We start from the raw sequence: 143,420 nt of genomic DNA on the forward strand, positions 1-143,420 counted from the left end.
TTTGAAGAGCCTCAATCAGAGAAATAGGACTGTTTGCAATAACAAACATGAGCTATAAATTGTTTAGAGTGAGTGCTCGCTTCAGCAGCACATATACCAAAAATTGTTTAGAGTGATAAAAGAAAAATATTTATCTCCTCCCAAATATGATAACTGCTAATACTTTGGCAATGCCAGTAGTTAATAAAAGCACCTATTTTACATATATGGAGAAAAAAAGAAAAGTTATTAGCAAGAAACTGCATTACCAAAGAAGGTTTAGTAATGCTAGATTTTAAAAAGGCACCTTCTAGTTTATTAGAGGAGTAATTCAGTCATTTCTTTCTAGAGAATTTTACAGATTCGGGTGCAAAGAATAAATGCCAAAGTAAAAATGTTTCCCAATAACAACCATTTGGGAGATAAAATAATGATCTAGCCAGTATATTGGGCCCTGGGTGCCAAAGGTAGGACATCTGGATCTTGTCTGAACTATGTTTTAGAAAGATAGTGGGGTCTTTTTACCTTGTTAGGCACTTCTCAAACATTTTTCAAATGGTTTTAATATGCTGGATAGCTTTGGACTTCTTGAAACAATTGAAGTATATCCCAAGTCATGCTTTAAAAAAGAAAATTAAGTAAGGTAAGTACATGAAATAGGTGTTTTATTCCTAGGTTGAGCCTGGGATGATGTGTAACTGATTAGAGACAGGTAGTTAAAGAGACTTGGAGAGTAAACATTTGGGGAGGAGAGGTCAGATTGCTGGTTAAAAATAAATTGCATTTGAGTAGCTTTCATCTCTGATGTCTGAGTTTTGCTCTTCCTTCAGCTAGCTCTTTTCTTGTCTCAGGGACCTAGAAGAATTTTGTGCACTGAGCTTCTTCAGCCATAATGGCAGCTGTCCACTCCAGGGAGTGTCAGGAGAACTGTGGAGATGGGCCTACATGTAAATGCTTTGAGCTTCTCCAATGGAAAGGGCTTAGACAGAACAGAGTCAATGCGAAAGATAAAAGAATCAAAGCAGCTTTGAAAGAAAAAAAAATGACATTGGAAAATTAAAAGCACTTGAAGCATTTCCTAAGAAGACAAAGACACTTTAATCGCTGGTTCAAAACAAGCAAAATCTTATGAAATTTAATTTAAATAAATTAAAATTTACTGTTTAAAAATATTCTGATAAGCCAGTTTTAAACACCTATTTCATATATGATATTATTAACTAGAATCAGATCCCTCCCCTGCTGTTTACAGCCAACATGGGGAAAGGGAAACACAACACTGATACACATGCATAAACAAGCTTGTTCAGAAAAAGGACTGGGGGTAAAAACAAGGTAATTAGTTATGTAAAATAGTCACAACCATGACTTCAAAAATGAAATGAGTTGTGGGGAGGATATTTTGGTGGGGACAGCAATAGGTAGAGGGAATCACAAATCTTTGCCCATTTTGGGTAGGCATAAGGGTTGAGGAGGGTACCCTGGTTTCATTTAAAGTAGGTTTTCAATTTTTTATTGAAGTATAATATCCAATTAGAAAACTGCACAGATCATAAGTATATGGATTAATGAATTTTTCTCTCATTGAGCACATCTGCGTAATCAGTACCGCAATCAAGAAACAGAACATTGCCAGTATCTCAGAAGCTCTCCTTGTCTGTGGTCTGGATTTGATTTATACTGCATATAAGATAGTATTCATTTCTAAATCATGTTTAAGACATTGCTAGGGAAAACAGGTGTGTGTGTGTGTGTGTGTGTGTGTGTGTGTGTGTGTGTGTACATGAGCAACTGGGGCAATTATGGCTCCTGGACCAATCTTACCCAGCTATCTCCACTCTGCTCAGCTGTGACTCTGCCACTCTTTCCAAGTAATGTGCAGGGAGTGGGAGTGATTTTGTGAGTTTGGGGTCACACAGCTTCCAAAAATCAGCTCAAGTCATTTCCCTTTTCTTTTTCTCCTTCAAAGCAGTCAGTTCTATGCCAGTGGATAACAGGAACCACAATGAAGAAATGGTAAGTTGAAATGGAAGTCTAGAATGTAGACTTTCATCTAGACTCTAGATTCTCCCACTCCTTATCATACCAAACAAACAAACAAAAGAAACAACAAGAATAAAAAACCTACAAAATAGTGTTACAAAGCCAGGTTTTCATCCCTAAGGGAATGGGGGCAAAGGATGTCCCTCCTGCCTTGGGATCTCACTTCCTTCCCAGTGTCTTCAGTGCTCCTGAGGATAGCTGTCATCACTATTTTCCTTTGGATCTGCAAGAAATGGTGGGGGTGGGGGGAGGTAGTTCTCTTCTCTTGTGTAATCTTGACCCAGTGCCATTGTGCAGTGTTCTGTGGAAAAGCCTGGGATATTTCATGATGGTCCTGTAAATCTACATTTCTGCCCCAAGGATCCCACACCAGTATAGGCCACAGAGCCGACCCTCTCTCTACGGCAGCTCTGGTTTGGGTTAGGCCATCATCCCAGTGACACCAGCTTTTGCCAACCTGCTTTTGGGTTTCCCCCCAGGTGACTCGCTGCATCATCGAGGTCCTCTCAAATGCCCTGTCGAAGTCCAATGCTCCACCCATCACCCCTGAGTGTCGCCAAGTCCTGAAAAAGAGTAAGTGTCCTACACTGCAGGAGATCTTTGTCCCTCAGGTGATCCTTCCTCCTGCTTGCTCCACTTCAGCTTCCACTTCACCTCCAAATGAGGGGAGAATCAGGGGAGTGGGTAATGCAATGGAAAGAGTACAAACTAGACTAGTATCTGAGGAGATAGAAGATATGGCTTCTAGTCCCAATCTGCCACTTAATAGCTATGTGACCATGGGGAAAGACCTCTTGCCTTTCTGGGCTTATTTTCTCAAAGTAAAATAAGGGAGTTGAACTCAATGATAGTCTTTGAGATGTCTATCAGTTCTTAAATTCCTTGGTTCCAGAGTTTGGATTTTTAGAACAGGCTTTTACTTGGGTGGAGGGAGGTGTGGGGAGCGCTTATTTGTTATTAGGTAGTAGGGGTTAAGTGTTCTGGGAGTGTTGGAAGACAAAAAGATAGAAGTAGATCTTAATTATTCTTCTCCCTGCCTTCTGCTCTTCTGACAGTGAGAAGTTAGAAGCTTGAAGGGCGACTTGGAAACTTCTGCCCTCTTTACACGACAGATTGTTTAAGCCATTTTCATTTACAGCTGATTAGAATGGGAGGTACTACCAAATGGTAGAGGTTAGGCCTGAGAACTAAAAAGGGGAGGGTAAAAGCAGAGCATTCAGTGAGTCAGAGCAATGACTTTCTGAATCTAGAGTGGGATGTATTCTCTATACAAATCAACTTCTGTCGAAGACAAAATCTGAACAGCAATGCAAGCAGTATCCATTGGGCATTGACATTAAAAGATCAATTTTTCAAAACTATGCTGTCTCTTTTAAATTTTTTTTAACATTTATTTATTTTTGAGAGAGAGAGAGAGAGAGAGAGAATGAGTAGGGAGGGCAGAGAGAGAGAGAGAGGGAGGCACAGAATCTGAAGCAGACTCCAGGCTCTGAGCTCTCAGCACAGAATCTGATGTGGAGCTTGAACTCATGAACTGAGAGATCATGACCTGAGCTGAAGTTGGATGCTTAACCAACTGAGCCACCCAGGCACCCCTATGCTGCCTCCTTTATACATGAGGTCAAACTGATGCAAACAAATCCAAAAACCACTGTTCTCTTCAACACCTTCTCTGCTTTTAAATTTTTAGTGAGGCTGGGAATGGTGATCTTTTTTTTTTTTTTTCTTGTCACCTCCAAAATCTCTTGTTGCAGGAGAATACTCTTGCTATTGCTGCACACAAGCCCTCATACATAAAATGGTAAAAACAAGTATTGGCAATTGACCAAAAGAGTAACCTAGCAGGACTCAGTCCACCATTGGAGGCTTCAGGGTAATTATAGTAGATGTGGGGACCTGAGTCTGCAAGGGCCCCATGAACAATGGGAGGAAGCTTCCCTACCAATCCCAGCCTAGACATCTCTTTCTGAATTTCTCCCCAACTTTCTTTTCCAGCCATTACAGGGAATGTGTACAAACAGAATGAATCTTCAGGCAGGGACAAAAGGCAGCTCCTCTGGGCAGACCCATCTCACTATCTCCCTTCTCTTTGTTTCGTTTACCAGATGGATGCAAAAGTGTGGGGTTTGCCATACTAGGTCATCAAAGAACTGTAATTGCTTAGGAAGAGCTGTTGAATGTCGGATTCTGCTTGCCTGCTCAGCCCTTACTTTGTGGCCATGGCAATTCTAGCCTCCCCTTATCACTGACTGTGCCCTGGGGTCTTTTGATGTCCTTTGAGACAGCCTCAGGGACACTGGTTAAAATCTAATGACTCATGTCTAACAGGACCCTGGTGACACTGCGCCCAAGAACTACACAAGGGTTTAAGAGCTCCTCTGGGTTGCAGACTCAGACATCAGCCAGGGCCAGACAGATAGCATAAGGAATAAGGCAGAATAGGAAGTAACTCACAGACTGGAAGATACATGTCCCTTCTGGAGGGGGTGAGGGTACAGGGGGAGATATTTTTCTGCTCCAACCGAGAAATATAGACTTTATTATCAGATTGGGGATTTTTCAAGAGAAGTGAAAATTTGGATTTGTAAGCAATATCTCCTGGTATTTGAGTATTGCCTCTGAATTCGAAATTGCTAAAAATGCTATTTAGGCCAAAAAGAACTCACCTCTGGGTTACTAGTTTGTGGCTTCCGCCCGATTCTAGTTTTCTCTCCTGCTGATATGTCTTAAGCTGATCAGAAGACCGGTAGAGGTTTTGGCCGGCTGGATGGATGAATTCTCCCTCCCACCTGTAGCTCATCTCCATCTCCACTCCCCACGCTCTTCAGCATGTCTGTGGAGCAAGCATACGCTTACTGAGTAAATGAGCACTGGGAGAGTGGAAGAGAATCACTGTTTGTGGCTTGAAGAGACCTCGGGGAATACATAGTCCATTTCTTAATAGGTACGAGAATCTCTTTGTCCAGGTTAATCTGGTTATCCTTGCAACATGAAAGTTAGGGATGGAAGGTACATTTCCCCCATTTTTACTTGAAAGTAAGGACGGGCTTCACACCTTGGTTTTACAGATTGACAGTGACTATGTGCTGCTAATCACAGTACTCTGATCTCACCTGTGGGGACTTAAAGCTAAATTTAGGAGGAAGTGCTAAGCCTCAGTCACAAGCTGCTACAGGGAGCACACATATAACTGGGGAAAAAGAAAAATACTTCTCTTCCTGACCAGTAGGCAGTAGGAAAGGGGAGACACAGCCCCTGCCCTGGAAAGCTGAGATCCTGTCTGATCAGGGTTATGTTATCTGACTCTCAGAATGATGTCAGTCTCTGCCCAAAGCCTCCTTGCATACCTATGCCTACTTGGACAACCTCACCTGCCTCAATGTTGCACTGGTTCTTAAAAGACAAAATCACTGGAAAGGCGACAGCTCTTAGGTGTCTGGGTGTGAAAGGTCAGAGACATTTCAGTTGATTCATAAAACATGAGAATGTTATCATGCCAGGCTGGGCTTTAAGCAGAGAGGTACAGACCATCTGCTATTTTTTTGACATTTTTACAAAGACCCAATTTTGCAAACGTCAGTTCAAAATGACTCATCAGTACTGTTTTGTAGAAATATAATGTGAACCACAAATATAATTTCAAATTTCTTAGTGGCCACATTAAAAAAGTAAGAGACAGGTGAAATTAATATTCATAATATATTTTATTTTTATCTAATACATTTTATTCAATATATAATTCTTATACAACCAATAGATTTATTTATTTTATTAAAGTTTTTTTTTAAGTAGTCTCTATGTCCAACATGGGGCTCAAACTCATGACCCCGAGATCTAGAGTTGCATGCTCTTCCAACCGAGCCAGTCAGGTGCCCCCACACCTAATGTATTTATAGTATATATTATTCAATACATCCCAAGTATTATTTCAATATATAATCAATATGAAAAATTGAGATGTTTGGTTTTTTTTTCATACAAAGTCTTAGAAATCTGGTAAGCATCTTACACTTATAGCTCATCTCAGTTGGGATCAGCCGCATTTCAAATACTGAGTAGCCACCAAAGGCTGATAGCACGGTGGGACAGTGCAGATGTAGCCCCAGAGTTATGAGAGGCTTGGGCTTCAGGAGTTCTGTCTGAACTCAGTGACAAGTTGAAATTCAAGGCCTTCCAGCTATCATTCAGACAGCGTTAGCTGCATATCTCCTCTCATGGGACTCCCCTGAATTAAGGAGGATTTAGTAAAAGAGCTACTGACATCTGGAAAAGATAGAACACATTCAATTGAAATACCAGTTACACCATCTACTGTTGACTAATGAAACACAAAGATAACTCAGTATACTGATTTTCATCTTGAACATCTGAGAATATGTTGGGCAGATAGGACCTGAGTGATGGAAGAAATGGTTCTTTCTACTGCTGTACAGTTTTCTAAGGGAAGAAATATACCCACTTCTTGTCACCAGTTAGTAAGTTATATTGTCACTTACTGCTACCTTGGGTCTACACAGTTGATTGAATAAAAAAAAAAAAAGGCTGATAAACTAATAATTTAAAATTTTACATCCTCCTTTGAATCCTGATGTTTCCCTTTGGCTATTTAACTTCATTTAGCTGGATTCTAGTTAGAGCTATTTACATAATGCTAATTTTTTAGATCTTACTTACAGCCAATATAGAAAGAAGGGTCCCTAAATACACCTTTCTGAATTTCACTGTCTTTGTCTGCAAAAAGAGGAGGTTGAACAAGATGAATTCAAAGGTTTCTTCTGGCTCTAAAGTCTAACATTTCATAAATCTCTATTTGGATTTCCATTTTATCATTAATAGTACCGAGAAATGCTGGTTGGGTGCTATGAAAAAAGTAAAAATAGAAGGAGTTTATTATTAGATTTAACACAGCCAAGGAGCTTTCATACCGTTTACTTTCAAAAGTAACCTGAGTATATTTTTCATTAACTTAAAAAATTACCCAAGTGGGGTGCCTGAGTGGTTCAGTCGGTTGAGCATTCAACGTTTGGTTTTGGCTCAGGTCATGATCTCGAGGTTGGTGGGTTCGGGCCCCACATCAGGGATCCATGCTGACAGTTAGATTCTCTCTCTCCTGCTCTCTCTGCCCCTCCCCCGCTCACTCTATCTCTCTCAAAAATAAACTTCAAACAATTGCTCAAGTGATTTTTCAGGTCCTTACGTTTTGCAGTGATCACTGAGGCTGGTGCTTGTTGAACCACAAGCAATTCTGAAGTTATGCTTATGCTTTTTTATTTTCATGATAGGTAGAAAAGAGGTCAAAGATGAAGAGAAAAATGAAAATGAAAACACACGATTTGAAGTAAGGTTGTTAAGAAACCCAGCTGATGCCTCAGAAACCCACAGGCCTTCTGGTAGGGAGGAAACAAGAACCCCAGGGGAGGATACCCAAGGCCTGACAATGGCAGACACAGCAGGAGGTGGGCATAGCCGAGAAGAAGCAGGTGAACCCCAAGGAGGCCTCTACCCCTCTAACGGTCAAGTCTCCAAAGAAGCAAAGACACACCATTCTGAGAAAACCGAGGAAGAAGACAGGAAGGAAGAGGAGGGAGAGAAATACCAGAAAAGGGAGCATGGGAAAGATGGCAGTGAAGAGAAAAACCTGGAAGAGCCAGAAGAGACACAAAATGCCTTTCTCAACAAAAGAAACCAGGCTACTGCTAAGAAAAAAGAGGAGTTAGTTGCCAGATATGGTATACACTCTGCTGGGCCGCCTGAGGAGATGACACACAGTCGAGAGAGGAGTAGCCAGGAGAGTCATGAGGACACAAGAAGCCAGGAGAAACACCTTCAAGAGTCTAAAAACCAAGTTGGGAGCCAGGAAGAATCTGAGGAAAGTGAGGAAGATGCTGGCCCTGAGGTGGACAAACGACGCTGGAAGCCAAGACACCACCATGGGAGGAGCAGGCCTGACAGGTCCTCTCAAGAAGGGAAACCTCCCTCCGATGAGAGGGGACACTTTCGTGAGGAATCGGAGTCAAACGTGGGCATGTCCAGTGTAGGGGAAAGGAGGGACCATCATCCAGCCCACTACAGGGCTTCAGAGGAAGAAGAACCTGAATATGGGGAAGAAGTGAGGAGTTACCCAGCTGTCCAGGCTCCTGAGGACCTGGAGCAGGGACAATATGGCAGCAGAGGAAGTGAGGACTACAGGGCTCCAAGACCTCCCAGTGAGGAGAGCCAGGAAGAGGACAAGAGAAATGGCCCCAGCTCAGAGCTTGACAAGATGGCACATGGATATAATGAAGAAAGTGAGGAAGAGAGGGTCCGAGAAGGGGGACACCACTATAGAACAAGAGGAGGGGAACCAGGTGCATATTCCATTCCAGACAATAAACAAGAAAAACGGTTCTTGGGTGAAGGACACTACCGTGTTCAAGAAAGCCAGATGGACAAGGCAAGGAGGCATCCACAAGGCGAGTGGAAAGAGCAGGACAGAAATTACCTCAACTATGGTGAAGAAGGAGCCCAAGGGAAGTGGCAGCAGCAGGAGGACCTGGAAGATGCTAAAGAGAGCAGGGAAGAAGCTAGGCTTCAAGGCAAACAGTATACTCCCCTTCACACCACTGACAAGAGGAAGAGATTAGGGGAGCTGCTCAACACATACTATGACCCTCCTCAGTGGAAGAGCAGCCATTTTGAGAGAAAAGACAACATGGATGACAATTTTCTTGAGGGTGAAGAAGAAAATGGGCTGACCTTGAATGAGAAGAACTTCTTCCCGGAATACAACTATGACTTGTGGGAGAAAAAGCCCTTCGAAGAGGACGTGAATTGGGGCTATGAGAAGAGAAATCTCCCCCCCAAACTGGATCTGAAAAGGCAGTATGACAGAGTGGCTGAACTGGACCAGCTCCTTCACTACAGGAAGAAGTCAGCTGAATTTCCAGACTTTTATGACTCTGAGGAGCAGATGAGCCCACGCCATGCAGCAGAAAATGAAAAGGACAGGGCCGGCCAGGGAGTTCTGACAGAGGAAGAGGTACAGTGTGGGGCTTTTGCTTAAAATTAATTTAGATGGTTAATGTTGATATGTTCAAGACTATCTGATATTAATGTGGAGAAATTGGTGGGAATCAATTACCATGAGAATCTACCCCCATAAGAGAGTGGAGATGACCTCTGGGTTTGAGTCCATTGTCCATATCCCTGTGCACTCACCCTACTGCAGTGCTTCTCAACCTTTGTTGCACATTGGAATCACCTGCAAGGCTTGAGTAATTACTGATGTTTGGACCCACCTCCAGGGATTCTGTGTATTTGGTACTGGGTACTACGTGGGCATGAGGATTTTTCAAAGCTCCCAGTCATTGTTCAGTCAAGGTTGACAACCACTATTTTGGTGTCTTCTTGGTCATTTAACTTTTCACCACTATTTCCCAGGGGAAGAAAGAACAGATGATATAGAAATTAATTGCTTTAGTCTATCTTAATTTAAAAAATTTTTTTTTTTTAACGTTTATTTATTTTTGAGACAGAGAGAGACAGAGCATGAACGGGGGAGGGGGAGAGAGAGAGGGAGACACAGAATCCGAAACAGGCTCCAGGCTCTGAGCGGTCAGCCCAGAGCCCGACGTGGGGCTCGAACTCACGGTCCGCGAGATCGTGACCTGAGCTGAAGTCGGACGCTCAACCGACTGAGCCACCCAGGCGCCCCTAGTCTATCTTAATTTTTAATTTTTTAAACGTTTATTTTTGAGAGACAGAGAAAGAGCATGAGTGGGGGAGGGGCAGAGAGAGAGGGAAACACAGAATGTGAAGCAGCCTCCATCCAGACTCTGAGCTGTCAGCACAGAGCCCGAGAGCGGGGCTTGAACCCATGAGCCGTGAGATCATGACCTGAGCTGAAGTCAGTCGCTTAACCCAGTCACCCAGGCACCCCATTTTAGTCTATCAGCTAAAGATATCACCCCATTTTGTTATCAGCTACTGGACTATAACAATTAGTTTACATCTTGGAGAGTTAACATTATCAGAACTGTACCAGCCTGAACAATGATTTTTTCCTAATATTATGTTGGTGTTTCTCAAACTTGAACGTGCATAAGAATCTCAAGAGATTCCTAGCCTTCAGGGTTTCTGATTGAGTAGGTCCTTGGGTGAGGCCCGAGAATCTGAATTTCTGACAAGTTCCTTGGAGATGCTGATGCTTCTGGTGAGGGGACCACACTTTGAGCACCACTGATGGTAGGGTGTCTCATATGACTTCTAACATACCAAATATTCCCCTTTCTGTTCATACTCCTTCAAACTACAATAAAACTAATTGATCTGAGACCTCATGCCTCCACTTTTCTGTATTTTCTAGGAAAAAGAACTTGAAAACTTGGCTGCAATGGATTTGGAACTACAGAAAATAGCTGAGAAGTTCAGTGGCAACCGAAGAGGCTGATGGTTGTTGGAGCAAAGGGCAGTTTTAAAGAAGCAACTCTCACATTATCTATTTTCCACCCACTTCACTGAAAGACACCATTTATTTACCCAAGAGCAGAAAGTAGAATTCACTATTCATTAAATGTTTGACACAATTTGGAAATGCTTTAATTTTTGCCAGAATGCTATTGAAAATATGAATAGCATGACTTGTAGCATATCCTTTCTTGCAAAATAGACATATTAACATGCTTGTGACAATGATTGTGCTATCATCTTTGAAAAAATATGTTTGTCTTGGTTTGAAACAATAAAAGATTCATCTGAGACCAAAGCTTCATGTTCTTAGCTTCCTTTGGGCATCTCAGGGTGGAGTGTGATTTTCGAATCCATTCTTTGAAGTAAATTTGACTACGTGGATGGAACTAGAGGGTATTATGCTAAGTGAAATTAGTCAGAGAAAGACAAGTATCATAGGACTTTACTCACATGAGGACTTTAAGATACAAAACAGATGAACATAAGGAAAGGGAAGCAAAAATACTATAAAAATAGGGAAGGGGACAAAACATGAGACTCTTTTTTTTTCTTTTTAAAAAAATTTTTTAATGTTTATTTTTGAGACAGAGAGAGACAGAGCATGAGTGGGGGATGGGCAGAGAGAGAGGGAGACATAGAATCCAAAGCAGGCTCCAGGCTCTGAGCTCTTAGCACAGAGCCCAACGCAGGGCTCAAACCCACAAACTGTGAGATCATGACCTGAGTCGAAGTTGGATGCTCAACCGACTGAGCCACCCAGGCGCCCCTTCCAGTAAGAGACTCTTAAATATGGAGAACAAACAGAGGGTTCCTGGAGGGGTTGTGGGAGGGGGATGGGCTAAATGGGTAAGGGGCATTCCTTAATACGAATCTACTCCTGAAATCATTGTTGCATAAGTAACTTGGATGTAAATTAAAAGAAAATAAATTAAATAAATAAAAACAAATTTGAGAGGATAGCACTAGGATTTGTTTGTCTCTGGGTGCAGAATAGGAAAAAGAAAAAAAAAAAAAAGCAAAACTTTAAGTAAAAGAATGTCCAGGATATAAAGTGAAAGAGCTCAAGAAAAGACATCTGTTCCCCCAGGATAAAGAAAGTTTAAGTAGACTTGAAGAAGCTGTTTCAAAAATGATCATAAGACATTACTTTTTAAATCTTATTATCTGGAAAGCTCTGGGAATAGCAAGCCAAGGGTCACTTTTCAGGGCCAAGGAGAGCCTGGATCATGGGAAGCACTCTGGACTGAAAATCAGAACATCTGGGCTGGTCCAGACAGATCCCTGGACCCTCAGGGCCTGTCTGATTTCTACTCTGTAAGAAGACAGGGTTCTGACTCTGTTACTAAGTAAAGGTATGACTTTGGACAAGTTGTTTTCCCCTCTCTGGACCTCAAGTTCATCAGCAAAATAAGGATACCTGCCTCACTGGGTTGTTATGAGGATGATATGAGTATGCAAGACACTTAGAATAGTGCCTGGCATATGGCATGATGCAGGAAATGTTGGCTGCTACCACTGACCCTGCAGCTAGCTACAGCAAGACAGGTGGAAAATGTCCTCTTCTTTTACCTGTCATTTCATTCCTCACCAATGGTGTCTCCCAAGGGATAGAGCCCCAGGTGCCACAGCAGCAACCTGCTTGGTAATATAGCTTTATAGGCTGCCTTTATCTCCTTGTCCCACTTTCCTACTGGTAACCTCAACTGGTGTTTCCTGGAATCACCTCCCAAATAAACTACTTGTCCTCAACTTCCTACCTTAGGGTTTGCTTCTGGGGGACCCAAACCTAAGAAACCATTCAAGCCAAGCTTGTATTATGGAAAATAATACAACTACAGTTTCATATACTGCCATTGTAACCCTTTGTGTTATTGAATCTTGATACAAGTTACTAAGAAATGCTTAAGGGGCGCCTGGGTGGCTCAGTCAGTTAAGTGTCCAACTTCGGCTCAAGTGATGATCTCACAGTTTGTGGGTTCGAGCCCTGTGTCAGGTTCTGTGCTGGCAGCTCAGAGCCTGGAGCCTGCTTCAGATTCTGTATCTTCCCCTCTCTCAGCCCTTCCCCCACTCACATTCTGTCTCTCTCTCTCTCTCTCTCTCAAAAATGAATAAAAATTAAAAAAACAAAACAAGGAAAAAAAAGAAATTCTTAACACATTGCAGTAGACACAACGTCTCTCCCTTTTCTCTATTGCAGTTCAGTAGAAAAAATCACTTCCTAATAAGATTCAAGGGTCCAAGATGAATAGCTTACTCACTGGATAAGAGAAGGCAAAACACTGCAGTGCACCAAATGCCAGCCTGGCAAGTCACTCACTCACACACACACACACACCCCTGTTCATGAGAAGCTGCTGGCAGATGGAGCCTAGCAACACATGGTCCTGGCCTCTGGTGGATGTCCTGTGCACTAGCACATCCTTTCATTTTAGTTTGCAAATTCTTCAGGGCAGGAGAATGTGTAGGCACAGATGACCTATCAAGGATACAGGAGACATTCAAGAGAATCCCACCTGACTCATGGTGCCAGCAGAGTGTGATTAGGACCTCTATAAATGCGATGCCACCATTTATTTAAGACAAACTCACCATTTATTTGAGACAAATCCAGGCCACTGTTTTTTTCCTCTTTTAATCAAAGTAGTATATATTGATGGCAAAACATCAAGTAGTCCTGAAAGGCATACAGTGGGTGTTTTGGGTTGAATTGTGTCTTCCAAAATGACATGTTGAAGACCTAACCCCTAGCACCTGTGAACACGACCTTACTTGAAAATCGTCTCTGCTGATGCAATGAAGTTCTGTTGAGGTCATTAGGGTGGGCCCATATCCAATACAACTAGTGTCCTTATCAGAGGAGGGAAATCTGGACACAGACACACACAGAGGAGAATGTCATCTGAAGACATAAACATGGAGGGAAGATGGCCATGTGAGGATGGTGGTAGAGATTAAAAGTGGGCTGCCACCAGTCAAACATCTGGGGTCACCACAAGCTGGAAGAGGAAAGATTCTCCCCTAGAACTGTCAGGAGGAGAATGACCCTGCTGATACCTTGATTGGGACTTCTGGCCTCCAGGTCCTTTGTTAGGACAGCCCTGGGTATCTAATACAATGAGAAACAAATGGCTTCTAACCCTCTCCTCTCAAATCCTTTTGCAGATGTAACTATCTGTATTAGGAGTTCTTTTCCTATTTGAATATTTGAATTGTCATGGTCTCTAATTAATATTTTATCAAGGAGGAATTAAAGCACAGTGATGGAACAGGAGGGGAGAAAGGGTCCTAGCATTACAAAATGAAAATGTACAGGGGCGCCTGGGTGGCTCAGTTGGTTGAGCGGCTGACTTCAGCTCTGGTCATGATCTTGCAGTCTGTGGGTTCGGGCCCCGCATCGGGCTCTGTGCTGACAGCTCAGAATCTGGAGCCTGCTTCAGATTCTGTCTCTCTCTCTCTCTCTCTCTCTCTCTGCCCCTCCCCACTCATGCTTTGTATCTCTCTCTCTGTCAAAAATATAAACAGTAAAAAAAAATTAACAAAATGAAAATGTACAACATATCATTGTAAAATATAGTATAATTGGGAGATCTCAGGTGCTAAAATAATTAACTCATGAAAATGAAATCATTATTACTCTGTAGCTCAGAAACCAGCCTCTTGGATACATAACTGGCCTCAGGGAGAAAGTGAAACACCCTAAAAAAAAAAAAAGTGTGGGTTGTCAGCCATGTGGACTTCTCGGGGAAGGACACTTCTGGCAGAGGGAATAACAAGTGCAAAGGCCCCAAGACAGTAAATGTGGTTGGTATGTTTGAAGAAGTGCAGGGAGGCCCATGTGGGGGACATAGAAAGTGAAGTGGCACTAGCCAGATCACACAGGGCTTTGTATGGCCTGGTAAGCACTTTTGCCTTTGCAACTGGAAAGTTGTCAGCAAAGGACTGACATGATTTGCTTTATACAATAACAACACTCCAGCTCCTGGGTTGAGAGAAGGCTGTAGGGGAAGTGAGGACACAAACACAAAAACCAGTAAGGAGATCATTGCAATAATCCTGGTGGGTCACTGTGATGGCTTGAACCAGGATGTGGCACTTGAACCAGGGGGTAGGGAAAAGTGGTCAAACTATGGATCTATTTTGAAGACAGAGGACAGATAGGGCTGAAGGATTTGGTGTGGCATGAGTGAAAGAGAGGTGTCAAGGACGAATGCTTTAGGCCTGAGCAACAGGGAAGAGCAGAGGTGAGGAGGCTTGGCTTAGGAGGGAAGATATCAGATTGAGCTATATTAAGTCTGAAACATGACCAGATACCCAACTGGAGGTGTTGAGTTGGGTATATAGGCCTGGAGCTCAAGGGAAAGGATGTGCTACAGACATCATGAGGGAGTCATCATCACAGAGATGGTATTTAAAGCCTTAAAACTGGAGAAAGAAGAATAAATGAAGCCCAAAGTTAGTAGAAGTAAGGAAATGACAAAGATCAGAGGGGAAATCAATGATATTAGACTAAAAAGACAAAGAAAGAAAAGACAAAAGAAAAAAAATCAGTGAAACAAAGAGCTGCTTCTTTAAAAAGGTGAACAAAACTGGCATACTTTTAGCTAGACTTACCAAGAAAAAAGAGAGGGTTCAAATAAATAAAATCATAAATGAAAGAGGAGCCATTACAACAGACAGAAATACAAAGGATCATAAGAGACTACTGTGAATAATTATATGCCAACAAATTGGACAACCTAGAAGATATGGGACATCCCTAGAAACATATAACCTTCCAAGACTGAGTTATGAATAATTAGAAAATCTGAGTAGACCAATTACTAACTAATAAGTAGGTTGAATCAGACATCAAAAACCTACCAACAAACAAAAGTACAAGACCAGACGGTTTCACTGGTGAATTCTACCAAACATTCAAAGAGGAATTAATACCAATCCTAAAAATGTTCCAAACAATTTAAGAGAAGGAAATGCTTCCAAACTCATTTCTATGAGGTCAGTATTATTCTAACACCAAAATCAGACAAGGACACCACAAGAAAATTACAGGCCAATATCGCCACTGAGTATAGATACAAAAATCCTCAGCAAACTGAATTCAACAATACATTAAAAGGATCATACACCATAATCAAATGGGATTTATTCCAGGGATGTAAGGATGGTTCAACATCTGTAAATCAATTAACATGATACACGACATTAACAAAATGAGAGATAAAAACCATATGATCATCCCAATAGATGTAGAAAAAGTATTTGACAAAATTTAACATCCATTTATGATGAAAACCCTCAAAAAATAAGTATAGAGGGAACATACCTCAATATAATAAAAACCATAAATGACAAGCCCACAGCTAACATCATACTTAATGGTGAAAAGCTAAAAGTTTTTCCTCGGAGATCAGGAATAAGATAAGGATGCCACTGAGAACTCTAAAACATTGATGAAAGAAGTTGAAGAAGACACAAATAAATGGAAAGATATTCTGTGCTCATAGATTGGAAGAATTAATATTTAAATGTCTACACTACCCAAAGGAATCTATAGATTCAATACAATCCCCACCCAATTCCATGACATTTTTCACAGAAATAGAATGAGCAAGCCCCAAATTTGTATAAAACCACAAAAGATCCCAAAGCAATCTTGAGAAAGAAAAAGAAAGCTGGAGGCACCACCATCCCTGATTTCAAAGTATATTGCAAAGTTATAGTAATCAAATTAGTATTGGCATAAAAACAGACATATATGGGCTTTGCACTGACAGCATGGAGCCTGCTTGGGATTCTCTCTTTCCCTCTCTCTCTGCCCTTCCTCTGCTCATGAAGGTGTACGCACAGGCTCTCACACACTCTCTCTCTGAAAATAAAAAAAATAAACTTAAAAAAACCCCTCAGAGATATAGATCAATGGGACAGACTAGAGGATCCAGTAATACATGGTCTATTAATTTACAACAAAGAATCCAATAATACACAATAGAGAAAGGACAGTTTCTTCAATAAATGGTCCTAGGAAAACAGGACAGCCATATGCAAAAGTATGAAACTGCAGCACTGTCTTACCCTATACACAGAAATAAACTCAAATGGCTTTAAGACACGAATGTAAGACCTGAAGCCATAAAACTCCTAAACACACACACACGCGCACGCGCACACACACACACACACACACACACACTCACGGTAAGCTCCTTAACATCAGTCTTAGTGGTGATTTTTGGATTTGACACCAAAAGCAAAGCAAATAAAAGCAAAAATCAACAAGTGAGATTACATCAAACTAAAAAGCTTCTACAGAGCAAAGGAAACCATCAACAAAATGAAAAGGCAACCTACTGAATAGGAGAAAATATTTGAAAATCATGTATCTGATAAGGGGTTAATATCCAAAATATATAAAGAACTCATACAATTCAATACCAAAAAAACCCCCAAACAATCTTATGAAGAAATGGGCAGAGGACTTGAATAAACATTTTTCCAAAGAAGACTGACTGATGGCCAATAAGCACATGAAAAGATGTTCAATAAAGATGTTGTATTATCAGGGAAATACAAACCAAAACCACAAAATATCACCTCACACCTGTCAGAAAGGCTAATATCAAAAAGAAAAGTAATAACAAGGTTGATGAGGATGTGGAGAAAGGGGAACCCTCATACACTGGTGGTGAGAATATAAATTGGTGCAGCCACTGTGAAAAACAGTATGGAGGTTCTTCAGAAAATTAAATATAGAACTGCCATATGATCCAGCAATTTCACTTCTTCACTTTTGGAAAAAAAATGAAAACACTAATTTGAAAAGATATGTGCACCCCCATGTTCATGGCAGCATTATTTACAATAGCCAAGATATGAAAGCAACCTCAATGTCTACTGATTGGGTAAGTGGACAAAAAAGTTTATATAATATATAAAACGTAAAACTAGTCAGCCATGAAAATTAATGCAATCTTGCCCGTTGTGTAACATGGATGGATCTTGAAGGCATTATGCTAAGTGAAATAAGTCAGAGAAAGACAAGTATTGTGTGATTTCACTTATATGTGGAATCTAAAAAAACAAGACAAATCAAAGCAAAACCAAAAAACCAAGCTCATAGATACAGACAATAGATTGGTGGTTGCCAGAGTGGGGAAAAAGGCTGGGGAGTGGGCAAAATGAGTAAAGGGGGTCAGAAGGTACAAATTTTCAGTTACAAAGCAAGTAAGTCTTGGGGATATAATGTACAGTGTGGAGACTATAGTTAATGATACTATATTGCATATTTGAAAGTTGCTAAGAGAGTAAATCTTAAAAGTTCTCATCATACAAAAAAATTTTTGTAACTACATATGGTGACAGTAATTAGACTTATAGTGGTTGATCATTTCTCAGTGTATACAAATACTGAATCATTATATTGTAGCCCTGAAACTATATATTATGTAACGTCATAATATAATGTTAGATGTCAATTATATCTCAATAAAAACAAATCCTGAAAACTGAGTAAGATCACCTATTGTTTATATAAGTGAGTCAAAGACAGCTCCTATGCATTGGCTGCTAGGATTTTTCACTGCAGACTGAGAACTGTTAGCTCAAAAGCCTGCCAGTGACAAATTCAAGTTTTACACATCCACTTAATTTTATTTATTTATTGAGAGAGAGAGCATGTGCGCAAGTGGGCCAGGGGCAGAGAGAGGGAGAGAGAGAATCCCAAGCAGGCTTTGGACTGTCAGCACAGAGCCCAACTCAAGGCTCAATCCCATGAACAGTGAGATCATGAACCGAGCTAAAATCAAGAGTTGGATGCTTAACCAACTGAGCCACCCAGGTGCTCCACACACCCACTTATTTTAAACAGAGCCCAAATAAGCCAATCTTTAGACATTTAAGGTTCATCTGCTTTGCATACCTTCAGCAAATTTCCAGCATCTGCTGACCATTAATTAGAAGACCCCAAGCCTTATAAGACTTTGTTCCTCAGAGTTGTTGGACCCAGGGACTCCACCTAGATGGGAGAGGGCCCTCTTCAATTCCTCTTCAATTCCCCTCTCCCTAAGGGTTCCCCTGCTCCTCCCCTTCTTTGAAGCAACTCCCTTGGTGTAGCTTCTAAACAGATTCCCGCTGTGAACAGCATCCCCTCCCTTGTAAACCTGTCAGAGCAGTCCCATCACTCCATGAAGCATGTGGGTGCTACTGCCAACTCATGGTCATATCTTTTTCTTTGATCAGATCCCAAATCCCTCGAACAGCCTACACCTAGCAGTGTGTAGACAAAAAAAAGGATTAGGCACTTTCTCTAAGAAAAAAATCTCACTAAAAGGTAAAGAGTGCAACTGCTAAGGCCTGGGGCAGGCCAATGCCGTTCTAAACATTCATCTCAGAGATGAAGAGGAACCACCAACAGAGATGGAGGAAGAACAGCCAGAAAGATAGGAGGGAAACCAGAAGAGTGGTGTCCTAGAAGCCAAGTGAGAAAACTGTCATAAGGAAAGGGGTCAACCATGTCAAGCTCTGCCCATTGGTCTAGAGGACCGTAAAGGAGCTCTGGATTTCACATCTTTTGTTGCTGCTGGCTCCAGACCAGTTGTCTGCTGCGGCTGCTCCAAAGTTCTGCTCTCCTGATCCCTTCACCCTACAATCCCTCTCACCACTTCACTTACTTCGTGGTCAGCATACCTCTTAGATGGCCAGAGAGCACATATTTAAGGCTTTGAGGGCCACACGCTCTCTGCCACAACTATTCAACTCTGCCAACGCACAAAAACAGCCACAGACAATACTGTAGTCCACTAAAACTTCATTTGTGGGCACTGCAATTTGCATGTCATGTAATTTTCATGTCATAAAATTATTCTTTTTTTGCTTATCCCTCCACCTATTTAAAAATGTAAAAACCATTTTTTTAGCTTGGAGGCCATACAAAAAACTAGTTGTGAGCCAGATTGGGCCTGTGGTTGTAGTCTTCTGACCACTGATTGATTTGATTGATTTAAATGTTTATTTGAGAGAGAGAGAGAGAGAGAGAACATGCATGAGTGGGGAGTGGGGGAGGGGTGGGGAGGGGGAGAGAGGGGAGAAAGAGAAAACCTAAGCAGGCTCCATGCCGTCAGCAGAGTCTGATGCAAGGCTCAGTCTCATGAACTGTGAGATCAAGACCTGAGCCGAAATCAAGAGCTGGATGCTTAACCAATTGAGCCACCCAGACGCCCCTGACCATTGACTTAAATTGATCATATTCTTTCTTATTTTTGCCTCCTCTTTCCTTGAGTCTGTCACCATATGGCTTTAGCTACTTTGTGTCACTCACAGGTGATGGGAAAGAACTGTGAAAACCTGCTTTACTAACTTACTTGTTTGGAGAAGAGCATTCCCAGAAGGCAAAGGATCTCATTTCCTCCACTGTCTGGATCAATTTCTCTACTTTTTAAATTTTTTGATTTAGAATGGTAACACTAAGCCGACCAAACATGCAACAGATTGAACCCACTAGCATCTAAAACCAAAATTTCCTTACTGCCTTGTTATCTGTCAGTGTGAAAATGAAATGTAAAAATCTTTCCAGTCTTGTCCTAATCATATCTTAACTAGATGCCAAAAGCCCAGGTTATTAATGGAACTGTAAAAGAGGCCAAAAAAAAAAAAAAAAAAAGGAGGGGAGATGGGAGTGGGGGAGGAAGGTACATATTAATTTCCTATGCTTCAAAGATTTGATACGTCCTCATAAAGGGTTAAAAAGCAGAGGGTGTCTAATAAATGTTGAGGAGAATAAGGTAACAGCTTATCAGTTACTCTTTAAGTAGCTATTCAGGGATTCACATTTCTCACCATCTGTCCTGTGCTATGTAAATCCAAGAACCTGTAATCTATTTTTGCAAAAAATTAACACTACTTTCCAGGCAGCATTATATTTCAAATAGAGATATCAGATACACCAGGATCCCTTCTAGCAGTGCACTTAAACACATTCCAAAATTAGGAACACACAAGAGCAACATTAATCTTTTTAAAAATGTTTTTAAATGTTTATTTTTGAGAGAGAGTGCGAGCAGGAGAGGGGCAGAGAGAGATGGAGACACAGAATCCGAGGCAGGCTCCAGGCTCCAAGCTGTCAGCACAGAGCCTGATGTGGGGCTCGAACCCATGAATTGCAAGATCATGACCTGAGCTGGTAGTCTGACACTTAACCCACCGAGCCACCCAGGTACCTTAAATATTAACCTTAAATATCGAATTTCTAGAACAATTTTTTTTTTTTTAGCATTGCTCTTGCAATATTTATAATCAAATCAATGCTTTAAAACAAGATGAAAACACCCAATTCCACCCCCCCCCCCCAATTTTGTACATATTAGTGAAGAATGTATTTTTGGCTTTTCCATATACAACTAATGAATGAATGATTGCCTATTAAGACTTGCTTCATATAAGACAGGACCAAGATGGCAGCATAGGAGGGTCCTGGACTTTGCTCCTCCCATGAATACACCAAATGTACAGCTACACATGAGTAATTCCCTTTGACAGAAATCCAGAAACTAGGGGGCACCTGGGTGGCTTAGTTGGTTAAGTCTCTGACTCTTGATTTCGGCTCAGGTCACGATCTCACAGTTCTCATGATCTCACGGTTTGTGAGACTGAGTCCTGCATCAGGTTCTGTGCTAACAAGCATGCAGAGCCCGCTTGGGATTCTCTCTCTCCTGTTCTGTCCGCCCCTCCCCCCTCAAAATAAACTTTCTCTCTCAAAATAAACTTAAAAAAATAAATAAATAAAAGAAACCCAGAAACTAGATGACTGACTCCTCCTACACATCAGGGGAATGAAAAAATACCCACATCAAAACAAGTAGGGAAGGCTGAGACATTCACCACCAACTCTACCCTGGGCACAGTAAGACAATTTGAAGAGAATCCCCAACCCTAACTCCCAGCTTCTCTTGAGTGATGGATTTGGACCACACATATAAGCACCCCAACTTTTGATTCCCACTCAAGGAATGGACCCCCCCAAACACTTATCTCTGAAAGCCAATAGCGCTTGGGTCCATGAGACCCATATGACTGGAGCAAAGAAGTTCACAAAGCCACAAGAGCATTTGCCCTGGGGCTCAGTGTAGAGCAAAAATGCTCATCTCACAGTCTTTCCCTGAAGGATACGACTGCATACTTTACAAGCTGCTGCCTGAGGGTCCAGTTTCTGATGTAGCACACATTTAGAAACCAGCTGCCATCCTCCCAAGAGGCCCTGGGAGCCAGTGGGCACCTCCCTTACCTTCTCCCTCTGGTTCACTCCAATGATAAAATCAGATCACCAGCACCTACCTGGATGAAAGGAGCTTGTACATGTGTCTGGCACCCCAGGTTTTGTGGATGCCACCTAAGGGACCCTGGATCACTTCTAAAGCTGATGGGACTTACATTCATGAGTCCTACAGCACAAAGGCAAAGAATCAGTTTTTAAACAGGTGCAGGAACACATCCCTGCAGCTATTCAACTGGGGTCAGCATAGAGGAAGCAGGCAAACATGCCAATCTCCCAATTTCTCTCTGGAAGGGCCTTAACCACACACATCGCCACCTGCTGCCTGAGGACCAGCTGATTAATAGCAGGTCTTGGCACACCCTCAGTTACCAGGGACCACTAAGAACAAAGATAGTGGCTTAGGCAATCATGAAGAGACAACCAGCAGCTCAGACTAAGCTGGTTAGTGAGGTTTACCTCCTACACAAGACCAACCTGTCAAGACTGGGAGAGGCTGCTGTCATATCTAATATGCAAGCACCAACATATAGAGAGAAAAAAATAAACAGAGGAATAGGTTTCAAACAAAACAAGCTAAATCTCCAGAAACAGATCTTAATGAAACAGAGATAAGTGATTTATCTGACAGAATGTTCAAATTATGATCATAAAGATGTTCACCATGGTCAGAACAATTCATGAGCAAAGTGAGAATTTCAACAAATAGAGAAAATATAAGTACCATAAAGCAATCATAGAGCTAAATAATAAGTGAACTAAAATATTCAATATAAGGGTTCAAAAGCAGATAGGTCAAAGAGAAGAAAGGATCAATGAACTCAACGACTGGGCAGTGGAATTCATTCAATCAGAGATGCAAAAATTTTTTTTAAATAATGAAAAAGTTAGCTTAAGGGACTTGTGGACCAATATACACATTACAGGGGTCCCAGAAAGAAAGAGGCAGAAATTTATTCAAAGAAATAGTGGGGGGCGGGGATCTGCTTCACACCTCTAAGCTAAAAAATCATCTCGTTGGCACCACTGTATATGTCCAAGTACCCTAATCCAATGAAGAAATAAGATGGACATTACAAACTGATTTTTGTCTTTATTTTTTGACTGCCACTCATTAAAGTGTTATTGCACATAACTCTTGGTGGCTACATGTCCAGAACTCTTCGTGGCTACATGTCCAGAAGTCATAGAATTATCCACTCATCTGCTCCAAAGGTGGATGTCTACTTTACAAACAAGAAAAAAAGCATCATGTAGTTTGGCGTGCTCTTGATGTGGGTGTACACACAGGAGTGTTTCTCAAGCAGTGGTCCCTGGGTCAGCAGTACCAGCCATCACCTGGAAACTTCTTAGAAATGCAAATTTTCTGCCCCACCCCAGACTTACTGAATCAGAAACTTTGAGGTGCTAAACAATCTGTGTTTAATAAGCCCTCCAGGGAATTCTGGTGCACACTAAGTTTTCAAGTTATTGAATTAAGCATCAGTTCTCAAAGATGAAGTGAATAATATGAAAGAGAAAAAAAAAAAAAAAAACAACAACACTTGGTTTAGGTTAACTTTTACTGTTGGTATATGAGTTCACAAGAAACTCCAGGGCAGCTACATGGGCACACAGGGCCTTGGTAGTGCAGACTTGCAGAATGAATGAAATGGGATGGGACTTGAAAACTCAATGAATAACAAGTATGAGAGGATTCTAATGACAATGACCCGTGGAGAGCAGCTGCTACAGAATCCAGTCTGTGCATGTATTCTCCTTGACAAAACTTGACTGGTTGTATGTGGGTGAGGACTGTTTGCAAGGACGTGTTCAGAGAGGTTATCAATTTGGGCACGTTTTCTTATACAGATCACATGTCACAATCAGCTGAAAGCCAGTGAATGTGGTGTCACTGACCGCATCATTAATGTAAATCAGACGAATCGTAGTAGGAAACACTTTTATTCTTTAAAAGGAATTGTTTTAAGAAAAAGGAATCAAAACTGTACTTGTTGGTAATCACATTGACCGTTATCAGGATAGTACATGCTATTAGGAAAATGTAATTTCTTTTTTTCTGAGATGCTCCTTGCTGGATGATCAGCATCTGTGCTATAATGATGTGAACAATACACACTATGAGCATGTTTAGTAAGCAAGACAAGAGCCGTGGCTTACTCTAAACACTTTCCTTGGCTATAGATGACCAAATAATTTGATTATATGTTTTCAGAGCTTAGAAAGGCTAACCACCTAATCATGCCAGAGCTCAACAAACCAGCATTAATAATCACCAAAAAAGGCACTTTAAAATACAACTGACAAGGAGTGACACTAATGCAATGAGAACTGGTCTAAGCTCTGCACTAAACTGTCATAGTTCATATAGATAGTGCATTCTCTCTGTCTCCGTGTATATGTGTATATATAAATATATATATGCGTATATACCAACAACCATATACATATGTATGTGTGTGTACATATATATACATATATTTATATATCTCTCCACAAGTGTCTGGGTAGGGGGAAAAAAAACCCTTGTTGTTGCCTTTAATTGAATAGTACACAAAAATTCTAGTCACTTCATTTCGAACAAAGAAGGAGGGGACTGGCAAATTAACCCAAAAAAGTACCCTACTACACCTCTGTGTTGACAAAAAAAAGCAGTAAAATAAATACTCAGAACTTTCCTAAGTTATCAACTATTAAAATTAAAAAACCTAGCATTTTAAAAAAGTTTATTCCACTGGAGAAAACAGGGAGGGCATTTTTGGTACTGTAAATCTCAGACACTCATACATCCATATTGCTTAGGTTAAAGAGAGCGGAATGAACACAAGAAATGTCTTCCACAAATTCCTTTTTAGTACCTAAGTTTTCTCTATGTTGTGTTATTCCACTTAGCTTAACACATAAAGTCTTGTATAAATATATTTCTAGGACGTCTAAATTCTCAGGATATTTGCACAGAGTACCAAATGTACTTAGAGGAGTTTTGTGAAATAAACAGGATTGGCCATATATACCAGTCCACTGCATACACCCCAGGCTTAGGTATTTTGGCTCGACGTTTTGACAGACCAAATCTATCTGTGCCAGAAGTGGACAAAAGGCTTACTCGTCCTTCCCAGGAGCAGGTGTACAGACATGTTCTTATTTTTGAATGTAAGAAAACAATTAGTAATAGCATTTAAAGTTTAATTACTAACTGTATAGTGCCTGAGGACAAAAATCAGAGCAATTTTTGAAAGCTTAAGAGTCAGACTCTGGGCATTTCCGTTTTTTAGCTGCTGGCTCTTCAGTCTTGTGTAATTCTAAAGTGCTTGCGTTGGATTTGAGACTGGGGTCTGCTTTAAGGTTATCCATGGCAACAGTGAAGCCTGAGAGAAGGTACCCCCCACCTCCGCTCATCAGTAGTTTGGGATGACTTCGATCTGGCAAAACCTAATCAAGACAGAAAGACATTCATGTTTTCCTAAGCAGATAAAGCACATACTAACAATACACATGCTGGAAATCAGAGTTTAAACGACACAGATTCTCTTGAAGATTTAATTGGATCAATTCCTAAAGAGCTCCTCCTTCACATAATAGTGCAGATAAGAGTATAGAAACTGGTTTAAGTGGTTTTCTTTTGAAAAATAAAGCTGGAGCTGCTGCTCTCAAACCTGACGCAAGTTTCCGGTGGCAAACAAACAAATGGTTGGTGTAGTACTCCTGGGCCTGTGCGTAACTTTCTTTCTATTGGCTCCAGGAAGCTTCATGGCCAACAGTGGAGTTTCAGTCCATGGAGAAGTAGCTACTGGACACATATCCAGAGCCTCCCTGCCCCAATACCTTGTTAACTCTGACAAGATCTCTTCTCTGCCGTTACCATAGCTCAATAAGATGACTGTCATGAAGGGCAGGGTCCGCTCAGGGCTTTAAGTATCCCAGATTAAGTAGGACGATGTCCAAGCAGCAGGGCGGTGCCCGTGGCAGCCATGGCGGTGCTCCCTCAGATCTTCCAGAGGGAACCGGCTGTGAGGAGTTCAGGCAGCAGAAAGCCTCTAGGTGCTGCTCCTTTGGGATCCTCCGCAGCATTCACAGCCAGGGAGGCCATGGGCCACTCCAAGTCGATTACTGAGCATGGGTACCAGGACCACAACATTTCTGCTCAACATAGGGCTCCTTTAATGGGCACTCTTTGCTCTGGGGTTCCCCATTATGTTGGCTGAGACCTTCTGAGGGTAGCACTGCAGGATCTTCCCGCCCATCTTCCTTTCTCCCCGTTCTCTCACAGCCATCAGACCTCCACCATGGTCTGAGGGCTTTCCCATCTAATCCTGCTTCCTCTCTCATCTTTCAAAGACATTTTCCCCCAATAAATCCCTTCCACTGCTAATTCCATCTTAGCAAATGCCTTCCAGAGGACCTGAACTGACATGGAGCCCAGAAGTAAATCCTGAAAACCTGATGAAAAGATATCCCGGGAGAGAGAAGAGAGTCACTTTCTTATTGGCCTAGGGAATTTGCTATTATCATTTATTCCCTCCACAATGATCTCGAGGCCTTGAAGAAACATGAATCATAATTGTTTACATTTTAAATGTCTCTGGACTGAAGTTACAGAGTAATAGACCCTGACATGAACGGAGAAAAAAGGGTCAGGAAAAGCCAAGGCACTTTCTCTGAGTTACAGGCAGGAGATTCTTTCATCTCTGTAGACAGAAATAGGCAAATTTCTATTTAACAACTTCTGGCACTACTGCAAAGAGCCAGCAACTCAGGAGAGTAGCTCCCAGGAACTGGCTCTAAGAACACGTACCTGGTAATTCCTGAGCCAGGTTTCAGACAGTCTGAGGTTGATGACCCCTCCTCTTTCCCGCAGTTTTGTATAGCATTCCAACAGCGGCTAAAAGCATAAAAAGAGTTGAGGATGACTTTGAGGGCTGTGATTTGAGTATTAACATGCAGACGCAAGAACTCTCATCCATTTCATTTCAGTATTACCTCTTTATACTGACAGTAGACCACGAATGGCCTTGAAGGGGCCACGAAGTCCAGCAAAGTCAGCAGGAGTGGAGTGGGATGGAAACGACTAGCTACAATTAAACTGTAAGGAAAACATTAGACAAATTATTTCTCTGCTCGGCAAGGCGGAGCGCAGATTTTAAAATGTATTTAAAATGATCATTTATTTGCCATGACTTGCACAAGGAAGAGCTTGATATAAAACATTCTACATATTCAAAAAAACAAACAAACAAAATCATAAGCTATTACTTTCCAAGAAACACAAAATGAATTAAAAGCTCTTTTGGGAGTGACTCAGTGGCTCAATTAAGCGTCAACTTCAGTTCAGGTCACCATGTCATGGTTCATGAGTTCAAGCCCCACATCAGGCTCTCTGCTGTCAGTGCAGAGTCCACTTCAGATCTTCTGTTCCCCCCCCCCCGCCCCTCCCCTGCTCGTTCTCCCCCTCTCACAATAATAAACATTAAAAAAAAAAAAAAGCTCTTTTGGTGCTTGGCAACTCTAAGTTGCATTTAATGACACTCCTGATTTAAAAACAAAAAAATCTGTAAACAAATCCAACATGGTACTTACTGGCTTTACGGATATCTGAATCTACGACTGTCAGGTTTCCCCTAGCCCTTATGGGTAGCCAGTATCACACCAGTTTGAATGCCCCACCACCTGTATGCAGCAGGACCACACAGACCCATCTGACACACAGTCATCAGAGAAATTCCAAACTTATTGTAAAACTCTGAAACCAGCACACTTTCCCACCTCCACTAGATGCAGCCTCCTTTCTTTAAAAACCCAAGACAGAATCATCATCTCAGCTCCCACTATAATCAAAGCAGACAAGCAGACAGACAATTCTAATCTGTTTGAAGCAAAACCCATGAGCACCCAGATATCTGCATTCATCAACGCACCCATCTGCATTTCTTTCACTCAGCAGAGCAGCAGCCTCTAAATGTCTTTTCCTTTGCTCTTCTTGTCTCCTCTGCTTTTCCTGAATCTTCAAGAAGAAAAAGAAGAAACTAATGTACTGAGGCCATTCAGTCAGGTTTAGGAAACGCTGGTCTGTCAGAACATTTCAACAATATTTAGCAACTTAAACTAAAGCAACAGGTCATTCATAAGAAAGTTGCAAACACATAAATCCATATGTTATAAAACCATCATTAAGCTACCTGGTATACAATGCTTCTGTATCCTAAAGCTCCATCCCAAAGATCACATCACATACGTGTGTACACCCACACACACGCTTTCTCCATCTGTTTTGATATTCACTATCTTGGGCACTGATGCTCCAAAGCCAAGCCAAATCGCAGTGCTTAAATTAAGTTAACTGAAACTGAGGGAGTTACACAGTAATAGATCCTGACATGAAAGGAAAAAAAAGGATCAGGAAAAGCCATAATGAGGGGAATGTTATGAAGGTAGTGGGGACTCTTAATACTCTTACATAATCTTTTTTGCTTCCTCTCTCTTTAGGCTCCTTATATTCTGGATCTTGAGAGACAATTTCCATTGTTTCTTGTTCCTGTGGGTGATGGCTCTCTTGGGCTTCTGCCACACTGTCTTCCTTCTCTTGCTCTGTAGTCTGTTTTTCCTCCAGGGTGCCATTACTTTCTTCAACTGAAGCACTGTCTTTAGGCTCTGAAGATAACATCTCTGCAGAAAACGTGCCATTTAGGAGACTGTCCACTTTGTTGAGTGGGAATTCATAAAGACCACTGAGGAAAGATTTGGGAAATCCAAAACATGCTGTTGCTGCCCGAACAGGTCCACCTCCAGGGTACAGCTGAATAATGGAACCAAAGCCTGGATTAAAAAAAAAAAAAAAAAAAAAAGCAAACATCTGCTTGATGGAGGTGATTCTAGACTATGCAAAACCTCAGGGTCCGCCACAGTAAGAAGATAGAAGGTCTCTACTCTGCTCAGAGGCTGTAAGATGATGCAGCTCCTCTGGGGTCTGTTCAGTCTATGAATATGCCCAGTGAAGGAAATATAATTCCAAAACACGGGAACAAGAAATCTTTTTTTTTTTTTATTTTGCTTAATGTTTCTTTGTCTTGAGAGAGAGAGAGAGAGAGAGTGCGCGCATGAGCAGTGAGGGGCAGAGAGAGAGAGAAGGGAGGGCATCCTGAGCCACCCAGGTGCCCCAACATGAACAAGAAGTCTTAACGCTTACCCCACTTGACACTATGGTAAAACCCTGTGATCGTGCAAATTTGGATGTCATGTGATCGGTGACTGGCTCTCAGCTTTCCCCTACTCCAATCCTCAATCAGGACAGTTAAAAGTTCTTATCTTCCACAGGGTTAGAGAGAGGACAGGCAAACCAGGCCGTGTTGCGTTCCTCCAGGACAAAATATACCCCCAGTATTCTTCTCATACTATCCCCTCAATTCACGCCAATAAAATGAGCGCCAGCTATCCAAGAATTCACTGAAATCACTGTCCTGGAGGTCCAAGCCAGAAAAAAGCTTCAGAAACATCCCCATTGATGTTGAAGCTGGAAAGGGCAAATACCATCCAGGGGCACCAACACAGCACTGGCTGGGAGATGTGGACGCTGCAGGAAGGTCCCAGGGACGGGAGCTGTGCAGGCCCACCCAAGCCATTTCATTAATCTTGTAGTAACTCAGCCTCACTTTCTGTGCGTTGTGTTTTTAGGCCCCTCTACTTATGTCATGGTGGTGCTTTAATGAACCTGAGAACGTTAAATCTTACCTCCCATTCGTTCCATCATTGCACCCAGTACCAAGCCTGCACACGTTTCCATTACAATCATTTTATTGCCAGCACGGATATTTCCCAACGTCAACATCTGGGCTAGGGTATCGTATCTCATGTGGCTAAAGAAAAAAAGGAATGATTCATTTATTTTTAGCTAAGCAGGGACAGCTATCTTAATCATCATTTCTCAAGTTTTATTTGTTTGTTTCACAAAAATGATGTTGGTAAGACTATAGATTGCTTTGGAGACAACAGTAAAAAGAACTTACAATTCATGAGGTAGGAGGACACTTTATGCAGGTGTGCAAGTTTTCATTTTACTTAAAATCATGACTTTTCTTAAAGACATATTTTCCCCCAATTATACTTTTGAAAGGAAACAAAGCGTACTTAATTTTTCCAGGTTCTCTTGCATAATACATAATTGAAAGAATGCGGGTGGATGGCTTCACAACAGTAATGATGGCTTCATACCTGAGGGAAGAAAAAAGAGGACATCAGTCTTGAAAAATTGGCTTAAAAATATTTTATTTTTAATAATTTTATAAGTCTATAAAGATTTAATACTTTCATCTTTTTCAAACAAAGGCCACTTACTTCTTTTTCTTCTTTTTTATATATTTATCTTGAGCAAATTCTGTCTTGTCTCGGAATGTTGTACTATTTTCAATTAATTGCTGAACTATTTCCTATAAGAAAAGGAGCAAGCAGATTTCCTGAAATTTTATTCCACTGAAACGATAACTTCAAAGGTTTCTTACCCTAGAACGTATACAAAGACCTGATTTTCCAGGCCCCTTTCCACACAAGTCCAAATGAATACACTGCATTTTTCACTCTATCTAGAACTTGTATTAAAATACAAGTACTTTATAACTCCACTTAAAACAGGGTAAAAAAAAAAAAAAAAAAGAGAGAGAGAGATACATAATAAAGGGAGAAGGGATGTAAAAGAAAGACACTGGCTGAAAACTTACTGAAAATGAACCAAGTTAAGCTCTGATATGCACTAAGTTATTAAATTCTCTTTTGCTAATAATATCAGTAAGGTCACTCACATTCCTGCATAAAAGAAATGATATCTTTGATATACTGAATTGCATGTACATTTCAAACTATTTTTAAGAGAAAGTATTTTTACATTTCACCTTAGGTAAATCCTGCTTTAAAAACCAAATAATTTCCTCAAAACCATACAAAAACAAAACACAACATCCTTTGAATATTACCTCTCCTTTAATGCCCTTGTCCTTTAAAGCTTTTATGTCATCTTGAGTAAGTTTCTGAGATTTCCCATCATCAATTATATTTCGATTATCAGTGCCCGCTTCTTTGGTCTCTAAGGAAGGAAATTGCTTTATGACATTTATGATCTGCAGTTAGTTAAAATCTTTCTTCTTCTAAGTTCATGTCTACATCCAGCCCATCAGTCATTCAAATTTGGCCTTCTAATTCCATTGCCTCTATTCCTCCCTCCACTCTTTTCTTGCCATGACTGCTCCAGTCTCTAACTCCTATTCCTGCTCCCTCCCACTCTTGCTCCCTTACAATCCACCCAGATACCAGAGTTCTCTTTACAAAATGCAAACTGGCTCATCTAATCCTCCCGTGCACAAAACAGTGGCTTCCTACAGCCAGAATACATTCCAAAGACGACCTGCAAGGCTGTATACGCTCTGGCCCCTACACTTTAGCCACTCTGCCCTTCTTTCTCTTCCTCAAACACACCAAACATAGGCTCACTGCAGCGCTCTGGCACTTGCTGCTGCCTCCACTTGGAGTGCTTTTATGACAATCTCTGGGTAGATTTCTGCCTAGGTCCTTCCCATCACTCAGCGGTGAACTCATTATCTCAGCCAAGTCTCACCCAATCAGCTTCCAGCACACCTCCCTGTTTTATGGTCTGCACAGCACATACCACCACCTACAAGTATGTGTTTAGCTTGTCTACTGATTTTTGGTGTTCCCCACTGCTAAGTACATTTCATGAGATGGTTTATCTCATAAACTGTTACAATCACACTGCCTAATCATACCTGGAACATATTTGGTGCTCAATAAAAACATGGATGTTAACTGAAAAGCATTTAATTGGTTTGAACAAAAATTTTAAAATAGTATTTGAATTATTTGATTTAAAAAATTATTTTAATTAATAAAATATCTTAAGTACATTTATTTTAACAAATGTTGGAGTACTTAATTTTAATTAACAATAACTACTAAAATTATGGGCCTTTGCTACAGGCAAGGCACTGTTAGGAACTTCCCATATATTATATGACTGAACACCAGCAACATCCTGGGCATTAAATGTACATATGGCTCCATTTTACAGATGAAGCTCTAAGACCTAGAGAAACCAAGTAACTTGCCTAAGGTGACAAGGAGAGTGATAAAACAAACTTAAACCTAGTCAGTTAACTTTGAAGCCAGACTCTCAACCTCTACCCTACATGCTAACTGCCTCCAGCAATTATTTAACTTCTGGGCACTGAAAGGGCTCTCTACCTGCTCTTAGCAAGGGTTCCTGGGATTAAAAATTTGGCCTAAGGTTGGAGAGCCAGTTAATGATGGGCTAGAGCCAGAATCCAGGTATCTCAAAAGTCAAAAGCAGACCTCGCTTCATTCCATCAAGCTACAGTTCTTAGATTACGAGTTTAAGTTTCTTTGAGGATAGCTTGGGTTAGCATTTTAGAATTGGGGTTGACACGTTTCTGACTAGTCAGCTCAAGAGCACCTATTTCATATACCCAAAGGAGTGCACCTGAAGTAGGCTCTTCCTTCTTCTTCTTAGGCTGAAGACTTCCTCCATTGGTCACTTCAAATGTGGTTCCATAACTATGGCCAATGATGTTATCCAGATAGAACCACTGCTTTTCAAAAGTTACTTTTCTGGGGAAGAAAATGCAATTAGCTGTATCTTATTTGCATTCACTGTAGAAAATATATGCTCAATCAAATTTATTTCAAAACTGGTCTCCCACAGAGACTGATCTCTGAACATTATCTCTGAACATGAACTGACAAATGAACTAGAGAGAACTGGGTTGGACAGAGACAAAATTAATAAGAAGCCACAAAAACAGTGAATTTGGAATGAGAAACAAGGACAGAAGACATTCCTCTTCTGAGGCATTGGTCTGACTCCAACTTGCACTGACAGGATGTCCTAACTCACAGGTTTGCAGATTTCCTAAATAAAGGGTCACCAAGATTGCCTGGCCACTGAACACACACTGTGACACTGTGACACCCCTCAAACAATCATTGAGAAGACAGGGATTTAACAAATTCCCTGGTCTAACTGGCTATTTCCTTTAAAAATTATCTAGTAAAAGCAGGGGTGCCTAGTTGGCTCAGTCGGTAGAGCATGTGACTCTTGAACTTGGAGTCATGAGTTCAAGCCCCACATTAGGTGTGGAGCCTACTAAAACAAACAAACACATAAATAAATAAATAAATGAATGAATGAATGAATGAATGAATATCTAGTAAAAGCAAATTATGTTTACAAATAAACATTACTGACAATCTATACATTTGGAAATATGCCTAATGCTGACAATGCTCTACTGAGGATCTGGCAACTTTAGCTTTCCTCATTATCTAAATTTTTATCTTATTACCATTTAAAAGGAAAATCCCACAAAAACAAACAACCTTTTCTTTTTCTTCAAAACACCTACTGAGTGTTGACAAGTGGCTGGGCAGTACATACCAGTGAGTTTCATGCTTTTTCATTTAATTCTCACAGAAATCCTGGGACATAGCTCCTTCCTGATGAGCAATCTAAGGCTTAGGAAAAGTATCTTGTCCAAGACTCATAGTTACATAGTGGGAAGCTGGGATTAAAATCCAGGTTTTACTAACTCCAAAGCCTGGTACCTTCCACTATACCACACAGTCTGCCCCAGAAAAGACCAATGGATCTCAGGAAGCCCTGCCTAGTTTTAGGACATGGCCAGTGTCCACAGAACTCCGAATCCTGGAAGACATGTACTGATTAATTCTGTTTGTGCCCTACCCTACACCTTCTCTTCCTTTTTCTGTGCCCCAGGAGTCTATGACAGAATGCATAGACCACATCACCCAAGCTCCCTTGCCAAAAGTTTCTCACCACTGCTAGACCCTGGGTGCATCACCATTCTCTGTTGGTTCTCTAAACCTCACCACACCACTGTACGTGTATATGTCACATCTTCATTAAATTTCCTCCCTTGAACCATCTGAGTGAATTCCTGCGAGATCCTAAGTTATCCAGATAGGATCAATTCTTATTCTTTGCTGTGTGCCCAGTTTCTAAAACGTAATAGAACATAACAGACTCTAAAAATATTTGCTGACATAAATCTCATCAGAAATTGAAACTCCGTTCAGTCCAGATGTGCAACCCACACTCTCATCCCTTGAGCACCCCAGTGCTAGTGAAATACTGAGTCTGAGATGGTTTGGGTTTACCCTTCTGGCTGGGGGTCTGATATGCAAAGAAAGGTGTGCCACTCAAACTGAGCGGCGTGACAAGACGTCACTGCCCTAGTCAGGAAAGTGGGGCCCAGTCAGAGCAATGCAATGCCATGTCTTCACCGAGAAAGAGTGGGATGTGCAGTCTCTTCAGTAAGCCAGGATTGCTTCTGCCCAACCAGATGTGTGCAGACCCGAAGAACAGTAAAGGGAGAGTATGACCTGGGATTTCGATGAGCTCAAAGCATCATTTACTAAATCAAACGGAAACTAATGCAATGGCTTCTGCCAAGAAAAGTGATGAAAAGTGCTTCCAAACAAGTATGTCTAGAGTACGAACAGAGTACTTTTTAGAAATAAAGATGCTTCTGTCCGCATTGCTGGTAATGAAAAAGCTCTTGTCTAAAAGAGCACATTATTAACAACCACACTCAAACGTCCACTTTTAAAATTAAGCAACTTGAGAAAAGGGCAAATGAGAAAGAAAAGAAAAAACAAAATTTCACCTGCATGGTCATTATACAGCTGTGTAAACTTGGTATCATTCATCAAGCATAACCTAAGGATTTTGCTGCACTGTTACACTTCAATTAAAAAGTTTAAATAATTAATATTGGCTCTTTCCAAAATTATACACTTGAAGGCCAGCACACATTTCTAATCAGAAATTCTAGAGAAAATGATGCAGATATATTTCTGGACTAAAAGAACCCCCCACCCCCTACCCCCACTGCATTTATTTTTCTTTACCACACTGGTTCTTGTGCAATAAAACTTGGCTGTCACCAGCATGGTGCTTTGCGGGCTGTTACTTGATTATTTTCTAATGACACCTGTTTCACTTTAAATACCAGTCAACAGTTTGGTTCACACAGGAATAAAATGATTTATCTGAAGGGAGCACTTAGAAACTCCAAATCTCAGAGCACCTAGACTGTGCTCTGCAGAAAGCTGTTCTCCTGACACTGAACTCAACTTGTTTCATTGTCTAAAGTACTATAATAACCAAACTTAAAGGAAAACTTGGTTGTACTTTTCAGATAATTAACAGAAACATCTCAATACATTTTCAGCATTAATAAGCTATTGGGATTTAACAACCTCACCACTCCTGCCAAAACGTTACCAAAAATTCCCACTTTTCTAATATTAAAACAGAGTTATAACTAATCAGCATGTTCACAAATCAAGCCTGATTTCAAGTTTTGAGATCTTGAGCAAACTGTTTTTAGGTAATTTAACTTTCCTAGATCTCTTCGCATCCCTGTGTGTTAAGTGAGGGAATCCTAGAGTAATCCTACATTCTATGGGAAGTTGTTTTCCAACATTACTATGTGTAAACAGTTATTCCAGTTTGGATACAGAAAAGAGACCAAAGGTCAGATAAGGTGGGAGACGTTTCATTTTTGTGGGACTGATCCTGGCTGAGGGAGTAGGGAGAAAGGATGGTCTATGGGAAAAAGGCAGGGGAGGGGAGGACCCCGAGAGTCAAGGATAGGAGAGAATGGTTGGTGAGTTCTGTGAGATAACAGGAGAGAACATCTCAAGAACCTAGGAGAACAACTCCAGGACACAGGGAAGGGTGAGAACAAGGAAGGGGGAGAGCACTTGAGCACCCAAGGGCCAAGTATGAGAAAGGGAACCCGGTGGAAAGACCAAGAGGGATGTTGAAGGCAGAAGACCAGGTTTGAAACCTTGGAAGCGGCAGTCTGCAGGAAGGCAGAAGGGACACGGGAATGGGATGTTGGGGGAAAAGGTTTCTGTAAGAAGATCAAGAGGAGAAAACGAGGAAGGAGGTTGGGGATCCACAGATCCAAGAACTGGACCCTGGTGGGAAGACCTGGAGAAAGGGGGTATCTAGAAAATGAAGCGGGGACCCTTAAGGCCAGCGACCTGACTTACTTTCTCCGCTGGACTTGCACTGCTTTGAACACATCTTCCCGTTTCAGCACCACGAAGTCGCCGTCGCGGATGCGGTGGTCCTCGGGATGCGGTGGCTGTGGGCCCGGCGCCTCCCCTGGGCCCTCCATGGCGCTCAGCCCGTCTCCCCGCTCCGCAGCGTCTCTCGGGCTCCCCGCGCCCCGCGCTTCGTCCTCTGCTGTGGCGGAGGCCAGCCTCACAACCACAAACCAAGTGGACGCAGAACCCTAGGACCGGCACCTCCCCCACGTGCTGCGCGCCGCTTCCGCTTTCCTGTGGGGACCTCTGGACAGCTTCCGGGAGTCTCACGGCTTCCGTCTGGCCGAACTCCTTGATTGGCTGCACTCCATCCCTCCCTCCGGTCTCGCAGCACCCTGGGCGGAAGTTGCGTCAAAGACGCGCCAAAAAGGAACGTGGAAGGAGACTGGAGTTTAGCTTCAGTAGCTAAAGATCCAGTGAGCCCGTGAGGCGTTGGGGAAACTGAGGTCCCACGCGGGGACGTCTGGAGAGCTGCGACTGAAGAGAATCGCAGGTCTTGGGTAGGGGTCGCCTGAGGAGCTCGGGCCTCAGTCTTTTCTCGGCCCTGCCTAGATTCCCCCCGGGAGGAAGGGAGAGCGGGGCGGGGCACATCTGCTGCTGTCCAGGAACCTGCCCTGCTGAGAACTGGGAGACCTTTGGGACGTCTATCTTTGCAAGTAAGAACATCCTGAGGAGAACTAAATGAAGTGGGGGTGTTTAACGAAGGACAACAGGCCTACAGGTGGCTCCTTTACCCAATTCTACAGTCCTACATGTTGCGTCTGTGTAATTTTTACCAGTTATTGCCACTATATTATCTCATTTGGGAAAGATAGGGCATGTAGCGTTCTCGAAGGAGCGCTTCAGCTTGGATTTTAAAAACGGAGTTTGGAGTTCAGTACTGCCACCAAACAACTTAGATCTTGATCTGTTTCTCAGGGTTTCAGTTTCCTGACTTGCGATATGGTCTAGACGATGATCAAAGTTCTGGCTTGTCCTAACGTTAGGAACTTGTTTGGGTATTAACGTATTTATTAATTAAACCCCTTTAAACAGATTCGGATATGGTTTTTTTGTGTGATGAATTGCACTACAGTGTACGGAGATACTCTTTGTTTCTTTTTATCCTTAGGATACGAGCTATTTTTAAAGGTTGACTTTCTTTTTTACAACAGTTTTAGGTTAACAGAAAAATGGCACAGAAAGTGCAGAGTTCCCTTATATTTTCTCTTACCTCCCCACAGCCCAGGTTCCACTTGTTAACACCCTGCATTATTAGTGTGTTACATTGGTTGCAATTAATTGACCGATATTGATATTATTACCAGCTAACGTGCAGAGTTTATGTTAGAGTTCAATATTTCTCTTGTACAATTCCATGGGCTTTGACAAATTCATAATGTCATATATCCACCACTACAATATCATACAGAATCGTTTCACTGTCCTAAAAATGCCCTGTGCTCCACTTATATGAATTATTTTAAAACCTATTTTATTTTATTTTTTTACTCCTACTTCCATCACAGAATTGATTTTTTGAATTTTATTTAAATCCAAGTTAGTTAACATATAGTGTAGTAATGGTTTCAAAAGTAGAATTTAGTGATACATCACTTACATATAACACCCTATGCTCATCCCAACAAATGCCCTCCTTAATGCTCATCACCTATTTAGCCCCCCGCCCCCCCGCCCCCATCTCCCCTCCTGCAACCCAAAGGTTGTTCTCTGTATTTGAGTCTCTTATGGTTTGCCTCCCTGGTTTGTTTTTCAATGTATTTATTTTGTGTGTGCACCTCACAAGTGGAGGAGGGGCAGAGAGAAAGGGTGACAGAGGATCAGAAGGAGCGCTGTACTGACAGCAGAAAGCACAATGCAGGGCTTGAACTTGGAAACCGCCATATCATGACCTGAGCTGAAGTTGGAGCCTTAACCAACTGAGCCACGCAGGCGCTCCTTTTGTTTGTTAACTTATAAAAAAATTTTTTTTAATGTTTGTTCATTTTTAAGAGACAGAGGGTGAGTGGGGGAGGAGCAGAGAGAGGGAGACACACAATCTGAAGTAGGCTCCAGGCTCTGAGCTGTCAGTACAGAGCCCGCCATGGGGCTCAAACCCACAAACCGTGAGATCATGACCTGAGCTGAAGTTGGACGCTCAACCGACTTAGCCACCCAGGCAACCCCAGGCACCCCAGCCGGTTTTGTTTCTTAAATTCCACATGAGTGAAGTCCTATGATATTTATCTTTCTCTAACTGACTTATTTCGTTTAGCATAATACACTCTAGTTCCACCCATGTTGTTGCAAATGGCAAGATTTCATTCTTTTTGACCCCGTGTAGTATTCCATTGTATTTATATACCACAGCTTCTTTATCCATTCATCCATCAGTGGACATTTGGGCTCTTTCCATACTTTGGCTATTGTTGATAGTGCTGCTATAAACATTGGGGTGCATGTGCCCCTTTGAAACAGCATACCTGTATCCCTTGGGTAAATACCTAGTGGTGCAATCGCTGGGTCGTGGGGTAGTTCTATTTTTAATTTTTTGAGGAACCTCCATACTGTTTTCCAGAGTCGCTGCACCAGCTTGCATTCCCACTAGCAATACAAAAGTGTTCCCTTTCCTCCACATCCTTGCCAACATCTGTTGTTGCCTGAGTTTTTAATTTTAGCCATTCTGACAGATGTGAGGTGGTATCATTGTGGTTTTGATTTGTATTTCCCTAATGATGAGTGATGTAGAGCATCTTTTCATGTGCTCTTAGCCATCTTGATGTCTTTGGAAAAGTGTCTATTCGTGTCTTTTGGCCATTTCTTCACTGGATTGTTTGTATTTTGGGTGTTAAGTTTGATAAGTTCTTTATAGATTTTGTATACTAACCTTTTATCTGATATGTCATTTCAAATATCTTCTCCTATTCCATTGGTTGCTTTTTAGTTTGTTGTTGATCGTTTCCTTTGCTTTGCAGAAAGAAGCTTTTTATCTTGATGAGCTCCCAATAGTTCATTTTTGCCTTTGTTTCCCTTGCCTCCGGAGGCACATCTAGTAAGAAGTTGGTGCAGCCAAGGTCAAAGAGGTTGTTGCCTGTTTTCTCCTCTAGGGTTTTGATGGTTTCCTGTCTTACATTTACGTCTTTCTCCATTTTGAATTTATTTGTGTGTGTGGTGTAAGAAAGTGGTTGTATCATTCTTCTTCACGTTTTCGTCCAGTTCTCCCAGCACCATTTGCTGAAGAGACTGTCTTTTTTCCATTGGATACTCTTTCCTGCTTTATCAGAGATTAGTTGGCCATACATTTGTGGGTCCGTTTCTGGGTTCTCTATTCTGTTCCATTGATCTATGTGTCTGTTTTTGTGCCAGCACCATACTGTCTTGATCATTACAGTTTTGTAATACAGTTTGAAGTCCGGAATTATGATGCCCCCAGCTTTGGTGTTCTTTTTCAGTGTATTACATTGGCTATTCAGGGCCTTTTCTGAATTTTAGAATTGTTTGTTCTAGTTCTGTAAAGAATGCTGGTGTTATTTTGATAGGGATTGCGCTGAATGTGTAGATTGCTTTGGGTAGTATTGACATTTTAACAGTATTCCTCCAGTCTATGAACATGGAATGTTTTTTCATTTCTTTGTGTCTTCTTCAGTTTCTTTCATAGGCTTTCTATAGTTTTCTGCATACAGATCTTTTACACCTTTGGTTAGGTTTATTCCTAGGTATTTATGGTTTTCGGTGCAGTTGTAAGTGGGATCGATTCCTTGGTTTTTCTTTCTGCTGCTTCATTATTGGTGTATAGAAATGCAACTGATTTCTGTACGTTGATTTTATATCCTGCAATGTTGCTGAATTCGTGTATCAGTTCTGGCAGTTTTGGGGTGGAGTCTTTTGGGCTTTCCATGTAGAGTATCATGTTGTCTGCAAAGAATGAAAATTTGACTTCTTCCTTGCCAATTTGGTTGACTTTTATTTCTTTGTGTTGTCTGATTGCTGAGACTTGTTCCAACACTATGTTGAACAACAGTGGTGAGAGTGGACATCCTTTCACATTCCTCACCTTAGGGGGAAAGCTCTCAGTTTTTCCCCATTGAGGATGATATTAGCGGTGGGTCTTTTGTATATGGTCTTTATGATCTTAAGTTATGTTCCTTCTATCCCTACTTTCTTGAGGCTTTTTATCAAGAAAGGATGCTGTATTTTGTCAAATGCTTTTTCTGCATCTATTGAGAGGATCATGTGTTTCTTATCTGTTCTTTTATTAATGCAATGTGTCACATTGATTGATTTGTGGATATTGAACCAGCCCTGCATCCCAAGAGTAAACCCCACTTGATCGTGATGAACAATTCTTTTAATGTGTTGTTGGATTTGGTTTGCTAGTATCTTGTTGAGAATTTTTGCATCTTTGTTCAGCAGGGAGATTTATATGTAATTCTCTTTTTTAGTGGAGTCTTTGTCTGGTTTTGGAATCAAGGTAATGGTGGCCTCATAGAATGAGTTTGAAAGTTTTCCTTCCATTTCTATTTTTTGGAACAGCTTCAAAAGAATAGGTATTAACTCTTCTTTAAACATTTGTTAGAATTCCGCTGGGAAGCCATCTGGCCCTGGACTCTTGTTTGTTGGGAGATTTTTGATTACTGATTCAATTTTTTTTTTTTTTTTACTGGTTATAGGTTAAAAACTATTTTAAAGGTTACTTATATTTTGAATCTTTGATAATTAGCCAGAATCTATCATTGAGTTAAGAAAAAAAAAAAATGAGTATCTTGCTATGTACAAAACAAAAAATGTGAAGGGATAATTGGCAAAAAAAAAAAAAAAAGATGAGAATATGTTAATAAATATGTTTTTTAAAAAAATGATTGCATTTCAATGAGTTTATCTAAGAACTGCAAATAATTCATCTAATCAGTGTTGACCTAGAAATGATCTTTCTTCCATTGCCTTTTTGAGAAGCTGGAAGTCCCAGAAAATTAACTTCTTTCCTATTTAGCCCCTATAGAGAAAGAAAGATTAAAACATGTATGTACCCTTTTCCACCCCTATGCATCCTCAGAAAAGTTCGTATTAGCTGTCTATGTAAGAGTATGTGTGTACCTTTTGTAAAAGTGGATATGACATGCAGGATTGACTGTTTTTGAGGGTCTATGATGATGTATTCATAGTGTCACAGGTCAGAATTATGGTCAGCCAGTGCTGCCCTAGAATCAGTCTAAAACACTACAAAAAAAAAGTCATCTCTGAGTTAATTACTTGTCTTATTTTCATTTCTATTGAGGGAGCCCCTTGAAAACCGGTACACTACCTTATTTTTATCCCATGAATGGTCAGTATACTTGGTTAAACACCTATGGTACATATACCTTAAAAAGAGGTGGCACCATTTGCAATGACATAGATCTAGCTAGAGAGTAAAATAAGCAAAGTCAGTCAGAGAAAGACAAATACCATATGATTTGACTTATATGTTGAATTTAAGAAGCAAAACAAACAAGCAAAGGGCAAAAAGAAAGAGAGAGATAAACCAAGAAACAGACTCTTAACAATAGAGAACAAACCGACGGTTACTAGAAGGGATGTGGGGGGTGGGGGGTGAAACAGGTGATTGGGATTAAGGCGTGCACTTGTGATGATGAGCACTGGGTATTGTGTGGAAGTGTTGAATCACTGTATTGTACACTTGAAACAAATACTACACTGTATGTTAACTGGAATTTAAGTAAAAACTTTAAGGAGAGGGAGATGGGAATTAGAAGTGTGACTGCAGAGTGTTTGAAGCTGGTACCATGATGTACAATGTTGCAGTGCTGTTTGCTAATCTCAAACTAGAATATGTTAATTTTATTTACTATGTTAATACATTCTTAGGAGCACTATTTCCATTATAATTTTGATGAAGATTTTTTTTTGTCTTTGTCTTTTAGAAGACATGAATGGCGACTATAGAGGCAGAGGATTTGGACGAGGGAGGTTTCAAAGCTGGAAAAGAGGACGAGGTGGTGGGAGCTTCACAGGAAAATGGAGAGAGAGAGAACACAGACCTGACCTGAATAAAACCACGAGAAAGCATACTTCTGGTAGGGGAGGTCAAAGATTGCTCAATTTTTTTTCCTTCATGAAGGAAGCTATTTATGCTTGTCCTGCAAAGCAGTTTAACTTAAACTTCAGTCTTTGATTTGATGTTACTCCTTGAAGTAGTATTTAAGTATTAAGATCCAAAATTTTTACTGAAACCTATAACTTAACCTGTAACTACTAATATGATGTCAGTTTCTCATTATCAGAAGGAGAAGCAAATAGGAAAAAAAAATATTCTATTTCTACTAACCTAGTGCTCGCTTCAGCAGCACATTACTATTTCTACTGACTTAGTATTCTATTTTTTTTAGAACAAACCTCACAGTCTTTGCTACTACAATCAACATTGGATCAGTTCATACCATATAAAGGCTGGAGGCTTTATTTCTCTGAAGGTAAAGTTACAAGTGTAAAGAGTATCACAGATTCTGTTTTCTTGTCACCGGATGTTACATCTCCTATTACTATAGTACATTTGGCTTACTGATAGATATTCCCTTCTTTAATTTTAGTTCACCCAAACAATTAAATCATGTTTATATTTAAAGAGTATTATGTTTAGAGTTTTGTATCAGTTAGGAAAGCAGAAGCCACAGTAGGTATTTCAAAAAGGGGACTTAATACAGTGAATTGAATATACAGTTGGAAGTCTAAAAAGAGCAAAAGGGGGGTTGCTCCTGGGTGGCTGTTGGTTGAGCCTCTGACTGTTGATTTTGGCTCAGGTCATGATTCCAGGGTCATGGGATTGAGCCTGCATCGAGCTCCACACTGAGCCTGGAGCCTGCTTAGGGGTCTGTCTGTCTCTCTCTCTCTCTCTCTCTCTCTCTCTCAAATAAAATTAAAAAAATAAATAAAGAGCAAAATGGGAACACTGTGATAAGCCCTCAGATAATAGTAACTTCCAGAAGCAGCAACCATCCTTATGGCTGAGGGAATAAAAAGTAAGAAGTTCTGAGGTTGTCAGGATGTAGGGATTCAGAGGAAGAGCTGTTGCTTCAGGTGCTCAGGGGCACCCTGAAAAGCTGTGCTTGGATCTCCAAAGGGTACTCTTCACACCTGTGCTCAGACCACTGCAGCAAATGAAGCTGGTTGTTGCTGGTAACTCTGGTGGGAGGATGACACTATTGATGCTCAGAGCTGGAGGCTGGAAATTCTCTGCAGCTGGCAAGATGCTGAAAAGAATTAGAAACAAAAATAAAACCCTTCTTTCTTGCCACCTTCCAGTCTCTAACATGCCTCCAGTTGGCAGAATTTAAAGGAGTCTGGGCAGTGCACTGTGCAGATCTCAATCATAGCATCACAGAATAGAAAATAGAAGGGAGGGCTTAAAACGAAGAGAACCTACACAGGCTTGTGTAGAAACACACTTAAGGACTCTCCCTTTTATAGTCAAAAATATCAGTTAACATCATAGGTGTGGAGACTAGTCTTTTCTGTGTTCTTACAGTTTTTTTCTATATGTTATATCTCTTATGAATTATGGTTTATGTGTATGTATATGTGTGTGTATGTGTAAAGACATATATGTATATATGTGTGTATATATGTACATATATATGTATGTATATGTACATTTATATGTATATATATGTACTCATATATGTGTATATATATATAGGTTTTTTTCCACTGGACTGTACTGCTTTGAGGGCAAGGATCTTCCCGCTACCAGGCACTCAGTATTCATTTGGTGAATGAATGAAATGCTTTACAAATGTTTTTCTGTATTGAGAGTCTGTTTGTTTGGTTTTTTTTTCCTATCACATAGATATGTTTCTTAGGTGATGTGTCTTTTGTTGTTTTAGGATGCATTAGCTACCAACACCTACAATATTTCCCTAGTAGTTAGACCAGAACACCAGAAGTGATCTTTAGACTGGTCCTAAAGATGGAGTTCAGCAGATGCCTTAGATTTAACCATCTATACTTCCAAACTACTTCATTGTATTGTTTCTCTGTGGAAGACCAGTTTGAAAATGTTATGGAACTTTACAGTGTAAAAGTTTTGGGACCAGAGTGAAATAGCGGTCTGTCTACCCTAATGTCAGGAAGGGATTTGACATGTGGCATTTTGGACTTGTAGAATTTACTTTGCAAAGACTGATTGTCTTTAGCTCTGTTTCTGGGTAAGAATTTAATTCAGGTGTCTAGCTTTGGCTTTATTATAATTTTCATTTTAAGCTCTATTATGTAAGCTATTTGAACTACCAGGTCCTATTAAGCGCCAAAGGTTCAGTACAAAGATTCCCAGATAGTATTGGTGCTTTTAGAGAGAAACACTTCTTCTCTGCATTTAAGATTATGCAGACCTAAACTTGCTTTAGAATACTTAACTATTCCTATGTAAATATAATCAAAATGCAAAGTAATTGGAACAAGTCCTCTACCATGTGTACAATGTTTCTTCGTCTCATGAAAAATATGCCTGTATGTGTGTGATTATTAGTGCTAATGCCATATTTGTTGGATTAGTTTACAGCAGTAGCTCTCCTTTTATTGAGAAGATTCAAGCATTTGAAAATTTTTTCACAAGGCGTATTGATTTATATGATAAGGTAAGATTCCTGTACAACAAAGCTACCAGTACACCTTTATGTGTTGTCTTCTTAAACGATGTGTTTGAGGTGCTAGTGATCAGTAGAGGCTGGAGCCAGACAGCTTTGATCTATATCCCACCTCTGCCCCTTAGCTGCAGTGTGGACTTTGGTGTATTACTTACGTTCTTTGTACCTTAGTGTTCTCATCTATCAGTTGGTCATAATAGTATTACTACCTACCACAAAGTGTTGTTAAGAGGCATAAGTAAATTAATATATTTTAAATACTGTAACTGTGCTTGGCGCAAAGCTTATTATACTCATTGTTATCACAATATAAACATATGCTTTTTCAAAGTAATTGAATGTTTAGTTTTGATTGTTGACTTCAAAAAAGCCATCATTGTTTTCATGCCTTTAATATTTTATAGGATGAAATAGAAAGAAAGGGAAGTATTTTGGTGGATTTTAAAGAACTGACAAAAGACGATGAAATGACTAAACTGGTACCAACTATAGCAAATGAGTTAAGGGATACACCTGAGAAAACTTTGGCTTGCATGGGTCTGGCAATACATCAGGTAAATATTTTTGTGTTGACTTTTGTCAAAATTTTAAAGGAAGACTTTACAGTAACAGTACCTTCCCTAACAGGTAGTTTTTAGCCAACTAGAACTGAAGAATTTCAATCCTGTCCTGAAAGATAGCATTCATTCTATATACAACAGCTTATCTAAATATAACATTTATTTTAATTTACTTAAATTAGTTGAGTCTGTTAAAGATCATACAGGAATTGAAGAGCTCCTTGAAAAAAATCTCATAAGGAAGATAAGACAAGGGTCATGTTGTTATCAGTTATGAACTTGGAAAACAACCTCAGATTTAGGTTGTGTGGCATGGGGCAAGACTTAATCTCCCTGAGTGTCCCCATATATAAATGGAAAATAATATATGTTGTGCCTGTTTTTCTCAGGGTCAGTTGACACAACATATGTGACAGTATTATTTAGGCTGACAAACAGATAAATGCTTCTAGGTAAAGAGTTGTAAATCTCAGAACAGGAACAGGTAAAATACTGGGTGCATTCAGAAAAAGTAAGACTATTGGGGAGGAATGGGAAGAGGTCAGAGGAAGACTTTGTAGAGATGCTAGGGTTATTATGGGTCTTAAAGGGGTTCTGAGAATTAGACATAGGCCAGAGGAGGTAATGGTATCCAGGCACAAGGAATAGTTAATTACAAAGATGTGTACATTGCTGGTAACCTGAGACACGAAACCTTGGTGTTGTCTTCAGACTCATCTCACTCATTAGTTCTCCATATCCAAGTCACCACATTCTTTCATTCCTATTTCTAAAACATCTCTTAAATCCATCTCTTTTCCACCCTTACTGGCTCTCCACCCTTCTTAAACCTTCATTATCTTTCCTAAATTGTTGCTATACTGGTGAAACATGATCTGTCTTCGGAAACTGGTGACTTCTTCCAAGTGAAATCCAAATCCTTTACATGGCATTGAAGGCCTTCCATGATGTGGTTCATCTTCCTCCTCCACTTTCACTTACTACCCATTAAGCTAAGCTGAGCTCTCCCCAGAATTCTTTCAATACTCTGACCTCTTGCACATGCCGTCCCTTAACCATGGAATGCCCCTTGCATTGCATCCAGATTTTGGGGCCTAACTCCATTGTCTCTCATGTAAACCTTTCTCAGGACTGTTTTTCAAAACTTGCATAGTATTTGTCTCTAAATATTTATGGTCTTTATAACAATTAGAGCTATAGATGTGCATCTCATTTTCACTCTTAGATTGTCAGCATACTGCTTTGTACACAAGAGGATATTAAATATTTAATATCAAATGTCAAGGGAGTGGGTATTAGATATTTCAAAAGTCATCTTTATTTTCTCTATCTTAAGTAATCACTGAATATAGAGAAGTATAAAATATGTATTCACCAGAGCCTGTCCAGGCAGTAATAGCTTTGGAGACTACTGTAAGGACTTTTAATATTAAACTTACTTTGGACAGAAAGTAGCAGACAGGGATGCTGGAGTTTTCCAGTCCAGGGATGACAAAATCCCAGGTAAAACATAATCCACTATAAAATAAGTAGTCATAATTAAATATCAGAGTTTAAAAATAAATTAATGTTTATTTTTGAGAGAGAGACAGAGCACAAGCAGGGGAGGGGCAGAAAGAGAGGGAGACACAGAATCCAAAGCAGGCTCTGAGCTGTCAGCACAGAGCCTGACGTGGGGCTCGAAGCCACAAAGCATGAGATCATGACCTGAGCTGAAGTCGGATGCTTAACTGAACAAGCCACCCAGGCACCCCTTAAATATCAGAGTTTTAAAGGGCTATTAGAGTTCTGTTAATATTCTGTTCTGAACTGTTTATATTCATAAACTTCACATTTCCATAAAAGAGTTCTACTTCAAGAGTGTATTTTGTTTTCCAACTGTTTAGGTATTAACTAGGGACCTTGAAAGGCATGCAGCTGAATTACAAGCCCAAGAAGGATTGTCTAGGGATGGGGAAACAATGGTAAATGTGCCACACATCCATGCAAGGTAAGGATTTACCGGTATTAAAGTATTATTTAGAATCTGGCATGTAAGACTGTTTGAGATTGGAAACCTCATTTTATAAAACCAGAGAAATCAGTAAAAAAGGTTGAATTCTGTGCTATCTTATTGATTATCAAACCCAAGTAAACTCACTCAGAATTCTTCAAAGAGGTCATGACAAAAATAAATTTCCCTGCCCAAATAAGGTGATTTCCCAACCTGTACATTCCTGTAAAAATTGATTTTGGATGTATACTTATCAAGATGCTGCTATTTAAATTAATAATCTATGTAATACAGTAAATGGTGTGATTATATTTTGTTGAAGTTACTAGGTTTCTACTAGACACAGAACAAATGGAATTCTGTTTTTCTTTAATTCATCTTTATTTAAGATTTAAAATTCTCATTAGAAGAGCTGAATAAGGTAATCACTAGAGTTTTTCTTTTTCAGAATTTATAGAAGATACTTTGTAACAGTTCTTGAAAAAGAAGAAACTCAAGTCACTTTTTTTGTTGCCAAAATTTTCCTTTTGACAGTAGTTTTTTCCTTTTTCCCTTAGAGAACAGCCAGTGGGACTAGAAGAAACGGGAACATTTAGCATTTTTTAATCTTTAAGAATGATTTAATTCTTCTGAAATTACTGGTCTGTAGGGATGCTATGGTTGGAGAATTCCACAGTTGCTCCTAAAAGGAAATTGTGAAGATACAGATAACTTCCACTATTGGCTTATTGTAAATTCATAGATAAATACATTCTTGTTTTTGTTTTTAGGGTCTATAACTATGAGCCCTTGACACAGCTCAAGAATGTCCGAGCAAATTACTATGGAAAATATATCGCTGTGCGAGGGACAGTGGTTCGTGTCAGTAACATAAAGCCTCTGTGCACTAAGATGGCTTTTCTTTGTGCTGCATGTGGAGAAGTTCAGGGTTTTCCTCTTCCAGATGGAAAATATAATCTTCCCACAAAGGTAATATGTTATTTACCTACTTAATTATGTATCTTGGTAGAGAAGGCAAATCAGTTTACAGAAAACATTTCCCAGTGTTTCTAAGCACAGAGCTTATTCTTACTTATTTTCAGTTTTTAAATTATGAAATACTTCAGGGTACAGAAAATAAATCAATAAAGCATTCCTCTAATCATCACCCAGAATTTTACATATTGCCGGCTCCAGTTATATTTTTAAAGATCTAAAGCATTATGGATGTGATTAGTGTCTCTTTTGTGCCCCCTGGCTTCTACAATTCCCAGAGACAGTCATTGTCCTGAAGTTAATGTGTATCCTTTCCATTCATATTTTTATATTTTGACTTAATAGGTTTGACAATGATGTGTTCCTTTTATCTTTATTGACTTTAGACTATAGATTTTAAAGCCATAGAAAAGTCGAGAGAATAATATCTATAGAGCCACCGTTATGAGTTGACAGATATTAGTGTTTTGTGATTTAAGCTTAATTTTTTAAGCATAAAATACTAAGTATTAGAGTTAAAATTGAAATCTCCCTATTGCCCTCCCCAGTTCCATTCACTTTTTTCATCCTTAGAGGCAGCCACTCTTTGGAAATTGGCATAAATTCTTCAAATCTGCATTCTTATACCTAACAATATGTGTAAGGTTTGTTTTGTGTGTGTTTATGTGAATGGTATATTGAATGTAACATTCTGCAACTTTTTTTTCACTTGGTTATTTTGGAGTTTACCTATCTTAACACATACCTAATTCTTTTATCTTTACCGTTGTGGAGTACCCCATTGAATGAATAGCGATTGTTTATCCATTCTCCTGGTGGACGTTTGTGTTGCTTCCGGTTTTTTACAACTACATACGATGCTGCAGAAAACATTCTTGTACATATCTCTGTAGCAGAGGAATTTCTCAGTTCTGGGATAAGCTTATTGTTAACTATTAGAGGTTGCCAAACAACTTGTCAGAGTGTTGGTCCCAGTTTACACCTCTACTGGAGTGTTAAACAATTACCATTTCTCTGTATTTTCACTAACACTTGGTATTATTAGCCTTTTTAAATGTTGTCATTCTGGTGGGGTAAATGGTATTTCATTTTTAATATGAATTTCTACTATTTCTGTTACAGTTGAACATCTTTTCACATCTTTATTGGCCATTCAGTTTCCTTCTTTATTGAATTTTCTGTTTATGTTTTCTGCTTATTTTTCTGTTTATACTATTGGTAAGAGTTTTTTATTAATTCTAGAAAATAATCTTTGATTATATACATTATAGATATCTTCTCCCAGTATTTGGTTTATCTTTTAACTTTGTGGTATATTTTTTGTTCTATAGTTTTAAATTTTGACAGGGCTAAAGTGATTGTTTTTTTTCCCTTATGACTTTTACTTTTTATGCCCTTCTTAAAAAGGCATTCTTCACTCGAGCATTATCAACATTTCTCTTACATTCCCTTTTAATACTTTTAGGTCATATTTTTTATATTTAGATTTTTGTTCATCAGGAATTTAATCTTGGGAATGGCATAAAGCTAAGGATCTAATTTTATTCTTTTAGGTGAAAAGCCAGTTGTCACCATTTATTAATTAAGCCCTCTATTCCTACTGACGTGTATTGCTTCTTCTGTGGTTCACTGTGCTTTTATAGACATGTGACTCTTTCATTTCACTGGTCCTATCCCAGCTCTATACAATCTTACTTATGCTGATCTCATTAAAACTTTTGATAAGGCAGGGAGACTTACCATACCTATTCTTATTTTCCAGGGTTGCCTCTACCAACCTTGGACTTTAATAAATTTAACATTTATTACATTTTTACACAAATTGAAATTTGTAGGATTTTCTTCTTTTACAAGAAGAACAAGATGTGTTAGATTCAGCTATTGGTTCTTTTTTAAAATATATTTTCTTAATATTTATTTATTTATTTATTTAGGTGGGGGGCATGTGCATGGGGAAAGGACGCACAGAGAGAGAGAGAGAGAGAGAGAGAGAGAGGGAGAGAATGAATGCCAAGCAGGCTCTGTGCTGTCAGTGCAGAGCCATAAATGGGGTTTGATCTCACGAATGATACAATCATGGCCTGAGCTGAAATCAGGAGTTGATTGCTTAACCAAATGAGTCACCCAGGCACCCCTCAGCTATTGGTTCTGGGTAATCAGTGGTGTTGGTAAATGGGTGTCACCTACTATTTGTCTGGGCTTAAGGTTCAGGCTCTGCCTTTAGCTCTTAGGCCAAAATTTAAATGCTGATTTACTGGATATTTACCGTACACCATGTTTGGTCAAGATACTTCCATGCCCTCTAGTATCGTGGGTGGTAATGCTGACCTGTAGGATGAGTGCTAGTGTGAAGAGGTTCTGCTTGTGTCTGAACTTTGGTGAACTGAAGCACTCAGAAAAATTATTGTTCCAGGAGATCCCTGTTTCAGTCACTATTACTGCATAACAAATCCCCCTAAAACTTAGTGGCTTAAAATAACAGCAGTCATTTAATTACTTCTCATGGTTTCTGTCAGTTCGAAGTTCAGAAGAACTGCTTGGCTGGGTAGTTCTGCCCCTGGGTCTCTTATGGAGTTGTAGTCCAATGGTGGCTGGAGCTGAACAGCAAGGGGCTGCAGTGGCTGGGGGCTGGGGTAGCTGGGGGCTGGCTGGGCATCTCTCCTCCAAGTGGTCTCTCCGGGCTGGTTTTGGTTTCTCACACAAAGTATGACAGCTTGGGATACTCATTCTGCACACATGGCTGCTGACAGCTTCAAGAGACAGACATCTAGCTCTCAGGAAGAAAAGGCTTTGGCTCTTTTGAGCTAGCCTTCGAAGTCAGGCAGCATCACTTCTATCACATTCTGTTGGTTACAAAGTGAGTCATAAGCCTGTCCAGATTCCAAAAAGGGGATATTAGACTCCATCTCTTGATGGGGGAGTGGTAAGGTTCTAGAAAGGCTCTTGGGGAGATATTGTTGCAGTCATATTTGGAACTGGCCAATCTGTGGCACGATCTGTGAATTTATAAATGCATCTTGGGGTCCAAATAACCAACAACTGACTTATAAAAACTTGAACACAACTCACATGGTGAAGACTGCCTTTGTGGTACAATAAACATTATATAAACAGAGCACAAGGAAGTGAGATAGGAGATCTAGGGATTAAGGAAGACCTAGGAAGCCTTTGGAAAAGGGGAGGATTAGGGCTGGGTACGTGGGACTGCGTGTGAGAGGGCATTCAAAGATCAGGAGGCTACATGGGCACAAAGGAAGGAAGGAAGGAATGCTTAGTGTGAGGGGCTTGTGAGGAGCCTTGCACACCCACAGTGGAAAGAATAAGAGCAGTAATCAAGAGGGACCAGCTGCAAAAGTACCTCAAAAGCTTGTGATACAGAATTGATACAGAAGGAAATAGAAAGTCATTAAGCTCTCAGTGCATTTTACTTTAACACCATCCTGAGACCAACTTAAAACAATGTTAAATGAAGCATTTTAACTTGAATTTTCCTGAGATGTGATTGTAGTTTATTAAAATCTGGATGTGAATTAATCTTGTTGCAGTGTCCTGTGCCCATATGTCGAGGGAGGTCATTCACTGCTCTCCGTAGCTCTCCTCTCACGGTTACGATGGACTGGCAGTCAATCAAGTAAGCAATCAGACTATCAAATAAAACACAGGTTTTAGATCTCTCATACTGCCAAGTAAATCTATAATATTCCTGTATTGTACTGTGATTCTTATCTGTAGGCAGTGATACAATGTATAGTAAAAGATTTATTTCATTAAGAGTTTGTCTTGAAATGATAATTGCCTTTATTTGAAATTTGTTGTATATCAGATTCCAGAAAGGATTTAAAGTGCAAGTATCATATCCTTTTGCTATTGAGCAATAGTTCATTTTGTTTCTCATTTATGTGATTCATTGAACTGGATGTAGGCCATCAAAGCTATATAATTTTCTTTCCATAATGAGCTATGAAAGAAGCATTGTTTAGAAATTTAAAATAAAGAATCCCTTAGAAATGGCATGTTTCATGTTCTCACTATCCATGACACATTTTACTATAGGTTTTTATTTTTAAGCTGTTTTTTGCAGGTTGTGTGTGTGTGTGTGTGTGTGTGTGTCTAGGGGGGTATATTTTTAACCCAATAATTTATTCTATTTTATCTGGCTGTAGTCCCATACATAACTCATCCCTTGAAGTCAGAGTGCTACCCAGGAAACCTGGCTAAAACAGGATAGAGATGGTTTTAAAAAAAAACTAAGAACCTGGAGAGAAGTGAGGTAGATTGCTACCAAGCCCTGTCCTAACTTTATCTCCTTCTGTTCTATAAAAACTAAGACCAATATGTACAATAATTAACTGTATACTATGCTGAGATCTTCACACTCTTTTACAGTAGAAGAAAGGCTTAAAAATTTTTTTTTTACATTTTATTTTTTTAATGTTTGTTTATTTTTGAGAGAGACAGAATGTGAGCTGGGGAGGGGCAGAGAGAGAGAGGGAGACACAGAATCCAAAGCAGGCTCCAGGCTCTGAGCTGTCAGCACAGAGCCTGACGTGGGGCTCGAACCCACAAATTGTGAGATCATGACCTGAGCCAATGTCAGATACTTAACTGAATGAGCCACCCAGGCGCCTCTACATTTTATTTTTAAAAAGTTTAATTCCGGCATTGGTAACATACAGTGTTATATTAATTAGTTAGTATATATTAGTGATTGCTCGGCACTCATCACGAGAAGTGTGCTGTTAATCACCGTCACCTATTTCACCCATCCCCCAAATCCCCTCCCCTCTGATAGTCAACAGTTCTTTGGAGTTAAGAGTCTGGATTTGGGATTGTCCCTTTTTTTCTTTATTCATTCCCCTCCCAACCCCCCCCACACCCCCACCCCTGTATTCCACATATGTGTGGTATTTGTCTTTCTCTGATTGACTTATTTCACTTAGCATTATACTCTCTAGCTCCATCCATGCTGTTGCAAATGGCAAGAATTCATTCTTTTTTATGGCTGTATTTAAGACTCTTGAATGTGATCTTGTGCTCTTTCAGTGTACAGATGTGCAAAGAAAGTCTATAGGACTTTCACCACTGAGGGGGTAATGAGGGCCTCAGAGGAGCTCTAAGGTTCATAATAGGATAGGTGCACACAAGATCCAGGATAATTTAATTATTTGAACAAAGTCTCTTTGCTTTCTGGTAAAAATAGCAGACAAGAAAATAGGCTTAAATATTTTAATTAGGTTTGAATGATGATCTCTTGATATTAGGAAATCAAACTTAGAGAGGGATGCCATTTACATCCTTTTCTTGAATTTTTAAAAGTAAGATGTTGCTAAAGTTCATTTTGAATGAGTTACAGTAAAAATTTATTAGTATGATATTAACTTACATTATTGTTTTATTCTGTCAACATGTAGATCTATAAAATGACTATCTGCCCTAAGTTCTTCCTGCCATTAATAGTAAATTCAATTTCATTTTTTCTGAAACTTAGCTTGGGATGGCCATAAAGAATTAAATTATTGTTTCTGAGCTAGTCATTGAAATATCTGAATGAATCAAGGTGAAAGCCTTACAAAGGCCTTGCTATTGAAGCAGTCCCAGTTCTGGGGTTTTATCTGTTGAAAACAGTCACAGTATGTGAAGAAATAGCTTACTGAAAGTATGTTTTCACAGTGTTGATTTTTTTTTTAATAGGGAGCAGCCTAAACATCTGAAGAAAATATTATAAATAAGATGGTACAGAGGATTATTGTATAACCATTAACTATGATGTTGCAGGAGAATATTTTGAAATGAGTGTTTTTAGTAATAAAGCAGGTCGCAGAATGTTATCTATTGTACATTACTGACTTTGTTTAAAAACATACACTGGTGAACTTTAGCCTCTACTACAAAGCTGTAATCATCAAGACAGCGTAATATTGGCACAAAAACAGACACATAGACCAATGGAATAGAACAGAGACCCCAGAATTGGACCCACAAATGTACGGCCAACTAATCTTTGACAAAGCAGGAAAGAGTATCCAATGGAAAAAGGACAGTCTCTTTAACAAATGTTGCTGGGAGAACTGGACAGCAACATGCAGAAGAATGAAACTAGACCACTTTCTTACACCATTCACAAAAATAAACTCAAAATGGATGAAGGACCTGAATGTGAGACAGGAAACCATCAAAACCCTAGAGGAAAAGCAGGAAAAAACCTCTTTGACCTCAGCCATAGCAATTTCTTACTTGACACATCTCCAAAGGCAAAGGAATTAAAAGCAAAAATGAACTATTGGGACCTCAGCAAGATGAAAAGCTTCTGCACTACAAAGGAAACAATCAACAAAACTAAAAGGCAAACAATGGAATGGGAAAAGATATTTGCAAATGACATATTGGATAAAGGGCTAGTATCCAAAATCTATAAAGAAATAACCAAAGTCCAAACCCAAAAAACAAATACTCCAGTGAGGAAATGGACAGCAGACATGAATAGACACTTTTCTAAAGAAGACATCCAGATGGCCAACAGACACATGAAAAGATGCTCAACGTCACTCCCCATCAGGGAAATACAAATCAAAACCACACTGAAATACCACTTCACGCCAGTCAGAGTGGCTAAAATGAACAAATCAGGAGACTACAGATGCTGGAGAGGATGTGGAGAAACAGGAACCCTCTTGCACTGTTGATGGGAATGCAAACTGGTGCAGCTGCTCTGGAAAACAGTGTGGACGTTCCTCAAAAAATTAAAAATAGATCTACCCTATTACCCACCAATAGCACTGCTAGGAATCTACCCAAGGGATACAGGAGTGCTGATGCATAAGGGCACTTGTACCCCAGTATTTATGGCAGCACTTTCAACAATAGCCAAATTATGGAAAGAGCCTAAATGTCCTTCAACTGATGAATGGATAAAGAAGATGTGGTTTATATATTACAATGGAATACTACTTGGTAATGAGAGAGAATGAAATCTGGCCATTTGTAGCAATGTGGATAGAACTGGAGGATATTATGCTAAGTGAAGTAAGTCAGGCAGAGAAAGATACCACGTTTTCACTCATAAGTGGATCCTGAGAAACTTAACAGAACCATGGGGGCGTGGAAGGGGGGAAAATGTTACAGAGAGGGAGGGAGGCAAATCAAAAGAGACACTTAAATACAGAGAACAATCTGAGGGTTGATGGGGGGTGGGGGAGAGGGGAAAGTAGGTGATGGGCATTGAGGAGGGCACCTGTTGGGATGAGCACTGGGTGTTGTATGGAAACCAATTTGACAATAAATTTCATATATTAAGAAAAAAAAAAGGAAACCAGTTTGACAATAAATTATATTTAATATAAAAAAAAACATACACTGGTGAGAAATACAAAACCATGTTGAGAGTATACTGTCTAGGAAGTAAGATTGGAGTAATTGTTATTTTCTTCTTTATGTTTATTTGTGTTTTAATAAGAAAAGTTTAAATGTCTAATTTTTTAGAGCAAGGCATCCTTAGCATGTTGTGTCATTCTGAGACTTCTCATTGCAGTCTGCTAGTGTTTGAGTGTGTATTGAGGGTGAAGGTGCAGGGTTGGTGGTGGTAAAGATGGAGGAAAATCCCAAGTAAGGGTCCTTGCTCTATTTTTATTAGGATCAGGAGGCTTACAAATGTGATGGGAGTGCACAAAGAGACAGTGAAATCATGGACACATGGGCGTGAGAGAAATGGGGTTTTGAAGATATGCGGTGTTAGGGGTTTGGGCTAATACAAAACAAAATCCTGGCACCAGGCAGAAGGTTGTTTACAGTAGACGTGAGGCCCCACCTCTGTTTACCTAAACTGGTCTAGGGGACAAGAAAGACAGAGCATGCTGCGTCAGGGTCAATAAGGCACCTCTCTTTAGCTAATTAGCTCCTCTCTGGGCAGCTTGGCCCTGCAGCGGTCCATAGCCCTATTTACCAGTTTACCTAATTTGTTCCTTCCTTCCTGTGAAAGCAGCTTTCTGCTATTGTACTAAGTTGGGGGGGGGGGCATTTCCACTCTGAACACCTAATCTTTTTAACTCATCCTCATCCTGAGATTCCCTATTCCTATACCTTTGTCCTATATTGGGACCTTTGCCCCGCTTTACCTATACTGGGGCCTTTGCCCGGTTTACCTAATCTTATTTACCTAAATTGTTTACTCAAACTTGGGTGTGTACATCCTATGGATTTCTAATTCTTTATGCCTTGTTAACCTATCAGTGCAAGCTCAGGGAATTCCTAAGCTTATTCCCCACAATAAAAAGTAATGGTAAAAAGGGAATTTTAAAAGCAAGAGAAAATAAGACAGTTACATACAAAGGAAACCCCGTAAGGCTATCAGCTGATTTTTCAACAGAAACTTTCCAGTCCTATCTTTTTTGAGAGCCACAATTCAACCCACTGTAATTATGAAAGAAATTTGAGAATTAAAAATAATTGGTAGTAGCCCAAGTGTCCATTGATAGATGAATAGATAACAAAGATGTGGTGTGTGTGCGTGCGTGCGTGTATTTACTCATATAACGGTATGTTACTCAGCCATAAAAATGAATGAGATCTTGCCATTTGCAACAATATGGATAGATCTAGAGGGTATAATGGTAATTGAAATAAGACAGAGAAAGAGAAATACCATATAATTTCCCTCATATGTGGAATTTAAGGAAGAAAAAAAAAGAACAAAGGAAAAACGAGATAAACGAAAAAACAGACTCTTAACTATAGGGAACAAACTGATGGTTACCAAAAGGGAGGGAGGTAGGAAAATGGGTAAAATAGGTGACAAGGATTAAGAATGATACTTAATCATGATGAGCACTGAGTAATGTATAGAATTGTTGAATCACTATATTGTATACCTGAAACTAATATAACACTGTGTTATAAATGTATGTTATCTATACTGGAATTGGCGGGGGTGGGGGAGTGGGGGGAGCCAGGAACATACCACAAATGCCAGCCTGACAAGTGTTGGGCTTTCAAAGCCATGGTCGGTTTAAAGCTTTTCCCATCATGTGCCAATAAAAATCCTATTGGCCCAGAAGATTTTATGAAGTCATTGTGGAAGCTGTCTAGATGGCCCTGTGGAATGAGAAAATACATGTGCCACTGGCTTCATCAAATGAGCCCCCTCAGTGGTCATTCCCAGGGCCTGGGAGGCCAAGTTGCACTTCCAGGGGCAGATACTGATTCAGTTGGTGAAAAGAAGACAGATGAGAGGCCCTGAGCTACTGATCTCTTGCTGTACAATTAAACTGGAATATGAGTGTGGCAAAAAAAAAAAAAAAAAAAGTTTTATGGTAATGCATGTAAATGTTTTTAAAAACTCAAATCAGTAGGGGTGCCTGGTTGGTTGAGCATTTGACTCTTGATTTCAGTCCAGGTCATTATCCCAGGGTTGTGGGATTGAGCCTCACATTGGGCTCCACACTGAGCGTGGAGTCTGCTTAAGATTCTCTCTCTCTCCCTCTGGCCCAATCCCCTGCTTGCGTGCTCTTGCTCTCTCTAAAAAAACAGAAAACAGAAAACCTTCAATCAGTATAGAAGGCCACAGTTCCCACAATTTCTCGTCTTATACAGAATTTAGATGACACCCTTGTATGCCTTCCTTCCTTCACTTTACTCACCCACTTTCTGTGAATCATGGACGTTAGAGACGATGTGCTTGCTTTTACTTCTCAGCTATGATGTTAATTTTACATTGTCAAGAGTTACTTCTGTTTTCCTATAATAACTGTCTTCTTTGTTTAATTTATAGTTTATATCTAACAAAAACAAGAGCATTTACATTTTTATGATCTTTGTTCAACAAAGAACCAAGGAAGGTGATCAGATGCTAAGAAAAGGAAATGTAATTTATATCACTGGGATGTGTTTTTCGTGTGTTCTGCCCCTTAAAGGAAATGATCCAAGCATCAAAATCAAAATGAATTCTCTTTCCTTATACTCCCCTAAATTATCCCCTATTTTAATGTGCTTCATGTTTGGACTGTAACTTTGTTATTTAGCACTTTTGAAATCTTTTTGTCTATGGTGTTCTGAAGCAGTGAGAGTACATCTAAATGTGACTTCATCCTGTTTTCTCTGTTTATATATGTTTTTTCTTTTGATGCTCCCAATTAGATACATCCATTGGATTGTTCATCTGTCTTTTAACTTTTTTTCTTTTTAACTTTCATTTTCTAGTTTTCTTTGGCTTTTTCTAGTTTCTCTCCTATTAATATTTGATTTTTAGAAACATATTTATAGTTTTCCTGATCTCACGCTTATTTTCCAGTAGGTGCCTTTTTATAGGTGCTTATTCTTGTTTTATGGTGTAAGATTTTCTCAAAAACCCTTAGGCAGCTTTTTGTTTGTTTCTAATGCTCTTCTCCTCCCTAAATTATTGCCGTTTCATGATGAAATATCTGATGAGCAATGAGACGTTAGTTGGAGTAGGTAGGGTGGGTTTTCTTTGCCATTTTGTGGATAGGAGTTTCTCCTCATGAGGCTTCCCCCCTGGATAAGAAGGTAGGGATTCCAACTAACAGATTTTACTATGTGAATGTGTTTTTGAATTGCAGTTGGGCTTCTCATATGCCAGAATAAGGAGGCTTTATTCTGGAACTCTGATACCCTCACTAGATGCGGTAGCTCCCCACACAGAGTAGATGGATCCATTTCTTTAGCACAGTGCTGTGGTTTTTGCCAAACAGTAAAGCCTGGTTTGCTGGGATGCCCTCATTCTTTCCCTACCCCCATCCACCCACCTACCAAAAAATTATCAACAGTTCTGTGACTTGTCTTTCAGTTGATTTTCCTGTTTCGTTTCAGCCATCCACTCCTACTCTCCATTCCTGCCGACTACAACCTAGAAGCCTCTCAAGGGCTCTGCTGAGAATATTGGCTCCCACTTCTCTTGTACCGTTGTAACTTTTTCCTGTGTGTATTCTGAACTTCATTTTGTTTTATCCATTAATACTTTCCCACTTGCTGTTTTCTAAAATTTCAAGATTTCTTGTTTATCAGTAACACCTCTGCACGCCTAAAAACTTCTCTTTATTTAATGACTGCCATTTTGGTGGACGTTTTGGAGAGAGGCTAGGCAAGTGTATATACTCATCCCGCCATTCTTTTTAATTTTTTTTTTTAAGTTTATTTTGAGAGAGAGAGAGAGAGAGAGAGAGAGCGAGAGAGAGCACAGTGGAGGGGCAGGGAGAGAGGGAGAGAGAGAATCCCAAGCAAACTCCACACCAGCAGCACTGAGTGTGATTGGGGCTTGTGATCTGAACCGAAATCAAGGGACGCTTAACTGACTGAGCCACCCAGGTGCCCCTCATCCTGCCATTCTTAATTGGAAACAGCTGAATTAATTTTAGATACATTATTGATTTTTTTTTTTATTTTTTACTACTCTTCCCTTTAGCGCAGTACCTTGTGGATTCCAAATAGTTGACATGTTGAAGAAATGACTTAAAGTCAGTACATAAACTGACTGAAAATTGTTTAACTTTTTAGAATACAGGAGCTGATGTCTGATGATCAGCGAGAAGCTGGTCGGATTCCACGAACAATAGAGTGTGAACTTGTTCATGATCTTGTGGATAGCTGTGTCCCAGGAGACACAGTGACTATTACTGGAGTTGTCAAAGTCTCAAATGCTGAAGAAGGTATGGTATAACTCTTCTCATTTTGATTGTCCCTCAATAATTTGTTAGCAGTCATCTTTTTTCTTTTTAAGGTACTTTTGAATCTACACTAGTATAGAGAAGGCTTGTTTCTTATACAGGTGAAACTTTTCCTTCAAAATAAAGGTTTATTTGTAGCTTATTGTGCCTTTCTTTTACATGCTATTCAAGTCTTTGTAGGGAAAATGAAAATACCAATTATTGTACTTCATGCTTTGAAATTTACAGGTTCTCGAAATAAGAATGACAAATGCATGTTCCTTTTGTACATTGAAGCAAATTCTGTTAGCAATAGCAAAGGACAGAAAACAAACACTTCTGAGGATGGGTGTAAGCATGGAGCACTGATGGAGTTTTCACTTAAAGACCTTTATGCCATCCAAGAGATTCAAGCTGAAGAAAACCTGTTTAAACTCATTGTCAAGTATGTATGAGGTTATCTGAAATTTTATTATGTATATGTACCATAGGGGTGCTCTTGGCTACTAGTAAGAAAAAAACTAGTCAAAATGGTTGCAAATTACAATTCACAGGTCAAATCCAGCTAACTGCCAATTTTTATATGGCGCATAAGCTAAGAATGGTTTCTGTATTTTGTAATGGCTGAAAAAAAAAGAGTATTTCATGACACACAAAATTATATGAAATTCAAATTTCACTGCCTGTAACTAAACTTTTATTGGAACACAGCCACAGTCATTCATTTATGTAGAGTCTGGCTGCTTTCCAGCTGCAATGACAGAGCTGAGTAGTAACAGAGAATGGCTCACAGATATTTACTGTCTGTTCCTCTGTAGAAAAGTTTGCTGATTTCTAGTTTTATCCATAAAGAAAATTTACTATCTCACACAGGAAGTTAGTTACTCAACAGAAGAGTGAAGGGACTATGAATTCCAGTCACTTCAATTAGTGGTATGTCAGGGGTTGTTTGTTTACTTTCAAAAAGGAAGAAAGATATCACATAGAAGTCACTTCAATAAGTATTTCATAATATTCTTTTATTTCCATGTTTTTGCCATGTAGTAGAGAAGAAGCAAAGTAGAGGCATTTTTGCTTTAATGGTTAAGAGGTTTTTTTGTTTTGTTTTTTTAAGATAAATCTAAGTTAGAATCCTTCTTCAACCACTTAACTTCCATTGTGGTTGGATGCATGTTACTTATTATCGCCTTGATTTTTATCTTCCTAAAATAGAAATAATAAATTCCTGTCTCAGAAGGTTGTACCAAAGATTAAATGAAATTCAATAATATAGGGGCGCCTGGGTGGCGCAGTCGGTTAAGCGTCCGACTTCAGCCAGGTCACGATCTCACGGTCCGTGAGTTCGAGCCCCGCATCGGGCTCTGGGCTGATGGCTCGGAGCCTGGAGCCTGTTTCCGATTCTGTGTCTCCCTCTCTCTCTGTCCCTCCCCCGTTCATGCTCTGTCTCTCTCTGTCCCAAAAAAATAAAATAAACGTTGAAAAAAAAAAAAATTTAAGAAATTCAATAATATATTTAACACAACATGCTGTTATTTTAAAACATTGACAATTTTTTGGACAGTTTTGAAGAAACAATAAACAAGAGAGACTGAAAATTGGATATACCTAAGGGTGGTGAAGATCTGAGGTTTTGAAATGCGTTGCATTTTCCTTCACCTAGGCTTAGGACACTTTAGAGAATTTGACTCTTTTTGCGTTGAATATGTTAATTAACTGACTAAGAAAGTACGCAGTTCCTCAGGGGATTCTTTGTCCCTAAACCCTCAGAGACTTCCTGTGAATGGGTAGCCATCCAGACCCACCCTGGGAGAGGAGGTACTCTGAGCTGAAGTGGGGGTGTGATCTGCGGATCAGTGACTGTGTGGTATGTGGGCTCTGAGCAGATGGGGAAGAGTAACCTGGTTGAAGATCAAAACGCCTCTTCAATTGGTTCCTCTTACCCATTATAAATAAGAACAAATGTTTGCAGTGGTCCTTCTGCTATACTTAACTTACAGAAAGGTTTTCTTCTCACAGGTTGCTTTTACCCTTCAGTTCTAAATTTGTAATTTCAGCATCAAAAACCAGAAGTTTTCATTTGTTAACCTTGCAGGGGTTGACAAATTAGGCAGGCTGCCTGGTTTTGTAAACAAAGTTTTACTGGAACACATCCCTGTCCATTCATCTACACATTGCTTTCACACAAGTTGAGTCGTTGTGACCCAGACAGTAAAATTGAAAAGATACAGTTTCTGGCCCTTTAAGGAAAAGTTTGTCTACCTTCGTTAGAGTAACAAGTAGAAGACCATGAAAGCAGAATGCAGAAGACAGTGGAAGGTTATGTTTTAGTTTAGGTTCCTTCAGAAGCAATGATTTGGGTAAGCATTTATTTGGGAGGTGATCCCCAGAAATACTGGAAAGGGAATGGGGGAGTGAGAGAAAGGGTGGTAGTGTATGGTGCCTCAATGAGGAGGTTACTATAAGCATCCAGGGCTTAATCCTCTTGAGACCTCGAGATACTAGACTGTGTAGAACTAGCCTCAGTATTTTTCTATCCAAGGGCCTAGATTTGGGGCTACTCTTGGAATATTCTATAACCCAGCACTTTCAGCCTGTCTTGCCTGCCTGCTGCTGCTGCTTCTGCAGCCAGAGAAAGTCCTTCAGCAGATAGGTGGAGGTGTGTGGTCAGAAGCTAGCAGTAATTATGTGGGAACATGCTTAACAGTGAGCACCAGGGGGATGTGGCAGGACAGCAACTTCTGTGTTTACATGTATTAAAAGGGATAATGATTTATACTTAACTCCTGGTTACATCTCTTCCACTCTGGCCTTTTCTGTGTGACCCTTGTTTTTACAATTGGTAAATGTAAATATACCTCTTTGTAGTCATATATGGTCTTATTCTGATCCTTTGAGTTGAGCTGAAAAAATGAAATTTTATCTCCTCTTAAAGTATCATTTACTCAATTCACCCATTAGTCTTCTTTCTATGACTTGGCTACACAGCTGCCTATTCATGTAAAATGCAATATAATTCTGTATCCTAAAGTAGAAGACCATGATTATGATGTGTTAAAGGCTGGAGATGGATCAACCATATATTTGGTTACTTTAAAATGCTTTGCGGGGTGCCTGGGTGGCTCAGTTGGTTAAGTGTCCAACTCTTGATTTCAGCCCAGGTCATGATCTCATGGTTCTAAGATCAAGCCTGCATTGGGCTCTATGCTGGGCATGGAGCCTGCCTGAGATTCTCTCTCTCCCTCCCCAACTGCCCATCCCCTCCTTGCACACACACTCTCTCAAAAAAATAATAAATACAATAAAAATACATTTAAAAAAATAAATGCTTTGCAAGTATCCTGTCTCCCTTACACAGGCACAGTTTTTAAAGCATTCTTCCCTTTATGGATTAACCAAGAACTTTGAGAAATTTACTGGTAGAATAAAATGTCTTGGGTTGTTTGAGGGATGTAAACTATATGTTTGTCTTTATTTTTTTATGCTAAATAAACCAAGTTAAGCAAGTTGTAAAGTAAATCCTCTAATGGATTGATGAAATGAAAATAAGAATTTCTAAGTTGTATTTTGTTTTTCAGCTCACTTTGCCCTGTCATTTTTGGTCATGAAGTAAGTATTTTACTTCATCTTTACCCAAAAATACATAAAGTTGGCAAAAAAAATAGCTAATTTCTGTTAGCCAGATGTTTGTATTTTAATAGGTCATTATTCTCCAGAAATGAATGATGTGAAAGGCAAACTATAGCTTCTTGTAATAACAAGCTACTTACTAATTCAAGCTAATAGGAATGAGGTTCTTTAAAGTGACTTTAGGTGTAAAGTATTAAAGCAGAAGCTAACAAATATTTCCCAGTTTTGTGGAGTAGATTCATGCTTTGCAAGGTAGGTCTTTACTCAGTAAAGATACCTCTTTGATTTTATGTGCTTCCTACCTTTTGCTTTTTAATCATTTACATTATGGAAGTTTATATTTTAATTTCCTTAGGAAAAAAAGTAAAGTTCAATCATGCTTTTAAAAAAAAAATCTCAAATAAATGTAAATATAGAGGGAAGAACATCCCTTTTTTGCTAGTCATCTTTATGTTTTTCTTACTTTGGGGGTCCCCCCCTCTTCTTTCACACTTGAGCTTGTTAAAGCAGGCTTGGCATTAGCACTTTTTGGAGGAAGCCAAAAATATGCAGATGACAAAAACAGAATTCCAATTCGAGGAGATCCACATGTCCTTGTTGTTGGAGATCCAGGCTTGGGAAAGAGTCAGATGCTACAGGTAGGAAATCAATCATCTCGTATTTAATGTATTCCTTATAAAATGTGTGATTGATTCACAAGTGAATTTTCTCAAAGCATGCAGTGTTTGTGTTCTAGAGGATATAGTTGGTCTGGTGGTATAAGTGAATTGGGGTTTATGTGAGTAAGATGTCACTTCTATCTGGCCATCCTTTCAAATCGAGTCAGTCTCTGTCACACAGACTGTTGCAGGCATGCTGGTCTATTGAGAGATTACCTATTGTGAAATGTTAACCATTTCTCTAACCCCCTGCTTTTTTTGCGTGGTATCAGTTTTGGTAGTCTTTTTTGTTGTGGCTTCACCTATGAACAGAATAGTTTGTGAAAGTAAAGAGCAGGGAAGCAAGGTCACACATTCTCTGATCACACAACTACATAAACAGTGTATTGAGCTTAAGGAACAGTGTGATAAAGGTAAGAGATCTGTCTCTATACATCTTCACTGCTCTGAGTTTAAAGCAAGGCAACTTCTGTGAAAAACTTCTTGTTGGTCCCCAGGAAGATTCTGCCTCTGCCAATCAGAGCCTTGTGGTTCTCCCCATCAGGGCTTATGATGGCCCTAGAAGGCTCTGCTTGTTGGAATGCTTGTGGTTGCATTTGAGTGACACCTGGTAAATCAGCCATAATGTCCTTTCTGAGAATGCCCATGTGTCCCCATTCCTCACCACCACCCCCAGTGTAGAAAAATGTGACCAGACCAGGGGTCTCTTTGCTAAGTTGTAGTCCTGCAGCTACTGCATCTTTGTCCAGGGGTCAGAACCTTGGTTGCATATCAGAATCACCTTTGGAACTCTTTGAAAATCCTGGGGCCTGCCTAGTCCAACTGAATTAAGAGTGTCTGGATTAGGGTCCTAGTGTCTGTGTGCAGATAACCCACCACAGGTGATTGTGCTGTGCAGCAACCAGGATTGAGAACGACTTTGACGTCATCATTGCATTATAAACCCACTGTCCTTCACATCAGAATCATTATATATTCCCTACATTTGATTGTTACATCAGCCATCATTATAATTCCTAAGCTGACATTTCATTTATGTTGCCATGTTCCTTTGGACCAACTGGGCCTACTTTAAAAAAAAAAACAAAAACAACTCTGTCCTGAGCCCTTGCTAGAAACCTGACAGCAGAGACACAGCACCTAGTTTTAGGGGAAACAGTTGATGATAAAAATAAAAACAGGATACCTAGCCAGATTATGCATGTAAAAGGTCCATGTGTGGACCTGAATTGTTACAGCTTTCTTTTCTGTCTTTTATATCATTGTGTATATAGCGAATTAGTGTATTATAGGTAGAAGCCTGGTTAACTTCCACAGTGGCTAGTTATCTATACAAATAAATCTTACAGTTTATACATTTTGCTTACGGTGTGTAAAAGTTCCATTTTTCTCTCTTACTCCTTTTTATCCCCCTCTTACTCCTTTTTTATTTAAGAAATAGATATTAGCAGATAATGGTTTCAGAATACATTTAATGGTACTGAAAAAAATTTAATACTAAGAAATGGCATCGGCAACTTTTCATAGTTTTTAGACCTGAAATAATGCCTTTTAAACCATGGGCTCAATTTAAAAATAGAAGCTGTAATGTTGGTGGAAATTAAATGTTGTAAACAGAGGAGGGTATTTGGATGTAAGTCTTCTAGCCCTGCTAAACCAGTTTTTAAAAATTAGGCTAATACTAACAGTCATCATTTACTTTATATTTTTAATCCTCTTTTCCTCTGACCATTTAGTAAGCCATCATCATCCTCTCAGACTAATAAGGGATTACAAATAACAAAAATAGTGAGGGGCGCCTGGGTGGCTCAGGTGGTTAAGCATCCAACTCTTGATTTCAGCTCAGGTCATGAGGTCATGATCTCAATGGTGGTGGGATTGAGCCCCCACATCAGGCTCCATGCTGAGAGCCTGCTTAGGATTCTCTCTCTCTCTCTCTCTCTCTCTCTCTCTCTCTCTCTCTGCCCTTCCCTTGCTCACACTCTCAGAATAAACATTTTTAAAAATGATAGCTACTGTTTATAAGCTAGATATCATAGGGCCCCTTGGGTTGGGCACTGCACATGTCCAGAGCACACTATCAACATAGCAGTGTGAACATTGTCTCCTGTGGTTATGCAGTGCACAGCACGCACAGTGGCCTTGCATTGGGCACTTACTATGTGCCAGGTACCAGATTTAAGTGCCTTATACACAAAAATCTCATTTATTCCTCAGGGATATACGTGATTAAACAAGGAAGCTGAGGCTCAGAGAGATCTGAGAGCAGCATAGCCAGTACATGGTAGAGCCAAAATTTAAACAGGTTTTCTTGGGGCACCTGGGTGGCTCAGTCAGTTAAGTATCCGACTCTTGATCTCAGCTCAGTTCATGATCTCAGGGTCATGAGTTCAGGCCCCATGTTGGGGCCTAGGCGTAGAGCTTGCTTTAAGAAAAAGAATAATAACAAAAACCCAGGTCTGCTTGACTCTGGAAGTCCACACTTTTAACTCTTATGTTATTTAATCACTTTTCTGACCTGCCGTAGCTTGTTTACTCAGGTGAGCATTATTGAGCCACTTTATTACCTGATGTATAAAGAAGCATTGAAGCCTTTGAAATTAAAATTGGTACTCATGTGTTTTCTGTTTGAACGTGAAAACGAAGCATAAAATGAAGTTGTATAATATTCACATGACCACAGTCATCAGAGGCAGGCTGCCTGGATTTGATTGAATCCTCACCTCCCACCTTCATAGCTACTGTGAGTTAGTGTATGCAGGGCTTGGTTTCTACGTGATTAAGTGGGGATGTAATAATGCCTTCCTACCTCACTACTGTGGTAGTGAAGATTGTATAGTAAAACTGTTAGAAGAATACCTGGCAGGGGTGCCTGGGTGGCTCAGTCGATTAAGCGTCCGACCTTGAATTTTGTTCAGGTCATGATCTCATGGTTCATGAGATCAAGCCCTGCATCAGGTTCTGTGCTGACAGTGCAGAGCCTGCTTGGGATTCTCTCTCTCTCCTCTCTCTGCCTCTCCTCTGCTCGTGCTTTCTCTCTGTCTCCCTCCCTCTCTCTCTCTCTCTCTCTCTCTCTCTCTCTCTCTCTCAAAAATAAATAAATAAACTTAAGCAAAAAGAATTTCTGGCATATAGCTGATATTTGTAAGCAGTTACTATTTGTTTTTCTTTTACTTTGGTTGATTCTCTTAAACCTTTTGTTTCCTTAGGCAGTATGCAATGTTGCTCCACGTGGTGTGTATGTTTGTGGTAATACCACAACCACCTCTGGTTTGACTGTAACTCTTTCAAAAGATAGTTGCTCTGGAGATTTTGCTTTGGAAGCTGGTGCCCTTGTACTCGGTGATCAAGGTAAGAGACCAAACTCTCCACTGTTTACAACATTTAATTTTTCACTAATATTACAGCTTCTATTTTTAAATTGAGCCAAGGGTTTTAAAGGTATTATTCCAGATCTAAATAATTAGTAATTCTGGGGCTTTTGGGTTTTTTTTTTTTTTTAAGTCTTTTCCAGTTCATTTCTTTACATTCTGTTCAAGAGGCATTTGGACAGCACTGTATTGACCAGTGAGTTGAGAATGAGTGCCAGAAAAAAATAACCGGAAATGCAGTTTACCCTGCGGAATTGAAACTGGTACTTAATGTCATTCATTGTCAGAATCTTGTGATAGACACAATTATATATCAAGTCAGTCAAGTCAAATAGGTATAGATAACTCCTTGCACTTCCCATTTCATATCAACCATCACAATTGTTTAAAAGACTGTTTTAAAGCTTTACGTCAAGCTCCCTGTGGGGTGGAATATGGTTATCTGTTGACTGCCACATTTATCTTGTCTAATACATAGGTGCATAGTAAGTACTTGCTGAATGCATTACTATTACTTAGTTCAGAATACTTCGAGATGCCTTGGAACTGAAAATAAGGTAAATGTTGTTATCCTTTACTCTCAGAGGACTTACAATAAGAATTTAGACTATTACATTATAATTAGAATTTTGCTGTATTTTAACCCATCTCATTGGATGTTTGTCAGGATTTGATGGAGAGTTTATAAGAAATCCAGTTGGAGGGCTTAGCAAGAAGGGATCTCTGATTAAGCATTGCTACCTAAGTTTCTCTTTGTGATGCTGTAACTCTATTGGAAACATGTTCCTATGTATGTGTCAGGCAGTGCCCAGATTCCAGTCCAGTCAAGGCCATTCATTCCTTTGTTTGCTGGCGACCTCCACATTTCTGAATCCAGATCCTATCAGCAGCCCCCACCCACCCCCTTCCTTAATACTTTACCTGCTTGGTTTCCAGGACACTCTACTCTTCTGGTTTTCTTACTTCATTAACTCTTCCTTCTCAGTCTTGGTCTTTATCTCCCTAACCTTAACTGGTTGGCACCTCCAGGTGCTTAGGTTTTGTACCTATTTTCTTCTTAGTCTATGTTACCTTCTCAATGATCTTATCTAGTCTCATGGCTTTGCCTACCTATATGCCGAAAATTTCCAAATTTATATCTCTTCTTCCTTGAACTCCAGGCACATTTTTTTTTTTTTGAGAGAGAGAGAGAGAGGGAGGGAGAGAGAGAGAGCATGAGCAAGCGCAAGCAGGGGAGGGGTAGAGGGAGAGAGAAAATCTTAAGCAGTCTCCATGCCCTAACTTGGGGCTCAATCTCACAAAATCAAGAGTTCGATGCTTAACTGAGCCAAAATCAAGACTTGGATGCTTAACTGACTGAGCCATCAGGGCACCCCCAGGCACATATTTCTTTTTTTATTTTTTTAATATATGAAATTTATTGTCAAATTGGTTTCCATACAACACCCAGTGCTCATATCAAAAGATGCCCTCTTCAAAACCCATCACCCACCCTCCCCACCCTCCCACCCCCCATCAGCCCTCAGTTTGTTCTCAGTTTTTAAGAGTCTCTTATGCTTTGGCTCTCTCCCACTCTAACCTTTTTTTTTTTTTTTTTCCTTCCCCTACCCCATGGGTTCCTGTTAAGTTTCTCAGGATCCACATAAGAGTGAAAACATATGGTATCTGTCTTTCTCTGTATGGCTTATTTCACTTAGTATAACACTGCCCAGTTCCATCCACGTTGCTACAAAAGGCCATATTTCATTCTTTCTCATTGCCACGTAGTACTCCATTGTGTATATAAACCACAGTTGATGGACATTTAGGTTCTTTCCATAATTTGGCTATTGTTGAGAGTGCTGCTATAAACATTGGGGTACAAGTGCCCCTTATGCATCAGTACTCCTGTATCCCTTGGGTAAATTCCTAGCAGTGCTACTGCTGGGTCATAGGGTTCTTAATGCCTGTTTTTACAGTATCTCTATAACTTCCTCAGACTTAACACATCCGAAATCAAAACTCCGATATTCTCCTTCAGACCTATTTTTATAGTCTTTCCCATCTCAGTCAATGATAATTCCATCCTTCTATTTGCTAAAATCAGAAAATGTACAGTCATATTTGGTTTTTACATATACCCCACATCCAGTCTATTAACAAATATTGTGGGCTCTACCTTCCATATATATATATATATATATATATATATATATATATATATATATACAGTATCGAGACTTCTCCATTGCTGCTACCCTGATCCAAGACACCATCATCTCTTACATGGATTATTACTGTGATCTCCTAGTTGGAATGCTTGTGACCACCCTTGCCCTTTCCATTGTTCTTAACAAGGCAGAACAATCCTGTTAAAACTCAGATAAAGTTATTCTCCTGCTCAAAACCCTCCAGTGGCTTCCTATCTCACTCGGAGTGAAAGCTCAAGTCTTGACAGTAGTCCAGGGCCATTCACATTCTGGCCTTTTAATCACCTCTTTTGCCTCATTATCTACTACTTCCTTCTTATTCTCCAGTTACACCACCAGCACATTTTACATTCCTGCATTAGGCTTTTTTACTTGTTATTCCCTTTGCCTGTGCTTCCCTTACTCCAGATAAGTCCACAAGGCTTGTTCCCTTTCCTCCTTGAAGTTTTTGCTCAAATGTCCTTTCCTTACCCGAGAAAACTGATCTTATATAATTATGCCTATCTCATGTAGTTGTTGAAATATACTATCTTTTGAATATGCATATCTCTTATTTCACCTGTTTGAACATAAGTCTTTAAGCTTTCTGAGGGTCATTCGTATCTTCATTTTTGTAGCACTCACAACACATGCCTTGCCTATGAAAATGTTGAATGAGAAAATATTACATAAAAGTTAGTTACGACAAGTGTTTTATTTGCTGTAAAACAAGCACAAATTCTCTACTGTATGACATTTTATAATTTTAACTGCTGGAAACAATTACAAATAATTTCCTTATTGTGGAACAGTTTGCATCCTGTAAGATTTGGAACTTAACCAAAGAAAGCTTTTTGTCTGTATTATTTTACTGTGACTGTAGGTATTTGTGGGATAGATGAATTTGATAAGATGGGGAATCAACATCAAGCCTTGTTAGAAGCTATGGAACAACAGAGTATTAGTCTTGCTAAGGCTGGCATGGTTTGTAGCCTCCCTGCAAGAACTTCCATCGTCGCTGCTGCAAATCCAGTTGGAGGACACTACAATAAAGCCAAAACAGTTTCTGAGAATTTAAGGTAAGTCTCTTTGGATATTTATACCTTTAATGTATTGAATCCTTATAAATCAATAAGAAAAAGATAACTGAGGACATAATAGTTCACAGAAATGATAATTTCTAGTAAATGTACAAAAACATGTTGAGCACAACAAATTAAAGCAATGAAGTACCATTGATAGCTACCAGATTGGCAAATATTTTATATATTAATAATCATTATTAGCAAAGGGTTGGGAAAATAAGTTCTCACATATTCAGGTTAGCGTATTGAAGGACAACTGGCATGTTTATTATCACTGTTTGAAATATACATTCCATTTGTTTTAGCCAGTTCTACTTTTAGGAATCATACTCACAGAAATAGTCATGTAAGTGCACAGAGACGCATTTACAGGTTGGGTATTATGCCATTGTATATCACAGACAAAAAGCGGAAACAGCTTAAAATGCGCATTGGTAGGAAAGTGGTTAAACTATGGAAGGCCGAACAGTGGAGAATAGCAGGTATAAAAATGGAAGTAGCTCTGTGTGTGCTGATAGGGAAACATGTCTGTGCTTACTGTTAAGTGAAAAGAGCACATTACATATTTACAAATGGGGTATGACCCCACTTTTTCCCCAAAACAGAGTTTGTATTGGTATGTGTGTATGCTTTGTCTTCTAGTTTGTTCTGTACAGGTTGGACAAAAGGCATAGGGAGGGGAAAATAGGTTGAAGTGATTGTGGAAGTGAGAAAAAGACAAAAGAATGCCTCATGTGAAAAATTGGAAGCTTAAATTCTAGAGGGAAAAAACCCAAATTTCTTAGTATTTGATAATTTGTACCTTTAATACAGAAATGGTACATGGCAAAATATACAGTAGTACTTGGAGATGCTATACCACCACCACCAAAAAAGTCAATCTAGGGACCCCTGGGTGGCTCAGTCGGTTAAGTGGCCAGCTCTTGATCTCAGTTCAGGTCTTGATCTCAGGTCATGAGTTCAAGCCCTATGCTGGGTATGAAGCCTACTTTAAAAAAAAAAAAAAAAAAAAAAAAGGTCAATCTATTAGTTTTTCTTATTAAAATGACAAAGTGCTATATTAGAAAGATCCTATTGAACAAGGACTTGGTTTTTAGATTCTGGTTTTTAGTGGTACCCAAACCTGTTTTGGGGTGTTGACCAAATTCTTTAGCTACTCTGAATTTCAGTTTTATTGTCTCAAATAGAAGGATAATCTGATTGGTGGGATCAGGGACGATGACTAAGTAGAACACAGCATTTTTATTATAATGATTCTAATGACTCTAAGAAAAAGTGGGTTTTTTAATCTAAATAATCATAGATGCTTTGAGAGACTCAATGTCTTGGTGAAAGAAAACATACAAAAGATTAAAACGACCCAACTAGATAACCCCTGGTGTATCATATAGCATTTGTTTTAAAATTCAAAGGCATTGTGAAACTTACCATTAGGTAGTAATATAGAACACAGACATGGTGTGAGAAGGGGCCTTATCATTAACCTACCAAAGGTAGGTACATGTATGACTGGTGTGTGGCCTGGTGTCTCTCCAGAGTTGGTGGGTGTATCGAATACAAAAGCTATTGTTTGTTTCTTTAACATAAACTTTATTTTTTTAAAGTTCTACATGGAACTTCAATAGTAAATAAGTAAATGGTTTTCTACTTGTTTTGATTCCAATCATTGTTTCTTCCTTCTTCCCTGCCTCTTAGAATGGGGAGTGCCCTGCTGTCCAGATTTGATTTGGTCTTTATCCTGTTAGACACCCCAAATGAGGACCATGATCACTTACTCTCTGAACATGTGATTGCAATAAGAGCTGGAAAGCAGAGAACTGTTAGCGGAGCCACTGTAGCTCGCATGAATAGTCAAGATTCAAATACTTCCGTACTTGAAGTGGTGTCTGATAAACCATTATCAGAAAGATTAAAGGTATGAATGTTTCCGCTCCTTAGTCATTCATTTCGGTTCTGTTTGGATGTCAGAGTTCAGTATGTTGCTTATTGTAGAGTAGTAATATATAAGCTTTCATGCCAAAACCTTTTATATTACAGTAGTAGGGTTTATATAAACTGCATTAGAAATAATCTGTCACCTAGACTCAGAGCTGGAACTACAGTGTTGGGCTTCTTTGGAAAGTCTTTTAGAACTTTATATGTATCTAAACAGGTTATTTTAACAGAAGGGTTTTATTTGCTATCCTTGTAATCTTTTTTTATCATGCTTCAGGTGGTTCCTGGAGAAAAAATAGATCTAATTCCCCACCAGCTGTTGAGAAAGTACATTGGTTATGCTCGGCAGTATGTCTATCCAAGGCTGTCCACAGAAGCTGCTCAGATTCTTCAAGATTTTTACCTTGAGCTCCGGAAACAGAGCCAGCGGTTAAATAGCTCACCAATCACTACTAGGCAGCTGGAATCTCTGATTCGTCTAACAGAGGTTTGTTTCAAATTCATGCTTTTTTGACTTAAAAATGGGGGCAAGAGGTGGTATGATTTCTGTCAATTTCCTGCATAATTAACTTGATTTTTCTTCCAGCTGAGAGGCAATTAGAAATGGATGTATAAAAATGTTTAAAAATGTTTGGCCATATCTGTAACAGAGCCAATCAAGCCACTTCTTTCTAGGCACAGAACCAGTTACTAACCATGCAACTTCCCCCCCCCTCCCCCTTTTAATGACATTGAAGACTCCTGGAGTGTGAGAAGTAGTTAGGTTAATTAAGGATTCTGAGATTCTAAGTTGAATATATGGGAGCATGGAATATGTCAGTATTTGATTTGATACATGACAGGTCCATAAGGATAGTACCTGTTTTTCTAATAGCAGTAACATTTATTCACAGGTTTGGAATGCTAAGAGAACTCTGGCAGTTAAAATAGCTGGAGTTTGGGCTTTTTGCTTTAAAATCAGATTATTTCTTCTATGTTGTTTTAACAAATTGGTTAGGCATGATTTCCTGAAAGTAAAAGGCAAGGAAAAACCAAGGGTATTTCATAATCAAATTTTCTGAAATGAACACTCAGAAAGATATATGTTAGATAAAAATAGGTTTTAATCCTACTTTATTTAGTTCATTTATTTAGTTTATTAAGTTTATTTGTTTATGTTGTTGGGGGGGAGGAGCAGAGAGAGAGAGGGAGAGAGAATCCCAAGCAGCCCCTATGCTGTCAGCATGGAACCCAGTGTGGGGCTCGAATCCACAAACTGTGAGATCATGACCTGAGCCAAAATCAAGAGTTGGACATTTAACTGACTGAGCCACCCAGGTGCCCCTAATCCATATTTTAAATGAGCGATTGGGGTGCCAGAGTGGCTCAGTCAGTTAAATGTCTGACTTTGGTTCAGTCATGATCTTTTGTTCGTGGGTTCGAGCCCCACGTCAGGCTCTGTGCTGACAGCTCAGAGCCTGGAGCCGCTTCAGGTTCTCTGTCTTCCTCTCTCTCTGCTCCTCCACTGCTCGCATACTGTCTCTCTCTCTCTTTCTCAAAAATAAACAAACATTAAAAATTTTTAAAATAAAATGAGTGATTGTTTTCATACTCAAGTTTTCAGATAATTTTATTCTGACTTTGATATTATAGTCCTCCTCCTGCAATCAGTTTTTGTGTAAAATGAATAAATGAAACAATCTTAGACCTACTTTACCTGCTCAAACGATGTCAAATATACTTACTATTGTTATTTAAAAATGGTTTTTTTATTTCAAAGGCACGAGCAAGGTTGGAATTAAGAGAAGAAGCAACCAAAGAAGATGCTGAGGATATAGTTGAAGTTATGAAGTATAGGTAAGATTAAATTTTAAATGCTGTTTTAAATGAAATATCAGTCATCGTTTCATCTCAAATTAAATATTTAATTATGCCAAGCAAAATTATTTTTACTTAGCCCATTGGATCCTTTTAACAAACTATATTTTCTTGGTTTAAAATATTTGTATAAAGAAACAATCTTTATATTAAAATGTTTTGAATGGGTATACATTCACATAGTTATAAAATCAATTCAAAAATACATATTTTGAGAATACTCAAAAGGAACAGCCTCATAATGGGTAAAATCATCATTAACACTTAAATGACTACCAACCCTTTCAACCAATTCCTAACATTCCCTTTTGTATAAATATCCTGTTGGTTTAATAGTCTACTGTGCTTGGACCGTCAGTTTCCTCTTTTACACGATTCAGTACTAGGGTTTGAGGGGTCTTGTAGATGAAAATTTTACCAAGCTGGCTTCATTCCCTCTCTAGTTGACTTCATTGTGTTGGAGACCCTCAGTTGCCATTTGTCAGCAACCAGACAGTCTAGGAATTACTAGACTGTCTCATTCAGTGTGCTGCCAGGGATTCAGTGTACAAGCATGTGAAATAAAGGAGTGGCCATAAATACCAGTTGTCTGCCTGACTTATGGTGGACCTAGCTTCCTGGCAGACCAGACCAATAAGAATCCTAGAGATTGCCTACAGGGCACCTAACTGGCTCAGTTGGTAGAGCACGTGACTCTTGACCTCAGGGTCTTGAGTTCAAGCCCCATGTGAGGTGTAAGGCTTACTTGGAAAAAAAAAAAAGATACCTAGAGATTGCCCCAACAGAGATTCTTTTTTCACTAGAAAACAAAGCCACTGAACCTAACCGAAATTCCAAAAAATTTGGATTCTAACTTTGTTCCCAATTAAAAACAAGGACCACTAGTAGGGACTCCTTGTTTAATGATAAAAAGTTGCCTCTTAGTTTAGAATTTTTCTTAACAGACTGCTTTTTTTTTTTTTAAGTTTGTTATGAGAGAGAGAGGATGCGCATGTGCGTGAGTGGGAGAGGGGCAGAGAGAGAGAGGGAGAGAAAATCCCAAGAAGGCTCCATGCTGTCAGCACAGAGCCTGACATGGGGCTTGATCCTGCAAACCATGAGATCATGACCTGAGCTGAAACCAAGAGTCGGCCGGTTAACCAACTGAGCCACCCAGGCTCCCCTGAGCATCCTGCTCTTAAATTCTCCACCTGTGGCAGTGGGGCTATCATTGCTACTCCTGGTTTCCTTTTCCATTTAATGATCTCTCACCCTTTAGACCTACTGGTGCCTGGCTCTACTGAATAATATCATGGATAGACTTGGGCTATCCAGCAAATCAGGGATCAAACTACCTTATTACTCTCTCTTACCTGTAACATTCTCTTTTTAGGCTTTACCCTAACTTAGTTTCCTTAGGCCTCAGACCCCAGACATTGCCTCAAGCAGCCACCTAGTATTTCCCCACAATAAGTCCACTGGTCTGATTCATTCTCATATCTGAGAATTACACATTATAAATTACACATTAAACCTTTTCAATAAAAATGCCATATTGATTCTGCATGTCTGAATCTTCATGTCGGACAGTGTTTACATGTACTTTTTCCATCCAAGAGGAACTCTTCCATATTTTTTTGTGTAACTTTGTATTTTTTTCTACTACTTCTCAAAGTTGCCTTGCTGGTAATTCTGAATTAGTTTTAGGCTGTCAATTTACTCCTGAACTCCTGAAAAAAGAGATCTCATTGTTAAATATAAGCAGTATCTACATGAAATTACTGGTTTGTTTCCTTGAACTGAATGTGCTTTATTGGCTTTTACACAAATTTTCAGATAAAAAGAATAGGTTGATTCCTAGTGATTGGAATTATTTCCTAGTGATTCCTAGTGACTGCAGTTATTTCGATGGTAGATATCAAGATCCAGTTAAACACAGAGACTAGGTTGTGAATTACCTGTTTTATTATACTTACCATGCTTTCTGTCCTTAGTCTATGCTCTAGGAGAGCAGGGACCCTATCTGTCATCTTTACCAGTGTACTCCCAGGGCCCATACCTAGCACACAGCACACCCTCAGTAAATGTACTGCATTGATAGTAAAGTTGACCATGGGAATCATCTTTCATTCATTAACTCTTCTATTTCAGAGTTTCCCTCTCTTGAGTTGTGAATGTTTGTACTTAATGTGGTCTTGAATCTATAAAACTACATTTTAAGCAGAAGCAGAAGCCAAAATAAAATCTAAACTGTGATACAGTTCATCATAGTTATCAAAGCACATAGCTATAAAAACTAAATGTTTATGGCCAACAGTTCACTTAAGTTTTCTTTAAAAATGTACTAGGAAGCACAGGAGAATAGAGCCACCTTCAAAGATGAAACATCATTGAGTTTTTTCTATTTCAGCAAAGTGGCTCAGATATTTATAAATCTTCACATCTGAAGCCATGTATCTCAGATTTAAATCCCAGATATTCCACTCATTGGCTGTGTAACCTTTGGCAAGTCACTTAACTTACCACACTTTGCTTCTTCATCTGTAAAATGGGAATAAGAATAGTCCCTAGATCAGAGGATTGTTGGACTAAATGGGGTAGCATATGGTGATTAAACATAATTAAGCTAAATATGAATTGTTAATACATAGTAGTTTAAAGCATTTTTGACAAGTACCTTATGAAAAATAAGCTATGGTTTATTATATTTACATAATCATATTACATTTCTTACCATTTATTAGTCTGATTTGGATGATTCATTCCTATTTATACAGCTTTCTCTTTCACGTAAGCTCTTATCAGGAAACAAAACAAAGCTATGTTTTTAGTAACCCTATAAACTCATTGCTGTAAGCTCCTTAAGGGCAGGAATTACATCCGTTTTATTCACCAGTGCAAGTCTACTGCCTAGCAGGTGACCAGTTTATATATGATTAACCAATTCCTGATTAAATAACACCTTTGCCTCTGGGCTTTGTGTGAGATTATATCTGTCCCATTGTACAGGGAGGGAGTCATCCACAGAGCTGGATTAGAAATGATGGCTAATTTTATCTCTCACTGGTGTTTTCAGACTTCTGGCTAAAATCCACTAGCAAGAGTGCATATGTCTTTCTTTGATGATACTGTGAAAATAAGAGGAAGCAGCAGAGAACTAAAAATAGTAGGTGGATCCTTTAATATCTAACCACCATTACTGCAAGTCAGCAGAACGGTTCTAGTTCATTCCCACAGTATTTTTAAACATCTTTCATCTGCCAGGTGCTGCACTAGGAGCTGGGAACATATCTTTGTCCTCTAAAGCCTAAATTTAGTATGTTTAGAATTTCTTTCTTTCATGAATCAAAAAGAATGTTCCAGGCATTTATATCATAGTCTATCAACTTTGTATTCTTACGCTTTTCTCTTTTCAAATGTAGATGTTTCTTAAAAGTGGCAACTGTGTCCAAAAATATTTTTATCGGCACATAGTTCATACCATAGTGAATTTCATAGTGGCTGTTCAAGCAATACATGTTGAAATCTTTGCTATGTGAGTCTCATGGTTATTTCCACATTTTTCTTCTTATGAACTGGGACAAAAATTTCCATAGCCGTGCTACATTGGGTAACTCTGTTTTCCTCCCTTCTCGTTAAGCATGCTAGGAACTTATTCTGATGAATTTGGAAACCTAGATTTTGAGCGATCCCAGCATGGTTCTGGAATGAGCAACAGGTCAACAGCAAAAAGATTTATTTCTGCTCTCAACAACATTGCTGAAAGAACTTACAATAACTTATTTCAATTTCAACAACTTCGGCAGATTGCCAAAGAGCTTAACATTCAGGTATGATAAGCCAAATAGTTAATCTTGTTTATGAAAATTTCAGGAGGTCTTTATTAAGTGTAGAATTTTTAAATATCAGAATATTTTGATGACTGTGGAAAACAGTATGGAAATTACTCAAAAAATTAAAAGTAGAACTACCCTATCTATGATTCAGCAATCTCACTATGGTACATTTACCCAAAGAATACAAAGGAATTCAAAGGAATACATGCACCCCTGTGTTTATTGCAGCATTATTTACAATAGCCAAAATATGGAAACAGCCCAAGTGCCAATTGTTGGATGAAGGGATAAAGAAGATGTGGTATAGAAAGAGAGAGCACGCACATGTGCTCGCTCGTTCTCTCTCTCTCTCTCTCTCAAAAATGAATAAATAAAAACGTCTAAGAAATTTTTTTAAATGTTTATTTTTGAGAGAAAGAGAGAGAGAGAGAGAGAGAGAGACTGAGATGAGTGGGGGAGGGGCAGAGAGGGAGACCCAGGATCTGAAGCAGGCTCCAGGTCAGCACAGAGCCTGACACGGGGCTCGAACTCACTAACTGCAGATCATGACTTGAGCCAGTTGGACGGTTAACTGACTGAGCCATCCAGGCGCCCCGAAGAAACAGACTCTTAGCTATAGTGAACAAACAGATGGTTATCAGAGGGGAGGTGGGTGAGGGAGTGGGTGAAATAAGTGATGGGGATTAAGAGCGCACTTTATCAGGGGCACCTGGCTTTCTCAGTTGGTGGAGTGTGCTCCTCTTAATCTCAGGGTGGTAAACTTGAGCCCCATGTTGGGTGCAGAGATTACTTAAGAATAAAATCTTTGCTGGGGCACCTATGGTGGCTCAGTCAGTTAAGTGTTGGATTCTTGATTTTGGCTTAGGTCATGGTCTCATGGTTTGTGGGTTTGAGCCCCATATTGGGCTCTGCACTGATGATGTAGAGTCTGCTTGAGCTACTCTCCCTCCCTCTCTCTCTGCCCCTCACCTGCTCATTTTCTCTCTCTCTTTCTTTCAAAATAAATAAATAAGCTTAAATGAATAAATAAAAATAAAATCTTTGCAAAAAAAAGTATCACGAGCACTAATATATGGAATTGTTGAATTGCTATATTGTTCATCTGAAATGAACACTGTATGTTAACTACACTGGAACTAAAATTTTAAAATAAATAAATATAATGGAGATTGAAAAAATAATAAAAGATTTGGATGAAAAGAATGGAATAGGCTTTTTTGAAGTATTTTATTTATTTAAGCTATGAAATTAGCTGCTCAGAGCTTTAAAAAAAAAACAAAAAAAAAAACCTAGCAGTGTTAGGGTTCCTGGGTGGCTCAGTCAGTTACACATCCCATTCTTGGTCTCAGCTCAGATCTTGATCTCAGGGTCATGAGTTCAAGCCCCATGTTGGACCCTACTCTGGGTGTGAAGCCTACCTAAAAACAAAAAACAAAAACAAAAAAACCCAGTAGGTTTTATCTAAAATGCATACCTACCTCTTTTGTAGCATCTTGATAGTTGAAGGAAATATAAGAGACTCACTTTCCATGTTTTTCTGACAAAATCTCTTGTGGGCAAGTCATCTTACATCTTTGCATCTCTGTTTCCTCGTTTGTTCAACAGACATGATTCCAGGGGCCGACTTTGGCTCAGGTCATGATCTTGGGGTCTGTGAGTTCGAGCCCCACGTCGGGCTCTGTGCTGACAGCTCGGAGCCTGGAGCCTGCTTCGGATTCTATGTCTCCCTCTCTGCCTGCCTCTCTCTCTCTCCCTCTCTCTCTCAAAAATAAATAAACATTAAAAAAAAATAGACATGATTTCACCTGTTCTGCTACTTGAAAGTTTTAGTGAAAATGAATGTAATAAGACTTTAAACATGTAAGACAGTTTATATGGAAAACTGCCCACTCAATTTCAAAATTGGAGCTACTCTAATTTTTGTTTTGAAGCTAATCTAAAACAAATACACAAAAAATACTCTGGATACTGGAGTTTTTAATTTTGATTAGCTCGGCTAATCAAATAGAATAGAATCTCACAATAGAATTGAAAGCTCATATGTAAGCACTTTTCTCTATGAGGAAGTACAAATAAATTTATTTGCCCAAGAAACTTGAGAAATGCATGTTATGGTTTGAGAGATTCATTTTATAAATCATGTTTTTGCATATTATTTAATGGGCTGTTTTTTGATGTTTTGTTTCAGGTTGCTGATTTTGAAAATTTTATCGGGTCACTAAATGACCAAGGTTACCTCTTGAAAAAAGGCCCAAAGGTCTACCAACTTCAAACTATGTAAAATGACTACCAACCCAGGACGTCTTGAGATTATTAGCAATTTAAAACTATCTCAGTAATAAAGAGTATGTAAAAAATATATATATATATATATATATATATATATAGTGTTCTCTGGAAAATGATGTCCTAAAATTAATGTAATAGGAAAAAAGATTTAAGAAGTGATAAAGCCATGTGTTTAGTTTTTACAGCTTCTCTGAAAGATGAGAAAAATAAATTGTTTATATTTTTAAATGATGTAATTATATGTATTATATATAGTTGTATTTTTGACCTCTTTTATTCTTACTTTTTTTCTATAAAATGTCCATCTGAGTAAACATTTGCTAAGTTACATCTTAATGTTTAAATAGCTCTGACATACAAAAAATGAATATCTTTCAGAAATAAATTGAAACCAACTTTCAATTCCAAAAAAAGTTTGGAAATATTTTATATTGACACATTTAATTTAACATCTTAGTTACTGAAAAAAATTTTAAACCATATTATGTTTTATTACCAAAGTTAAATATGTACCTGTGCGTTTTGTTTTTTGTTTTTTTTTTTAATGTTTATTTTTGAGAGAAAGAGAGAGAGTACAAGCTGGGGAGGGGCAGAGAGAAAAGGGGACAGAGGATCCCAAGCCAGCTCCACGGTGATAGCAAGTCCAATGTGGGGCTTGAACTCACAAATCATGAGATCATGACCTGAGCCAAAGTTGGACGCTCAACCAATTGAGCCACCCAGGGGCCCCAAATATGTACCTATATTAAGTCAATAGCTGTGTAAGGCTTATTAAAACCAAGCCGCCTCAACTCACTACACAGAGGGTGAGGATGCTGTTCTCCTATTCTGTGTACGTACATAAATACACATACACAGTTTCCCATTTCTTTCCAATTTAGTTCTATGTCCTCTTTCTTGTTTCACTCCCTCCTTTTAGCAGAATCGATCTTCTAGTAGCTTCCTGAGAAAAAGTTCATAAGGCAGATTCTACCCTTACCTCTGGATTGGGCATAGAATTTTAGTTTGTAAAACTAAAATTGGATGTTGCTGTTTAGAAATCCAAGACCACAATCGCTTCCCAGCCTTTTGGCTAAGATCAAGTGTAGAAATCCAAGGCCATTGTGATTTTTATTCATAGCATGTGACCTTTTTTTCTTCTTGAGAGGGTGCTTAGATCTTCCCTTTTCCCAGGTATCCTGAAATTGTATAATGTTTAATAACTATCCTGGTGGTCTCTCATGCCAAAAATATTGGTGTTACCGTTACCTCTTTTTTTCTCTTATCCCTGTATCAGTCCATCAACAAGTTTTCTCAGTATCTTTAATTGGTTCCAGTTCCACTATTCTGGATCAAGCCACCCTCTCTTGTACCGCTTTATAAGGATGACGACTCCACTTTATTCTGTTGCTGCCCCAGCAGGCGGAACGGATTTTTGACACATACCCCTCTGAGGTGGATACACAGACAGTGGGTGATTATACCACTTGTGAATGAGGACACAGAACTTAACCAAAGTAGGTAAGCAATTTGACGTAAGACTATGAAAAATAATAAGAGCATAAAAAGGATTTCTACTAATAAGATGGAGGCATTCTCCTCTTTTTCTCCTATGAAGTTGCTCAAAACCAACAAGGAAACTGAGAAATACAAATATATAGTCCATCTTCTGTGAACTAGGAAACAACTGAAACCCCAAACCCCAACACACTAGGAAAAGCTGCCAAAAGCTGTCAGGATGACCCAGGTAGCCTTACAGGAGGGAAGAGGCGAGACGATGCCTATTGGTGAATATCTTAGAAGAAACCAACAAAGTGTATTTCTTAAAGTATACTTTAAATATCTTTGGGGGTAAAAAGTAAAACCCCATGTTTGTAATAGTGTGAATATGGCATACAGGTTGGCAGCAGCAGCTTCTCTGGATCTTGCTGGAACACAAGAAATAGAACAGGAGAGGTTAAATGAGAAGTCACACTGATAAGCCACCATGAAGGAGGAAAAAAAAAATCTGGCTATGCTCAAATTTCTCCAAAGCAATATTCATCAGTAAAACAATGGAACATTGCCTACAAGATTGTTTTTTTAAGTTTATTTATTTTATTTTTTTTTTAACTTCTTAAGTTTATTTTTGAGACATGTAGAGAGCACAAGCAAGGGAGGAGCAGAGAGAAAGGAGACACAGAATCTGAAGCAGGCTCCAGGTTCTCAGCTGTCAGCACAGAGCCCAACACAGGGCTCGGACTCACAAAGCACAAGATCGTGACCTGAGCCGAAGTCGGATGCTTAACCAACTGAGCCACCCAGGCACCCATGAATTTCATAAAAATGTCATGTTGACAGTAGTAAATATTTTAATTAAAAAAAAACATTTAATAATAATAGGTAGTGGGTCAGATTTGGCCCATTTGGCTATAGTTTGCAGCATCTTGACTGCAAATAGTAAAAAACCTGACTTGATTAAGTAGGAAAATTAGGGTTTTTTAAAAGAATTTTGGTTAGCTCACAGAATTTGGAAGACTGGAGAACCAAAGGCTGAGCTTCAAGGAGCAGTTTCTAAAACCATGCCTTAGGATTGGTCTGAAGACCAAGCCACTGTCACCCTACTGCCACACGAGGCACTAGAGGAGAGTGCTGTGCCTCCCTGGTCCACTGATGCCACTTCTGTACCAGGGACACTGGGAAATGACCGCCCCTGCAGAAAGGTGGAAGAATGTCCCCCTCCCCAACACGTACCAAAAGAGCCACAAAAAGTAATTCACAGGGTCTGTTTCAATTGCTGAATTCAAAAATAGAAATCTCATTCAGAAACACCTGACTGATGGAGGCCAGGTTCTATGCCTCTTTCATAGAGTGCTAGGGAGTGTTTTGGGTTCTGCTTTAGTGAGGCAAGACCAATAAAGCCAAACTTTCTCATTTGTTATGAGACTATTCAAGTGGTACTAGACTGCCAGACCAATATCATTCGTGTATATAGAGCCAACAAACACGTCCTAACATACAAGAACTCAGAAAGCATGAACATTCTTGAAGAATCTACCAAAATGTGACTTATAGCAAACTAGATGAACAGGGGGAAAAATTGGCAATGTACATTGGATATTTAATTGTAAGATAAAAACTAAGATAAATGTGGGGATAACTGCCACAGAATAGAATATAAATATTAAGTCCTGATTTTAAAAAAAAGATAGGAGGGAAAAGGTATATAGTGTAAATATGAGAACTTCATCTTTAAAGGCTGGGGTGGAGGCTTAAAAGGTATTTAATGCTGATAAATCTATTAATAGAATGAAAAGCATATTTCACAAAAGTGAAGTCAGATAACAACAAACAAAATAAAATGGTGGATGAGAGAGAGGACAAGGATATGTACTACATAAATGGTATGTTCATACATTATATATATTTATATATATAGTATAAATATACTAAAGGATATATACTATATAAGTAGTATGTTAATACATCATAAATATAGTCTAAATATACGACATTGTGTTGAAAGAGGAAAATAATAGATACTATTTATTTAAAAAATCAAAGGCTATTACTATTATATAAAATCACAGGGAAAAAGGTAATAAATTATCAGAAGAAACTCTTCTGTGATTTCTTACATATTGTGCTGTCCATTTGGCATCCATTAATCACAAGGCCAACCTAACAGCCAAAATTGTTCACATCTCCTCTGCAATCCCAGCTTTTGCAACTAAACCACAAACCACAAACCCCATCAGTGTTTCACTTCCTGCCCAGTAGGGGACATCCCTACCTAAAAACTTCCCACCAACTATAGCAATAAAGGCCTAGGGTTTCCCCTCACTTCTGCCTCCTGACCAACCCAGGTGCTTCCCCATGTGGCCCTTTGTGGCATATGCCCCCTTCTCTTGGTAAATGTAATTAATGCTTTCAAAGGCAATTGTCTCGTGTCTGTCAGCTTACCATGCCCAGTTAAGACAAATCCCAGGTACAAATTTTAGAAGCACAAAAACAGCAAGAAAACATTACATCATGAAAAGTTTTTAAAATAAGAGACTAACATATTCATAACAAAAGTCAACCTAAATCTAAGTATGTCATAATAATAAATACAAATGGGCTCAACTCACCTACTGAAACTAGAAGACTTTCAGATGGGTTCACAAACTCTTATGTGCAAGACACACCTAAAACAAATGTCACATGTTGCTTGTGAGCTGACGTTAATCCCGGGAAACTCAGAATACCACTGTAGATTATAGCTGGGTGAATAGGGGGGTGTGGAGCTCTGGGGAGCAGCTAATAGCTGTTTAGTAAACAAAACGATGCCTTCTACATTTGCCCCATGTTCATACTGTCCCCTGAAATCCCACTGCTCTCATGTTCCTCACTCACTCTGCTTCAGCCCCATTTGGTCTCTTTGCTGGTTCTAGAATATGCCAGGCACATTTCCTATCTTTAGGGTCTTTGCACATGCTGTTTCTGCCATCCAGTTTGCTTTTCCACCAGAGAGCCACATGGCTCATCTTCCCAACTAGCTTTGGGTCATTACTCAAATGTCAGTCTTTTAGCGACATCTTTCCTGGACACTTTAAAACTGCACTCCCCCCACCCTAATTTCCTTCCCTACTGTGTTTCTTTGTAGCAATCGACACGAAATAACATACTATGTAACTTACTCATCTTTATGTCTGTTTCCTTAGTCCCAGCTAGATTGTAAACTCCATAGGGATGGGAAATTTTTACTACTATCTTCACTGTTAAATCCCCTGTTCCTATAACAGTACCTGGCATGTGAAAGGCACACGGTAGATATTTTCTGAATGAACGTCAGTCTGGCGAAGAGGCATGTGAATGAGCTTCTCAGAATGTGCTCTGGGTATGAGAATATTTGTGTCCATGTGAATGCTCACTAAAGGAACTTCATAATTAAATGGATGTCACCTACTCCATGAACATCAGCTAGTCTATTTCTCTAGCCCCCCCCCCCCCCAGTCCTTGCTCAATGAGTTCATGAACAAAGTGACCATGAGGCCAAGGTTGGCAGTTCAGCTTGCTCTCTCACCAAGCCTAAACTTCCCCTCACCAAGACTGGCACAGACGATCACCATTGCTGTGTATCTAATTTGCCAGTGGAGGCACCTATCCTGAAACAACACAGTACGGTGTTTCAGGGGGACTAGCTTGTTGCTTGGTGAGAGATCAATTTACGCTGGGCCCCGAGGGGGCAGCTATTTGTTTTCACTGGAGGGGAGAAGGGAGCTTATTTTGGATATCTGCCCTTCCTGCCTTGTTTCTTTCAGCAATGCTATATGTGAATTTACTCAGCTTATTCACCTTCATGATATCCCATGTAATATTACTTCTCATGAAGACATTTTACAACTGAAGAAGTAAGGCAATGGGTTGAAGTTCATATGCTGTCTTTACTATGTACCCCATTAGCCAAAAGCATCTGGCCTAGAGAACATTAGAATGGACAACAGCGATTCAGTTATGGTGCCAGATAGGTGACAATACCTTGCAAGTCTGGGATCTTCTCTGAGCTAGTGACTCCTATATGATTCTGTTTCTCCTGTAGCCAGGATACACAGGCCTAGGAAAAAAGGTGTGAGCGTTGTATCTTATCACTGTTAGTGAAGCCCAATTTTTAGCAGCTAGAGGTCTTCCAAAGGAGGCATACTTTTTTTTTTTTTTTAATGTTTACTTTTGAGAGAGAGAGAGTACAAGCAGGGGAGGGGCAGAGAGGGAGGGAGACACAGAATCCGAGGAAGGCTCCAGGCTCTGAGCTCTCAGCACAGAGCCCAACACGGGCTTGAACTCACAGACCAAGAAATCATGACCTAAGCCAATGCTTAACCAATTGAGCTACCTAGGCGCCCCAAAGGAGGCATACTTCTATCAGAGGACATAGCAACGGCTCCATTGAACTGGAGGCTGAGACTGCCGCCTAAACATTCTGGGCTCTTAACACCTGTGAAGTAGAAAACAGAGGGTTACTGGGGTTGCACCCAATAATGAGGGGAAACTGGGTCACTCCTACAAATGGGGGCCTGGAGGACATTTCTGAAACTGAAGAGAATCTTCCCACGTTCACATCCACCAGTAAAAGAAAAGGTCATGGAAGGCTACAGGCAGGATCTCTAAAGGCTCAGACTCCTCAGGAATGAAGCTTTGAGTCACTCTGCAAGGTAAAGAATCCAGAGCAGCTGAGATGCTGACTGAGCAAAAAGGGAGTAAGGAATGGGAATGGAGGGAAGATAGTTCTAAACATTAACTAGAACTTCATGACCAGCTGGGGAAAGGCCTGTATCTGTACATTAACCACTTTGCTTTCCCTCCCTCTTATTTTCCTCTAGTGGTTTAAATGGACTGTTAATAATCAGCTTGATAATTTAGTCTTTGGGACAGAGGTTATCAAGGTGAGAATGTAGCTGAAACAGAAGAGGAATGAATAAGCACCACGCTGTCAGTGACACCTTAATAAATAACACTTCTTTTATAAAGGTGGGAAATCTGGTTCTTGCATCAACGTGTTATAGTTGCTATGGTTATACACAAGTCTATGAATGGGTAGAGTTTTGAATGTGCATATTGCCGAGCCAAAGAGGTGAAGGTCATGAACACAGTGATTTGATACCCAACCTTCATTCCACCCTCCTCCTAGTGTGCCTTCCTGTCATTCAGAGACTAGAAAGCAATGAAACATTTCCCAAACCCCTTTTGCAGCTAAAGTTCTGATTGTGAGTAGGATTGCCCTAATTAGCTGTCCTGTGTGAGAGCGGGAAGGTGGAAGTGAAGAGAGAGCCATCTATCTCCTGCTCGTCGTTTTCTGGTGGCACGTGTAGCCAAGGAGACATTTAATTTCTCTGTGAATCCTAGCAGTCTGTAAGCAGCAGCTGTGGTGTGATGGTAGCAGCTCCGATTCTCCCCCTTTCTCACTGTTGTGGGTTAAACAGCTCCCATGCCAAGCCAAACCTGCAGCTTTTCTCTAGGAGTCAGTTCTGGAGACCCAGCATGGAGCTCCCACTCCTCCAGCCTGACTTTAGGACAAGCACCCAATTCCATTTTGGAATCCTTTTTACTGTGGCTAGAGCGGTTTGTGTTTCCTGCAACTAAACCCTCACTGATGCATCCTTATCCAAAGCAATCCACCCAGATCGTGTGCTATACTTAAAGTTATGAGGTAATAATAATTCCCCAAAGCTGCATGTAAAGTTATGGAGGTAACCATCAGAAGAACTAAACACAGAAAAGCTGTCTCAGGTTTGCTGTGGAGAGTGGGCCTGGGGATGGAAAGTTAGAGCGTACCTATTGATTTCCGTCATCGGCTTTTCTACACAGTGGAATTAGTTACCAGGTGTATATACAGCTTCGATCAAAATAAATGAAAATGTTTAAAAATTGAGCGAGGTTTTGGCATTCAAATAAACTTCTTAGTACACTGACTTGCAAAGTCACTGAATAGTTCACTGAGACTGCAGGACCTCTGTGTTTGCATCCATAAGTGAATAATAATTTCAACAGGCTTTCTCTAGACATCCCCCAAACACTGGAGAGCCCCAAACCTTCTCTTCCCCAGAGACTGTATATTATCTTTACTACTAAAAATGGCCCTCCTTTTTTTTTTTAACTGAGTTGAATCCTCAGCAGCTTTTTTTTTTTTAAAGTTTATTTATTATTTTTGAGACAGAGAGAGACAGAGCATGAATGGGGGAAGCGGCAGAGAGAGAGGGAGACACAGAATCGGAAGCAGGCTCCAGGCTCTGAGCCATCAGCCCAGAGCCCGACGCGGGGCTCGAACTCACGGACCACGAGATCGTGACCTGAGCTGAAGTCGGACACTTAACCGACTGAGCACCCAGGCGCCCCAAAATGGCCCTCCTTCTAAGTTCTGAGAAGCGCCTTAGAATACTGTGTTCACATGTTTGGTAGGCAGAGTAATTACCAACCACCGCCCCCCCGCCCCCAAGATCGCCACATCTTAGTCCCCAGAACCTGAGACTATGTTAGCTTACACGGCAAAGGAAAACTAAGGTTGCTAGTCAGCTGACCCTAAAATTGGGAGGTTATCTTAGATTCTTTAAGCAGGCCTGATACAATCACAAAGGACCTTAAAAGTGCCCGAGGGAGGCAGAAGGAGAGTGTCAGGCAGAAGATCTGACTGCAGAAGAAAGGCACAAACAGACACAATACTGTTGGCTTTTAGATCTGGGGGGGGGGGGGGGGGGGAGGGACGGGGGCATCAGACAAGGAATATGGGTGAGCTCTAGAATCTCTTGGGAAAAGGCAAGGAGACAACCCTCTAGACAGCAACACAGCCCTGCCAATGCCTTGACGTTTAAAGGCCAGTGAGGCCTGTGTCAGACTCTTGACCTACAGAGCTGTAAGGTAATATATTTGTGTGAAGGCTCTAAGTAGTGGCAATGTGTTGCAAGAGCAACAGCACACTAATACACCAGCTTATAAATGGTATTCTTTTTTTTTAATGTTTTTATTTTTGAGAGAGAGAAAGAGTATGAGCAGGGAGGGGCAGAGGGAGAGGGGGACACAGAATCCAAAGCAGGCTCCAGGCCCTGAGCTCTCAGCACAGAGCCTGACATGGGGCTTGAACCCACGAACCGCAAGATCATGACCCGAGCCAAATTCAGATGCCCAACCAACTGAGCCACCTAGGTGTGCCTCTTAGAAATGGTATTCTAACAGTAGGAGCTGAAATCTGATCATGACACTGGAAAACAGCTGGAAGAAAAAGAAAAAAGGCAAGTCATGTCAGTTTGCTGTCTCCTGCTCTCTGAATTTTGGAGAATCTCTCAGTGAAAAAGACTTTCAGCTAACATTTCAGTTGTGGAGGTTTTTAACATTTTGTTATTGACACCTCCCCTATGAGACCATAAAATGCTTTTTTTTTTTTTTCTAGGCTGTAATTCTGCACCATCAGAATCTACCCAACTAAACAGCAGCTGGACATGAGAGGTTCTTAATAAGGGACTAGACACCTTTCTGGCAGTTCTTAGAGAAAGGTCACATACCTTCACCAAGGCCAAGAATAAAGGGCATTTCTGGGTTGCTAAGTTAATACCTTTAAAAGAAAAGCTAAGGTGATATCCCTGTATTTTTCTCCACCTGATATATGAGATTAGGGGCTGTAGGGAACAAGCACAAGACCAGACCCTTAGGAACATGGCAAAGGGCATAATACCACCTGAGCTCTGAACACAGAGCTGTGAGTGCTGCCTAGTGATTATTACCTAGGGGTTGGTGAGTGGGCCTTTTGGGCTACAAGAATCTCTTAAAATTTTATACAAAATCTGTGTTGCATATTTTTTAATAGCTTTCTCCAGATTCTATAGGAGGTCTGGAAAAGATTCCATGGAAGACACTTTTTTATCTTTTCAGGGCTGACATTCAGATAGTGTGCAATAGTGTAAGTTCTCTGAGAACAGAAACTTGTGCAGATGGCCTAGAATCTAGTACATGACTGGTATGCAATGATGCTCTAAGTATTTGTAGGGAGAAAAAGGAAAGAATACATTTAGTCTAATTTGCCTCCTGGGAAATGGGCTTGGAATTGACAAGAACAGAAGACATAGTGTTGCTTTAGCACCAGAAAATCCATCCCAAGCTCTGGCAGACAGCTCCACAAGTAGACCTTACTTTGGTAATACCTAGTTTTACTGGGTAAAATCTCAGTTTTAATGAAAAAAACGTGAAAAAATATTTCAAAAGGGATCCAGCCCTGTACTTTGCTCATAATAGCAGAAAGGACATAGAAACACAACTGTTTTTATGCTGTCAGTACTGAGCTTCCCAGCCCTGTACTCTCTTATCCTATATATCAGCATGTGCAGATATATAAGGTTATTAAACAGATATGCAGAGATAAGGTTATTAAAGGTTATTAAACAACCTGATGTAACTGGAAAAATATTAATGCTGAAGTGTATGGAGACAACGGTTTATGAAAATATGAACGGTAATAACTTCAATTCTTAAGGAATATGAGGTATGTGCAGGAAATCAATAGCTGAAGAATATGTACCATATTCAAAACACTAAAAAATAAAATTCTCACACTTGCATTCCATGTGCAATAATTACATGAACTTTATTTTTTTATGTAAGCCCTATGTTGAAAGTGGGGCTTGAACTCATGACGCGCAGATCAAGAGTCACATGCTCTACTGACTGAGCCAGCTGGTATGAACTCCTTTAAAATTAACTGAAGTGCTTAGGATTCTATGGAGGGAAAAAAAATTATCTTGTGCTCACATTTGAAGGTTTCTCTCAGAAGTAAATCCCTGAAGGAGTCCACAGCATTGGTTTAATTTTTTTCTGGTGGACAGTGGAGGGGATTTATCATTTTCCAAAATTCCGTCACTTGTCCTGAAATGCAAAGGATAGATAATAACATGAAAACAGGGCTCCCTAAGCTACAAAAAAGGAGAACAAGATTCTTAAATTTTTGACAGGAAGGAGGAATGGAATGGAAACTAAAGCAAGTCATACACTAAATAATGTTAAAAAATCCCTCTGTTAACTTTAAAAAAAAAAAAATGCTCCCCCTGCCCCCTGGATGTATGTTTATTTAACATTTTTGAAAGGAAGTTAAACAGGAATTAAATATGTAAAGCGGATATACTTTGGTCCAGAATTTTCACTTGTGCATCTCTCGTATAGAAATACACACACAGGTGCACAGAATTTTATGTACTAAGATGGTATATTCATATTTGTGAAACATAAACAGTCTAAAAAATCAGGGAGGTGGTTTATATATTATATTCTTATTGTGCAATATTAACTATCTTTTCTTAAATTTAAACCCAAGTTAGTTAACATACAGCGTAATAATGGTTTCAGGAGTAGAATCTAGTGATTCAACACTTAAATATAACACCCAGTGCTCATTCCAACAAGTGCCCTCCTTAATGCCCATCACCCATTTAGCCCATCCCCCCACCCAATAGCCCTCCAGCAACCCTGTTTGCTCTCTGTATTTGAGTCTCTTATGGTTTGCCTCTCTCTCTGTTTTTATGTTATTTTTTCTTTCCTTCCCCCGTGTTTATCTGTTGAGTTTCTCAAATTCCACATATAAATGAAATCATATATCTTTCTCTGTTATTTTGCTTAGTATAATACACTCTAGTTCCATCCATGTTGTTGCAAATGGCAAGATTTCATTCTTTTTGCTCCCCCAGTAGTATTCCATGTATATATATACCACATCTTCTTTATCCATTCATCAGTTGATGGACATTTGAGCTCTTTCTATAATTTGGCCACTGTCAGTGCTGCTATAAACATTGGGGTGCATGTGCCCCTTTGAATCAGGATTTTTGTTAAAATGTTTATTTTTGAGAGAGAGAGAGAGAGAGTGGGGGAAGGGCAGAGAGAGACAGGGGGACAGAGGATCTGAAGCAGGCTCCATGCTGACAGCACAGAGCCCGATGTGGGTTCCACCTCACAAAACTCGAGATCACAACCTGAGCTGAGGTTGGACACGCAGCCAACTGAGGCCTCCCTCCCTTCGTTACTTCTAAACAAGTTTATTACTAAGGGAAGTGGGTAAATATATTGAAACCAACCTTTTTTTACTTCCTTTTTTGTTGATATGTGAGCATTTTTATTTGCTTCACAGGTTCCTACAAGAATGGACCACATAAAAACTCTTAGGTGAAGACTTGATAGTTCACCTATTCTAGTAACATCAGTACTTTTGTGGGAAGGAATGATGGAAAGTTAGCACTAGAAGTTGACCAGAAAAAATGAATAGTTTAGATCTCTCAATAATTTAAAGAGTAATCTAAATTATGGACTTCAGGTAGAGCTAACCTGTCAAGTCCTGAGGAGGTTGGCCTTACCACTAATTTCCTCTCTTGTGAACGGTGTGTTTTAAATCTAAATCCAATCATTTTATTCCTTCCTACTTAAGGCTATTGGCGTATTTATCACAATGATTTAGACCTGTGCCTTATTTGGGTTACCAGTTACCTCTGGCTTTAGTGTCAATAACAGCAGCTCACTCCTACAAGATTTAACTTGATTCCTAGAGAAAGAATTTCATTTTTCTGGTTCGCTTTAACTTCCAATCATTATTACTCATACAAGATCCATTTGCAAAGCTACGTATTTGCATTATTATTATTATTTTCTTCTGGTCCCAAGAAACAGAAAGTGGCTCAAGTTTAGTGTGTCCCAGACTGAAAAACTTAATATAAGTTAACAAACCTATGCCTCAAGGGGAGAGCAAACATATTTCTAGTCCACCAGTTTATCAGTAGACAGAAAATATTAATATATTTGGGACAGTTCTTTTTTTTTTTTTTTCAAAAAGCTTATGTTTCAAATAGAAGTGACAAGTGAGAAAGAATGATTAGGTTGCAGAATTTTCAAAAGCCTAAACACAGGCTCCAGGAATTTTTTTTTAATTAAAAAAATGTATTATTTATTTTTGAGAGAGAGAGAGAGAGAGAGAGAGGACAAGCAGGGGTGGGGCAGAGAGAGACACAGAATCCGAAGCAGGTGCCAGGCTCTGAGCTGTCAGCACAGATCCCGACGTGGGGCCTGAACTCACAGACCGTGAGATCATGACCCGAACTGAAGTTGGAAGCTTAACCAACTGAGCCACCCAGGCACCCCCAGGCTCCAATTTTTAGCAAAGAAGTAATATGTGTTAATATTTAGGAGAGCCAGACCTTCAGTGCTTTGCAGCTTACCAAGGAAAGCATAAAAGTGGCAAGTTACTACTACTCTCTAGGGGCAGGATCTTTATTTTTATAATTCCTTAACAAAGTATCAGTTAAAGGATAAGGAGCCAAATACAGTATAACTGTGATTGCACAATAGATATTAGTGGCTGTTAATAGCATTTATGTTTTCAAAGAACTAAAGTACACTGTCAACTGGTTAAATTATCCAAGATTAATTATTTATAATCCTTTTTCTTTTCATATTCTTTTGTTCTTTTACTGTTAGCACTTACATGATTGGCTAGAGAAGTTGGGATAAAATACCTGACTAGCATATTTTGCTTTTTAAAAAAATAATTCTAATAAAAAGGGTAGAGTGATAAAAATGTGAAATTAATTTGAAGCATGAGACCTAGTGTTTACACTTGGATTTTTATTTGTAGATTTGTTACTTTTCTAATTATTTTTCCCAGTTTTGGGAAAAGGTCCAGTGATAGAGATTCCCAATCCCCTCAGACATGTGAGCTGCCCACTTACTTAATCTTATTGGATAGAAATTAACTATTACAGAATTTATAAAACAGAAAATGAACTTACTACAAACCAAATACTAACTGAAGAGTTTTTAGGTTTCCTCTGCCCTCTTCTAAACTATGTTAGGAAATACATTACACTCTTTACTTATTGTATGTTTTCATAGGTTTCTGCATTTTTTCCATCATTCATCTCAGATTAACCTGTTCATTTATTGACACCTAGAAAATGAAATCAGAGACGGATACCTGGATATGCTCCTGACTTAAAGTGTTAGGGAGGGGCCCCTGGGTGGCTCAGTCAGTTGAGCCTCTGACTTTTCATTTCGGCTCAGGTCATGATCCCAAAATTGCGCAATGGAGCCCCGAGTTGGGCTCCTTGATAAGATCAGAGCCTGGCTAAGATTCTCTCCTTCTCTCTCTATCTCTCTCTCCCCTTCTCCCCCGCTCATGGGCTCACTCTGTCTCTCAAAAAAAAAAAAAAAAAAATGTTAGGGAAATGAATTGCTAGAAGCACTGTTACTTTTTATTTATTTATTGCTTTGTTTAAAGATTTTAAGGAATCTCTACACCCAACATGGGGCTCAGATTCAACCCCAAGATCAAGAGTTGTACGCTCCACTGACTGAGCCAGCCAGGCACCCCTACTTTTTAGTCCTGTGTATTGAGCTGTCATTGTCAAATGACAAATAAGGCCAAAATGCCAGACACTTTACTGTACTACTTTGCGATAACTTAGCAGGGATATCAGTATTCCATAGTAAAGTTGGCTTTCTTAAAAAAAAAAAAAAAAGGAAAAAATATATTAGTTTACTATATTAAAATTTTTTCCAGCTTTATTGAGCTACAATTGACATATAACATTTCATACACTTAACATGATGATTTGAAACAGTATACATTGGGAAATAATTACCACAATAAGAAAAAAGCAAGGCATGCCCTTAGTGCCAACTATTACAGGCAGATGCAGCAGGAACACCGTGGAGGAGAGAGAAGAAAAATCCCAAGAAATAATGAGAAACTGTCTTAAAGTAGGAAGAAGTGGAAAGAGTGAATAAAGACAATTCAGTGGCTGGAAAGACAGGAGAGGCTGAAATACCGCCCACTCCTGCTGGACAGGATTACCCAATGTCTATGAATGAGAACTGTAGGTATATGATTCCAATAGGATTATTTTTTTTAGAAAATTATTTTTACATTGCTAGTACAGTTTAATTTTTCTCTCAACATAACGTATTTAAACATGTGCATAAGTAATTAAGGATTTCTTTTGATAAATACTCAGATCTACAATGACTTTCAAATTCAGCTGGTCTTTTCCCTGCCTAGCTGTCTGAAGTAAGAGTTTAAGAACAACTTTAACGTGGGTCTGTCATCACAGACAAGATGGGGGGCGGGGGGAGAGATGGTGACAAGGCGGCAGGAACCATTCAAATCCAATCTGACACAGAACTCAATAAGAAAATAGTTCTGCGACATTGCAATATTAAAAATTAATGTAGAATACTAATCAGTTAACAATGAACAGATTCTTAATTATTTTGGGATATTCCTCTAATAAGCAAGTTTCTTAACTTCTCTAAGCTTAAATTTCCTTATCTGTAAACGTAAAGGTAATGATGGAACCTATTCTGGAGTTGCTGGGAGGGTTAAACGGGAGAATGCACCAGAGCCTAGCTGTAGTAAACACTTTCCTGGTAAACAATTAGTAATTGCCACTATTGGCATTTTCTAATACCCATATTTTTGGCTTATGAGACGCTCAGATAAAGGAAGAGAACGGGAAACTTGTTTTAATGACTTCTGCACCAGACGCTTCACTGATCTTTAAACCTCCCACGGGGGGCCCCCGGAGCGCCGCACACACCTCGGAAGGGCCCTCAAGCCCGGGCGCGCGATGGCTCCGGTGCTCTCGGGCCACATCGGCCGCGCCTTCACCCCGCCCAGCTCGTTCCTGTACTCCCCACCCCACGGCCCTCAGCTCCCAACCTCGGGCGGTCAGACGCCAGCACCGCCCACCGGCCGCTACCCGAAAGCCCACGCTGCCTAACCGCACTCGCCTCCCGCTGCCGCCGGGGGCGCTGGGAAGCCCAGCGGCGACGGTGTCGCAAAAGCGTCGCGAAGGCGTCCGTCCTTGGCGGCTCCTGGCCACCTGTATAAGCGGAGCGTGCTGGGTTTTGAAAACTGCTATGGAGGCTGCTGAGCTTCTCCGACGTTGCGGGGACTCCATGGAGAGGCGGCTTGCCAGTGCCCCAGGCTGTTGAGCTCTCGCCGCCTGTGTCCCCACGGCGCGGCCGCAGGGTCATGCTGGCTTCTCGCGTGGCTCGCGGCTCATGGGGGGCCCTTCGCAGCGCCGCATGGGCGCCGGGGGCGCGGCCGGGCAAGGGGCGCGCCCGTGGGTCCCTGCTACGCTCCGTGCCCGGCTGCCTAGGCTGCCTGGTGGAGCGTTGGTGGCTGCGCCCGGCCGCGCTCGGTCTGAGGTTGCCTGGGACCGGCCCTCGAGGCCACTGCTCGGGCGCAGGGAAGGCGGCCCCCGGGCCCGCGGCTGGAGGGGGTGCCGCCGCCGAGGCCCGGGCCGGCCGCTGGGGCCCGGCGAGCGCCGCCAGCCTGGTACGTATCGAGGAGGAGGCGGAGGGCGGCAGCACTGGGTCGTCGTCGCCGGCCCTCTCGGGGCTCGGACCTGGACGCGAATAACGTGCCCTGGCCGGCCCAAGTCGGACATTTCCGATCCAGAACCTGGGAACCGTTTCCCGAAGAGAAGTTATGGGCAGGTCATTATTCGGTTGGGAGGAATTTCAGGGGTGCCAGACGAGTCCACCGTCGGTCTCGGCGGTCAAGTTAGAATCCCTCCTTCCCTACTTGCCTTTCTGTCCGCACCTTTAGCGGGACCGGCCTCTGGATATTGCATTGGTAAAAATAGCCTTCACTTGTCTCATTAAGTCTATTTTTAATTCTCCGAAGCCATTCCCTAATGTTTAGGGCAAGTCAGTAGAAATCTTTAGAAAAGTATGTCAGCCTGTTTTGCTTGTGCAGGTTTGGTTCACTATCATTTGACCTTTGGTAACCTTAAGTATTGTAAGATGAAGGATAATTAAGTTGTAATTAAAAGACCCTTTAATTTCTAATTATAGAAAAAGATTAAAATCTCTTCTTGAGGTAACGGAACGAAATATCGTTCCACTTACCTGTTGAAATAATTGCCCAAGCAGAAGACACCAGATCATGAATGTGGGAGAGCTTTTGATGTCATGTTAGCAAGACTCATGCAATTATTACATCTTCAATTGTTATGTCTTCAGTGGGCCCTTGTACTGCTTTTGTCAGTTGTGCAGCATGGGTTGAGGTGGCCACATCCTGGCAGGGGTCTCAACTCCACTAATAGCTAAAGCATGTCGGAGTTTGAATGCTGGATGCTTTGAGGTTGCCGCCGTATCGTGGCTGAAGTCCTTCCCAAGAACGGCAGTAGTTGGTCGAGTATGCCACAGGTTATCTGGTTGGGTAATCTGAGATTAGCTCTCTTAATTCAATTTATAAAGTTTTACAAATGTAATGATTAGAAATTAATGAGGTACTTTAAAATATTTTATGTGGAGCTAAAAAGAACTCTTCACTGTTCCAACAACATTACAGTTCTGTTGATTAATTCTCCAAATGAAATAATCTGGCTATTGCAGCTTCGTTTTTAATTTTGCCCTATGGATATTTTTGGTCATTTATTCTGACATTATGGATATTTGCCTTATGTATATTTGGGGCTCTATTCTGACCTTTTGCCTCGTGATTCCTTTTTTTCAGTCATGAACTATGTTTTTTTTTTTTTTCTGAGTTGCTGTAACATTGGATCAGTATTTGACTTATTCTGTACCACATTATGGTGAACAGGCTTATCTTTTGTTCTCTGGACTCTGAAACACTCTGGCCTTTGAACTTGAATTTGGAATATGTTCCAAGAATGTTCCCATTTCATTACATAATATGGCCCACCTTCAGTAAAAGGTCCTTGAGTAGTGGAGGTTTATACTGCTTCTTGGTTGGCAATTGTTTCTTAGAGAATTTGACGTTTTTCTGTAGTTTTCAATGGCAGTATTCTGCCATCTGACCCCAAAACAACCCCACTGTCTCTTCAAACTAAGGTGAACCTGTGTTGCCAGTTTCTGTTTATAAACACAAATTTAGTATCTTTAGAAAACTGCCTTTTCTTACAGGACCGTTCCTGGAATCTTAAAAGATTTCTTTAGAAATGGAAACTGTAGGGGCGCCTGCGCGGCTCAGTCGGTTGAGCGTCCAACTTCAGCTCAGGTCATGATCTCGCAGTTTGTGACTTAGAGCCCCATGTCTGGCTTTGTGTTGACAGCTCAGAGCCTGGAGCCTGCTTCGGATTCTGTCTCCCTCTCTGCCCCTCTCCGGCTCATGCTTTCTGTCTCCCTCTCAAATAAACATTTAAAAAGTTAAAAAAAAGAAAGAAATGGAAACTATCACTTTTTAAAAAAATCGAAATTAAGGTTCAGGTTATTTGGTTACTGATTAAGAGTAGGGTTAGTCTTGTTAGGAGACAGTCCCATGGGGTAGAATTGGCAGCCTTCACCAGTGGGGAAAAAAAATCCAGGCTTTAGGGAGACATTTTCCTGGTATTATTTCTGTATCCTGTTGGGCAGATTATCTTAGCTTCACTAGGCTGAGGCTTTTTAAAGTTGAAATATTCTCATGAAACGTTTTGTTTGGCAAGGAAGGAATGTTCTTCAGAGTAGCTGCCAAAGAGCCCTTTTGTTAGTGCCAACTGCAAACACCTTGCCTTTAAGTGAAGTTTCAAGGAATCATAAAACACTCAGATTCTAGGTGGGAATCTTAACATTTCATTTTCATGGCTATTTTGAACAGATTTGCAGATTTTTTCTGTATTTCCTAAGGATCTCAATTGCTATTCCTAGCTCCATTTTTTTCCAGCAGTTATCCATTTAGGGATGAGATTATGGAATTAAATTTTTTTCTTCTTCATTCATATGTCCATACACCATAGCAGTTAGCCTTCTTTTGATGGGTATTTGCAGAGGAGTGAGGGAGGTTATTTGCAATTAGTGTTTTAAACCAAAAAATGCCTGGGGTTGATCATTTGGTGCTTTTTTCCCCTAACACTCTATTTAGATTGTCTACTTGAAGTACAAGACCTTCTTGAAGTTAAAATTAAAAAAAAAAATTTTTTTTAATGTTTATTTTTGAGAGAGAGAAACAGAATGTGAGAGGGGGAGGGTCAGAGAGAGGGAGACACAGAATCTGAAACAGGCTCCAGGCTCTGAGCTGTCAGCACAGAGTCCGACGAGGGGCTCGAACTCACGGACCATGAGATCATGACCTGAGCCGAAGTCGGCCGCTCAACCGACTGAGCCACCCAGGCGCCCCTGAAGTTACAATTTTAAAAGCAGAATGTTGTAAGGTTTGACTTCAAATCATGAAGTCTTGACCTGTATGGTAGATGATATATGTTTGTTTTTTTTCTCTCTTTAGGTAGTGTGTGTGTGTATATATGTGTGTGTGTGTGTGTGTGTGTGTGTATACATACATATATATATACATATATATATATGTGTATATATATATATATATATATATATATATATATATGCTCTGTATAGCAGACACTTTAGTCTGTGGGTTACGTGATATATCTCCATCTTCTGTATTCCAGACAGTTTTAGAGCTATGGTCTGTAAATAATAGATTGGATTTTAAAGCTCAAAATACTAAATTTAAAGTTTATGTAGCTTCTAACTCCTAAGTTGGTGTATATATATTTTTCTAATATACTTAACTTAAAGTATGAGTTCATAGCGTTTAATTTAAATTTTGTTGTCTTTACGTTTCAGTATGAAAACCCATGGACAATCCCAAATATGTTGTCAATGACGAGAATTGGCTTGGCCCCAGTTTTGGGCTATTTGATTATTGAAGAGGATTTTAATATTGCACTAGGAGTATTTGCTCTAGCTGGGCTAACTGATTTGGTAAGTTGTAAATGCACTTTTTCTGTTTTGCTTCCCTTTCAAGTATCAGGGTCTCTGCTACACTGAAATATCACAGCCTTAAGTCTGCTTCTCCCTGGAAGGAAATCCTCAAGATGAATTTGACCTAGTACTTGGTATAAGGACTTGGCTTTAGCATTTGTGTGGGACTCTTATTTTTTAAATGATCTAAGGAAGGAAGTGAAAGTTGTTGGGAGGTGTAGGAGGGGGTGCTTTTTGTTCTTGGTTTTTCACTTCTTTGGAAAAGAAAAACCCTTAGAAATTCCCAAGGAGCCAAGTATTTGCTTTAGGGATAGAAATAAAGGAAAGAAGTTGTGAGACTATTTTTCTATTTATTGTGATACCTGATCTGCAACAATAGTTGGTTTTACTGGTGGAGAGACCGTGGGTCAGTTGTTGTGGCCAGGACACTTGTAGAGGTCAGAGCTCTAGTCAGGTTTATGCTGGGAGCAAGCCATAGGCACCCACACACATTTGGTTTCTGTTCCCTGTTGCCTGCTCTGCACCCCTCTGACCACCCAGCAGAAGATCCTGCCTTGATCCAGGCATTAGGCATCCTTCCTTCTTCCACTCCCCTAGTAGACAAGTGAGAAAAGAGCTACTTGACACACTGTTTCAGCTTTGGGAGAGGGAAGCATTTTTTCAGGTTATTTCAAATTAGAACTTGGCAAACATTTTATAAGAGAGGGCAACATATGTACGAAATAGGCTTTTGTGGACTGACCAGCCAGCTGCATGTATGACGTTACTTGTATTTATCACCCACCTTGTTGCATAATGGATTTGAAATGGCTTTTAAAACTATGTCCTACAAAAACCTAGTTGAGGGAAGTGGTGAAAAGATGGAGGGAAAATTTAAAATCAGAGCAAAGTTAGCCTGTAGAAATAGATACAGTATATTCTTGTACAAGGCTGATCTGAGATCCATGTGAGCACCTAGACAGTCAATAATGACTTGGTGCCTCTTGAAACGGATTTATGTTTGAAAAACATTCCTTGATACTTACTTAGTGAGAATGAAGAGAAACTAATTTTCTATAAATAACAGTTATATAGTGTCTGTAGTGTCAACTATTCCCTTTGAGGTTCACAGAAACAAAATTCCACCTGCCCGTTGGCATTGGTGAGCAACATAGAAGAATTAAGATAGAAGATTTTACAGGGTAAACAAAGGAGAACATTTGCATTGTTATATAGCATTTCCAAATATGCATCAAAAATTCTCTCAAAATGGTTCCTATTTCTTTTTTTCCAGAGTTTACCTCCTGTTTGTCACTATTTCTCCCCATTCTCACAATCTTTTTTTTTTTTTTTTTTTTGATCCCTGCTTTTGCCTCTGAAGTCTGAAGGCCTTTACTCAGACACACTCCAAGTCTGTCAAAGGCCATTATATTGGTAATGGGGTTGTATTTTCTTTTTTTTTAAATGTAACAGATGAGATCTTTTTTAGTTACTCAATTTGCTCTTCTTTAACTTGTACCTTTAAAAAAAAAATTTTTTTTTTAATGTTTATAATTAATGTTTATTTATTTTTGGGAGAGAGAGACAGGCAGTGCAAGCCGGGGAGAGGCAGAGAGAGAAACTGAATCCAGAGCAAGCTCCAGGCTCTGAGCTGTCAGCACAGAGCCCGATGTGGGGCTCAAACTCAAGAACCATGAGATCATGACCTGAGCGGAAGTCAGAAGCTTAACTGACTGAGCCATCCAAGCACCCCTCCTTGTACCTTTTTTTTTAGCTGCCACATGTGATTGCAATATTCACTGAACTCAGGCCTCATTTGCCATATTTCTAAATATATATGAGAGTGTATGTGAAAACCTGAGTTATCTGTCACCCTATTTCACATTTACTCTGTGGAGGTTTTGATATCTAGGTTGGCCACTGGGCAGATGGCTGGAGCCATGCAGGGTTTAAATGGGGATGGCAAAGCCTGATTGATATTGTATATGGGAAATAGGTTGTAAGAAGGCGAGAGTGGAAGCAAGAGAGGCTGGTTAGGAGACTTACAGTTACCTGGGGGAGTGGCAGTGGCTTGGCCTGGGGTGGGAGTTTGGAGAGAAGTCAATGGGTTTGGGACATGTTTTGAAGATAGAGTTGATGTCGATGGATTGCATATGTGCAGTGAGAAATATGTGTGATAGGCTGTTACTTTTTTGTTTTGTTTTCTTTTCAACAACTGAGGCATGAAGGTAATAATTTTTGTGATGGGAAGCACTCAGGGTAGGACAGGGTAGAAAAATACCAAGAATGTCTGTTGAATATCTATGCTTGTTGACATAGAGGTATCAGTTGGGTAGTTGAATATAGTAGTTTGGAGTTGGAAGAAGTCATGGTTGGAGGTAAATTTGAGAGTTGTCAGCATATGGATGATCAAGTCTGGGTGAAATTAAATGACTGGGTTAAAGAAGAGATAGGATCAGAGAAATGAGCAGTGAGTAGAGTAATAAAAAAGGAGCCAGGAAAGGACACTGAGAAAGAACAGCTGGTGAGCAAGGAAGAAAATTAGGCCATCAGATGTCCCAGAAGTTAAGTGAAGAAAGTACTTCAATTGAGTTGAGGTCAAGTACGCTAAAAATGTAGAATACGTTGGTGACCTTTCTGACCACCATCTCTAAAGGAATGGGGACTGAGTGGGTTGGCAACACATGTGAGGTGTAATGACAGAGACCTTGCTTTGACGAAGTTTTGCTTTGAACGGGTACCGGGAAGTGTAGGGTCAAGGGAAGGTAGTTTTTAAAGCTATATATACTGGGGAAATTTTTGTGGTTAATTAACTGGTTAATTAAATGACCAGGTAAAAAGGAGATTGATGATGCAGGAGAGATGGAGGAGAAGAAAGGCAAATCACAGAAGGGGAGAGGGCCTAGGATCAGGAATCAGGGAAGGCAGAGAGAATGTGAATGGATGCAGGTAAGTGGTGGATTTGCAGGTGGGAATATAAGGGAGTGTTAACCTGTTTCTATTTTTCAAGGAAAGTACAGATAAGAACATGAGTTGGAGTGAAGGAAGACTAGGCTTGAGGTGAGAACAACAGTATGAAAAGAGAAGGTAAACACAGGCAGGTATGGGATTGCCAGGCAGTACTGCATGCCCATGGGAGATTTGTGGTCCTGAATTTGAAGTGAGACCAGTTAGCCCATTTATGTATCCTTGAGCAATGGTCAGCTGCTTAGGTGCAGGCCTGGAGTAAATGGATAGTTGTGTGTAAGCAGGGTGAAGAGTGAAGTAAGGGAGTTAACAGATGTTTGCAAAAGAGTGGTGATGTTGATGACCTTGGAATCTAATGTGGGTGGAGGAACGGGGAGGACCAGATGGAATGGTGGTGGAAAAGTGGGAGATTAAGTTCCTCAAGATCAGAAACTGAACTGAAATCTGAATCTTCCAAGGCCCCAGTACCCAGTTCTAGGTACTTTCTGTTAGACATTGTTACTTGTAGTATACTTAAGAAAAAAAAATAGGTTATTTTGGTTAGTGTAGTAATAGCTAGTAACTGCTTTTTTTGAGGATTTGCCAAGTATTAAACAAGTATTAATCCCCGTTATGTGCTGAAGACCATCAACCCTTTGAGGTAGGTTTTGCAGATAAGGAAGGGGAAACTTATGCCAAATAACTTCCCCAAGGTCACATAGGTAATAAATGGCTGAACCAGGACTTGAACCAGTTATGTTCTGCCACAGAGCAAGTTCTTAACCATTGTCCTGTACTTCTGTCTCTAACTCACTGGAACACTTGAGATTTACAGAACTTATTTATCCTTTAAAATGTACCATGTTAAATTATGTCTAAGTTAATTTGATCTTTTTCCTTGGAAATAGGACTAGAAAATCCAAACATTTGTTGAAGCTTGAAGTTAAATGAGTGAAAGCCAAGTAGGGACTTGGAAAGCCAGAAAATAGCCTCCCTTACTTAATGGGAATAGATGATAGATACTTGGTTTCGATTCATATTGTGACCCCAGGGTGATGAGATCTTCCCATTTGTCAAGTGAAACTTGAGATCTGGATTTTTGTGGTTAATTTTTGAATATTTAAATGTTGGCAACTAATTTACATTTTTAAAAAAAAATTTTTTTTTTCAACGTTTTTTATTTATTTTTGGGACAGAGGGAGACAGAGCATGAACAGGGGAGGGGCAGAGAGAGAGGGAGACACAGAATCCGAAACAGGCTCCAGGCTCCAAGCCATCAGCCCAGAGCCTGACGCGGGGCTCGAACTCACAGACCGCGAGATCGTGACCTGGCTGAAGTCGGACGCTTAACCGACTGCGCCACCCAGGCGCCCCTAATTTACATTTTTAAAAGTGCTGGGCAGGTTAAACAAAAGTCCTCCCAGGCCCGATTTGGCCCATTGATAACCATGTACACCCTCTGCTTTAAAATGCAATTTGCCTTCAGGAATAGTTAATAAGTAATTTGCATGTCAAAATTTTTATGTAGGCCAGGTACAGAGGATTGAGTTTTTTATTCACATACAGTCAGACCTGGAACTAACAGTTGCACGAAACAATAAAAAAAGAAAAATGATAACAGTGAAAACTTAAGAGTGTTGGATCATATCATAGAAAAGTAGGTAGGAGTGAGAGTCACAAGTCTGGCCTTGCAAGCAAAAGCAGCTATTTTGGCTGTAGTGAAATAGCCCAAGGCTTTCAAAGGGGAGGGGCTCCTAGTCCTTGTTCTGTCAGCCATGCTTTCTGTGAGTTTTATTTGGGTTCTTTACATCTTTAAATTTGCGTCTGAGTTCAATCCGCAAAAGGGCCTTATGAAAATATAAGAAATACCTGAAGGCCTTGAGAAAGAAAAGTACTGTAGAAAAGTGAAGTTATTTTCAGACCAGTTGGTAATTTGGAAGCTGAATATATACTAGTGAAAGAATGAGAAGGTTTGGGGGTAAGAAACAGAAGAGGTTTTATTAACTTTTTATGAAAATACAGTTGTTTTCTGGTATCTATTAACTTTCAAGGTATCTGCTCTGTACGGATCCTGACATTTATTAAAAAAAACTTCTATTTTCAGTTGGATGGATTTATTGCTCGAAACTGGGCCAATCAAAAATCAGCTTTGGGAAGTGCTCTTGATCCACTTGCTGATAAAATACTTATCAGTATCTTATATGTTAGCTTGACCTATGCAGATCTTATTCCAGGTAAGAACGCCATCATGAGTACTTTTAAATAGCATAGGGAAGATTGACATTAGTCAGTTTAGGATTTCTCTTGATTGAGAGATAGATAATTTTTGTTCCAAAAGTATATTTTTCAACTTTAAACTATTTCCCTAATTTTAAATTATTGAATTGCTTTGCTTGTCAGGCTGTTATTTTACTTTAGAATTTATGTCCTCGTTATATTAGTAGAATCTGTTGTTTTCTTAATTGTTGAAAGTTAAATTTAAGCAAATATTATTTCACAGTGCCAATTCCTATCAGTCTAGAATTTTTTGAAATAATATTTTATACCCTTATTGCGTAGTTTTTTGAAAGCAATTTAAAGTTTTCAGAAGTCTATTATATATTAAGTGTAATTTGATCATAAAAAACGAGCGCTTTGAAATCCTGAGGATGTCTATAAAACTTCACATTAGTATTACTTAGACACTGTTAGGGAGTTTCAAATCATATATAGTTTGTTCATATCTGAATACTCTTTCTAACAGAATTGTATAATCTTTTGCTTTGTATTTTGCATGTGCTTTTCTGGTTGTTCATTTTCTACTTAAGCTATTATTTCTTAGTTTTTCTCCCTTGGGTCAGATGAAACTGTTAATTTCCAAGTGTTAGAAATAGAATCTGAGAATAAAGAAAGCGCTGCCACATGGTCCTTCAATAAATAGCATGTTATTGACATTTGATAGGAAGAAGTGTAATGGTGTTTCAGTCTAGTATAGTTTCCTCAATATAGAGGCTTTTACTTTTAGGCTTTTAAATTCCCATACCAAATTAAAAATAAATCAGATTAATGTTTGTATTTATGTGTTTCTTTGAAAGTCAGATTTTTGGTATACATATGGTTGGGGGGTGTTGAAGGGGTAGGGGTACTCTCATTCTAATACAGTATGGGGGGAGGAAAGGAACCTAAGGAGCATTCTGTTGACACTGTTTAAAATCCAAATGATCTTGTGTGTGCATGTGTGCATGTGTGTGCATACTTTCATGACTCCGATTTTTTAGAGTTATTTTGTATTTTGTTGTATTATTTTATGGAGGTTGACCAGATATTTCACTTTTGAACATAGAATTTGTATCCAGGTTTTAGTAATTATAGATAATGTTGCTGTGACCTTTACCTAAATAATTGGTGTAGGTTGCTTTGCAAGCTGAGACTTCTCTTCTATTATTCTGGGAATTTCTGTTGTCCCTCTTCTGTGTGGGTCTGTTTTTCCAAGCTCCTATGGCTTCCTTGTTGAGATCTTCCTTTGGGTGGAGTGCAGCCTCTAGTTATTTCTTGTGCAAGGATGCAGTGTGGCAGCCAGCATTTTAGAGGTTCACAGTGTCTTTATTATACAGATTTCTAAGATACCTTTATTCTGCCCTCCATGCTTGATTGAGATTTGAATTGAGCATAATTTTCAATTGCAGATTATTTTCACTCAATTTTGAAGAATCCTGTTCTGTGGATTTCCAAATTCCATCATGCTATTGAGATATCTCATGCCATTCTGATACCTTTTTCTTGATATGTGATTATGTTTTGTACTGGAAAGTTTTTAGGAATTTTTTTTTATTCACATTTTTTCTAGTTGATGTTTTAGAAAAAAATTCTCTCCTAAAAATTAATTTTCTAGCTATTTCTGTGGTTACCCAATTATCCCAGCACTTTTTATTGAAAAGTCTACTTTCCAGACTCATCATACTGTCATATATACATGGGTCCATTTCTGGGTTGTCTGGTTATTCCCCACTCATTTGTCTATTTTTGCACCAGTACCATTCTTAATTATTATTGCTTTACTAAATAATAGAGCAAGTCCTTCCACCTTTGATATTCTTAACCCCTTTCCATTTTGTGTGTAATTTTTATTTTTTTAATATTCTTATTTTTTAATTTGTTTTTATGTATATTTTTTTTATAATTTTTTTTTTAATGTTTATTCATTTCTTGAGAGACAGAGATAGAGCATGAGCAGGGGAGGGGCAGAGAGAGAGAGGGAGTCACAGAATCCGAAGCAGGCTCCAGCTCTGAGCTGTCAGCTCAGAGCCCGATGCAGGGCTTGAACTCACTAGCAGTGAGATCATGACCTGAGCTGAAGTTGGACGTTTAATGGACTGAGCCACCCAGGCGCCCCAATGTTTGTTTATTTTTGAGAGAGAGAGAGAGAGAGAGAGCGCGCAAGAGAGCGAGCAGGGGAGGGAGAGAGAGAAAGGAAGATAAAGAATCTGCAGCAGGCTCCAGGCTCTAAGCTGTGAGCACAGAGCCTAATGCAGGCAGGGCTCGAACTCACAAACTGTGAGATCATGACCTGAGCTGAAGTCGATTAACCGACTGAGCCACCCAGGCGCCCCTAAATATATATTTTTAAAGTTAATTTATTTAAGCAATCTCTAAACCCAACATGGGGCTTGAACTCATGACCCTGAGATCAACAGCCTGATGCTCCACCAACTGAGCCAGCCTGGTGTTCCTCATGTGTAAATTTTAGAATCGGCTTTTCCAACTCCCAAGAAAAACCTGTTGGAATTTTAATTGGGATTTCATTGAGTTTCTAGATCTATTTGAAAGAATTGATATCTTTACAATAATGATCTTCCAGTTAACAAGCATGATATATCTGCTCTACTTAGGTCTTTTTATAATGTCAGTATGTTAGTTTTCTTCAGAGAGGTAATAAACAATCTTTTATTAAATTTATTCCAAGTTGCTGGGTAATTTTGATGTTTTCTAAATGGTAGCTTTTACTATTTCATTTTCTCTCTTTTTTTTTAATTTTTATTTTTAAGAGAGAGAGTGAGTGGAGGAGGGGTAGAAAGAGAGGAAGACACAGAATCCGAAGTAGGCTCCAGGTTCTGAGCTCTCAGCACAGAGCCTGGTGTGGGGCTTGAACCCACAAAATGTGAGATCATGACGTGAGCCGGAGTCTGACGCTCAACCTACTGAGCCACCCAGGCACTCCTCAACATTTTGTTATTAAATAAGATACTTCCTGTAGGGTTATGTAGATAGATCTCCTTTTTTCAGGTTATGGAAGTTCACTTCTCTTAGGAGTTTGCTGAGAGTTTTTATTACAGTTGGGTTTTGAATTTTATAAAATTATTTTTCTTCATGTATTATGAGACTTGTGTTTATTTTCCTTTTAAGCTGTTAATATGTGATGAATTATATTTTTGATTTCTAATGTCAAACCACCCTGAAATTCCTGCTATACATCTAACACGGTCATGATATATTATGAAAATATTGCTAAATTTGGTTTCTGATATTTTGTTGAGGATTTCATATCCATGCTCATGAAGTTGACTTGCAATTTTTTTCTCTGAATATCCTTGTTAGGTTTTAGTATCAAATTTATGTTAGTCTCGTAATAAGAGTTAGGAAGTCTACTTTTTTTCCCCATCTTGGGAGATGTTTGTGTGAGTTTGCAACATTCCCTCTTAAAATGTTTGGTAGAACTTATTGAATTGAGGACTGGAGTTTTCTTTAGGAAAGAGTTTTCAAATAGGTGATTCATTTTTTTTTGTTATAGGATGATTCAGATTTTCTGGTTCATCTTTTGTCTGTTTGGTAAGTTATGGTGTTTTTCTAAGAACTTGTCCATTACAGCTCTATTTATAAAGATTTACCATTAACTATTCAGTATCCACATTAACTTTGATGTCTGTAGGGTATGTAGTGATGCCCCCCTTTTCATTCTGATTATTAGTTCTTTGTCTCTTCTTTTTTCCCTTGAATCGTCTTAACAGAGGTGTGTCAGTTTTATGAATCTTTTTGAAGAACCAATTACAGGTTTTGTCTGATAGGCTTACTCCATTAAATCTTGCTTTTTAAAAAACATTTATTTATTTTGAGAGAGAGAGAGCACAAGTGAGAGAGAGGCAGAGGGAGAGGGAGAGAGAGAATCCCAAGCAGACTCTGTGCTGTCAGCGCAGAGCCCAACATGGGGCTTGATCCCACGAAATGTGAACTCATGACCTGAGTTGAAATCAAGGGTTGGTCACTTAATTGACTGAGCTACTCAGACACCCCTAAATCTTGCTCTTTCATTTATTTCTCCAGGTTTCCTTTGCTGTTCTTTCTCTAAATTCTTTAGATCAGTTCTGTTTAGTAGAAGTATAATGGGAGCCATATATGAAATTTAAAACTTTCTAGTAACTATATTAAAAATAAAAGGGAATAAGTGAAAATAATTTTAATAATGTTTAACCTACTAGATGAAAAATATTGTCATTTCAATGTGTAATCAGTGAGTTTTTTTCATACTATGCTCTTAAAAGCCAGCATGTAGTTTTCATTTATAGCACCTCTCATTCAGACTGGCCACATTTCAGGTGCTTGTGGCTATTGTATTGAATAGCACAGCTGTAAATGAATATTAAACTCATTGCTTTTTAGCTTTTCTAAAGTTCACATTTAGGGCGGGCTATACATTTTGTCTTAAGTATCACTTTCACTGCATTGCATCTGTTGATATGAGTATTTTTGCCATTATTGAGTTCAAAATAATCTATTTTCATTTTAATTTTTTTCTTTGGCTTATAGGGCTATTAGAAATGTATTTCATAATTTGTGGGGTTTTCTAGGTATCTTTTTATTATTAATTTCAAGCATAATTACCTTGTATCCAGAGAACATGCTCGGATTTTAGTAGTGCTTTAGCCCAGTATTCAAATTTTATAAAAATTTTATGTGTGCTTCAAATGAATGTGTATTCTGGGGCACCCGGGTGCCTCAGCTGGTTAAGCATCTGACTCTCGATTTCAGCTTGGGTCATGATCTCTCGCTTTCTGAGATCCAGCCCCATGTCAGGCTCTGTGCTGATGGTGCAGAGCCTGCTTGGGATTCTCCCTCTCCCCCTCCCCCTCCCCCTCCCCCCTCCCCCTCCCTCTCCCTCTCCCCCTCCCTCTCCCCCTCCCTCTCCCCCTCCCTCTCCCCCTCCCTCTCCCCCTCCCCCTCTCAAAACGAATAAACATTTAAAAAACAAACAAAAACAAACGAATGTGTATTCTGTAGTTAGTTGGTGATGTTCTGTGATGTTATATATACATCCAGTTGGTCAGATTTTAAATCCTGATGTTTAAATCTTTACTGACTTCTTTTTTTCTGTTTGATCTGCTTGTTTCTCAGTTACTGAGAGAGTAGGTTAGTTTTTCTACTTTATGTCAAGTTTTCCATGATTTTTCTTTGTAGTTCCGATTTTTGCTTTGTGCCTTTTGAAGTCCTGTTAAGTGTATGTGAATTAGATTTTTATGTCTTCTTGGTAAATTGAATGTTTTATTATGAAGTGACCCTCCATATCTTCAATAATGATTATTGCCTTAAAGTGTGTTTTGTTGAATATTATACCTCCACTAGCTTACTTTGGTCAGTGTTTGCCTGATAGATAAATCTTTCACTTTCAACTTCTCCATATCTTTATATTTTAGGTATTTCTTATAAATAGCATATAGATAGATGGGTTTTCTCTATTTTATCCAGTTTAACACTATTTTGTGTTTCAACTGGAACATTTAATCCATTAACATTTATTGTGATTACTAATATTTGTGTAGCAGTCTTTATTTTATGTGTTCTATTTGGCTCATATGTGCTTTTCTATATTCGTATATATCTTTTACATTATACTTGTTTTCCCTGTGTGCCAGTTTGGAAGTGTTACACTCTGTTTCCATTGAGTTATTCTCAAAATTATATTATTCATCCTTATCAAAGTTCAGTGTTAACAAATATGCACTCTGGGCACTGGCAGGGCTTGAGAATGCTTTACCTCCATTTATTCCTTTTTCAACTTAGATTATTGTTGCCATACTTTGATTTTATATACTTCTTAAACCCACATGATATTGTTTATACAGTATTCATTTAGATGTATCTTCATATTTACTTTTTCCTGGCTTATATTTTTGGTGTATTTCACACCTTCCATCTGGGATCATTTTCCTTTTGTCTAAAGTATATCTTTGGAAATTCTTTTTTTTTATTATTTTTTTATTTAAAAAAAAAATTTTTTTTTAATGTTTATTTATTTTTGGGACAGAGAGAGACAGAGCATGAACTGGGGAGGGGCAGAGAGAGAGGGAGACACAGAATCGGAAGCAGGCTCCAGGCCCTGAGCCATCAGCCCAGAGCCTGACGCGGGGCTCGAACTCACGGACCGCGAGATCGTGACCTGAGCTGAAGTCGGACACTTAACCGACTGAGCCACCCAGGCGCCCCTCTTTGGAAATTCTTTTAATACAACTCAACTGGTGGTACATTCTTGTCTTTAGTTTCTCTGAAAATGTTTTTATTTTGCCTTTATTCTTTTGTATGTATAAGAACATTTAAGTTCTACTCGCCTGGCAGATTTCAGTTAATACAGTACTAATACAGTGTAATCAACTCTAGTTACCATATTCTACATCATATCCCTAGACCATATTTATCTTAAAACTGGAAGTTTGCAGCCTTTTATCAGTTTCTTCCTATTTCTCTCCCATCCTCCAGCCTCTGGCAACTACTTTTTTACTTGCTATTCCTAGGAGTTCAACTTTTATTTTATTTCATTTTTTTAGATTCCACATATAAGTGATACTGGGCAGTGTTTGTCTTTCTCTGATTTTGCCTTTGTTCTTGAAGGATATTTTTATTGAGTATAGAAGTCTAGGTTGGTAGTCATTTCATCGTATTTAACATATTGTTCAGTTATCTTTTCATTTCCATTATTGGTATATAAGAAATCAACTGCCAGTCCATTTATTTTTTGAAGTTAACTTTTTTACTCTGGCTGTTTTTAAGATTTTCTCTTTGCCTTTGGGGTTTTCCACAGTAATATATCTGGTTATGGGTGTCTTTTTTATTTATCTTGCTTGGGATTTGTTGGGCTTTTTATGATGTCCTTAATCACTTGGAATTAAAGTAGTTCTTACTAACAAACAGAATGGGGAAATTTGTTTCCTCTTCCCATTCTCTTTGTGACTTTATGTCTTTTCATTCCTTCACTGTCATTTTAGAAGGGTTTTAGGGGGAGAAATGTATATATGTTGTCTTAGCATTTTGTTATTTTTATACTGCCTGCATCTTTGTAAAAGTTCCATCCACCTTGGTTTGAATAGCTTTGTTTTGCCGAGAGTAAAAAATGTGCTTCCTTCCTCAGCTAGGGTAATTCCACTTTTCTTGCTCTTTCTATGGGAGGGGAGATAAGGATGAAAAAAAAAACTTACCTGATTTATTACATTTATAACAGTCTGGGATGTGAGTCTAAGTTAATTTCTACTGTGTATGTATTCTGCCACATTTATTCAGTAGTGATTTCCATTCCTTTTCATTATATTATTACTGGTTTACTGTATAACAAATTGTTATTGCTGGTTTAAGTCCATTTCTGGAATAATTCTGCTAAATTAAATTTTATTGTTTTCAATGCAGTATATGATATTGATAGTACCACTTGTAATATGTAAAAGTGACTTTGTTTTATTAATTTCCCTTGAATGCTAATAAAACTTGCCAATGATGTACCTCTTTGTTGCAGACATTCACCTATGTTTCAGACAGGGTTAGCAAGTAAGGAGGAAACCTTGGAACAATACCTGACACATTTTTACACATTTCTACCCCCACTAACACACTATCATACTCTGAAGGCAAAGTGGAAGCTGCTTTAGCCCTGGAATAAGAGGGAAGGGAAGGCTGGAGAGAAAAGAGGAGCAGTTAGAAGATGCAAAAGCCAGGGACCTGGATAGAATTGCCCAACGAACCAAAGTAAGAGCTTGTATATATGCTGTCAGTGTATAAGAGGCCTTAGAGATCACCCGGTGCTGCGGTAGGGTTCCAGCCTGGCCATACGTGAAAATCCCCCAGGGAGCTTTCATCTGTGCTTTTATGAAACCCTCCCAGGGTGATACTGTGGTGGGCAGTCAGTTTAGAGAGCACTTGATTTTTGTTAACAGTCCTTTCCTCCAGGCTGAGACCAGAGATGCTAATTGCAACTCACACTGCTGGGTTGGAGCTGAATACACTGACCTCAGTATAGGCTGTGAATCCTGTAGACCTAGGTTCCGTTCCTGACTGTACTACTTACTAACTGGTGACCTTGGCCAGATTATATAATCTGCCTGAGGCTTGTTTTCCTTCTTGGTAAAAAGGGGACAATGATGGTCCCTATTTTGTGGAGTTGATATGTAGATTAGATGACAATATGTATGAAATGCTTCAAACAGTGCCAGATGCTCAATAAATGGTAGTTTTGGTGGTTAATAGAACAAGAACGCACGTCTTTGCAATATATTAAATTGCCTCATCTTTTTTTGTAGAAGCTTCTTATTTAGGATTGATAATATTCCTTTTTCCTCTATGATGACACAGTAACAGGTGTTTACTCTCTTCTAAAGTTGTGTTTAGGACGTTTACTATATGTAATTTGCATGAGCTTGTTGCATCTTAAAATCTGATGGGTTCTGTCAGCTAGTGACTGCTGTTGAAAAGTTTGTTTTACAAACACGAAAATTCTCCTAAAATCGTGACTGGCTTCTTCTGTTATTTGACTCCTACAGCTGTGTCTTCTGTGTGCTCCAAGTACCATGAGCATTTTTTCTTTGAAATAGTCTTGTCATCAAGGACTAGGCCAAGGATCTACCCATACATCATAACTATAACCAACAGAGATTTAAATGTTAAATCTGTAGTTAGATTTTGTTCAAGTTGCAAAACCAATAGAATGGCAGAACTGGAGAGGACCATAAATAAACACGATCTCAAAAGTAATTCGTAGAAAAACTGTTTGAAAGTATTATGGAAGGGATATTCGTGACCCTGTTATTTTAGTTTGAAACAATTTAACTGAGTGTCAGGATTTTTTTCTCTTCTTAAAACAATTTTATTTATTTATTTTTAGAGTGAGAGTGCTTGCATGTATATGCATGTGCAAGCAGGGCAGGGACAGAGGGCGAGGGAGAGAGAATCTCCAGCAGGCTCCACACCCAGTGTAGAGCCTGACGCAGGGCTCCATCTCAGGACTGTGAGATCATGACCTGAGCCAAAATCAAGAGTTTAAGGCTTAACCATCTGAGCTACCCAGGCGCCACTTTTCTCTCTCTCTCTTTTTTTTTTTAATCGTTTTTTTAATAAAGTTTATTTATATTGAGTGACAGTGTGCTTAGGAGGGGTGGAGAGAGAAAGAGAGAGAGAGAGAGAGAGAAAGAAAGAAAGAAAAAGAAAAGAAAGAAAGAAAGAAAAAGAAAAGAAAGAAAAAAAAGAAAATATCCCAAGGAGGCTCCCAACTGTCAGCACTGAATCTGATGCGGGGCTTGAACTCACAATTCATGAGATCATGACCTGAGCCTGAACCGACTGAGACACCCAGGTGCCCTGCCCCTTTTCTCTTAAAAAAAATTTTTTTTTTCTAATAAAAGCAGTATATGTTCTTGGCTAAGACTTCCTGCAGCACAGAGGATGTGAAGTGAAATAGGACCTCTGCCCTCCCATTATTCAACAAGAGAGTTCTTTGGGTATCAGTCTAAAATATTTTGCTGGCTCTTGCTCTGGGGCCATGCTATTGAACCTTAGGAATAATGAGAATACTATTAACAGGTTAAATAAGAATTTATTGAATGAATGGGCAGGAGAAAAAAATAGTTGCAGGGGTAGGAACTGGCCAGACACGAATTAAAATATTTGGCTTCTCCATAAGTGGTACATATAGCAAATTTTACTGCTTATAAAATAGTCCAGAATGCAGAAGCCATCAGAGCATCTGAGTCACCATAATAAAGTCTTCCAGTAACCTTTCCAGTCTTCACCGTCCCATTCGTTCCACGTAAGTATAGCGATCATGGTGATCATTTTTCCAAATTCACAAAGCTGAGAAGTAACAAAGGAGATTGTGGGGACTGAGTAGAGCTGACACTTAATAGCTACAGCTTAAAAACATATGCAAGAAGGAAAAGAGGCAAGAGGATCAACATTCTGAAAAGCAGACGTAGACTTTAAAAGCCATAGTCTGTTCTTCACTTGGCTTGAGATAGGTTAAAGAAGAACGTAAAAATTACTGGTTCACTACAAGGTCCCTAAACCATCAATAAGTATTATAACATTTTTATGTATGTGAAACACCAGTTTATGTTAAGGTTGAATGAGGTTTTAGAGTAAGTGTAATATCAGTAATTTTCAAAATCCCAATCAGAATTATTTTTTGTACTTCATTTTCAGTTCCACTTACTTATATGATAATTTCAAGAGATGTAATGTTGATTGCTGCTGTTTTTTATGTCAGATATCGAACTCTTCCAACACCGGTGAGTTTGTTTAAAAAAAAATTCTTTTACTATTACTTATAACTTAAGGCAAAAAAAAAAAAAAAGAAAAGAAAAAACCCCACTATATTGAATCCAGAGTTTCACTTTATTGGAGTAATTTATGGCCATTAGTTTTTGATCCATTTACCAAGAATATTTTAAAAACACACACAACTGTTATCTTGCTATTTGAATCACCTACTATGGTAGTTGTTCAGTGAACATGTGAATGACCAATTTTAAAAGTGCATGTTTCATAACCAAATTATGGAAAGAGCCCAAATGTTCATCGACTGATGAATGGATAAAAATGTGGTATATATATACAATGGAATATTACTCGCTAACCAAAAAGAATGAAATCTTGCTGTTTGAGACAATGTGGATGGAACTAGAGTGTATTATGCCAAGCAAAATAAGTCAGAGAAGGACAAATATATTATTTCACTCATATGTGGGATTTAAGAAACAAATGAACATAGGGGAAGGAAAGAAAAAATAAAAACAGGGAGGCAAACCATAAGAGACTCTTAAATACAGAGAACAAGCTGAGGGTTGCTGGAGGGGTGATGGGTGGGGGGATGGGCTAAATGGGTGATGGGCATTAAGGAGGGCACTTGTTGGGATGGGCATTTGGTGTTATATGTAAGTGATGAATCACTAAATTCTACTACTATACTGAAACCAGTACTGCACTATATGTTAACTGTCTTGGATTTAAAGTTATAAGTTTATAAGTCAAAACGTTTTTAGTTGATAGCACATAAAACCCAGACCAGCTAGCCCTGTCCCTAGCAGCAAACTGTTAGGAGTTTTTGTATAACCAAGCCCCTTTTGCTGTCTGATTTAGCCTCTACTATGGATTGTCTAGATCTAGTTTTTAAAATCACAGTGTAATGGTTTGTTTGCATATTCATTGATCTACGATGTTTGAGCACGTAGGGATTGCATAATAACCTCATCTTTTGATTCTCAGTGCAGTGAAAATGGCAGTATTTTATTAATTTTATTTTTTAGTCTATGAAAGAAAATACCATAAGGGAGATTTATTGAGTTTATGTAGAAAAAAGATGTAGTCAAGTAGACTTTATGATAGGTACTATGTTAGAGTTTTATAGGGATTGAGTAATCTATAAATTTTAAAAAATCTGTTTTCAGCAACCTGTGTATGACTTAAAAGGAATATAGACACTGCTCATTTAGGGTAATAAAAGAAGATGCAGATAAAGGGCTTGCCTAGCATAGAACCAGGCATGTGGTAAATACTCAGTAACTGTTACCTACATATAATACCAAAATGTTTTAAACTTGAATGATAAATTAAATAAACTTTATCTTTTTGTCCTCTGCCAGCGAACACTTTCTAAGTATTTCAATCCTTGCTATGCCACTGCTAGGTTAAAACCAACTTTCATCAGCAAGGTAAGAGATATACATGTCCTTTTAAGTGACTCCCCTGTGAATGGTTATTAAAATGAGTGTAAACCTCAGTCTGGAGCAGCTGACAATGAGACAAATTTAAACGCCCTGACTGCATGGGATAGAGAGTGGGGTCATTAACCCAGTTCTTTTTTTCTTTCTAGCTTTTTGGGTCTTTAGTATATGCGTTGTATTTTCTGTTGGTGGTCTGAGCATCTAAGTTTCTGAATGAGGTATTAGGGCCACCGTTTAGGGAAGGTGGAGGAGGTGGAAATGTAATCACAGCTTGATTGAGATACAAAAATATAATGGAGGTTCCTTTCTGGTTTCATTACCCACCTTTCTGTGGTGGAAACACCGTAAAATTGGGCCCTTCATTTTCAAGATTGATTATTCCATGGAAAAGATAGGAACAAGTTTTCAGTACTGATAAACCACTGCTCCTCTTAAGTTGTCCATCTGTTTTTCCTGAGCCCTTTTTAGGACAGTAACTGTGCCAATCTTTGCATACAGAGAGCGCACTATTAATGCCTCTCACGGCATGTTTGTTTTTCTAGTAGCCTTGATAACTTTATTCTTTTGCCTTGTCCCTAGGTTAGGCACACAGATCATCTTTGGGACAGAGGGGTTAAATACTTTTATACCTAAAACTCCCTGGGGTTGACTTTTATCTACACTGATGGTGTGGGGTTTTTTTGTTTTTTGTTTTTGGATTTAAATGACATATTTGTATTAAGTACAGCTGTTTGAGTGTAGCACTGTTTAGAGAGTGACTTAAAGAGGTGCAAGAAGTTCTCCAGACAATTTTATTATTTATTTTTATTTTTTTTTAATGTTTATTTTTGAGAGAGCGAGAGAGAGAGAGAGGGAGAGAAAGCATGTGCACATGAGCATGGGAGGGACAGAGGGAGAGGGAGACAGGATCCGAAGCGGTCTCCTCGCTGATGCAGAGCGCCCAGTGTGGGGCTCCAGTTCATGAACTGTGAGATCATGACTTGAGCCAAGTTTGGAAGCTTACCCAGGCTCCCCTCACTATTTATTTTTTAAGATGAAGTGGAGTCCTTGTCTTTTGGTTGCAGATTGTACTCTAGAACAGAGATGCTTCTGTGCATGTTTCCCAGTGCTTCATACTTGACACACTTCCCAGCATGCTTCTCAGGATGAGGAGGCAGTCTCCAGTGCATTTTTGGTTCTGTTTTCTTCCTTATCTCTTCCCTGCTGTCTTGTAATGTAGGGAAACCTACTCATTTCTTCCAGGGCCTCTCTTATGGAGATGAGTGCATTTCAGTTTTCTGACCTCATAGGGTTTGCTGTCTGGGCAAGTGAAGGAGCACCAAATGAAGTGCTGGGGAATCTGGGTTCTAGGTTTGTTCTGTAACCTGCCGTGACTGCAGGCTAGTCACTCAGCTCATTACATTTTCTGTGAAGAGGTAGCTTTATTATTTCCACATTCACAGGGCTATTTTAACAGACAACTGAAAAAGGCAAAAAACTTTGCAACATTATTGAATTGCCATGGAAATTCAAGGTAGTAGTATTTTCTGACAGATGCCCTTATCCTCACTGTCAAGGGCAGCTGTTCAGACAGAGGAGCTGGTTAGTGAAGTTCACCCTTTTGTATGCATGCCAGCTTCTTTGGCAAGGATATTACAACATCAAGCATGCTGAGGGTATGTCATGTTACAGCGTGATGGGCTGTGCCTTTGTCTTTTGAGCTTGAAACAGGATCTGGTTGGCATTGTTCATTTATGACTCCTTTTTTTTAGGTAAACACAGCAGTCCAGTTAATCTTGGTGGCAGCTTCTTTGGCAGCTCCAGTTTTCAATTACGCTGACAGCATTTATCTTCAGATACTGTGGTAAGCTAAATTTAGAATTACTGTCTTCGAATGTCAGCAAATTGGCTTATTATGGTGGTCTTAGAATTACTCGGTTCTTATTGTGTTTATTGAGCACCAGCTGGGTGAAGCTGTGGGCGGTATTTTATTGTATAATTGATACTGTTCTTAAATTTACTATCAAGCATGGGATGTAGAAATTACAGTTTTCATGAAAGTTAAAAGGGTTGAGACGTATAGATAAGTATTGGGATTTTGGAGGAGGGAAAGATACTTGGTTCCAGGTAGGGAGAAGAGGGAAAGCTTCGGGGAGGAAGTGGCGTTTGAGCAAGAGGTCTAGTGGGTTTATACAGGGAGAGACGGGCGTGGGTGGGGTGGGGGGTAGGCCACTGAGGTGAAGGACTGACCTGAGCAGAGTCAGGAGTAGGAGAGCAGGTAGGGGAAAGTGCATCCAGCCTAGTGGCATAGGGACGTAGTGGGAGGGAAACTTGGAGAAAGGAGTTTGATTTTTATTTTATTGTCCTTACTTAGAGCCTTAACATATCACCTTGAAAATATGTCAAATTCAAATGTTGAGTCCAGATGTGCCACGATGATACTGAAGCACTGTATTTTAGTACACTTTAAAACCTTTCCTGATGCAGTCTGAGCCAGAGAATGGTTAACCAGTCAGTTAAGCTAAAGAAGCATAAAAATGATACACATGCTAAACATTTTATTTTCTAAAATATAAGTGTACATTTATTCTGATTCATCCTACATCTTCTGATATAGGACCAATGCCTTTTCTTTGAGTATTGTTTCATCTGTGGGAGTTTTCCTCTGTGAATAAACTACATTCCTAATATAACCTGATTTTTACTTGCTGCTTCTTTGAACTTTTTTTTTTTTTTAGTTTATTTATTTTGAGAGAGGGAGAGAGCACACATGAGTCGGGGAGGAGCAGAGAGAGAGAATCCCAAGCAGGCTCTGTGCTGCTTCCTAAGACTTTTACAAAGCAGTCTAAGTACAGAAACTTTCTAGATTTTTACCATTTTTTCTGACCTTTCAACAATCACATTGCCTCCTTTGACAGTAGTTTTTAGCAACTCACTTTGTTATAAAGTGTTTCCAAGGCATCCAACTTAGTTCTCAGAAATAGCACCTCTTCTTACATGTATGTTTCATTGGTTAGGTGTGAATTTAGATTACCAAGCTAGCACAGACAGCTTTGGGATGAAACAAAAATAGAGTCTCAGTGATCTTGCTCTTGGCTACTGGAAGCAGACATGCACAGGTGCACCCGTTAGGGCGTAAGCACTCAGCAAGCCATGAGCATCACTCAGTAACTTCAAAGAGAATCTGGTTAATTTGGCTGTTCACTTAAGGAAAAATTGTTTAAAAAAAAAAAAGCTGGATTTTATTTAAAATGACCCAGATACTAGAATTCTGCAGGAAGGGGCTCCTGGGTGGTGTAGTAGGTTGAGTGTCCGACTCTTAATTTCGACTTAGATCATGATCTCACATTATGATCTCACACAGAGTTCATGGGTTTGAGACCCACATCCATGCTGTCAGCAGAGCCTGCTTGGGATTCTCTCTCCCTCTGTCTGCTGAGATCTCCCCCACTCACACTCTCTCTCTCAAAATAAATAAATAAACATTAAAAGAAAAAAGAATTCTGCAGGGAATAAAAGCCTAATATCCTAAGCAAGCATGAAGCAGTGGACAGAGCACATGGGCTCTAGAGATAAAACCATGCCAGGCTCCCACAGTGTTCTGTGGCCCTGAGCAAAGTTCTCTGGCACTCCATTTGCTCCTCTGTAAGATAAGGTTGTGAAAATAAAACTATAGCATAAGACAGCTAGAGTAACGGCTGGGTAAAAGTGACAGTTGCTAGTATTATTTCTTTTCAGGCTCATTAACTAGATTAACTCTGACATTACTAGTTCAAATGAAATCTTGTAAGCAGTAGCTTTAGATTGTTGTAGCTAAAAGAATTCCACCCATAGCCCGTTTGCTTTTTAAAGAACTATTAAATGTATTCTCTGTGATTCTCATGGTTACTGTTGTTTAGACTTGACAATTAAACTTTCTTTCTTCCATAAAAGGTGTTTTACAGCATTCACCACAGCTGCATCTGCTTACAGTTACTATCATTATGGTCGAAAAACTGTTCAGGTGATAAAGGGCAGATGAAAGTCATCCAGCATCATTAGCAAGGAAGCAATATGCGTCATTGGTGGCAGAGCCGGTGGAGACCCACAGGACTTTCCATATTTGGGTGTTCAGCTTGAAAAAGGACTTGTCAGAACAAACCATGTCGTCAGAATTTAAGTAATGTGCATTGAAAATCAGCTTGATCATGGGCATATGCAGAATTTCCAATGTATTTTTAAATACAAATAAAACTATAATTTAGAATTTTTTATCTTAGGTTTCTTGATTAATTTATAAGGTACCAATTATTCCAATTATTGTCAGTCACTTTTTAATACATTTTTTTAAAACATAGTCCAGAGCATGGAAACTGAAGAGTTGCCACTTCTGTTTAACAGAATTTAGATTGCTTACAAAGCACTAGGGAATTTCCTGGATTTACGTATCTATCCTACACAACTTGGCTACACAGTTTTATGTTTGATTTTTAGAGCTGTGTATACATTAATAGTTCACGTGGTTAATATTTGATCATTTAGGATAATGACAATAAAGGTAGCTTAGTTATGGATGAAGTAAACTTGTAAAGAGACTTAAAATGCAGTAAGTTTTGAAAATTATAGGATCAAAATAGAAGGTATTGAAGTTCATGTTCAGTAGTCTTCCAGCCTCTCAGGTGCCTAATAGTTTATGTATCAGGATAACAAGTGACAGAGGTGGTTGAAATATGAAAGCATGTCCATTAGCCTGCACCATCCAGGAGGCAGTGAGTTACATCATGCCTTCCACTGTTTCTAACATAGCAATGTTTGTATGTTACTGGAACCTGTACCCACGTTATGTAAATAATATGAAACTGTATATTTTTCAAAAGTTTTTTTAAATTTTGGGGAATCTTTTGTTAAGATGTTAAAGGAATAAAAGAGCTGGAAAAGTCCCTTCGGTGGTGGTGGTCTGTATAACATGCTATGAGCCTTGCTTTTGTGTAAGTTTTCTGATTCGTAAAATCCATTCAGATATATCACTCGTACCGTCATTGAAAAAATAACTTTTTGGGGACCATCTGACTTACAAGTCCTTACTCTGGCTACACCATCATGTTTGGAAGAGTGGGAGATGCAGGGAGAGAGGGGAGGAAGACCATGGCTGTTGCTGGTTTCTTCCTCTTAACAGTGGAGGCCTGTTGCTGCCCCCTGTCCCAAGTGAAATATGGAAGTGTGCAGTGAGATTATCCAAACACAGCTTGTTGAGCTGTGTTAAATTAAGATGCGAAGTTATAAGCAAAATTCACGCGTCTTGGTGCTGGCATCCTTGGATCAGTGTGTCCCTCAGTCACATTCAGTCCTGGCTTCCTTGTTTCCAGACTAGCAGCTGAGTTGCCCGTGGCCTGAAGTATACTGAAGCCTGCAGCCAGGGACACGGTCACTGAATCAGATGGACGGTGGTGTGAGGAAGAGAAGGATGGCCTGTGGCTGGCCATTTTCTCCTTCTGGAACCTCCTGTGTATAGTCTCATAGCTTGGGAGGTGGTGAAGCTGGAGGTGGAATCCACACCCAGGAGCACGTTGAACACGCCGTGGCACTAGCAAAGTGCAAGCACACAAACGTTTTAAAATGGGATAACTTGAGATAAAGTAATTGTGGGAAAAATTACAATTTTGTACTTCATTGTGTTTATTTTATGGTTTAGTGTTGATGCTATTTGGAGCTACTTACGGGTTGGGCCCATAGTCCCTTTTGTATGAAGGTCTTAATCTGGCTCTGGTTAGTACACCTCAACCGTTAGAAACATGGTACATGTTTCTTCAGGGTTTTGGATATTGAGCTGTAACAAAATGTAAATTCTGCTAGTTGACAAAACACTGGAATTGTATCAGACATGTTAGAGTGTATACTCATGCGTACAGAGTTAGTCATGATACTCATTTTGGTGCCTCCACATAATGGATTCAATCCTGATAGGAACTAAAAAAGGCATTGAGATTATTACATGTCTGAAGACTATGCTAGTCACATTTTTGGCTTTTGCTTTCCAATTTTTCAATCAGGAGCTGGTAGCTACCTTAAAAGATTGCTTCGTCCAATTCTGTTGGTTACATATGTGATGAAACTCAGGCTCCACCTTAGAATTTTGGGAAGCCTTTTCAAAACTTCAAACACCTATTCAGGTCGAACTTGAACTTGGATACATGGAGTTGCAGCAGCATGGTTTTTGTGCTGCAGCACATTTTGGAAACAAGACATGGAAATCAAACTTTTTTTTTTTTTTTTTTAATAGTAGAAATAAATGCTGTTTTGGGTTGAATTGTGTCTCCTCTAAAGATATGTTCAAGTTCTAACTCCTGGTATCTGTGTGTATGATCTTAATTTAGAAATGGGGTCTTTGTAGCTGTAATCGTGTTAGGGTAAAGTCATACTGGATTTGGGTGGGCCTTAATCCAATGCCTAGTGTCCTTGTAAGAAGAAGGAAATTTGACTTCTGGGTATATATCCAAAGGAAATGATATCCTCTTGAAGAGCTCTGCACCACCATGTTCACTGCAGCATTATTTACCATAGGACATAGGACATGGGGGTGCCTGGGTGCCTCAGTCAGTTGAGCATCCAACTCTTGATTTTGGCTCAGGTCATGATCCCAGGGTTGTGGGATTGAGCCCTGCGTTGGGCTCTGGGCTGACAGCATGGGGCCTTCTTGGGACTCTCCGTCTCTGTCTCTCTCTCCCCCTCTTCCCTACCCTTCTTTGCCTATTACCCCCTGCTCAATCTCTCTCAAACTATATTCAAGTGTCAATGGATGAGTGGATAAAATGCATGTGTATATATGTATATATATACAAACACACAGACACAGGAAAATTATTCAACCATAAACATGGAAATCTGCCATTTGCACCAACATGGATGGAACTTGAAGGCATTATACCAAGTGAAATAAGGCAGAGAAGGACAAATTCTGTATGATTTCACTTAAATGAAAATCTAAAAAAAAAAACACACAAAAAAACAACTCCTAGAAACAGCAGTATACTGGTGCTTCATAGGGGTGGGGGACAATGGGTGAATGTGGTCAAAGGGTACACACTTCCAGTTGTAAGATGAGGAAATTCTGGAGATCTAATGATCCCCAGAAGGCAGCATGATGATTATAGTTAATAATGTATACTTGAAATTGCTTAGAAAGGAGGTCTTACCACACACAGAGGTAACCGTGTGAGGTAAAGGATGTGTTCACTAACCTTTTTGTAGTCATTTCCCAGTATATATGTATATCATTTCACCTTGTACACTGTAAACTTACACACAGTTATATGTCAATTATATCCCCATAAAGATGGGAGAAATTTTTATTTAAGGTGGGAAATTTGGACACTGAGAATGCCATGAGACAATGGAGGCACAGACTGGATTTATCTGCAAGCCAAGGATCACCAAGGATTGCCAGTAACCAGGAGGGGCATGGAGTAATTCTCAGAGCCTCCAGAAGAAACCAATCCTGCTGACAGCTTGGTTATGGTTTTCTGGCCTGAACTGTTAAGAATAGATTTCTGTTGTTTTAAAGCCATCCAGTTTGTGGTAATTGTTGCAGTCATCACAGAAAAGTAAAAATAAATTCTAATGCAGAAAATTAATATCTAGAAATATGACCCACACTATAATTTTGTAAAATCACTTTTTACCAAGTTTGTATACCAGTGAAAAGGGGTATAGTGAGATACTGCATGCACACTCAGATACAAATCATAAAGGCAATGTTTGATGCAACTGAGAGCAAAATGCTTTAGCTTCCAGTTGGAGCCTTGAGGTTTCTCTCTCTTTTTCATTTATTTATTTTGAGAGAGCACGAGTCAGGTAGGGGCAGAGGGAGAGGGAGAGAGAATTCCAAGCAGGCTGTCTGCACAGAGCCCCCCCCCCCCCAAACTAGAACTCACCACTTGGGAGATCATGACCTGAGCCGAGATCAAGAGTCAGACCTTTAACCCACTGAGCCACCTAGGCCTCCAGAGGTTTCTCTCCTAAGCTCATTTCTTCTCTCTTAAAAAACAAAATCCTGAAAGTGACCTTATTATGCTTTCTTAAGGAGTCCATAGTTCCTCTGACTACTTAGTCTCAGGTGAAATGCAGTAAACAATGAGTAAAAAGCACAGATTCTCCTCGTGTCTCACAAGTGTTCCCAGCAGACTGCAGTTCTAACGACAAAGCCAAAAGCACATTTTGTGCCATATCCTGAGACACAACTAATAAACCCAGGAGGCCTCGGGGAAACATAACCAGTAGTTCTCCCTTATCCCCAGTTCTCAGATGAAGACTCCACTGGAGTTGATTCCTTGAATGACACCTGCCTTAGCCAGAGCTTGACCATGAAGGGAACTTCCTTTCCTGAAAGGACTTGAGGATGTCACTTCCAATATGGCAAAAGAGCCTGAATCGTGTGAACTAGTTTTTATCTCCATCTACTTCCATACGCAATCTATTCGACTGGACACAAGCGGCATCAACTGCTGAAAGACCCAAGTAACGCACAAGGATGCCCGGTGGCAACGGGCATCGGGAGTGGACTGGTGTGCACGTTTCTGGGCACAGAGGGGAGGAGGAGGAAGGAAGGCGGTGGTTCCTTGGACTGAGAAACAGCGGGGCAAGCTCCCTGTGTGCCCGAGGAGCGCTGGCTTCACAGGAAGGAGCGGCTTTCGGAGCTGAAGGGGTGCCATCTTTGACCCTCTGTATCTTCTGCACCCAGGGGGCCTGAGTTCCACCGGAGGAGGGGGCGCTGGGCTAACTGACGGTCTGGAGCTTCAGCCTGTGCTCAAAGGCTGGGTTTTTGTAGGCCACCAGGTGCGTGTCGTAGCGCCGCGGGTGTGGCGTCCGGGCCCGCCGGCACAGACAGGCGGAGAGCAGCAGGGTGGCGACGAGCAGCAGGGCGCAGGCGGCGCACAGCCCCGCGAAGATGAGCACGAAGCTGGGCTTGGTGGTGAAGGCGGCGCACGCCCGCGTCCAGCCCGAGGCCCGCGCCCGGCTCAGGCCCGCCCGGTTGGCCGCCAGGACGCACACGCGGTACGTGGTGCCCGGCGAGAGTCCGTACAGGGGGTGCTGCCGGGCGGTGGCATAGATGTCCGCCACCACCGACGCCGACTGGTTGTCCGGCCGGCCCTCGGGAGAGTAGCGGATCTGGTAGCCGCGCACCACCGAGTTGGGGGCGCACCAGCGCACGAGCGCCGACGTGTCCGTGGTCTCGGTCACCGCCTGCAGCGTGGGGGGGTCCGGGACGGTGTCTTCCCCGCTGAGCCCGGGGCACCGGCACCGCGAGAGCCTCTGCAGCTCGGCGCACGGGGTCTGGAGGTGCTTGCAGGGCTGGTAATCACAGGGGACGTCTTGGGGAGGCGCTCCCACCTCCTCCTTCTTCCCCGCCCCTTCCTCCTCCTCCTCCTCACTGGAGTCGTCCAACAGCAAGATTGGAATCGTGTCCTCGGAAGGACTCGGGTGGGGCACCTGCGGGGTGGCCTGTGGCCTGTGGTCGGGCTGGGGCATCCTCACCGGGTTCCAGGAGGTGGGGAAGAGCCCAAGGTGTTTGCTGGTGGATGGGGTGGCAGCAGCTGGGATGCCAGACTCATGGGCAAGCCTGGCGGCGTGCTCTTGGTGCTCTGTCTCGGCTGTGCTTGCAGCCCTGCGCAGGGCGCTAGAGTTGCTGGCATCTGCTGGGGAGATGGCAGCGGAGGGGGTGGTCCCCGTCCTGATGCCGCTGCGCGACCATGCAGTCCTTGTGGAGGAATCCGCAGGGAAGGAGGGGGTCTTGGTGACACTCTGTCTGACTTCCAAAGGTGGAGTAAAGGGGGCTGTGCTCTGTGGGGTGGCAGGACTCTGTGTAGATAGTGCGTGGGTGACGGGAACAGAGTAGGTCGAGTTGGAATCCAGGAGGGTAGTGCTTTGGTCCAAATGGCACATACTGGGCAGATAGGACAGCGAAAGAGGGGCTGAGAAGGTGTCTTGGGATCCTGCAGCTGGTGTGCACACAGTGTCTGCTGCCCTAGAGGGGAGGACAACCAGTTAGAGGGTATTCGGCATCAGGGCCGCTTGTGTGCTGGGCTTTGAGTCCTCGATGCAGACAGTTGCTCCCCTCAAACTGTCTCAACATGCTACACACTCTACCGGCTTCACTCACTGACCCTCAGGGGCAACCTGTGGAGGAGACACTCCCATTGGGCAGAGAAAGAAACCCAAGCTCAGCAAGAGGAACTAACTGTCCAAGACAGCAAGTGGCAGAACCAAAACCCAGGGCCAGCACTGTGAATGGTGGTCCAGATTCTCCCAGTGTGGTCTGCCATCTTGTTCCCACCTATCTGCTTCCTGGCTGAGTACCAGTAACAATACTCACACTGGCCAACATTTTCTGAGTGCTTGCCATGTGCTAGTGACTACTGTCAGCACTTAACTGTATCAACTAATTTAAGCTGTATAACCTTAGGAGGTAGGTTATTATCCCCATTTTACAGATGAAGAAATAGAGGCACAGAGAGGTTAAAGCCATGCAGCCAAAATCAATAGTAGTAAGTTGCTGTGAAGAGGCTGCACTCTCAACCTCTTTTTTTTTTCCTTCTCTCTTTCTCAGTCTTCATTTTTTTCAACCTCCTTATTAATACTGTAGTGAGACCCTTCACTGCAAAGGGCCTAGCTACTTATCTTTGGAGGTAACACGAAGGGGATAGGGGTAGACCGAGCCCTGTTTCACGGCTGGGTTTGGGTGGGATGTGAGAAAAAAGACACACAGGATGGGGGGGGGGGGTGTCTCCTAAAGTGAGCTGCAAGGAGGAGAGTTTAGCTAGTGGAGCTGGTTTGAGAGTATTCAGGATCAGAAGTGTCCCCTGCCAGCCCTGCCCACGCCCCCCCCCCCCTGCTCCGTTCTCTCCAGGTGGCCAACCTGGGCATGGCTCCCCACTGTAAAAACAGCTCTTGTAGCCAACAGCCAATGGGAAGTCTGAAGGACTTCTTTTTTTCCCCTGTCCCATAAGAGCCCATTGGTCTTGGACTGAACGATGCAGGAGACCAGGCTACATACTGGGGACTCAGTAGAGGGGCCCGGTGGTTAAGAGCACAGTTTTCAAGGAAGACAGATCCTGCCTCCTCTGCCCAGAAGCTGCATGAACCTAAGTGAGCACTTGCTCTCTTTGGGCCCCAACCCACTCATCTGTAAAATGGGGCAATGATAAGACTGCCTTGGCAGAGACAAGCTAGCTGTTCACTTAGCCCATTCTTTTTTTTTTTTTTTCTTTTTCCCCTACTGGGCATACAACTAGACTACATTTCCTAGCCTCCCTTGTGACAGGTGTGGCCTCTGACTGACATCTGGCCACTGAGATGTGAGTGGAAGTGATGAGTGCCCCCCTCCTCCTGGCTTGGCCCATTAAAACCACCACGTCTGTTCCTCCATGCTCTCTGCTACTCTGGCTGGCTGCAATAAAAGGCCGTTCTCCTTGGGGGCCCTGCATGTGACTTTCTGGGGGTGGCCACCCTGCCCAACACTGCTATACTGCCCAACGTGAGCAAGGCAAATGCTGTGAGAACTTCAGCTCACCCCTCAGTCATCTGCTTTGTAAATGTATTACCTGCTTAGGACAGTCCTCTTTGCATCCTTCAGGAGCCAGGACAATTCACAGCTGCAAATGAGGGGGTTGCCAAAGAGGTTAATGGTTAGGACCTGGGAGGAATGCAGACTCCAAGGAGGGAAGGAACTCAAGTTGCAGCTGAAATACACAGAAAATCCATTAAGTCAGGCTTTATTTTATTTTATTTTAAATTTATTTATTTTTGAGAGAGAGAGAGAAAGCGCAAGTAGGTGAGGGGCAGAGAGAGAGATTGGGAGACAGAAAATTCCATGTTATCAGCACAGCCCCCCTAACGTGGGGCTCAAACTCATGAACCGTGAGATCATGATCTGAGCCGAAACCAAGAGTCGGATGCTCAACCTAAAGAGGCACCCCAAGTCAGGCTTTAAAAATCAAGTCAAGACTATCCCCAGAGAGCCATGGAGGTGTCATGGCAAAACCATCCTGTTAGGGCTTAGGTGATACTACTTTGGATAAAACTCTTAATGACCTTAGACTTCATTTTTTGTCATCTGTAAAGTGGAGATACCAACCCAATTCAGTCACTGTCACCCCTCATATCAAATGAAGACAATACTCTCTTGCCCACTGTTGTATCAAAAAAGAGTCTGGGATAACGAAAACGTTTGTAAGTGTAAATCTCCACACAAAAGTAAGGTATTGTTATTCCAGACCCAGTCACAAGAAGTGACAGAAACTGTTTATTAATGAGAACACTCTTGAATATATACTCTTGCAGTTGAACTGTAGCTGATGACACTCAACACCAGTCCTTTGGAACATGCCTCACTGAAGTGTATCAGTGAAGCTCTTGTGAGTAGAGAATTTCCCCAAAACTTAGTAGCTTAAAACAACAAATATTTATTCTTATGCTTCTGTGGTTCTTGTGGTCTGGGCAAGTTCAGCTAGGGCTGGAAGATCTAAGATGGCCTCACATACATGGAGCCTCCACTAGGCTGGGGCCCCTCTTCATGTGCCCTTCATCATTCAGGAGGCTAGCCCCAGGCTAGTGCATATGGTGGTGGAGGGGTCCCCACCATCGAAGAGGGGAGAGCTCCAATCCTCCTCAACTGCTTTTAAGTCTCACCTCACATCACTTTTGCTAATGCCACACTTGCCTAAGCCGGTCACATGGCCAAGCCAAGCTTCTAGAGGTGGAGAATAGACTCCACTTCTTGACAGGGGGAGCTGCAAAGTCACATTGAGAAGGGGTGTGTCTACAAGGATGGGAGGACTTATTGGGGCCGTTTTGCAAAGGGTTTAGAACACCCAGGATTGGTAGGGCCCCTCCCAACACTCAGTTCTTTCTTCCCTAGGGTCTTACAGAGCGTTTGGCCTCAATGTTTTCAACTCCCCAAGCCCCCTTGCCTCCTTTACATATACTCAGTCACAATTTATCTAGAGCGACAGGAGCTGCACTTTCCCTTCAGGTTTCTTCTGACCAAAGGCAGGCTTTCCTCCATCTGCCTGGGAACCATGTGCCTTCCCCAACTGCTCTGAGGGGGCTACTCATATACTAGAGGAGGAAGGACCACTCCTCAGATCTGCTCTAACACTCCGGGGTGGTGGGGACCTGGCAGCTGTTCCCGTGGGACACCAGACATATGTGTGTGCTATTTATATTGAAATTCAACGCACACATATGGGTATATACATATATATGCACACATGTGAGCATATACATATATGTGCTTGTTTTAGGAGATCTCACAGAGCTAGAGTAGAAATCTTAGAATGAGAGTTTACTTAGCACTTCAGCACACGAAGGAAATATTGCTCTTTTTGCCTGAAGGGAGAGAGGAAAGGATTATCGTATTTTTGAGCAGGTAACATTGCCCAGTGCTTTACATCCATTATCTCATGTTGACATCATTAGGACAGTTCAGCGAGGTAATAATATTTTGCTCATTTTACAGATAAGGAAAATGTGTCCTTTCCTTCTCTGGTGGTCATATCTGCCACCAATGCGACTTGCACTTGATAAAATCAAGTTGAATTACCACACACATGCTGAGGGATGGCTCACATCCTGGTGCATGCCTGTATGTCTCTGCATCTGAACTGACAGAGCCCTAGTGTGAAAGAAGTTTCCATTTGCTCTCTCTTTTCACTTCTTTGCTGAAATACCGCCCCTCCTTCCTGCATGTCAGAGGGGACTGTGGAGGGCTTTGGGCATGCTGGGTTGGCAGAGCAGCCAGGAAGGTGCCCATCCCCTCTCTAGTGGGTGCTCCCTATGTCAGGGCAGCCAAACATCACTCAGGATTTATCACAGCCTCCTGGGGGAGGTTGTGGGTGAGCTAAGGAGAGCCAAGAGCAGGCCAGGCTGAAAAGGGGGAGAGAGGGTCCAGTAGGTCAGATAGCATTTAATGAGCTTCTGAAGCTTGAGAGCACCCAGAAAGCAAGTGGCTCCTCCCCACCCCCAGTTGGAGCACAGGTGGTGCAGTGGGGGGCTTAGGATGAGCCAGAAGGAATTAAATCCTGTCCTTCATAAAGCACTGCAGTGTTTTCATTTGGTAGGAGACTCCATCAGATTATGATTTAGACAGACCCCTTGGCTTCTTCAGCCAAGAAGAATCTCTTGGCTGAACTGCCAGTGTTCTTAACTGGGGGTAGGAAGAGACAGGGTATGTGAAAGTGGATGGAGTCAGGATTTGAGCCGGGGCAGTTTGGCTCCACATCTGATACCTTAGACACAAGTCTGAAGCTCAGAAGAGGAGTCTGAGCCAGAGAGGACATTACACTCACCACCATCACCACCACCATCATCATCACGATTACCATCCACTATCACCGATCCACGGTCATTACCCACATCATCACCATCACCACCATCACTGTTACTGCCATCCTTCCCATCACCTTCTTCACAGCCACCGTCATCTTCACGAATGTTACAGCATGGGCCAAGTGCCAGGCGCTGAGCTAAGAGCTCTGTGTGCCTGTTCTATTTGTTTTGCTGTCATGACAAGCCCCAGAGTGAATAGTCCAGCTGTGGCTGGGGCTAGCAGAGAAAGGAGAGATATGGCTACATTGAAAGTGATGATAGGGCAAAGATGCCAGCTTCCCAGGGTCCAGATGTGGGCCCTCAGGAAAGCAGGCAGCCTGGGGTCATCTTCAAAGTGATACTGCCCTTCCTGTTGAAGTCACCTTCCTGTTGAGAAGGAGGGTGAATGTAGTGATACTTCAGATAAATAGGCCTGAAAGCACTGACCTGGGGTCCCAACTGCAAGAAGGACCCTTCTAGCCTTTCACCTTTCGTCCTTGGCCCGTTCAAACCGTGGAAGGCTGAATTGCATAAACACCTGGGGAAGCAGGTGGATCCAGAGATAGAGAAGAACCTGATGCCTCATCCCCTGTTTCCGCTGCAAGTTTCTCAGCCTGGGCTTAAAGGGAAGTTTACATACATGAGACTTTGGAGTTTTAATGTTACTCTGGAGAAGACCGAGTTCCATGGTTATTAGGCCGATGCACTATCTTGTACCTGACCACGATATCACCCAAAGGATGAGGAAGAACAGAAGCCCTGAGAGGATGGGAAGGAGCAGAGGGAGAAGAATCAAGGTCTGGTTAGTTCTATAAAATGGTTACATGTGTTCAACTTAGCGCAGTGGCAGAAATCAGTTATGTGATTCAGATGGGTCTTAGGAACACTTACTTTGGGGGTGCCTGGGTGGCTCAGTTCATTAAGCGTCCGACTTCGGCTCCAGGCATGATCTCATGGTTTGCAAGTTCAAGCCCCGCATCAGGCCCTCTGCCGTCAGCACAGAGCCTGCTTTGGATCTTCTGTCTCCCCCTCCCTCCCTTGCTTGCTCTCTGTCTGTCTCTCTCTCTCAAAAATAAACATTAAAAAAAAGAAAGAAAGAAACACTTACTTCTGGAATAGAAGGACCTGTAGGCGAGGAGTGTCTTCGAAGATGTGTGTGTGGACAAAGGTAAGTGCTGAAGAGTCTTGACAATCCAGCTGCTGCAAGTCAGGGGTCATCTTGAAAATGTCCCCCTCCAGGGTTCTCAGCCTGGGCATCTTCCTCAGGTGGAGAGACCTGAGCTTTCTCAGGTCTCTGATCCACCCGGACTGAACTGAAACACAGAGAGGGAACTGCCCACTACCCAGGAAGACATCAAGAGGCTAGCCCAGCATCAAGGAAACAAAGAGGGACAAAGTGAGTCATGAAGGTCATTGCTGAGCATGGGGACAGTTAGCAGCTTTGGGAATCTAGAAGCATAGCCATTTCAGCTGGAAGAGCCCTTAGAGACCGCCAGTCTGTCCTTCCTGCCTGCCTGCCTGTCCTGGGGCAGCCAAGGTCAGAGAGGAGAATGACAGGCCCAGGGCCACACAGCTGGGTGGGAGCAGAACCAGGACTTGAACCCAGGACACTGTCTCCAAGGCCTCTGCTGCCCCACCCTCTTGTTAAACTCCAGACAGAAATACCCCAGACTTCACTCTGATGGCTACAAGGACTGGAGACATTTTTGAGAGAGGTGAGGAAGTAGGAGAGGAGGAGCAAGGCTGGATGAGGGCCCAGAACCTAGCTTCGTGGCTCTTTTAACAAATGGAGACCATACCACTTCCCCTGTTTCCCATTCTCGCTCTTTCTTCTGTCTGTGGTGGAACAGGTGATTACAGACACATGAAGTGTTTTTTTTTAAAAATAAAACCAACCTTGTGAATTAGAGTCAGAACACGGCCAAGTACAGGGGAGCTGGTATTCTCACCTCCCTCCTGTGTCTTGTTTGAAAGACCCAACGTTCACAGAAACAATTCGAGCCAACCAAGTAGAAAGATCAATGAATTCACCCTCAGGACATCTGTTGCTTCGGGTTAGCATGTTTGGTGTTAAGTACATTCATTAATCAGCCCCAAGATGCCTCCAACTTCCCCATTCTACAAGCATTTTTCAGCTCTGCTGGGTAGCAGAACAGAGTGGCTAAGATTGGGCCCTGCATCGAGAATGCCTGGGTTCAGATTTGGACGTACCACTCAACGAGCTGTGAGACCACAGGCCAGTTGTCGCCGTCCCGTCCATGCCCTTCCCTCCTTTGTGAAGCAGATAGACAATAACAGTCCCCACCTCTTGGGCTTCCAGGAGTTAACTCCCTATGTTAGATAATAATAATTCCCACCTCCTGGGCCTCCGGAAGTTGACCCCACTGTGGCCCTTCGAACAGGGCCCGCTGGGCTCTGGAAGTCGAGGTGGGGTTAGTTTCCAGCCGCCCTGGCCCACCCCGGCACAGGGCGCCCGGTAGCCACCCCTAGAGGAAGTTCACGGCCTTGCCCCGGAGCGCATGCCCAGCCCGGCTCCCAACTCCTGGCGCGGCCCGGACTCACCCTGCTCCAGGGACGTGCCGCTGAGGTCCAGGACCTCTAGCGCGCCGCCCACCCCCGCGAAGGCCGCGTCGGCGATGCCCGCCCCGGGGTCACGGCCGAGCTCGGTGCAGGAGAGGTTGAGGAGGCGCAGCGCGGGGAGGCAGGCGAAGGCCCCGGGCTGCAGCTCCCGCAGCGGGTTCCCGGCGAGCGCCAGCGAGCGGAGGCCGGGCAGCGCGGGCCCGGCGCAGGGCGGCAGCGCGGCCAGCCGGTTGTAGCTGAGGTCCAGCGTGTGCAGCCCCGCCGGCCCCCCGGGGCCCCAGCGCAGCGCCGCCATGCGGTTGTGGCGCAGCGTCAGCACCTGCAGCTGCGGCAGGTGGCCGAGCTCGGCCGCGCTCAGGGAGCGCAGCAGGTTGTGGCTGCCGTCGAGGCTGCGCAGCGTGGGCGGCAGACAGTCGGGCAGGCGCTCCAGGCTGCTGTTGGCGAGGGTCAAGGTCGTGGCTCCCGCGACGGGCAGCCCCTCGCAGGGGGAGACTGTGGCGTTGCTGGCCCCGCTCTCCCAGGGGCCCTGCTGAGTCAGCCGGAAAAGAGGGGCCCTCTCCTGGGGAGGTCCTGCCCAGCTGGGGCGCAGCAGCAGCGGCATCAGGAACCACCACATGGTGCGTGGCTGGGGAGAGAAGAGCGGGACAGCCCCTTAAAGCCAGCAAATGTCCCCCGCTACGCTCGGGCTCTGAGGAGAAGCACAGGCCCTGGATGTACCCCGAAGGGTGGGGGACGCTCCTGTGACACCTGACCTTCCTGCTCCCAGCGATGCCTTTCCCCCTAATTCCCGTGTGGCTCAGCATCCACAGGTGACCGCTTGCAGAAGGCCTCCTTCATCTGTCCCCTCTGGACTTGAAGTTTCAAATAACCTCCTTCCTTGTCCCCATTGCATGAGCTTCTGGAGGGAAGAGACTGTGCTCTTTATTACTGTAAACTTTCCCCAGGTCCACAGATGCTGCTCCAGAAACATCTATTAATAATGAGCCTTCCCCGTCAAGAGAAGCCCTATTGGAATAGAAACATGGAGCTTCTGGAAGATTTTATCAATTCCAGGGAAACTCAGTTGCCTCAATTTTCCCCCTGAGAACTGCCCAGCCACAGGTGAGTCTGTTTTGCATGTGATCTGGTTTGCAGGTCATGTTTTATTGTAAATTTTTTAATGTTTATTTATTTTTGAGAGAGAGGGAGAGACAGAGCATGAACAGGGGAGGAGCAGAGAGACATGGAGACAGAATCCGAAGTAGGCTCTGGGCTCTGAGCTGTCAGCACAGAGCCCAACTCGGGGCTCAGACTCACAGGCCACAAGATCATGACCTGAGCCAAAGTTGGATGCCTAACCGACTGAGCCACCCAGGCACCCCTTATTTTAAAATAAGTTCTGAAGGCAGAACTTTCTCTTGACAGGGCTCTTTCCTGAGAGGTTGGCTTTGGAAAAAAAAAGAGCCCCCAGAAAGCTGTGAGGGTTAAGAACATGGAGTCAACATTTCCCGGTCTCATGCTGGTCCCAGAGAAAGCTAGGGCCCCTGAGGTCAGCCTTGCTCTGGAGGGATGGCTGAAGGCTCCTAGGTGTGGAGTTTCTAGAGTACCCAGAATTTCTCAGAGCAGCTGGGAGATCAGGTAGGGGTAGATCATGTGGCCGTGGGCTGGTTTGGGAGCGGCAAAGTTACTTCTAACCAGGGTTGGCCTTGAGGTCACTGCTTCATATAGCCTCACTTCCTCTACCCTGCTGTCTCTGCTGGCCACCAGGTTTCAGAGCAGCCAGGCTACAGGGGAAGGGCTTCCCTCCTGCTAGTTGGGGGTCAAGGCAATGAGAAGGATCCTGAAAACTGAGGCCAGGAGTCCACCCATCCAGCAGTGCGTCATACTCACCCTAAGCTGTCCTTTAGGAGTGTAGCACCCCCGATGCCCCTTTGCAGTCCTCTGTCTTGTCTTGCAGATTCCAGGGGTCAGTGACTTAGACAGCCGCTAAACTGTGAATTCCAGAGGGAGGCCTGTTTCCCAGGTGCCCCTGCTCCTGGCCCCACCCACTACAAGGGCCTGAGATACTCCAGTCCCTGCAGCCCCTCCCTCCCCACCAAGACATTATGGTCCTTAGCCCATGCTTTCACTGCCTGTCTCCCTCCTCCCCCACTGGGCCTGAACCTGCTCTTTTTTAGGCCTGGCACCTCCTCCCTGCCCTCCCCCATCTTCACCTCTCCTGACACTGCCTTTTGGGGGCCTGACAAAGGGAGGGAGTCAGCTCTCCTTGGCTGAAGGGAGTGCTGAGGGCTCAAGGGTGCAGTGATGCAGAGGCAGCACAGTCACCTCCCAGGAATCTGATCCTCCTGCCAGGTAGTTCCCACTCCTGGGATGGTTGGAGGCTGAATGATCAGCTGGAATGAGGAGGAAGCCCTCTTCCCAAGGAGGAAGGCACCCCATTCCGTAGGAAAGCTTGCAGAGCTTCAGAGGACAAAGTGGCAGGAGAAGAGGTCCTCAGAGGATCCTGGGGAGCAGGGGCAGGCTCGAGCCAGATCCAGGAGTCCCCAAGAATGCTGGGGTTGGTTTCTCTAGGACCCAGTTTGGTGACATCATGGATGTTTGTCTCTCCATCTTGTGAAGATAAATAAAGAGGGCAGAAATGCAGAAAGAACATTTCTGCCTTAGGACTGAAGTGGTTGATGCTGAACCTGTGACGATGCTAAAAATGCTTCGTTTAGAGCAGAGCCTTTCTTCCCCAGAGTTCCAAGACTGGCCATTTTATCTGAGAGCCTTTGATCTTCACCCCCCACCCTCATCCCCTTCCTGCCACCGCTCCCAGGCCCGGGGTTAATCATCCCCAGCGTTGTGCACACAGACAAGGACCAGAACTTCATGGATCTGTCCCCCTGTCAGTCCTTATCTGAGTAGCCCTGAGGAACTCCAGGACACCTCGAGACTGGCATGTTGTGTTAATTGGATAATTGCAAGTCCCCTGGGATCTCCTTTGAGGCCTTCTCTACCCACAGCCTCAAAATATCAGCCGAAGTGCCAGTCTGGGGCTTGCTGCTCGGAAGCATTCTTTCGTCTGGCCCAGGTGGGGGGCAGGGAGAGGCCTGTTCTGTACAATCCTGTCTGGGGCAGTGCAGTCACTGTCCAGGGAGCCAGAGACTAGGCTCCAGTGCCCCTCCCTTCCAACCTTCTCTCAGAGTTAAACCAGCCAGGTCTACACTACAGGCTGGCAGGGGTTTAGGGAGTGCAGGCAGGACTCCCCAGATGTGAGGGGCCAAATCTATTGAAACAGGGACCCTGATGAGGAAAGCAGTGGTTCCCCCCCCCCCCCATGCCATGGATGCCTATAAAAGAAGATCCCAGTGACCAATGTTGGGTGCTCCTCTGTACTCCAGTGGGGTAAGGGGTCTGGAGAGACCAGGGCTGAGCAAGCCCACTGAGGCATTGCCCTGCACTTGCCCAGAGCCCCAGGCCTTCTGAGCCAACTTCTTGTCCCTGCTGCTTGCTGGCTACCTCATCCATGGTGGCAAAGTCCCGGCCTGGACAGGCTGCCCCAATGTCTGAGCTTGGCCATCTGGTTTGCTCTGGCCCACGCCCTTGGTGGGCTGCCCAGTTGGGCTTTGAGCTGGAGAGTCTGGTGGCAGATGCTTCATGGCAGAGCTTGCTTCCTGGTGGCTGGTTGGCCTTGCCCCAGTGGGTGCACTCTGCTTGTCACCACACCATCTTTTAAAAATTGAGCATCTGTTATAGTCAGAGCCTAATGCCATATGCATGATCTCATTGAATCCTCGCCAGGTACTATTATTCCCATGGTACAGATAAGGAAACAGGTTCACAGGGGCTGCCTAGACTAGCTAGTCTCTCTGGCTTAACCACTCCTTCATACTGCCTTCCATAGGCCTCAACATTTGACACTGTAATACTCCCTATAAGCACAAGAGAACCTTTTCCAAATATTTAGATAGACCAAAATTATGCAAGCAGCCAGGACAGTTGGGAAATTCCTTTTCCTAGTTGAGCAGCTCATTTTCAGAAGAAACCTCTTGTACCCCTGAGGGCGCAGGACTGAGGCAGATACCTGGGCAGGGCCACTGGGCACCTCTCAGGAAGGCCCTGGCCATCTTTTTCAGCCCCTTCTCTTCCAGCCCCTTTGGGAGGTCAGGAAAAGATGACTGAAGTGTTTGTCCCATCTGGACAAGGATGCTATAAGGTCCCACAACAGAGTCCTGGAAACAATAAGTTTGTGTCCTCCAAATCCCATGCCACATCCTGACCTCTATCACTTTACCCAAGTGGCTCCCTCTGCCTAGGTGCTCTCCCCCTTGACCACCTGGCTTTCCATTTAAGCTTACTCTTCCATATCTACTCTGGGGTCTCTCAAGAGCTGACCTTGAGATAAGGACTTCAGAGCTGGTAGTTTATTGGGGGTGGTGGCCCCAAGGAGCATGGATAGGGAATAGGAAATGAGTTAGGGAAGGGAAGCCACTACAGGTGCCTTAATGAGCTGATCACTCAATCCCATTGGGCTTGAGCATACTTGATCAGGATCAAGTGGGAGAGGAATTGGGGCATTTACCTGCCAGCTTCTGTTTCTTGTTGGCTTGAGGGTTCTTCTTGGGGCTTCAACTCCCTGACATGCCTGGCTTGTCCTGAGCATGGATTGAGTGGGCTAGGAGTGGGCACCAAAAGCCTCAGCTATAGCATCCTTCAAGATTTTGCCCAGGCAGGCCCTTCTTGGTGTTCTCTCTGACCTAGGCCAACTGCCATCAGGTAGATTGACATGGCATTGTTCTAAAATATTTTATTTATTTTGAGAGAGAGAGTGTGCAAGCAGGGGAGGGGCAGAGAGAGGGAGAGAGAGAGAATCCCAAGCAGTCTCCGTGCTGTCAGCGCAGAGCCCAACATGGGGCTCGAACTCACAAACCATGAGATCGTGACCCGAGCTGAAATCAAGAATCAGACACTAAACCGACTGAGCCATCTAAGCGCCCTGACATGGCATCTCTCTAATATATGGATTAAAACTTCCTGAGAACTGCACCACGTTGTTGTTCTCAGTAGTCCTGGTACCCGGCGTGGAACCTGGCACTCCGGAGAAATGTTCACTAAATGAATGGGAAGAGTATGTGGCGAGTCACGGTGTCCTCCATAGTGCCAGGAGTGGATGGGGCAGGACTCAAAACAGTAAACATAGAATTCCCAGGTCCGCCAGCATCCCAGCATTGAAAGAGCTCAGGTGAGGGTTGACAAGGGGTATGGTGGGTGGGGTGGAAGTGGAAGGAGAGAATTGGGTCACAAAGAAATTTCCAACTCAGACTCCCTACAGTCTCGTGGATTTTTTGGGGAAAGATCACATGGAAGAAGATTGCAAGGTCAGAGTGTTAATAAAACCAAAGCCTGCAGAAGAAAAAAAATGAGCCAGCAATTAATTATACATTTGGTCACACTCCTTTTCTGGATTTAGATCAAAATCAGACTTGTGGATTCTTGGCCTTAAGAGTGACATTACGTGTCTGGTTCTACCCTCCCCTGTCCACTTTAGAGGGAGAAAATGGCCCTAGAGAGGGAAATTGGCTTATCTGAGGTCACAGAGGTGAATCCTAGCAATCTAGTGAGAAGGAAGGGTGACCTCATTCTCCCTATTCTATTCTGGGCTCATCTGCATAGCCATCTGCATAGATGATCGGGTTTCACCTGCCCTGGCATTAGCAGGGTCTTTCCCCATTGGTCTGACCAATTGAACACATCTGATGAGCATCAGGTCGCTGGGCAGAATTTCTAGGGGTTCTTACCCCTGTTCTCCCCAACCTATCCCCAGAACTCCAGAAATGAATACCCCTAATATAGGTTGCCCCAGAGATCCAGAATTGGTGCTTCCCCAGGAGTCCTGTCCAGCTCTGTTCACAGCTGTAGCAGCCTGGGATGCCGGCCTAGGTGGCAGGTGACTGTTCAGCCAGCTGCCTCTGCCCTGCTTTCCAGATGCCAGACAGTTCTGCTGAGGGTTCTTCCTGTAAGCGCTGGAGCCGGAATGTACTAGCTTGAAGGCTGCATTCTTCTCTGATAGAGATAAGCTGGAGGAATGGGGGAGTGTCTGAGGGAGGAGATGGTACCAGGTTGTCAGGTCTCCAGCAGCCAGCTCTCACGGAATGGAATGCAGGAAAGGGGCCTTCAGGTGGTGGGGACCAAGATGCCTGAGTGGGCTCCACTGACGTGGCTGACCTGTCTGTGAGGAAATGATCTTCAGGGAATAAAATAGTCATGGGTTCAGAGTCCTGTTTATTTTTCTGTTGAGGTGTCCCTCAACAGCAGTAAGCTTGCAGCATAAGGATTTGTAGAATGCTTAGAGTTTTAAAAAAATGCCATTTGAGATTCTGTTAAAATTGTAGTGGGAAGGATTCAAACTGAAATGAGAGGTCAGACTTTAATCTGCCCCTTTATTTTGCACGTAGGGAGTGGGATAAGACAGTACACGGGCTGTTTTTATAAAGCACATTCTGGAATTCATTACAGCCCGAGACAGCACATGAGTGGAAAGGTCCTAAAACTGGGGCAAGATATTGGGTTTGCATTTTTTTAGTTTATTTACTTTTGTGAGAGAGAGAGAGAGAGAGAGAGAGAGAGAGAGAGAGTGTGTGTGTGTGTGTGAGCAGGGGAGGGACAGAGAGAGAGGGACACACAGAATCCCCAGCAGGCTCCAGGCTCTGAGCTGTCAGCACAGAGCCCGACCCAGGGCTCGAACTCACAAATCGCGAGATCATGACCTGAACCGAAGTCGGATGCTTAAAAGACTGAGCCATCCAGGTGCCCCACTGGGTTTGCATTTTAATGCTGCTCCTTTTTTTATAAGAATTATTTATATTATTCTTTTATAAGAATTTATAAGAATTCTTTTATAAGAATTTTTTATAAGAATTATTTATAAGAATACAGTATCTGTATTCTTGAGCTTCTGCCTCATATTTCTCATCTATAAGTAAATAAATCAGTCCAGGGTTAACAATTCAGCACACACGTCCCTGAGAACATGCCAGTGCATGCCCTAGGTGCTCGGTGTATAAAATGGGGACTCAGAGATGAATAAGACCTGAACCATGCCCTTCAAGTAGTTCCCAGTCTAGAAGGGGTGGAAGAGAGAGAACAGTCACCATCAGTGTGAGTACACTATCTTCTTGTCACAGAAGGCTGAAATGCAAGCTCTGTTAGCCCAGGGAATGTGTGTCTAGCTTGTTCACTTCTGCATCCCAGCGTCTGGCAGTACCTGCATACAATGGGTATTTAAGAAACATTTGCTGAATGAGGGGCCCTCTGGGTGGCTCAGGCGGTTGAGCACCTGGCTTCAGCTCAGGTCATGATCTCACAGTCGGTGGGTTTGAGCCCCATGTCGGGCTCTGTGCTGACAGCTCAGAGCCTGGAGCCTGCTTCGGATTCTGTGTCTCCCTTTAACACTGCCCTTCCCCTGCTCACACTCTGTCTCTCAAAAATAAAGAAACATTAAAAAAAATTAAAAAAGAAACATTTGCTGAACAAATGAGCATTTATTAACTATGTCCTTCGCTTCTTTTGTTTCTGATCAGTTATATTTCCTTTCTTTGGGGTTTTCCACAGAACAGTGATGGTTTGCTTGTATAGACTTTTTAGTATGTTAAAGAAGATTCTTCCCGAAGCAAAAGTATTCAAGTTGCATACACAAGGTCATAATTAGAATCTTACAGAGCTTGGATGTTGTTTATTCCCCATTGCTACGGCAACTTGCAGACACGATAACATTTTGTTGAAAGAAAAAACGCACACTATCCATCAAGCATATGAGCATGTGGTTAATGTTATTACTTAATGTGGAAATGCAAATTCGAACCACAATGAGATACTACTGTGCACCCACTCAAAATTAAAGGGACTGAGAGTACCAAGTTTGTGAAAGGGTGTGGAGTAAGTAGAATTATTAGACACTGCTGGTGCGAATGTCAGACGGTGCAGCTACTTTGGAAAATTGGCAGTTTTTAAATTAATTAATTATTTTAAATTTATTGTTTAATTTACATCTAAGTTAGCATATGGTGCAACAATGATTTCAGTAGATTCCTTAATGCCCCTTACCCATGTAGCCCATCCCCCCTCCCACAACCCCTCCAGCAGCCCTCTGTTTGTTCTCTATATTTAAGTCTCTTATGTTTTGTCCCCCTTTCTGTTTGTATATTATTTTTGCTTCCCTTCCCTTATGTTCATCTGTTTTGTATCTTAAAGTCCTCATATGAGTGAAGTCATATGATATTTGTCTTCTATGACTGACTAATTTCACTTAGCATAATACTCTCCAGTCCATCCATGTAGTTGCAAATGACAAGATTTCATTCTTTTTGATTGCCAAGTAATACTTCATTGTATATATATACCACGTCTTCTTTATCCATTCATCCATCGATGGACATTTGGGCTCTTTCCATACTTTGGCTATTGTCGATAGTGCTGCTATAAACATGGGGGTGCATGTGTCCCTTTGAAACAGCACACCTGTATCCCTTGGATAAATGCCTAGCAGTGCAATTGCTGGGTCGTAGGGTAGTTCTATTTTTAGTTTTTTGAGGAGCCTCCATACTGTTTTCCAGAGTGGCTGCATCAGCTTGCATTCCCCAAAACTGGCAGTTTTGATGAATGACAAGCATATATCTACATAATGACTCAGCAGGTGCACTCTTGATACTCAAGAGAAATGAGCATATATATCCACCAAAAGAATGTTTATAACAATTTTATTCATGAAGGCCCCAAACTGAACACAACCCAAAGGGCTATAAGTAGGAAAATGAATACATAAATTATGGCATAGTCATACGACCGCACAGTCGCAGCGAACAATGAACTCAACAACAGAGATGATTCTCACAGACACTTTGTTGAACAGCAGAAGCCAGGCACAAGAGTATGTACTATATGGTTCCATTTATGTGAAGTTCAAGAAGAGGCAAAACTCATCAATCTTCAGAATAGTGGTTATTTTTGAAGAGCATCTGAGGTGCATGGCTCAGTATGTGTTAAGGAATTGGAGGTATGACAAGACCTGGTGTGTTGAGGGAATGGACAGTTCAATATGGTAGGAGACTAGCAGGAGCCATGATGGAGGAATGTAGGGAGAAGACATCGGAAACATTATTTGGGGGTCATTTTGTAAAAGGCTTTGTTGTGATCATTAGCGCTATTTGCCATGTATTTCAGCTTTTCTCCCTTCTGGTCACTCAGTAAGATTATACTTCCTGGCCCCCTGTGGTTGAATGTTTCCATATTTTGTTCTGGCCAGTGAGTATCACTTCCATACAATGCATTTAGCTGCTGGTGTGAGACCCTCCAGGGCTCTCTCTTCCCCTCTGAAAATTGGCAGTATTTGGGAAGGTGGCTGTTGTGTCAGCCTGGGTCCTTAGGAAGACCAGAGTTCCCCTGAGGCTGCTGTGCCTATATTGGGAAATAGTAAGTGAATATGATAATTACAGATTACAGTAAGAATTATAAAGGATATAAACAGACTGATGTGATGTAAAGGAATTGGGGAGGAGAGTGGAGGTGGTCATCGGAAGGCTTGCTTCATTTGCACTGAGGCCTGGGGTGGGATGGAGCTGTCAAGCAAAGGGCCATGGGGAATAATATTCCAGAGCAAATGAGCAAAGATTTGGAAGCAGGAAAGAGCCTGCTGTGTGTGAGTCACAGAAAGCAGATCTTTGTGGCTAGAGGATGGTGGGAGAGGGGACAGGTGGGAAGGGATGTGATTAAGGGGGTTGTGTTAAAGGTCACTCTAGTTGCTGTATCTATTGTAGGCAAGAGAGCTACATTAAGGGGGTGTTGAAAGTGTCCAAGGGGGAGGAGATGATGCTAGTTTGACAGTGAGGATAGTGAACGTGGAGAAGAGTGTTCACATTTGAAATATGTTGTGAAATATGTTGTGGGATCCACAAGACTTGTAAGTGGGTTGGAAGTGAGGTGTGGTAGGCTGGATAATGGCCCCAAAGACACACACAT

At 41.0% G+C, this 143,420-nt stretch overlaps 5 protein-coding genes and 1 long non-coding RNA gene across 13 annotated transcripts in view; 3 read left to right on the forward strand and 3 right to left on the reverse strand.

Annotated features, from left to right (window-relative positions):
* The window catches only part of CHGB (chromogranin B), a 41,684-nt gene extending 30,850 nt beyond the window's left edge, over positions 1-10,834 (forward strand). The window contains 4 exon segments of the mRNA XM_049649823.1: positions 1,949-1,995; positions 2,502-2,595; positions 7,305-9,040; positions 10,367-10,834. Coding sequence (XP_049505780.1) covers positions 1,949-1,995; positions 2,502-2,595; positions 7,305-9,040; positions 10,367-10,450 — 1,961 coding nt within the window. The 3' untranslated portion in view covers positions 10,451-10,834.
* Positions 10,835-24,596: 13,762 nt separating this feature from the next.
* Positions 24,597-36,151, reverse strand: TRMT6 (tRNA methyltransferase 6 non-catalytic subunit). 3 transcript variants are annotated; one of them, XM_049651110.1, is made up of 11 exons: positions 35,831-36,151; positions 32,232-32,359; positions 30,694-30,803; positions 30,062-30,153; positions 29,855-29,938; positions 29,459-29,583; positions 28,188-28,546; positions 27,649-27,734; positions 26,714-26,816; positions 26,529-26,615; positions 24,597-25,165 (listed from the first exon to the last, which is right to left on the reverse strand). In XM_049651110.1, the coding sequence occupies exons 1-11, from the start codon at positions 35,956-35,958 to the stop codon at positions 24,974-24,976; spliced, it is 1,494 nt and encodes a 497-aa protein (XP_049507067.1). In that variant the 5' UTR covers positions 35,959-36,151; the 3' UTR covers positions 24,597-24,973. The 3 variants fall into 3 exon arrangements, with proteins under 3 accessions (XP_049507067.1, XP_049507070.1, XP_049507068.1); XM_049651111.1 differs by having other exon boundaries at positions 25,068-26,421; XM_049651113.1 differs by lacking the exons at positions 30,694-30,803; positions 32,232-32,359 and having other exon boundaries at positions 35,831-35,910.
* A 95-nt stretch (positions 36,152-36,246) lies between these two features.
* On the forward strand, positions 36,247-80,897 carry MCM8 (minichromosome maintenance 8 homologous recombination repair factor). The gene is made up of 19 exons (XM_049651114.1): positions 36,247-36,543; positions 41,788-41,940; positions 42,253-42,336; positions 44,414-44,496; positions 44,910-45,059; positions 46,952-47,055; positions 47,829-48,027; positions 51,579-51,664; positions 59,536-59,687; positions 59,934-60,129; positions 63,260-63,290; positions 63,809-63,949; positions 67,180-67,321; positions 70,393-70,588; positions 72,290-72,509; positions 72,807-73,016; positions 74,289-74,365; positions 78,006-78,195; positions 80,390-80,897. Exons 2-19 carry the CDS (start codon positions 41,793-41,795, stop codon positions 80,480-80,482), a joined length of 2,502 nt encoding a protein of 833 aa, XP_049507071.1. The 5' UTR covers positions 36,247-36,543; positions 41,788-41,792; the 3' UTR covers positions 80,483-80,897.
* Positions 80,898-90,530: 9,633 nt separating this feature from the next.
* On the reverse strand, positions 90,531-96,935 carry LOC125936803 (uncharacterized). The gene is made up of 2 exons (XR_007462129.1): positions 96,862-96,935; positions 90,531-90,834 (listed from the first exon to the last, which is right to left on the reverse strand). It is a non-coding gene; the product is annotated as an uncharacterized LOC125936803 (long non-coding RNA).
* On the forward strand, positions 95,834-122,162 carry CRLS1 (cardiolipin synthase 1). Of its 6 annotated transcripts, XR_007462128.1 has the most exons (8): positions 95,834-96,286; positions 99,538-99,675; positions 104,705-104,834; positions 115,027-115,112; positions 116,466-116,534; positions 118,298-118,389; positions 120,459-120,684; positions 121,871-122,162. XR_007462128.1 is itself a non-coding variant. In XM_049651116.1 (7 exons), the coding sequence occupies exons 1-7, from the start codon at positions 95,981-95,983 to the stop codon at positions 120,544-120,546; spliced, it is 909 nt and encodes a 302-aa protein (XP_049507073.1). In that variant the 5' UTR covers positions 95,834-95,980; the 3' UTR covers positions 120,547-120,778. The 6 variants fall into 6 exon arrangements, 5 of the variants coding, with proteins under 5 accessions (XP_049507073.1, XP_049507074.1, XP_049507076.1 ...); XM_049651116.1 differs by lacking the exon at positions 121,871-122,162 and having other exon boundaries at positions 120,459-120,778; XM_049651117.1 differs by lacking the exons at positions 95,834-96,286; positions 121,871-122,162 and adding an exon at positions 97,011-97,161 and having other exon boundaries at positions 120,459-120,778.
* Positions 122,163-124,526: 2,364 nt separating this feature from the next.
* Positions 124,527-135,539, reverse strand: LRRN4 (leucine rich repeat neuronal 4). The gene is made up of 5 exons (XM_049651115.1): positions 135,315-135,539; positions 133,428-134,070; positions 131,974-132,178; positions 128,102-128,239; positions 124,527-126,525 (listed from the first exon to the last, which is right to left on the reverse strand). Exons 2-5 carry the CDS (start codon positions 134,059-134,061, stop codon positions 125,277-125,279), a joined length of 2,226 nt encoding a protein of 741 aa, XP_049507072.1. The 5' UTR covers positions 134,062-134,070; positions 135,315-135,539; the 3' UTR covers positions 124,527-125,276.
* Positions 135,540-143,420: the final 7,881 nt, after the last annotated feature.

The sequence above is a fragment of the Panthera uncia genome, assembly GCF_023721935.1.
Source record: "Panthera uncia isolate 11264 chromosome A3 unlocalized genomic scaffold, Puncia_PCG_1.0 HiC_scaffold_11, whole genome shotgun sequence".
Lineage (NCBI taxonomy): Eukaryota > Metazoa > Chordata > Mammalia > Carnivora > Felidae > Panthera > Panthera uncia.

Coding starts and splice junctions, on each gene's coding strand:
- LRRN4 (XM_049651115.1), bottom strand. CDS start 134,061: ATGTGGTGGTTCCTGATGCCGCTGCTGCTGCGCCCCAGCTGGGCAGGA. Junction 128,240..131,973: donor CAGGTCCTTCTATTCCAGAA/GTAAGTGTTTCT, acceptor TGTGTATTTCAG/CTGCAACTTGAGTTCCTTCC. Junction 126,526..128,101: donor AAGAGGACTGTCCTAAGCAG/GTAATACATTTA, acceptor CCTCCCCTCTAG/GGCAGCAGACACTGTGTGCA.
- CRLS1 (XM_049651116.1), top strand. CDS start 95,981: ATGCTGGCTTCTCGCGTGGCTCGCGGCTCATGGGGGGCCCTTCGCAGC. Junction 115,113..116,465: donor ATCGAACTCTTCCAACACCG/GTGAGTTTGTTT, acceptor GTCCTCTGCCAG/CGAACACTTTCTAAGTATTT. Junction 116,535..118,297: donor AACCAACTTTCATCAGCAAG/GTAAGAGATATA, acceptor CCTTTTTTTTAG/GTAAACACAGCAGTCCAGTT.
- MCM8 (XM_049651114.1), top strand. CDS start 41,793: ATGAATGGCGACTATAGAGGCAGAGGATTTGGACGAGGGAGGTTTCAA. Junction 48,028..51,578: donor AATATAATCTTCCCACAAAG/GTAATATGTTAT, acceptor ATCTTGTTGCAG/TGTCCTGTGCCCATATGTCG. Junction 59,688..59,933: donor AGTCTCAAATGCTGAAGAAG/GTATGGTATAAC, acceptor TGAAATTTACAG/GTTCTCGAAATAAGAATGAC.
- TRMT6 (XM_049651110.1), bottom strand. CDS start 35,958: ATGGAGGGCCCAGGGGAGGCGCCGGGCCCACAGCCACCGCATCCCGAG. Junction 30,154..30,693: donor ACAAGGGCATTAAAGGAGAG/GTAATATTCAAA, acceptor CTTTTCTTATAG/GAAATAGTTCAGCAATTAAT. Junction 27,735..28,187: donor GAGGAAGCAAAAAAGATTAT/GTAAGAGTATTA, acceptor TTCTTCTTGAAG/ATTCAGGAAAAGCAGAGGAG.